This window comes from Schistocerca piceifrons, chromosome 9 (genome assembly GCF_021461385.2).
Source record: "Schistocerca piceifrons isolate TAMUIC-IGC-003096 chromosome 9, iqSchPice1.1, whole genome shotgun sequence".
Classification (NCBI taxonomy): domain Eukaryota; kingdom Metazoa; phylum Arthropoda; class Insecta; order Orthoptera; family Acrididae; genus Schistocerca; species Schistocerca piceifrons.
In genome coordinates this window covers 45,556,369-45,700,547 of record NC_060146.1, presented here as the reverse complement: position 1 = coordinate 45,700,547, position 144,179 = coordinate 45,556,369, and the positions used below count along the sequence as shown (strand labels likewise).

Here is a 144,179-nt window from a genome sequence, read left to right as displayed (position 1 = left end):
ATCACTTCCCTAGACGCTCATGCGATGGACCTCTGACGAGGCTTCCCCCATGGCAAGACCTGCCGTAAGGCAGAACACAAAAAGAAGTTAATAAAACTGAAGGTGTGGACGCTCCTTATGTACTGGCGGCGTGGGAAAGATGTCAGCATGACGGCTTGAAAGCGGAAATTTGCGAAAACCGGCCAGCTCGAGGAAGGCCCTCCCTCGCCATGGTGGATGGGTTCCAAAAATATCTTAGCACAGGTGGTGACCACAAATCTTAGGCAAATGCTGCTGTTCCCCTATCTCCGTGCTCCGGCATTCGTGCTGACAGACCACCATCCTCAACCTCCCCTCCCTCACCGCCCTGAAATCTCAGTCGTAGTAACTGATTCGGCAACAGACAAAATGTAATTCTTCATTGGCAATGCCGTGCTTAATACGCACAGACTGCTACGGACGATGTCAAGTGCATCTAATTCCGCAGTACATATCCTATACCCGACGACGTTGAAACAGACGCTTACCGTAGCGAGGTCAGAAACTTCTGCGAACACGATGGCAGGGAAGTTCAGCCGGCAAGACGTGAGCGATACACACACTGCAGTTGCGCTGCCAAAGAGAAACGCTACCATTGTCGAGCTACAGAATTCTGTGTTGCAGCGATCAACAAGCGCAACGGTAAGGCAGGATTGCCAGATCTCGGCGCGCAGCCGGTCTTGAAATGATATCTCCGGCACAGGGAGCGTGCGAACTGGAAGTGCTACACTCTAGCGCGTACCTTTGCAACAGTCTTGGAGGAATAAAAAAATAATAGTAATGCCAAATGAGCTTTTTCAAAGCTGGCTTCTTCTTAATACCATTCAGCTGGCAAAAGAGTGGGGTGCGGAACATGGCTTTTCGCACCATCGTTTGTCCTCTTTTAGAACACCATTAAAATCCATGTTGATTAAAGGAAAATTATCTGTATCGAACTAAGATTTCTAAACACGCTTCAACATTCTATGAAAATTTGTTATTAGATTGAGTTAAGAAGCATGACGAAACAAACTAACGATGTGAACCTTCCTGACAGATTAAAATAACTACGGAATATAAACAGTTGAGAAATGCTGTTGTTGACATCAGCAAAGTATCGCAGCTTCACTATAACGAAGGAAACTGTTCTAAGCGTAGCAGACTTCAGATTTACTCAGGATGATTCAGAAGTTATGCGCTTTACAGTTGCAATAAACACTGTGCCAGAGACTGAACTCAGGACAGCAACAAAGTTCTGTTCTGAGCAGTAGTTCTCCAGTTATAAGAAATAATGTAATATTACAGTGCAGATTTTGTGAAGTTTGTCCTAAGAGTAACTAGCAAAAAGTTATATGTATTTCTGTTTTGAGAAAAACAAAATTAAGTGAAAGAAACTGACATGAAGACGTTTATTTAAATACATGTGTCAGAATGGACTGATATTGCGTAAGCTTATCATAGAAATAATATCTCAGATTGTTATATCTGCATTTGAACTAAAAGTGCATCCAGAAATCATTTCTCTAATGAGATGTACTAGGCCCACCTCTAAATTTTTATCCTTTTTTGCTTTCTGGAAGCTTTACAATTTTTAATATCTGTACATTTTCACTCTGGCTATTAAAGGTATTAAAATGAAGATATGACGAAATATACTGCAGAATATTTATTTCTTGAAGTTGTTTGAAACTGAATTGCTGGCCGTGGTGGCCGAGCGGTTCTAGGCGCTTCAGTCCGGAACCGCGCGACTGCTACGGTCGCAGGTTCGAATCCTGCCTCGGGCATGGATGTGTGTGATGTCCTTAGGTTAGTTAGGTTTAAGTAGTTCTAAGTTCTAGGGGACTGGTGACCTCCGATGTTAAGTCCCATTGTGCTCAGAGCCATTTGAACCATTTTTTGAAACTGAATTATATACCTGTTACGAATAAATCTGAGTAAATTATTTTTCAAGAACTTGATTCCAAAGTAAAAAAAAATCCACGAAATAATACCAGCGCTGATTACATTATGCTTCTCAGTGTATTTTTCTTGTGTTGGAGTTCTCTAACAATGTCTACCTGCATTTATGCATGTTCTGCCCCCTTAAATGCTTTACACGGTATAATTATTGCAAGCATAAAGCTGCATAATAGTACACTTATTTTACACATTTAGCTTACTTAGTTTTCGAGATTTGGCAATACTGGTCGTTTAGCACGAAGCAGATGACTGAATGTAGAGCTCGAGTTTCACTTTATTCTCGCAGTATGTGAGAAATGGCACACCCAACCTCTGTAACCTTTTCAAATGTCTTGTTTACCAAGAACTGTTCTTCCGTTGCTGCAAATTTAACGAATTGTGTGTGTCTTTTACCGTAAAACATTTCTTGAACCGCTTCGCCTTTGTAGTACGAGCTGCAACGAGAACGACCTGGTTTCTCTCATTGCCGCAAAACGGTTGTTTTAGAAAAATCTCTTTCTCTACGGAGCATTCTGCAGCAATGTCTACAGGCATCCCTCTCCATTCACATTCAGCTTTTGTCGCCTTTCTGTTACTGCATATATGAAAAAAATGAGATACTGCACGTGCCGCTTATTAACGTTCTACATGTACCATTTTACACCATTACAACAAACAAATTAACGGAACTAACTTTGATTTTAGCCACGTAAGGTAGGCGATAAACACATTTGCCGGACATCTTCAGCCCTAACATTTCTTTAACTACGAAAACATGGTTACCGTTCTTCATAGTGGACGATCTGAAATACGACGAATGTCATTTCACATACTGAAAGTCAACGAAAGTTAGGCTTACAGTGTAGGACGCCATACCCGAGATAGCATTGGGGTACAGGTGGCCTCTGGGCTCTCGTACATAATTTTCCGGTCGCGCAGCTAGAGGCGCTCCAAGCCGCAAATGCTGCATTCACACGCTCCCCATACAGGCCAGTGACCCTTTCATTGTTATGCCTGTAATATCCCGCTTGGTTTGATACAGGTGTTAATGACAGCATTAGTAGGCGAATTAGCAATCGTCCAAATAGTGGTAGTACTTAATTTCATTGTGTTAGTAAAAATTGTGACCGTAATAACCCATAAAAACCTGTTTAACAAAATCAGTCCCCATTTAGAAAAATGTCCGTAGCACGTTGGTTTGCTTACCTCCAGTTCAGTCTGGAATCCGTCCACCTCCGGTAGCTGAGTGGTCAGCGCGACAGACTGTCAGTCCTAAGGGCCCCGGGTTCGATTACCGGCTAGGTCGGAGATTTTCTCCGCTCAAGGACTGTGTGTTGTGTTGTTCTAATCATCATCATTTCATCCCCATCGATGCGCAAGTCGCCGAAGTGGCGTCAAATCGAAATACTTGCACCCGGCGAACGGTCTACCCGACGGGAGGCCCTAGTCACACGACATTTATTTAGTCTGGAAACCGTGCACAAAAGCTTTTTTGTACTTTCAACATTGCAGCACAGTCAGCAATCGTGATGAACTAGTATATAAGAAACTATAAGCCTCGATTGCGGTAATGAAGTGGACATGGTCAGGCTGTTTTATTTCTAGACCATGCCATCTTAGACAAATTATAGATTCAGGTATATCTTCTGAAGAAGGCTCAATTATTTGGGCTGAAACCTAGGTAAAGTTGTTTTCATTACCGCAATCGAGGCTGATAGTTTCTCCTACACAAAAGCGTTTGAATAAAGTAAGGAAACAAGGACGTAGGTAATTTTTATCTTCTGGATTCGTAGGGGGGGGGGGGGGTTCCAGTTCCAGATCTATTGAAGTACAAGATACACTATATGATCAAAAGTATCCAGACACCTGGCTGAAAATGACTTACAGGTTCATGGCGCCCTCCATCGGTAATGCTGGAATTCAATATGGTGTTGGTCCAACCTTAGCCTTGATGACAGCTTCCGCTCTTGCAGGCATTCGTTCAATCTGGTGCTATAAGGATTCTTGGGGAATGGCAGCCAGTTCTCCACGGAGTGTTTTTTTATTTGGAGCATCACCTGCGACTAGCTTTGCGAAAGGAGCGGGCACACTTTCTAAGCATCCATCATTTTGCACGACAATGCACGGGCGCATACAGCGCAAGCTGTGGCTGCTCTGTTCGGTCGATGGGACTGGGAAGTGCTGTACCATCCAACATACTCCTCGGACTTAAGTCCTCGTGACTTTGATTTGATTCCGAAGATGAAGGAACCACTTCGTGGCATTTTCTTCACCACTGTTCCAGAGATTCGACAGGCAGTAGACCTCTCCATCCGCACCACCAACAGAACAGACTCTGCCAACGGTATACTACGCGTTCCACATCGCCGACAACGGTTTCTACACAACGCTGGTGACTACTTTGAAGGAGAGTAACAGGTGCAAACATGTAACTCATTTGTATCGGTTGTGAACAAATAGTTGACACTAGTTAAGTTCCAACCCTCGTATTATGCTGGAGAGAGAATGCTTCATCTGCCACGAAGTAGAACGGAAAAGGATTATTATTTGCAAGGGAGTTGCTTCGGGTATTCTCAATTTATTACTGTTCAATAATTCCCCGAGTATTGATTTACGGAACACAGGACTGTCAATATTCCGCCCGTAGTTCCAACCTCTATTGCACTGAACATTCTATTTGCGCCAGACAAAGCAATTAGAACTATTGAATTGAATGTGGAAATGTTTGCCATTGAGAGAACCAATACAGTTAGGCAAATTCCATAACTCATAATAACGTTTTGATATTTGCCTCCAAGTTTCCTCCATTGGTTGTGGCATATACAGCGGTTGTAAGTGAGACCATATAGCAGCACAAGTCGAATGAACAATACAAGTGACAGTTGATTTACCACTGTAAATTACCACTGTACCATTGCAAGGAAAGATCCTGAAAACTGCTTCCAGCAGCTAGATACCCGAAAAAGTTATAAAAATTTTGTGTCTTAGTTTTCAACAAGTTTGACACTACATTAAAAACAAAAGAAGAACTATAACATATATATTAACTAAACTGAGGGTTTTAAATCGTAAATAGTTGCATAAGTCTCACTGTGTTGTCATATGAATAAACAGCATTGTGTTTTCATTTTATCAAACAACATTTTTAAATAAATCATATTGATGTCTATTTTTCAAAATATTGTTTCAGAAAAGAACTGACGAAAGCGGTGGAAGAGTATCGGAACAGAATATGTGCGTTCGCTGGGACCACCAAAGTCTGGTGCTAGCCAGAATTCAAAGAAAACGTATTACTTGACTGAGCATTTAGCTTTTTTGCGACCGTATTTGAAAGGAGGAAATATGTCCTGCAATCTTCGCGTTGAGGATACAACAGTAGAGGAGTGCAAGATTACTGAAAACCATGAAAACGGCGCATTTGTTGAAGAGGAAATGCCTGACGAAGAATCTTCCGTGCAGTAACTTGAAAAACCCTCTCGTAAAAGCTCAAGTGAAACACACAAAAGATGAAAGGGAAAAGAATGGATGAACATGAAAAAATCTGATAATAAAAGTGACCAAGATGTTGAACAGCATTTCCTTCTTTCTCTTTTACCTGACCTCAAAACCCTTAGCACACATCGGAGGAGGATTCTCAGGATACAAACAATGTCTCTTTCACATAAGTTGTTGGAAGAGGACGAACGAGAGAATGTGAAATCCAGTGTTTCAGTTGGTTCCAGTCCTTCTACTTGGAGTTCGTCATCCCATTTTGACATCTTACAAACTCAGTCTAACATGAGCGATATTGCAACGAGTTCGGGATTCAATCCGATTACCCCACTGCCACAAGAAAGTGAAATTAAGTGGTAGAATTTGTAAAATATTATAAAGCATTATAAAAATAAAACTGCTCAATCTCATTAATACTATTGTTTACATTTATGTCGACTTACCTTATAGTAATCAGAAGTTTTTGATCTGGAGAAATAGTCTTCCTGAAGTGTGTATCTTGTTTTTTTTTTTCAAGGGGTTTGAAACACTAGGCGCTTCAGAAAAAGGAAGTTTTCAGGATTCATTCGATAAAACTCCCTGAATTTTGATTCACGGTGAGACAGCTCTCGAGGAACAACAGCCGAGCTGTGGTGCACGTTGGTAAGATTGTAGGGATGTACGCAATATTATCGTTCGCCTGAACCAATAAGCCACTACGTCGTCTTCCTAACTTGAGCTCATATTTGTGACTGAAGTAGTGGGACTTGTGTTCACACCACATTCTTATCGCCTATGTCGTGCCGTTTCATCGCACGCTGTCATGAACTTTCCCAGCGATATATCATCGTAATATATTTCTTACTACATATCACTTATGTTATGTCCGCCTTAGCATGAATGGTGCCTTATGACCTGTCATTCTGTATCCCGGCAGCGTTCGGCAGTGACATGTAAAAAGATGCGAGCGTTACTTCCAGTACGTCCGGCAGCATAACATTCTTGATATTCCTCGCGAAAAGTCCCTTAACTCGGCTCTAGATCAGTTCTGTTGGGTTCATATTGTAATGGTACAGTGGCAAACGTAAAAATACAACAGTTGAATGGTGTGCTCGATGATTGCATTTCACGTTTTTACGGCGGTTGTCACTCTGGTTCGTGAGAGACTACATCTGTGGTATAAAACGAAGGACATCTTCATCCTAAAAAATTAAATTGTTATGATTTCTTAATTTAAGCAACCTTCATTAACAATGTTTCATAAAATAATGACAATTAAGAATTTATATTTGAAATGAAAACAGGAATTTCCCCCGTGGTGTGCGGACCTCCGGCGTGTGCTGTGCGCTGCGGTCTGCTGCGCTCCGCTCGGTAAGTCAAGCGCCTGTTGCAGTAGTTACTGCGTTATTTGAGACTCTTGATGGATTCATATTAGAAGGAGAGATGGATCAGCCTAATAGGAGAGACACATTGAAATTTGTTTTTGACCAGAAAGGGCAGAGACCGAATTCGTTCGAAATTGAGACGTGGTTAGAAGAAGTTGTGAAAATTTCGTTTGAGGATATTATAGGTATTCACCTTTCAATTGTGAGTAGTATTGTGTATGTCAAGCTTAAAAACACGGAATTGTGTGACAAAATTGTTGAATCTAGTGGCGGAACATTTAAGTTCAAACATCACGATGGCAATGTTAGTGAAGTTCGTGTTACGCATGCTGGCTTTGGATTAAGAACTGTCCGTATCTTTGAGCTACCATTTGAAATCACCGCTGAGCAGATCAATTCCGTGATAGCTCCTTATGGGAGAATAATTAGCAATTTTGCAGAAAAGTGGTCTGCTGCTCACAAGTTCCCCGTCTTGAATGGTATCAGGCAACTGCGAGTGGATTTACACAAGCACATACCCTCGTATATAAATGTTTGTGGTTATCGGGCTATAGTAATATATGATGGGCAGCCAAGAACCTGCGCGTCTTGCGGCGGCACAGGCCATGTCCGCTCGCAGTGTATACAACGCCGAGTGGCCCAGCTACCTGCGGGCGAAGCAGTGAGACCCCCGGCCATGTCAACGTTGCCTGTAACTTACGCAGCGGCAGCCGCTGGACAACTCCATACGCGTGACGCTCCTGACGCTACTCGGGACGCTACTCAGGATGATGCAGCTCGCGACAATGAAGTGATAATGGAAGTTAGCGACTCGACGGTGACAACACAGCCAAAGAGTCAAGAAAAAGAACCAAATATCTCTGTTCAAATAGAACAAACTCCTGAACCGGTTATAGTCCTTCAGAATGAGCAGTCTCCAGAAAACCACAAGGAAATCAACCCATCACTTGCCAGAGAACAAGACCGAGCGCAAGAAACCCAAGATGTAATGGAAAACGATGAAACCTCCCCAAGAGTCAGTCCTCCAAGGAAACATAAAAAGAGGAGACTAGCTCATAAGGGAGCTGAACAACTGGCACCCCCTTTGCGAGAAAAAGCAAAGCAGATTAGCAACAAACTGCATGAAGAACAACATCGTAATCCGGTTCTGAGTATGCAGGCACCTGACCCCTTGCAAGCCAAATCAAATACACCATGCCCCATGTCAACGGAGCAGTCGTCAAACGAGAGGTTGAAGCTGATAGTAAATTTCGATGCAGACAAGGTTTTCCCTGATACTAGAAATGCAGAAAAAGAGACATCGAAAGCTAATCAACACAAAACCTGGGCTGATGAATCGGATGAAATGCATCAAGATGAAGAATTGAACGAAACTGGAGGAACGGAACAGACTTCTGCCCCAAGAGATCAACTGAAGGCGATGAATACATCATTGCCGGAACATACATGTGAAAGAGGATTTTCCTCCGACAGCACTTCGTATGACGAATACTGACTTCGGTAATGAATAGGACAATATGAACGCAGCGCAAGCCTACAAAATCGCTACGTTGAACATTAATAAGATACGCTCCTCCCTGCATTTACAACATCTGCAAGACTTTCTATACGCTGCTGACGTTGATATACTACTGTTACAGGAAGTAACAGATATTAAATTAGAGAAGATACGTGGATACAACGCCACAATAAACCCCGGTTACGGTGCAGAGCTGGGAACCGCAATTCTCACGAAAGAAGGCATCCGTGTCACACAAATAGCAGAACTTGAAAACAGCAGAGGGGTTGCAGTGACTGTTAACAATGCCCGCATCATCAACGTTTATGCACCGTCAGGCAACAATAACAGGCGTGCTAGAGTGGATTTTTTTAGAAGGGAAATCGTACATCTCTTCGGTACACGTCAAGATTATATAATCCTAGCCGGCGATTTTAATTCTGTACTTAGCCCGAAAGACCAGACGCCGAATTTCAACAAGTCCGTAGAACTGGAAAGAATAGTCCACCAAATGCAGTTAACCGATACCTGGGAACATACCCATGGCGCACAGGCCGGTTTCACATATATTAATAGTCACTCAGCAAGCAGGCTAGACAGAATTTACGTGTCGTCCAACCTTAAGAACCATGTACTCCAGTCTGAGGTCTGGCCCACTATGTTTTCTGACCATGCCGCGTACATCACCACAGTAAATTTGGAAAAACAAGAGACTTACCGAGCGAGGGGCATATGGAAACTCAACATTACACATCTCCAAGATGAGGAATGTCGCGTAGCATTTACTAATGTGTGGCAAGAATGCGAGAAACGATTCCCGCGATACAGTTCTGCCATAGCTTGGTGGTTACAATGTGCGAAGCCTAAAATAAGAAGAATGCTGATGGATTACTCGCGACAGAAAAGTTTCTGGATTAAAAAGACGACTGAATTTTATTTTAGCTGCCTTAGAGACCTGTACACCTTGGACACACGATTAATGGAGAACTTTAGCCGGATTCAGAAAGTCAAAGCAAAACTTTTGGCGCTGAAGCGGCGACAGTCAGAAGGTTTTAAAGTCAGAGCGAGACTACACAACATTGTAGAAGGGGAAGAAACGGCTATGTACCATGTAATGCGTGAGAATAAGAGAGGAAACAGAAAAATACTGACAGAAGTTAAGTTACCTGATGGGACCAGGCACACAAAACAGCATGAAATTCAAAACGCTGTTCATAAATATATCTCAGATATGATGTCCACCAAACCTACCGTCGACGAGGCGCGGCGTGATCTTGTTAGAAACGTATCAGGACGAATTAGTACAGAGCAAGTAGAAAATCTCATGGCCGAAATAGAAGAGGACGAATTGAAAGACGCAATAGCACAGAGTCCTAAAAATAAGTCTCCAGGACCTGACGGTATCCCCGTGGAATTCTACCAAGTGTTCTGGCCACAAATGAAAAGCAAGTTGCTATGTATGTACAACGAAATCATGAGTGGCACTGTTGCCGCTCCCAAAGAATTTCCTGAAGGGATCATAGTTCTAATTCCTAAAAACTCACTTAGCAAAGCGATTGAAAACCTTCGCCCAGTAACATTACTCAACAGTGATTACAAAATTATGGCCCGCGTATTAGCAAGAAGAATAAAAATGGTTATTAACTCTGTAACTGGCACGTACCAAACATGTGTAGGCAAAGACAGAAACATTTATCAGAATATATGCGAATATAGGGATATAATATCAACCGCAAATGTATGCCGAATAAAATGTGCTTTAGTGTCATTAGACTTCGAGAAGGCGTTTGACAGGGTCGATCATAAGTATCTTCTTGGTATCATGGAAGTAATGGGATTCCCACCACGATTGGTGAGGATTATTCAACAAATTCTGAAAAACAGTGTAGCACGAATAATGATAAACGGACAACTAAGTAGAGAGATTGAATTGACTGGATCCGTACGTCAAGGTTGCTCAATGTCAATGGCCCTTTTCGCAATAGCAATAGAACCTCTCCTCGCGACACTCACGCATCACCTGCAAGGACTGCATATACACGGCAAGAAAATAGTGTGCAACGCCTACGCAGATGATGTGGGCGTCCTGGTTATAAATGAAGATGAAGTGGCGAAAGCTCTTCAGATTGTACACACATATGAACTTGCTTCTGGCGCCAAACTAAATAAAAGGAAGTCAGGCATCATGAACCTAGGCAGAGGAATATCCATGCAAAATCGGGGACAATTGACGGAAGTATCCACATTGAAATGTTTGGGTATTGAATTTAGGAGCAACATCCAACACACTATTGCCGTCAATTATAAAAAACTACTTGCAAGCATACGAGCATCTGTACAAGGAAACAGTATGAGGCAACTGGACGAGATACAGAAAATCAAACTAGTAAATGTGTATATAACATCCAAACTTAACTATGTTGTCCAAGCTTTTCCGATGCCATTAGAAACAGCCAGAAGAATTTTATCCGCGATGGGAAGCTTTGTATGCCAAGGCAACATTTTCAAAGTGAAGTTCAATACACTAACACTCCCAACAAGGAAAGGAGGTTTAAACCTTGTTGATGTCAGTTACAGGTCACGAGCGTTATATGTGTGTCGAATGTGCAAGCAATGGAAACAGATGCCCGACAGCTTAACGGCCCACTTGCTGAATGAAATTGCTCCAACAAGCATGCAGCCGCCTATAGATGTGAAGCATATACCAGCTGGTCTTTGTCACCTGAAAACTTTTCTCGTTGAGTACAGTTATATCTCCTCGAGGCTCTCAGAACAGCAGTTGAAGAGAGTAAAGGACATCTATACATATTTGATGGAAGCTAAGGATGGAAATATTATTGAAAGAAAATACCCCAACAACGACTGGTCTGCAATTTGGAAAAATATCGACGATCGGAACTTACCCTCTAAGGTGAAAGCAACTTGGTATAATGCAGTCAACAGGAAAATTTCAACTAATTCCAAATTGCACGCTATACATCTCACAAATTCGCCCTTGTGCGCGTCATGTAACCTTCTTGACACTGAAGAACACCGATTCGTGTGTGAAAGAGTAAGAGACATATGGCATATAGTTAAGCAGAAATTAGCGACCGTTAACAGAACATCTCCAACCGTTTTCACCGCCGCAGATTTTCTGACTCCAGACGCAGTGCCATACCCTGATACGAAAAGAAATGCTGTTAACTGGCTAAAAGGGCACACTGTACACTATATCTTGAAGGCAGAAAATAAAAGCAAAGAAGATTATTGGGTGTATCTAACGACTCAGCACCATCATCTCATGCGGACAAAAGACTACAAAAAAAATTACGCATGCTTCCTAAATAGAATCATGGAATAAAATTAAACAGAGAACAATAGACAGATTAAGATTGGTACGGAATTCAGAGGTGTCAGCCTTGCACGATTACAGATACCTGGAACCGGAATGTCTTCGATCCTTTCACGAGACACAGCAGAAAAGAAATCAAGTCCGTGGCAAGACGCACAGGACTATATCCTCATGAAGAATTAGACATCAAGTTTTATGTATTTTTTTTTTTTTTTTTTATGCCATACACGGAGAAGTTTTAAGTTCTAAAAAAACGTTCTTCAAGGGGTTGCAAGATTTTATGTTTTCCTTATGAAGATGAGAGACTTCACGTATCAGTTTATTTTAATATACTTATCTTTCCATTAGCAAGAGGAAGATTCATTACCTTTAATTAATATTAAGAAGAAACATTTATTTCTCATTTCTGTTAGCTAAGGTAATTTAGACATCCAGCTTACAGACAAAAAAATTAAGAAGCCGAAATAAAAAAAAAATAAAATAAAAAAAAAATAAAAAAATAAAATAAAACAAAAAATACAAAACAAGAAAAAGTGGCCGAGCACTCGCAAAAAGTAAGAAAAATGAGGACTTGGCATCAAAAACATAAAAAAGTACATACAATAAAAAAAGTAAAAAAAAAGTTGGTAGAAGGATGGACTCATAATAACAATGATAATAATAATAAAAACGACAAAAGCAACGAGGCTAGCCGAAGAAGGAAAAGCAAGGTGAGCGTTTGGAAGGGCTGTGAGGGGAGAAGGGAGGCCCTAACAAAAAGAAAAAAACAATAAAAAAAAAAAAAGTGGTCAGCGCGACAGACTGTCAGTCCTAAGGGCCCCGGGTTCGATTACCGGCTAGGTCGGAGATTTTCTCCGCTCAAGGACTGTGTGTTGTGTTGTTCTAATCATCATCATTTCATCCCCATCGATGCGCAAGTCGCCGAAGTGGCGTCAAATCGAAAGACTTGCACCCGGCGAACGGTCTACCCGACGGGAGGCCCTAGTCACACGACATTTATTTAGTCTGGAAACCGTGCACAAAAGCTTTTTTGTACTTTCAACATTGCAGCACAGTCAGCAATCGTGATGAACTAGTATATAAGAAACTATAAGCCTCGATTGCGGTAATGAAGAGGACATGGTCAGGCTGTTTTATTTCTAGACCATGCCGTCTTAGACAAATTATAGATTCAGGTATATCTTCTGAAGAAGGCTCAATTATTTGGGCTGAAATCTAGGTAAAGTTGTTTTCATTACCGCAATCGAGGCTGATAGTTTCTCCTACACAAAAGCGTTTGAATAAAGTAAGGAAACGAGGACGTAGGTAATTTTTATCTTCTGGATTCGGGGGGGGGGTTCCAGTTCCAGATCTATTGAAGTACAAGATACACTATATGATCAAAAGTATCCAGACACCTGGCTGAAAATGACTTACAGGTTCATGGCGCCCTCCATCGGTAATGCTGGAATTCAATATGGTGTTGGCCCAACCTTAGCCTTGATGACAGCTTCCGCTCTTGCAGGCATTCGTTCAATCTGGTGCTAGAAGGATTCTTGGGGAATGACAGCCAGTTCTCCATGGAGTGTTTTTTTTATTTGGAGCATCACCTGCTACTAGCTTTGCGAAAGGAGCGGGGACACTTTCTAAGCATCCATCATTTTGCACGACAATGCGCGGGCGCATACAGCGCAAGCTGGGGCTGCTCTGTTCGGTCCATGGGACTGGGAAGTGTTGTACCATCCAACATACTCCTCGGACTTAAGTCCTCGTGACTTTGATTTGATTCCGAAGATGAAGGAACCACTTCGTGGCATTTTCTTCACAACTGTTCCAGAGATTCGACAGGCAGTAGACCTCTCCATCCGCACCACCAACAGAACAGACTCTGCCAACGGTATACTACGCGTTCCACATCGCCGACAACGGTTTCTACACAACGCTGGTGACTACTTTGAAGGAGAGTAACAGGTGCAAACATGTAACTCATTTGTATCGGTTGTGAACAAATAGTTGACACTAGTTAAGTTCCAACCCTCGTATTATGCTGGAGAGAGAATGCTTCATCTGCCACGAAGTAGAACGGAAAAGGATTATTATTTGCAAGGGAGTTGCTTCGGGTATTCTCAATTTATTACTGTTCAATAATTCCCCGAGTATTGATTTACGGAACACAGGACTGTCAATATTCCGCCCGTAGTTCCAACCTCTATTGCACTGAACATTCTATTTGCGCCAGACAAAGCAATTAGAACTATTGAATTGAATGTGGAAATGTTTGCCATTGAGAGAACCAATACAGTTAGGCAAATTCCATAACTCATAATAACGTTTTGATATTTGCCTCCAAGTTTCCTCCATTGGTTGTGGCATATACAGCGGTTGTAAGTGAGACCATATAGCAGCACAAGTCGAATGAACAATACAAGTGACAGTTGATTTACCACTGTAAATTACCACTGTACCATTGCAAGGAAAGATCCTGAAAACTGCTTCCAGCAGCTAGATACCCGAAAAAGTTATAAAAATTTTGTGTCTTAGTTTTCAACAAGTTTGACACTACATTAAAAACAAAAGAAGAACTATAACATATATATTAACTAAACTGAGGGTTTTAAATCGTAAATAGTTGCATAAGTCTCACTGTGTTGTCATATGAATAAACAGCATTGTGTTTTCATTTTATCAAACAACATTTTTAAATAAATCATATTGATGTCTATTTTTCAAAATATTGTTTCAGAAAAGAACTGACGAAAGCGGTGGAAGAGTATCGGAACAGAATATGTGCGTTCGCTGGGACCACCAAAGTCTGGTGCTAGCCAGAATTCAAAGAAAACGTATTACTTGACTGAGCATTTAGCTTTTTTGCGACCGTATTTGAAAGGAGGAAATATGTCCTGCAATCTTCGCGTTGAGGATACAACAGTAGAGGAGTGCAAGATTACTGAAAACCATGAAAACGGCGCATTTGTTGAAGAGGAAATGCCTGACGAAGAATCTTCCGTGCAGTAACTTGAAAAACCCTCTCGTAAAAGCTCAAGTGAAACACACAAAAGATGAAAGGGAAAAGAATGGATGAACATGAAAAAATCTGATAATAAAAGTGACCAAGATGTTGAACAGCATTTCCTTCTTTCTCTTTTACCTGACCTCAAAACCCTTAGCACACATCGGAGGAGGATTCTCAGGATACAAACAATGTCTCTTTCACATAAGTTGTTGGAAGAGGACGAACGAGAGAATGTGAAATCCAGTGTTTCAGTTGGTTCCAGTCCTTCTACTTGGAGTTCGTCATCCCATTTTGACATCTTACAAACTCAGTCTAACATGAGCAATATTGCAACGAGTTCGGGATTCAATCCGATTACCCCACTGCCACAAGAAAGTGAAATTAAGTGGTAGAATTTGTAAAATATTATAAAGCATTATAAAAATAAAACTGCTCAATCTCATTAATACTATTGTTTACATTTATTTCGACTTACCTTATAGTAATCAGAAGTTTTTGATCTGGAGAAATAGTCTTCCTGAAGTGTGTATCTTGTTTTTTTTTTTCAAGGGGTTTGAAACACTAGGCGCTTCAGAAAAAGGAAGTTTTCAGGATTCATTCGATAAAACTCCCTGAATTTTGATTCACGGTGAGACAGCTCTCGAGGAACAACAGCCGAGCTGTGGTGCACGTTGGTAAGATTGTAGGGATGTACGCAATATTATCGTTCGCCTGAACCAATAAGCCACTACGTCGTCTTCCTAACTTGAGCTCATATTTGTGACTGAAGTAGTGGGACTTGTGTTCACACCACATTCTTATCGCCTATGACGTGCCGTTTCATCGCACGCTGTCATGAACTTTCCCAGCGATATATCATCGTAATATATTTCTTACTACATATCACTTATGTTATGTCCGCCTTAGCATGAATGGTGCCTTATGACCTGTCATTCTGTATCCCGGCAGCGTTCGGCAGTGACATGTAAAAAGATGCGAGCGTTACTTCCAGTACGTCCGGCAGCATAACATTCTTGATATTCCTCGCGAAAAGTCCCTTAACTCGGCTCTAGATCAGTTCTGTTGGGTTCATATTGTAATGGTACAGTGGCAAACGTAAAAATACAACAGTTGAATGGTGTGCTCGATGATTGCATTTCACGTTTTTACGGCGGTTGTCACTCTGGTTCGTGAGAGACTACATCTGTGGTATAAAACGAAGGACATCTTCATCCTAAAAAATTAAATTGTTATGATTTCTTAATTTAAGCAACCTTCATTAACAATGTTTCATAAAATAATGACAATTAAGAATTTATATTTGAAATGAAAACAGGAATTTCCCGTACAATATGTAATTAGAAATAAGGAGACGTGCGTTATTCATAAAAAAGATGATGAATTTTACAATTCTACATCTACATCTACATCCATACTCCGCACGCCACCTGACGGTGTGTGGCGGAGGGTACCTTGAGTACCTCTATCGGTTCTCCCTTCTATTCCAGTTTCGTATTGTTCGTGGAAAGAAGGATTGTCGGTATGCCTCTGTGTGGGCTCTAATCTCTCTGATTTTATCATCATGGTCTCTTCGCGAGATATACGTAGGAGGGAGCAATATACTGCTTGACTCCTCGGTGAAGGTATGTTCTCGAAACTTCAACAAAAGCCCGTACCGAGCTACTGAGCGTCTCTCCTGCAGAGTCTTCCACTGGCGTTTATCATCTCCGTAACGCTTTCGTGATTACTAAATGACCCTGTAACGAAGCGCGCTGCTCTCCGTTGGATCTTCTCTATCTCTTCTATCAACCCTATCTGGTACGGATCCCACACTGCTGAGCAGTATTCAAGCAGTGGGCGAACAAGCGTACTGTAACCTACTTCCTTTGTTTTCGGATTGCATTTCCTTAGGATTCTTCCAATGAATCTCAGTCTGGCATCTGCTTTACCGACGATCAACTTTATATGATCCTTCCATTTTAAATCACTCCTAATGCGTACTCCCAGATAATTTATGGAATTAACTGCTTCCAGTTGGTGACCTGCTATATTGTAGCTAAATGATAAGGGATCTTTCTTTCTATGTATTCGCAGATCATTACACTTGTCTACATTGAGATTCAATTGCCATTTCCTGCACTATGCGTCAAGTCCCTGCAGATCCTCCTGCATTTCAGTACAATTTTCCATTGTTACAACCTCTCGATATACCACAGCATCATCCGCAAAAAGCCTCAACTTCCGATGTCATCCACAAGGTCATTTATGTATATTGTGAATAGTAACGGTCCTACGATACTCCCCTGCGCCAGACCTGAAATCACTCTTACTTCGGAAGACTTCTCTCCATTGACAATGATATGTTGCGTTCTGTTATCTAGGAACTCTTCAATCCAATCACACAATTGGTCTGAAAGTCCATATGCTCTTACTTTGTTCATTAAACGACTGTGGGGAACTGTATCGAACGCCTTGTGGAAATCAAGAAACACGGCATCTACCTGGGAACCCGTGTCTATGGCCCTCTGAGTCTCGTGGACGAATAGCGCGAGCTGGGTTTCACATGATCGTCAATTTCGAAACCCATGCTGATTCCTACAGAGTAGATTTCTAGTCTCCAGAAAAGTCATTATACTCGAACATAATACGTGTTCCAAAATTCCACAACTGATCGACGTTAGAGATATAGGTCTATAGTTCTGCACATCTGTTCGACGTCCCTTCTTGAAAATGGGGATGACCTGTGCCCTTTTCCAATCCTTTGGAACGCTACGCTCTTCTAGAGACCTGCAAGAAGGGGGGGCAAGTTCCTCTGTGTAAAATCGAACTGGTACCCCATCGGGTCCAGCGGCCTTTCCTCTTTTGAGCGATTTTAATTGTTTCTCTATCCCTCTGTCGTCTATTTCGATATCTACCATTTTGTCATATGTGCGACAATCTAGAGAAGGAACTACAGTGCAGTCTTCCTCTGTGAAACAGCTTTGGAAAAAGACATTTAGTATTTCGGCCTTCAGTCTGTCATCCTCTGTTTCAGTACCATTTTGGTCACAGGGTGTCTGGACATTTTGTTTTGATCCACCTACCGCTTTGACATAAGACCAAAATTTCTTAGGATTTTCTGCCAAGTCAGTACATAGAACTTTACTTTCGAATTCATTGAACGCCTCTCGCATAGCCCTCCTCACACTACATTTTGCTTCGCGTAATTTTTGTTTGTCTGCAAGGCTTTGGCTATGTTTATGTTTGATGTCAAGTTCCCTTTGCTTTCGCAGCAGTTTTCTAACTCGGTTGTTGTACCACGGTGGCTCTTTTCCATCTCTTACGATCTTGCTTGGCACATACTCATCTAACGCATATTGTACGATGGTTTTGGTGGGGAAATCTACTCGTAATATTTTCAAAATTATCCTTCAGGTGCTCAGCCACAACAGCTGCTGAGCCAGGGGGCCTATAGAGACATCCAATTACCATGTCTGAGCCTGCTTTAACCGTGACCTTCGCCCAAATTATTTCACATTTTGGATCTCCGTCAATTTCCGTCGATACTATTCCACTTCTTATCGCTATAAACACGCCTCCCCCTTCACTGTCCAGCCTGTCTGCGGTATACATTCCAATCTGAGTTTAGAATTTCATTACTGTTTACATCTGGTTTCAGCCAACTTTCTGTCCCTAGTACTATATGGGCGTTGTGACCGTTTATTAATGAGAGCAGTTCTGGGACCTTTCTGTAGACGCTCCTGCAGTTTACTATTACCACATTAATATTGTTATTCCCTGTTGCGTTTTGCCCACTCCTACCTTGCCGCGTCTCAGGAGGCGACTTGTCGGGCCTAGGGAGGGGATTCTCTAACCTAAAAAACCCACATGTGCACTCCACACGTACTCCGCTACTCTTGTAGCCGCTTCCTGCGTGTAGTGCGCGCCTGACCTATTCAGAGGGACCATACATTTCTCCACCCGATACCGGAGGTCGAGAAATTTGCACCCCAGATCTCCGCAGAATCGTCTGAGCCTCTGGTTTAAGCCTTCCACTCGGCTCCAAACCAGAGCACCGCGATCGGTTCTGGGAACGATACTACAAATAGTTAGCTCAGATTCAACCCCCCGAGCGAGGCTTTCCGCTTTCACCAACTCCGCCAACCGCCTGTATGAACTGAGGATGACCTCCGAACCCAGACGGCAGGAGTCATTGGTGTCGACATGGGCAACAATCTGCAGTCGGGTGCACCCAGTGCTCTCTATCGCCGCCGGCAGGGCCTCCTCCACATCTCGGATGAGAAACCCCGGTAAGCAGACAGAGTGAACACTGGCCTTCTTCCCCGACCTTTCCGCTATTTCCCTAAGGGGCTCCATCACCCGCCTAACGTTGGCTCCCAATCACTAATAAACCCCTCCCCCCATGTGCCTGCTCGGACCTTGCTGAAGGAGCGGCCACATGTCCACTCACAGGCAGAGCGGGCGATGCCACACGGCCAGCCTCCACATTGACCCTCCGCCTCGTGCGCCGCGAACGCCGCTGAACCCACCACTCCCCTTGGGGAGCGGGTGGCCCAACCGAGATGCAGGTATTTCAAACTGAGCGAAAGAAAAGGATGACTAAGGCAAGACCTGAACCAGCGATCCACGAACAGCCCCGGTTTATCAATCTATTACACTACCGATTCCGGTGTCAATCAAGTGCTTATTCGTATCTCAACTGAAAGAAATACAGTTTCTCGGGAAACGTCAAAGCAGATTTTTCCCGCAAATTTGTGAAAAACCTTAAGAACAACCTATTTTTCGGCACATTTCAACGGTGTTTCACTATCGAGCCGGAAGCAGCTTCAGCGAATCATACTGGGTATTAACAGCGCGAAATCAGAGGACAACAGTACAGGGACTGTCACTGTACACAATTTTTGAAATAAAAACTACATAACTCAAATGTGATTAAGAAAACCGTTGGTGGCTGTTAATACGTTAGAATTTCTTGCAGTTTCATCTAACGTATCTTAGAAATAAGATGCCTAATACAGAAGTAGGACCCACTTCCAAGAGCCTAACACCAGTGTACGTGTGCTACGACTTCTGACCAATCATCGCGTTTGTATTTGTTTACATCACGTTTATTCTTATGATATAGACCATGAGCTGCTGACGTTGACACTAGAAGACACGCAAGAAAACATTACCCCTCGTACATTCTCTAACACGGTGGTGGGCACGCTACATACACTCAGTCGCAAAAATATTCGGACAGTGGGAATTTTCACAATGAGTACCCGAGAAACACAGACTATGAAACCCAAACATGTTTATTAGCAATATATATGTGTAACAACATTAATTACAAAAGAATTATTGTATTGTTTCGCTTCCAAAACATAAATAACAGAAAAATTAACAACAAAAATGAAACATCCTGCACACCCTGCTGCTACAAAAGTATTCGGACACTGTCCAATAAATATTCATAATTTGTACGACGAAAATGTCAATACCTTGTGGGTCCACCTTTAATTTTCAATACCTCCTCCAATCTACTAGGCATACTTTCCACGAGTTTTTTTAGTGAAATCTGAGCCTATATTTGCCCATTCTTGGCGCAGTTTCTCTTTCAAGGTCTCCTTCGTATAGATGTTGTCCGCGTGGAGGGTCCGTTTCAATTTATCCCACAAATGTTTGATTGGGTTAAGGTCTGGTGATTGGGGACGGGGGGGGGGTGCAATACTTTCGGGCAATTGAAGAGCAACCACATTTGTACAATATGGGCGGTATGCTTGGGATCATTATCCTGATAAAAATTAAAGTTGTTCGCAATACCTAGATGTCGTGCACTCTGCTTCAAATGAAAATGGCTCTGAGCACTATGGGACTTAACTTTTAAGGTCATCAGTCTCCTAGAACTTAGAACTAATTAAACCTAACTAACCTAAGGACATCACACACATCCATGCCCGAGACAGGATTCGAAGCTGCGACCGGAGCGGTCGCGCGGTTCCAGACTGTAGCGCCTAGAACCGCTCGGCCACCCTGGCCGGCTGCTTCAAATGTCCTCTCAGTATATTCAAATACGCTTCCTTGTTCACCGTATCATCAATGAACACTAAATCACCCACACCACTGCTGGACATGCATCCCCACACCATGATGCTCCCACCTCCAAACTTTACTGTTGGTTTGAGGTTCCTGAGATTCAGCTCTTCATTGGTCTTTCACCACACGTTTGCCTTTCCGTCGCTTTGCCATAATGTAAATTTACATTCGTCGCAAAATATCACCCGTTTCCACCAAGCGTGATCGTATTCGGCGTATTCCCTCGCAAACTGCATACGTTTCTTCTGGTTCACTGCATTTATGAATGGCTTTCGCCGTGCCACTCGACCATGGTACCGCGATCGTCGTAGTACTCTCCGCACGGTTTCGGGATGAACTTTTATACCAAGGTTTCCCTCCACCTCACTTGCAATTCATGTGGCAGATATTTTCGGATTCTGTTGTACCTTTCGCACAATCACACGTTCATCTCTCTGTGAAAATGTCCGTGGCCGTGCTGTACTGCAGCGGAATTCCAATCGGTCTTCTTTCTCGAACCGCTTAATAAATAATGTCGTGAACTGTACTTTTCTTCATGTTCACTATTGCGGCAGTTTCCCTGCAAGTTTTCCCCTTCGCGTGATGATAAACGACAAGTTGCCTTTGCTCGAACGTAGAACACTTCCCTCTGCGTCCCATCGTCGATCTGCACAGGCTCGCGATGCGTGTTTACTGATCATCGCTATCGTCTCGCGAAAATGTCGGACATGTCACCCTCTGTGCGTCTCGGAATGAACTATTCTCTCACGTTGTCCGCCTTTGTCCGAATACCTTTGTTGCACCTTCCCATGCCGTTTTCAGGAAATATTGCGTAACAGACACATGTCCAACAACAATTCTTCGCATTTGACGCATGTATCACGTTGCGACATCGTACCCAGAGTCCCAAATACATTACAAACTGCAATTTCTGTAGTTGTTCATGCGGCAAACTGCAAAATTATTCACCGTTACGTGCTGTCCGAATACTTTTGCGACTGAGTGTATTCCTCTGCTCATGAAGTAAGCGGCCAACTTGGCTCACGACAAATTCACTGACGTCAATTAAAATAAGTACTTTTTTAAATGTTACTGTTTCTCGATTTTTCTACTGATGAAGAAAACTGTTCTGTTAAGAAGCTCTTAACGTTAATTGACGTCTTTGGATTCGGCTGTTAGTTCCTAGATGCATATTGTTGTAAAACACGAAATGGTAGGCACCACGAATACTTGATCGGGGCCGCATGCGGCCCGCAGGTCGCAATTTGACGACCACTGGCCTATGCCAACGACACGTAAAGCATCTGTCATATTACAATCTTGCGATTGTCCCTGCTGCGATTACTGGTGAGATCTGATGGACGGCCTCCGTTAGCGATCAAACGTGTTTGACAAAATTACTCTTACCTAACCACGTATTTGCCAAGAAAATCCGTACACGTGCAAGCAATGTTTGTCGGTTTAACCTCTTTTTGAAGCAGAAACTATTCATGTTCGTGTGTATCTTGAGAGTAGTAGGAACAGCCAAAAAATGCAGACAAAGCAATCCTGGCATTGGCTTTGGTACTGTGTTTAAAGAAGATGAATAAAACAAGACTCTGATCCAAGGAATGGCTCAACTAAGAAAGATAGTCAAATTAACATTGCTTTTGAAACAGACACTTTTCGTGTACGCTGTATTTTGGCACTAGAGGGAATGGCTACAAATGCAGATCAAGCATTTCTAACATTGCTTCTGGCACTATGATTAAAGAAGAAGAAAATAAGACGACGGTCCAGAGAATGGTTTAAAATGAGAAAAATACAACTAGAAATCTCTTAATGGAAATGTTTTACTCAGAACTTGATGATTACGTCAACTATCTGCTGATGGACAGTGAAACGTACAATAACCTGTTTAGCGTTACTTCATCCTCAGTCTGAAACAAAAGACACAAGTACGCGAAAGTTTATTCTCTTCTAGTTGGTCTTCTGATGACAGGTCATTAAAATACCGCAACGTGGGAACGTATAATCCACATCGACCGTGGAAGAACCGAAGAACTTCGATGTCTTTTATTTCATTCCACTCCGCCTGTATGTCAGTATGCGTAAAACATTGATTTTGTTCGCAATCTCTTCATGCGTAATATATGATGTTGTACCACTACCATTTTGGTAGTTGTCAGTGCTGTGTTGTTCTTATAGTCGTCGAGCAGCAACCTTTTCAGTAGTTGCAGGGGCAACAGGCTGGATGATTGACTGATCTGGCCTTGTAACATTAACATTAACCAAAACGGCCTTGCTCCGCTGGAACTGCAAACGGCTGAAAGCAAGGGGAAGCGACAGCCGTAATTTTTCTCGAAGGCATGCAGCTTTACAGTATGGTTAAATGATGTTGGCGTCCTCTTGGGTAAAGTATTCCGGAGGTAAAATAGTCCCCCATTCGGATCTCCGGGCGGGGACTACTCAGGACGTCGTTATCAGGAGAAAGAATGGCATTCTACGGATCGGAGCGTGGAATGTCAGATGCCTTAATCGGGCGGCTAGGTAAGAAAATTTAAAAAAGGAAATGGATAGGATAAAGTTAGATATAGTGGGAATCACTGAAGTTCGGTGGAACAAGACTTCTGGTCAGGTGAATACAAGGTTATAAATACAAAAGCAAATAAGGGTAATGTAAGAGTAGGTTTGAAAATGAATAAAACATAGGAGCGCGGGTAACCTCCTACGAACAGCATAGTGAACGCATTATTGTGGCCAAGACAGATAGGAAACCCACGCCTACCACAGCAGTACAAGTTTATATGCCAACTAGCTCCGCAGATGACGAAGAGATTGAAGAAACGTACGATGAGATAAGAGAAATTATTCGGATACTAAAGGGAGACGAAAATCTATTAGATAAGGGGGACTGGAATTCGATAGTAGGAAAAGGAAGAGAAGGAAAAGTAGTGGGTGAATATGGAATGGGGGTAAGGAATGAAAGAGGAAGCAGTGTAGTAGAATTTTGAACAAAGCATAACTTAATCATAGCTAACACTTGGTTTAAGAATCATGAAAGAATGTTCTAAACGTGGAAGAGACCTGGAGACACCGGAAGATTTCAAATAGATTATATAATGGCAAGACAGAGCCTTAGAAACCAGGTTTTACATTGTAAGACATTTCCAGGGGCAGATGTGGATTCTGACCACAATCTATTGGTTACGAACTGCAGATTAAAACTGAAGAAACTGCAAAAAGGTGGGAATTTGATGAGATGGGACCTGGATAAACTGAAAGAGGTTGTAGAGGATTTCAGAGGGAGCATTAGGGAACGATTGACAAGAACGGGGGAAAGAAAAGCAGTAGAAGAAGAATGGGTAGCTTGAGAGATGAAATAGTGAAGGCAGCAGAGGATCAAGTAGGTAAAAAGGAGAGGGCTAGTAGAAATATTTGAGTAACAGAAGAGATATTGAATTTAACTGATGAAAGGAGAAAATATAAAAATGCAGTAAATGAAACAGGACAAAATGAATACAAACGTCTGAAAAATAAGATCGACAGGAAGTGCAAAATGGCCAAGCAAGGATGGCTAGAGGGCAAATCTAACGAAGTAGAGGCATATATGACTAGGGGTAAGATTGATACTGCCTACAGGAAAATTAAAGAGACCTTTGGAGAAAAGAGAACCGCCTGTATGAATATCAAGAGCTGAGGTGGAAAACCAGTTCTAAGTAAGGAAGGGAAAGTAGAAAGATGTATATAGATAGTCTATACAAGGGCGATGTACTAGAGGACAATATCATGGAAATGGAATATGACGTAGATGAAGATGAAGTGGGAGATGTGACACTGCGTGCAGAATTTGACTGAACACTGAAAGGCCAAAGTCGAAACAAGGCGCCGGGAGTAGACAACATTCCATTAGAACTACTGATAGCCATGGGAGAGCCAGCCATGACTAAACTGTACCATTTGGTGAGCAAGATGTATGAGACAGGCGAAATACCCTCAGACTTCAAGAAGAATATAATAATTCCAATCCCAAACAAGCCTGTGCTGAGAGGTGGGAAAATTACTGAACTATCAGTTTAATGAGTCACGGCCGCAAAATACTAAGACGAATTCTTTACAGACGACTGGAAAAACGGGTAAGCGCCGACTTCGGGGAAGATCAGTTTGAATTCCGTAGGAATGTTGGAACACGTGGGGCAATACTGACCCTACGAGTTATCTGAATGGATTAACGTAAGGCAAACCTACGTTTCTAGCATTTGTAGATTTAGAGAATGCTTTTGACAATGTTGACTGGAATACTCTCTTTCAAATTCTGAAGGTGACAGGTGTAAAATACAGAGAGCGAAAGGCTATTTTCAATCTGTACAGAAACCAGATGGCACTTAGAGTAGAGGAGGATGAAATAGAAGCAGTGGTTGGGAAGGGAGTGAGACAGGGTTGTAGCCTATTCCCGACGTTATTCAGTCTGTATATTGAGCAAGTAGTAAAGGAAACAAAAGAAGACTTTGGATTAGGAATTAAAATCCATAGAGAAGAAATAAAAACCTTGAATCTGCCGATGGTATCGTAATTCTGTAAGACACAGCAAAGGACCTGGAAGAGCAGTTGAACGAAAAAACAAAAGGAGGATAATGGAATGTAGTTGAATGAAATCAGTTAATGCTGAGGGAATTAGATTAGGAAATGAGACAAAGTAGCAGATGAGTTTTGCTATTTGGGGAGCAAAATAACTGACAATGGTTGATGTAGAGATGATATTAAATGTAGATTGGCAATGGCAATGAAAGCGTTTCTGAAGATTCTGAAGAAGAGAAATCTGTTAACATCGAGTGTATAAAGCGTTTCTAAAGTGTCAGGAAGTCTTTTCTGAAAGTATTTTCATGGAGTGTAGCCATGTATTTAAGTGAAACATGGACGATAAATAGTTTAGACAGCAAGAGAATAGAAGCTGTCGAAATGTGGTGCTACAGAAGGATGCTGAAGATTAGATGGATAGACGAAGTAACTAATGAGGGAGTATTGAATAGAATTGGAGAGAAGAGGAGTTTGTTGCACAACTTGACTAGAAGAAGGGATCGGTTGGTATGACATGTTCTGAGGCGTCAAGGGTTCACCAGCTTGTATTGGAGGGCAGCGTGGAGGGTAAAAATCGTAGAGGGAGACCAAGAGATGAATACACTGAGCAGATTCAGAAGCATGTAGTTTGCAGCAGTTATTTGGAGATGAAGAAGCTTGCGCAGGATAGAGTAGCATGGAGAGCTGCATCAAACCAGTCTCTGGACTGCAGACCACAACAACAACAACAACAGTTGATCGCAGTTTTCACAGTAATGGAAACTCACTATACACTCACTAGATACACCGCAATAAAACAAATTTTTACGAAACGCTGACACAAACAACGTCCGTCGTCTTGTCAAACCTTCTGTCAATAAAAATTTCTCGCAAACATGTCAGACACGATCTATGCTTGACAAACACATCAAACTGCACAGCATGCGGTCAAACATTTGGCAAGCATAGTTAAGTTTGACAAATTGTTTGATCGTATACGGGACCCTAAAATCTCCAGAGAAGTAAACGTCACAGCAGGCCACTGGGCTATTGTTGCTACGCAACTTTCGAAGTTTTCTGTAGAACCCTTCAGTAGATATTTTATGGGATATCGGAACAGTGAAAATGTAGTTCCCCATCAGTTACCACTGTTTTGAAACTTCCATTGTTTGGGGCGCGGTTCCGATAGCCCATAAAATATACACTGAAGAGTCTTACGGCCGGCTGCACCGTTTGCTTCTCTGCCAGGACGTATTTCGTCTGGAAAACTGCTTTCCGGCACCTACTGGGTAATTTTATTTAAATTCACTGGCCGGAGTCGGCAACGGAGATTTACAATAGCACACGTATATTAAATCACAACGTAACTACAATTGTGGGGAGGTACTAAATGATTTGTGTGTGTCTGTGTACACTATATCCAATACAAGTTAAGCTTCGTTCCGAAGTTTTGATCGGTACATGTCGGTAACCTTCGTGTCGACAGTCTATTGTCTACGTCTGCCAAGATCAGCTGAGTTGCGTTCCGAGGTTGTGATCGGAACATACACTCCTGGAAATGGAAAAAAGAACACATTGACACCGGTGTGTCAGACCCACCATACTTGCTCCTGACACTGCGAGAGGGCTGTACAAGCAATGATGACACGCACGGCACAGCGGACACACCAGGAACCGCGGTGTTGGCCGTCGAATGGCGCTAGCTGCGCAGCATTTGTGCACCGCCGCCGTCAGTGTCAGCCAGTTTGCCGTGGCATACGGAGCTCCATCGCAGTCTTTAACACTGGTAGCATGCCGCGACAGCGTGGACGTGAGCCGTATGTGCAGTTGACGGACTTTGAGCGAGGGCGTACAGTGGGCATGCGGGAGGCCGGGTGGACGTACCGCCGAATTGCTCAACACGTGGGGCGTGAGGTCTCCACAGTACATCGATGTTGTCGCCAGTGGTCGGCGGAAGGTGCACGTGCCCGTCGCCCTGGGACCGGACCGCAGCGACGCACGGATGCACGCCAAGACCGTAGGATCCTACGCAGTGCCGTAGGGGACCGCACCGCCACTTCCCAGCAAATTAGGGACACTGTTGCTCCTGGGGTATCAGCGAGGACCATTCGCAACCGTCTCCATGAAGCTGGGCTACGGTCCCGCACACCGTTAGGCCGTCTTCCGCTCACGCCCCAACATCGTGCAGCCCGCCTCCAGTGGTATCGCGACAGGCGTGAATGGAGGGACGAATGGAGACGTGTCGTCTTCAGCGATGAGAGTCGCTTCTGCCTTGGTGCCAATGATGGTCGTATGCGTGTTTGGCGCCGTGCAGGTGAGCGCCACAATCAGGACTGCATACGACCGAGGCACACAGGGCCAACACCCGGCATCATGGTGTGGGGAGCGATCTCCTACACTGGCCGTACACCACTGGTGACGGTCGAGGGGACACTGAATAGTGCACGGTATATCGAAACCGTCATCGAACCCATCGTTCTACCATTCCTAGACCGGCAAGGGAACTTGCTGTTCCAACAGGACAATGCACGTCCGCATGTATCCCGTGCCACCCAACGTGCTCTAGAAGGTGTAAGTCAACTACCCTGGCCAGCAAGATCTCCGGATCTGTCCCCCATTGAGCATGTTTGGGACTGGATGAAGCGTCGTCTCACGCGGTCTGCACGTCCAGCACGAACGCTGGTCCAAATGAGGCGCCAGGTGGAAATGGCATGGCAAGCCGTTCCGCAGGAGTACATCCAGCATCTCTAGGATCGTCTCCATGGGAGAATAGCAGCCTGCATTGCTGCGAAAGGTGGATATACACTGTACTAGTGCCGACATTGTGCATGCTCTGTTGCCTGTGTCTATGTGCCTGTGGTTCTGTCAGTGTGATCATGTGATGTATCTGACCCCAGGAATGTCAATAAAGTTTCCCCTTCCTGGGACAATGAATTCACGGTGTTCTTATTTCAGTTTCCAGGAGTGTATTATATTGCCTTTTACTTACTACTGCCAGCAACCTCAACGAAATTTTTAAAAATTGGAGGCTGTTCAAGAATTGTTGGTGTTTCTCCTTATAGTATACTGATTTCAGACCCTGTTTCTACTCCCTGGAGTTCTTTATTATTTCAGGAGGTCTGTCTATCGTAACTGTCACAGATTCATTTTCTCCGTAAGTGTTCGATATATTTTTATGGTAGAATTTAGGGTGAACGGCCTAGATATCATTCACAACAACATCGTAGTTGTCAGACACAAGCACAGTTGTCACTCATTCATCGCTAAATGCTTTATTAATTAATACTGGACACAAGTTCACCGAGCAGCTACAATGGAACTTTTTGAACGTTGCCACTGGCAGAAGTTGAAAGCACGACGTCATAAACGCTTGTGCCATATGTATCGAGTAGAACTAGGGAGGAAAATTACATTACAACGGGAACGGAAGGTAGCACCTGTTGTTTATATTAAATCTTGTGGCATTATTTTTTCATTATAAGAAATTATGTTTTAAAAACCTGAACTTCAGCACAGTATTTTGTAAAAAATTATTCCTCATTGTAAGTTTCATCATGAGTTTTCAAAAGTTTTGTTCTGTATGGTTAGAAGAGGTCCGATCCCACACATAAAATTTTAGAAATGAAGCGTGTTTTTTGGAGACTTCAACCAAATCCTACCAGTAATTGCAACAGGGGCAAGAGCATGCATCTCATCTGCAACTGCCAGTTAGCACAGCATGTTAATATAACTCCAAAATTAATAAAATAAATGAAAAATTACAACAGCGAATGTGAAATTACACAAAAATTAAAACTTAAGGCTTATAAATAAAGCTTCTCGAAAATGCTGAAATTCCCAGGACCGAAGTATTGCCAGTATCATCTTCGATGAGAGGCATAAACGGTCGAGTCTCTCCATTCCCTGGAACAATGAACTATGTATGCACATAAATCACAAAATTAAGTTTCTACAGACCCTCGGAGTGTTTGAATGCTACTCGCAATGATCAGGATGTTTTTCCCTTTAACAACGGTTAGTTTGCTGCGTTCAAATATGGTTCAAATGGCTCTGAGCACTATGGGACTTAACATCTGTGGTCATCAGTCCCCTAGAACTTAGAACTACTTAAACCTAACTAACCTAAGGACATCACACACATCCACGCCCGAGGCAGGATTCGAACCTGCGACCGTTTGCTGCATTCCTAACATAATATCTTTTCAAGTTTTGTGAAGTCTTCCTTGGGTGGCTCAAGTCTGATAGTTTGCATTGAAAAAATGATTTAATTAATGCCTGCCAAGGTTCTTTTCTGATCTGCGGGCTCGATGATAGTTCCAAAAAAGAGAGACAATAGAGATGTGAAATGTACAGTGTTGAAATGTTGTGACATTGTATGGTTAAAGTAATCATAAATACTGTGTGTTAAAGTAAAAGAAGAATAGTACTCTAAGTAAGGTGATTTTTCTGGAATATGTGTTTTGTAATGCAGGTGCGTAATCTGAAAAGTGAGAAATTGCATTCAACGAAATGATTAAAAATACCTCATACTGACTTTTGTGATATCCAAAAGGTACACCCACTCAAAAAAAGAACATTACCGCAATTTTTTATCCATTACAACAAGATAATTATTAGCTATGAGGGTATTAATGTGCGAGTCGGTAGGTTACATATTTTTTTCATTGATTGATTAGCTCATTCGAATAAATTGCCCACTGTGATCGGGATCTGGTGAGTTATTCACGAATCCAGTCGCACAGTTGAGCCAATACTCCATTGGCATTCAATTTGATTTCAAGTCACTTGTGAGGAACGGAGTCAAAAGCCTTCTGAAAATATAAAGACAGGGAATCAGTTTGACATCCCCTGTCGATAGTACTGATGACATCGTGAGAATAAAGATCTAGTTATGTTTCACGAAAACCATATTCTCTGAATGTGTGCTGACTGTTTGTCAATAAATAGTTTACTTCGAAGCAAGTGTCTAAAAATCGAACTACAAATCGAAGTTACTGATAGGGGTCTGTAATTCATCTGATTACGCTTATTTTCTTTCTTGGATATTGATGTGGCTTAGGCAACTTTCCAGTCGTTAGGTGCCGATCTTTCGACGAGCGAGCGGTTGTATATGAGTGCCAAGTATGGAGCTATTATATCAGCATACTCTGAAAGATAGATATTATATGCAAATACATTTACTAACAAATGCACAATAACTTCTTACATTTATGTAATACTCTTTGCTTCTCTTTCTGTGCGTGTACACGAGTGCTCCCGTTTGTGAGCGAGCCTGTGTGTGTGTATGTATGTGTGTGTGTGTGTGTGTGTGTGTGTGTGAGTGTGTGTGTGTTGATAGCAAGTTATTAGGGACTGTCCGTCAAACACTTCACAGGGTGAGAAAAAAGAGATTGATCCATAACGTGGAAATGAACGGTTATGCGATCGTTACAGTTTCTGATGCAGCCTGGTCGAAAGGAGAGGGAAAGGTGTTTTGACGTAGTGTAATTCATAGGGCGAGCACCATGTATTTAGAGAAAATAGGACACCCGTCGGGCGCCTTCTGCCGCCACACACACTCACACAGACTACTCGCGTCATTGGACCCGAATAACCCGACACTGCAGCCGACGCATTTCCTGGCTGCTGGCTTTTGAAGGGACCGTTGCGTAACGCGGCAAGGGTAGCGTTGACTTCCTGCACGGGCCGCTGAAAGGTAATACCGCGACGGAGAAAACACTGTCAGTGGATTACTGTGGTCAGACGCCGCTTTCCAGCAATTCATGTCTGATCGCCGCGCTAAGCGAACTTACATTGAGTGGGTAATGTCCTCTGTAGGCAAGTGACATATCTCTTTGCCTCCCTTTCTCCCTCTCTCTCCCTTTTCTTATTTACTTTTTAATCAGTCTTGTTGCTGGTTTTATGCTATCCGCCCTCTCAATCTCAGAGAAGCATTTACACTATACATAGTCACTCTCTACCTGCACAATTTTTATCCTCTACAGTTCTCTCTAGTACCCAGGAAGTTATTCGGTGATGCCTTTACAGATGTCCTACTGTAGCACCGAAAAAGCAGATAAAATACGTTCTGCACCATCCAAAATTTTAGCCGTGTCGTATCCGTTGATAACTTGGACTGTACTTTTGATTCTGAAGCTGTAAGCTGTATAACAGAAACTATGTTTAATACATAATCGATGTACTAGCGTATTTATTTTTGACTGTATATACACTACTGGCCATTAAAATTGCTCCACTACGAAGATGACGTGCTACAGACGCGAAATTTAACCGACAGGAAGAAGATGCTGTGATATGCAAATGATTAGCTTTTCAGATCATTCTCACAAGATTGGCGCCGGTGGTGACACCTACAACGTGTTGACAAGAGGAAAGTTTCTAACCGATTTCTCATACACAAACAGCAGTTGACCGGCGTTGCCTGGTGAAACGTTGTTGTGATGCCTCGTGTAAGGAGGAGAAATGCGTACCATCACGTTTCCGACTTTGATAAAGGTCAGATTGTAGCCTATCGCGATTGTGGTTTATCGTATCGCGTTGGTAGAATCCAATGACTGTTAGCAGAATATGGAATCGGTGTGTTCTGGAGGGTAATACGGAACACCGTGCTGGATCCCAACGGCCTCGTATCACTAGCAGTCGAGATGACAGGCATCTTATCCGCATGACTGTAACGGATCGTGCAGCCACGTCTCGATCCCTGTGTCAACAGATGGAGACGGTTGCAAGACAACCACCATCTGCACGAACAGTTCGACGACGTTTGCAGCAGCATGGACTATCAGCTCGGAGACCATGGCTGCGGTTACCCTTGACACTGCATCACAGACAGGAGCGCCCGCGATGGTGTACTCAACGACGAACCTTGGTGCACGAATGGCAAAACGTCATTTTACGGATGAATCCAGGTTGTGTTCACAGCATCATGATGGTCGCATCCGTGTTTGGCAACATCGCGGTGAACGCACATTGGAAGCGTGTATTCGTCATCGCCCTACTGGCGTATAACCCTGCGTGATGGTATGCGGTGACATTGGTTACACGTCTCGGTCACCTCTTGTTCGTATTGACGGCACTTTGAACAGTGGACTTTACATTTCAGATGTGTTACGACCCGTGGCTCTACCTTTCATTCGATCCCTGCGAAACCCCACATTTCAGCAGGATAATGCACGACCGCATGTTACAGCTCCTTCAGGGGCCTTTCTGCATACAGAAAATGTTCGACTTCTGCCCTGGCTAGCACATTCTCCAGTTCTCTCACCAACTGAAAACGTCTGGCCAACGGTGGCCGGGTAACTGGCTCGTCACAATAAGCCAGTCACTACTCTTGATGAACTGTGGTATCGTGTTGAAGCTGAATGGGCAGCTGTACGTGTACACGCCAACCAAGCTCTATTTGACTCAATGCCCAGGCGTATCAACGGCCAGAGGTGGTTGTTCTGGGTACTGATTTCTCAGGATCTATGCACCCAAATTGCGTGAAAATGTAATCACATGTCAGTTCTAGTGTAATATAATTGTCCAATGAATACCAGTTTATCATCTGGATTTCTTCTTGGTGTTGCAATTTTAATGGGCATTAATGTATATCTCTGCCTTCCATTCTCCCTCTCTCTTTTTTCTTATTTGCTTTTTAATCAGTCTTGTCCCTGGTTTTATGCTATCCCCACTGACTTATTCTCGTGTGCCAACCTCTCAGTCTCAGAGAAGCAGTTACACTGTACATTGTCAGTGTCTTCCGCACAGTTTTTACCCTCAACAGTTCTCTCTAGTACCAAGGACGTTATTCGGTGGTGTCTTTACACATGTCCCACTGTAAAACGGAAAAGGCAGATAAAATATCTTCTGCACCATCCAAAATTTTCGCCGTTTAATATCCGTTGATAACTTGGACTGTACTGTTTATTCCGAAGCTGTAAGCTGTGTTGCAGAAACTATGTTTAATACGTAATCGACGTACTAGCGTATTTATTTTTGACTGTATGTAACTGATTGTAATTATAATGAAAATATTGTAAATTGCTGGGTAATAGCAAATGGAACTCTATTGAAAAGTATCGGTAGCAACGACGAAATGGTAGTAGGTGTGGCATTGTTAGCAACGACGAAGTGGTAGTAGCTGTCGCATTGTTCATCTTTGCGTGTGGAGAATCTGTGTCGGCTTGCGAGCAGAGAGTCATGAAAGTGTGCGGAAGTGTTTGTTGGGCGCTCTCGCAGATGCGGTGTGCAGCTATGCTCGCGCCAGTGCAGGCGCTCCTGATCAGTAAAGTTGCGTGTATTGAGAGCAGGGTAGGAGGGGACAGGGAAAGGAAGCTGCAGTTCTAACTGTTGCTCGTCCCATTATTATCCGTGGCTCTGCAGACGACTCAGGGTTCTTCTCATCGAGCTGTCGTCGGCTACTTTCTTCGTAGTCCGCACAGCTACAACAGCTTACGACTGTTAACTGACAAATATAATTATGTAGAGGCTTTGCCCAGCAACATTTCTTTCACAAAGTATGAATAACTTGAATAATAACTTGTCATAGTTAAAACTTGTAGGGCACCTGTGTTGTCATTGTCCTCAGACATTATTACCAAGCAGGGTCCCTTTCCTTTCCATGCAATCACCGAGTGTCGTAAGAATATGAAAAGTTATTACCTATCTACTGCCGGTAAACGTGTTTAAAATCCAGTTTCAGTATAAATTTTCTGCCACACCTACTGCTCACTGTCCGCAGCACATGGTCTCGCGGCAGAGTCTGAGAGTATTCCTTACCAGTTGGGTCTGATTAAAGAGATTGAGAAGGTCCAAAGAAGAGCGGCAAGATTGGTGACTGGTACATTTAGCCATAGCGAGAGCGTTACATATCTCATAGAAAGTTTGAAATGGGATACAGTAGCAGATAGACGACGCGCTAAACGGAAGGGGCTGCTCACTAAATTCCAAAATAAGATATTCGCCGAGGATGTAGAGCTTAAATCATTACCACCATCTTTCAAATCGCGCAATGACCACCATTCAAAGATAACGGAAATTAGAGCTCGTACTGAGGCGTTCAGACAGTCGTTTTTCCCTAGCGCGATTCGCGAGTGTAACAGAGGAGGGTGGGGGGATATGACTTTGGCGCGAATAGTGCCCTTTGCCACACACCAGTTGGTGGCTACCGGAGTATATATGTAGATGTAGACATGCAGATCTAGGTGTAGCTTTCTCGCTTCCCGAGCACGGGGTCCCAGGTTCGATTCCCGGCGGGGTCAGGGATTTTCGCCTGCCCCGAGATGACTGGTTGTTGTTGTGTCGTCTTCATCATCATTATTCATCTCCCATTACGGGAGTAAGGCAACGGCAAGACACCCCATTAGAACCTTGCGTAGTAAGGCGGTGAGGGTCTCCCGCATCGTTCCCCTACGCTTTGTCAAGAAGCATGGGACTTCATTTCCAATTCCAGCTGTTCATTCTTGTATTGCTTAACAGCGGATACTTAAAGTGAACTAAAATTTCACTGGAGAAACTAATAAATACGAGTCTAAGTCAATTATTATCCGCAAAGTAGCTATAAAATTGTATTGAAATCAAATGGGAAACTTACAAGAACATCATTTTTCGACATAGTATCCTTGCGTTACAACGCAATTGGCCCATTGTTGTACAAGCTTCCTGTTGCCCTTATAAAAGAAGGTTCTCGGTTGAGCTGCGAGCCAGGAATGCACCGCTTCTTTCACTGCTTCGGCCGAGGCAAATCGACAGCCCCTTAATGCCTGTTTGAGTGGGCCAGACAAGTGAAAATGGCTCAAATGGCTCTGAGCACTGTGGGTCATCAGTCCCCTAGAACTTAGAACTACGCAAACCTAACTAACCTAAGGACATCACACACATCCATGCCCGAGGCAGGATTCGAACCTGCGACCGTAGCGGTCGCGCGGTTCCAGACTGAATGCCTAGAACCGCTCGGCTCGGCTAAACAAGTAATAGAAGGGGCAGGATTGGCACTATGTGGAGTATGATCCAGTACTTCAAATTTGAGTTTCTGGAGAGTTTAAGCAGTGTGGGCAGCAGTACGCGGACGGGCATTGTCGCGCAGCAACACCTTTAGACAACAATCCTTGGCGTTTGTTTCGAACTGCAGGCTTTAGCCTGGCAGCAGAGTACACTGTTTATTGTTGAGTCCCTTTCCCCATAATATTCCAGTACTGGACCTTGTGCGTCCTAAAAAACCGTAAGCATCAGTATTCCTGCGGACGGTTCGGTCTTGAACTTCTTCTTGCACGGCGAATTTGGATGTTTCCAAAACTCTACCATCTGGTGCGCAACATGTATGAGACAAGCGAAATACCCTCAGACTTCAAGAAGAATATAATAATTCCAATCCCAAAGAAAGCAGGTGTTGGCAGATGTGAAAATTACCGAACTATCAGTTTAATAAGTCACAGCTGCAAAATACTAACACGAATTCTTTACAGACGAATGGAAAAACTGGTAGAAGCCGACCTCGAGGAAGATGAGTTTGGATTCCGTAGAAATATTGGAACACGTGAGGCAATACTGACTCTACGACTTATCTTAGAAGAGAGATTAAGGAAAGGCAAACCTACATTTACAGCATTTGTAGACTTAGAGAGAGCTTTTGACAGTGTTGACTGGAATACTCTCTTTCAAATTCTGAAGGTGGGAGGGTTAAAATACAGGGAGAAAAAGGCTATTTGTAATTTGAACAGAAAGCAGATGGCAGTTGTAAGAGTCGATGGGCATGAAAGGGAAGCAGTGGTTGGAAAGGGAGTGAGACAGGGTTGTAGTCTCTCCCTGATGTTATTCAATCTGTATATTGAGCAAGCAGTAAAGGAAACAAAAGAAAAATTCGGAGTAGGTATTAAAATCCATGGAGAAAAAATAAAAACTTTGAGGTTCGCCGATGACATTGTAATTCTGTCAGAGACAGCAAAGGACTTGAAAGACCAGTTGAACGGAATGGACAGTGTCTTGAAAGGCGGATATAAGATGAACATCAACAAAAGAAAAACAAGGATAATGGAATGTAGTCGAATTAAGTCGGGTGATGCTGAGGAAATTAGATTAGGAAATGAGACACTTAAAGTAGTAAAGGAGTTTTGCTATTTGGGGATCAAAATAACCGATGATGGTCGAAGTAGAGAGGAGATAAAGTGTAGACTGGCAATGGCAAGGAAAGCGTTTCTGAAGAAGAGAAATTTGTTAACATCGAGAATTGATTTAAGTGTCAGGAAGTCGTTTCTGAAAGTATTTGTATAGAGTGTAGCCATGTATGGAAGTGAAACATGGATGATAAATAGTTTGGACAAGAAGAGAATGGAAGCTTTCGAAATGTGGTGCTACAGAAGAATGCTGAAGATTAGACGGGTAGACCACATAACTAATGATGAAGTATTGAATAGAATTGGGGAGAAGGGGAGTTTGTGGCACAACTTGACAAAAAGAAGGGACCAGTTGGTAGGACATGTTCTGAGGCATCAAGGGATCACAAATTTAGCGTTGGAGGGCAGCATGGAGGGTAAAAATCGTTGAGGGAGACCAAGAGATGAGTACACTAAGTAGATTCAGAAGGATGTAGGTTGCAATAAGTACTGGGAGATGAAGAAGCTTGCACAGGATAGAGTAGCATGGGGAGAGCTACATCAAACCAGTCTCAGGACTGAAGACCACAACAAGAACAACAACATTCCATACTCTGCCATTTACTCACCGACTCTTAATGATGGATCCATGTTACGTCACCAGTAATGATCCTGTCTAAGAAGTTGTCCCCTTCTTTTCCATAGCGATCGAAATGTTTTTTGCAGATGTGCGTTTGTTTATGCAACTGTGTCCGCAGCACGAGGTCGTGCGGTAGCGTTCTCGGGTTCGCGGGTTCGATTCCCGCCGGGGTCAGGGATTTTCTCTGCCTCGTGATGACTGGGTGTTGTGTGCTGTCCTTAGGTTTGTTAGGTTTAAGTAGTTCTAAGTTCTAGGGGACTGATGACCATAGATGTTAAGTCTCATAGTGCTCAGAGCCATTTTTTATGCAACTGTGTGCGTTGTTTTGGGACCCGTAGTTCACCAACTTGCTGAAACCCAAGTCTGTTGTAGATGATTTCATAGGCAGAACCGTGACTGATTTTCGATAGTTAATCGTCTGTCTAACAAGGGGAGCCCGCCAATTGTGAAATTCAGATTCAATTCATACTGCGCATAATAAAAGCTCATGGCCAGAGGTGTAATGTGGCAAAGCACCAAGATGCACTTCTCAGCCATTGTCGAGAAAATCGGCAGTTAAAATAAACCGTTCGGTGAAATACTCTCTACGATTGATAATTTCCTACAGCGTCGTGGCGCAGCGGTAAGCGCTCGGGTTCGTAATCCGAAGGTCGACGGATCGAATCTCGCGCCATGCAACCTTTTTTTTTTTTTTTCAAATGTGTGTATACACACGCACATATATATATATATATATATATATATATATATATATATATATATATATATTTGTGTGTGTGTGTATACACACATTTGAATTACAAAAAACACACACACACAGTGTGTGTGTGTGTGTGTGTGTGTGTGTGTGTGTATACACACATTTGAATTACAAAAAACAAATAATAATAAAAAAAAAGTTGCATGGCGCGAGATTCGATCCGTATATATTTCCCGGTAATCAGTTGCAACAATTATGCATATAATAAGTTGTTGAAAGTCGTTTGTCGTGGAAAAATTGGCGACTTCGAACATCATTATGTTTTCCGCAAACAAAGTTGGATTTCACAAATGTTATTAATTGTCTTCATAATGTTAACCACGTATAGTTAACGGAAGACGTAGAAACGATATTCCGAAACGAATACGTATAGCGTAAGTCAAACGTTCGAATTAGAATAGAAACCCCACGAACACAAATTTGCTGTGGCAGGTATGAAATATAAACTCCGTTACTCGCTCGTTACACTTGAAGGACAGATGTTGAATGGGCCGAAACGAGCCGCCGCGTAACAGCGTAGTTGCCTGCTAACTTCGAAAGAAGGTAGATGCGGTCCCTAGCGCAACTTATAACATCGTCGAAAATCAGTGCGGACGTGAGAGCTTTGGTACATCCTGTTAAACAAACGGGAAAATGGAGGCGGTACAATTGGAGAGCGATCCGCCTTCACCGACATGCTTAAGGAATTCATTAACAGTTTATATCACAAAAAACTAATAATAAAAAAAAATGTTGCATGGCGCGAGATTCGAACCGTCGACCTTCGGATTACGAACCCGAGCGCTTACCCCTGCGCCACGACGCTGTAAAAGGTATTAATCGTAGAGAGTATTTCACGGCAATGGTTTCTTTTAATTGTCGATTTTTTCGACAACGGCTGAGAAGTGCATCTTGGTGCTTTGCCACATTGCACCTCTGGCCATGAGCTTTTATTATGCGCAGTATGAATCGAATCTGAATTTCACAATTGGCGGCCTCCCCTTGTAAGAGAACCATTTCACTTGAACGCTCAGTGGTTACTCCACTTGTGGCGGTAAACGGGTGTCCGGCTCCATCATCGTGCGTTACACCTGTGCGATCATTTCGGAATTTTTCAATCCATTCGTAGACACTTCGTTGTGGCAAATTACGGTTCCCGTACTGCACCGAAAGTCTTCGATGAATTTTTTGGCCCCTGATACGCCTTCCGACCACAAAAAACGGATCACTGAACGTTGCTCTTCTTTGGTGCAAATAGACAGCGGAGCAGCCATGGTTAACAGCATGGCAGCGATAATTAAACTAACCTAGCAGCTTGAAAATTTCAAAGATATAACAACAAATAAACAAAGCATGCTTCATCAACGTAAAACGACAGTACTACCAAAATAAACAAAAATATAACTAACTTGCGGATAGTAATTGGCTTACCCTCGTAAACATACGGCACAAATTAAGAGTGCACAGTCTCGTTTATTCTGTATTTAGGTTCGCGAGTGTCTTCTGCTGGTTTGGTATGTATTTTATTCTTGTTATATTAAAAGTAAAACCAATTGCTCATTTGCTTAAAGTGACTTCAGTTAAATCTTCCAATAATCAAAAGTAAATTGCTTGCCTTTTTCTAAATTTTGCTCTACGGTACACTGAGGTTACTGAAAGTTTTTTTTTTTTTTTACATAAAAAAGTTTAAGTTAAGCCAGTCATTTATTTAACCAGTAATTTCATTTTACGTTACTTTCAAAATCTGGTATTTCCGAATCAGTAACTACCGATTCATTTACTTCCTTTTGCACCGTTGTGCTTAAGAAAAAGCTTGACCACCGTCTGTTGCCCAGCCAGTGATTATTTGTTTAAATTTCTTTGCCATTACCTTTGTCAAGATTCTGGAGATTTCATTGCCCTAGCGGGGTGGCGACCGTTTAATTATCCCTTTTCTAGCTAATCAGTGTTTTCTTTGTGTCATCAGTGATTTTTGTAATAAATATTACGTGGTACCCTGTTTTTCCCTTGTGTGGTTCGTGAGCGATTGCACTATATTCCACCCATTTCAGAATTATCATCAGTATTTAGCTAAAGTTTAGAATATATTCTTCCTTCAGAAGAGCCTATTGTACACCTCCCTCCAACTAACCGGTTTTATTTTCCTTCGGTAACGATTGCCTTACTAACTGTAAAAATTCGTTAGGCACATGCGATCACCGTCAGTTATATCGCAGTTTAGTAGCTCGGTTAGGAAGGGGGAAGTTACACTACCATCCTGTCCCTTTTTCTTATCAGTATTTCCCATATGTTCCTTTTCTCGCCTATTCTCCGGAGAACCTGCACGTTCATTACCTTATCAGTCCACCTGACTTTCAACATTTTTCTGTAGCACCACATCTCTAATGCTTCGATTCTCTTTCTGTTCCGCTTTTTCCTACAGTTCACGTTTGACTACCATACAATGCTGTGCTCCAAACGTACATCTCTGATATTTCTTCCTCAAATGAAGGCCTATGTTCGATGGTAACAGATGCATCTACTTCGTGATCACCAATCCTCATGTTGAGGTTCTCGCTTTTGTCATTTCTGCTGCTTCGCATTTCTTTCTTCAGTCTTCGATTTACTCTCAATCCATATTGTATACTCATTAGACTTAATTCCATTCGGCAGATCCTGTAATACTTCTTCACTTTTACTAAGGATAGAAAAGTCATCATCGAATCTTATCATTGATATCCTTTCACCTTGAATTTTAATAGCACTCTTGAACCTTTCTTTTATTTCCAGTCATGGACTGTACGGCTGATCCCGGCGGAGGTTCGAGTCCTCCCTCGGGCATGGGTGTGTGCGTTTGTTCTTAGGATAATTTAGGTTAAGTAGTGTGTAAGCTTAGGGACTGATGACCGTAGCAGTTAAGATCCATAAGATTTCACACACATTTGAACATTTTTATTTCCGTCACTACTTGTTCGATGTATAAATTGTACAGTAAGGGCGAAAGACTATATTCATGTCCGATATGTCCTCTGAATTTAACAGTGGAATTCACATTGCACTCTTAATGTGACCGTCTTTGCTTTTAAATTCGCCGAAGGTAGTTTTGACTTTTTTATATGCTGAGTCAGTCCTTCCAACCATCATTTCTTTTTCGATTTCTTAACTTTTTCGTGCAGTCATTTCGCCTTAGCTTCCCTCCACTTCCTATTTATTTCATTCCTACCTGATTTGTATTTCTGTAATCCTGAACTTCCCTGAACATTTTTGTACTTTCTTCTTTCGTCAGTCAACTGAAGTATTTCTTCTGTTACCCATGGTTTCTTCGCAGTTACCTCTTTGTAACGCTTGTAAATAGTTTATTTAACGATCGGTTTCGTAGCCTATAAGCCACATCATCGGGTTAAATCCGATAATTACAAAAAGCGTTCACTACAATTGCGGTCGAATTATAATTACAATCAGTAGTGAGAAATAGACCAAATTACTTACAGAGTGAATCATGATACTGAAATTGCAATATGGACGGGACGGAATGTTTCTTGTTTTTGGATGAATGACAAAGTTAGAGGACCGTCAGGTAAGCGGGAAGTATGGGCCTACGGTTCCTCAAGGGAGCCCAAATTTTTTTTACAAAACTAAAAGAACCATCAAGAAATCTAAACGGAAGACAGTAAACTGATACACAGATTGGTATTCCACCGCTGTCTGGGGCGCTTCCAGACACATCTTCGACCTGGAATCCCATTGACTGGAGTAAAATTGTCAGTGTCGATGAAATTCTTCTGGGCTGTAGTCCGCATTGTCAATAAACAAAATTGTCCGGCGTTTCGCCTACTACTGCAGGTGGCCTTCTTCAGGGCTTTGTGCTGACTCATCGAATACTAGTGCGAAATCCGAAATATAACGGTAAACAAGACTCCAGATCAGAGAGAGAGGGGGAAGGAGTAGATGGAAAGAGAACGGGAAGGGGGGAGGGGACGGAAACAGAGAGAGGGGTAGGAGGAGATGGACAGAGAGCTGTGGGAGAAGCAGTAGGACGCACACTATGTGATCAAAAGTATCAGGACACCTGGCTGAAAATGACTTACAATTTCGTGGCGCCTTCCATCGCTAATGCTGGAATTGTGTACGGTGTTGGCCCACCCATAGCCTTGATGACAGCTTCCTCTCTCGCAGGCATACGTTCAGTCAGGTGCTGGAAGGTTTCTTGGGGAATTGCAGCCCATTCTTCACGGAGTTATGCACTGAGGAGAGGTATCGATGTCGATTGGTGAGGCCTGGCACGAAGGCGGCGTTCCAAAGCAACCCAGAGGTGTTCTGTAGCATTACAGGGATGTTATTGTTGTTTAATCACCGCCACAGACCGCGCATTATGAGCACGTGCTCGATCGTGTTGAAAGATGCAATCGCCATCCTCGAATTGCTCTTCAACAGTGGGATGCAAGAAGATGCTTAAAGCATCAATGTAGGCCTGTGCTATGATAGTGCCACGCACAACAACAAGGGATGAAAGCCCCATCCATAAAAAACACCACCACAAAATAACACCACCGCCTCCGAATTTTACTGTTGGCGCTACACACGCTGGCAGATGACGTTCACCGGGAATTCGCGCGTAACCACACCATGTCATTGGGTCGTCACATTGTGCATCGTTATTCGCCGCTTTACACAACGTTTTTCCACTGTTCAATCGTCCTATGTCTACGCTCCTTACACCAAGCGAGGCGTCGTTTGGCAAACCGGTGTGATGTGTGGCTTATGAGCAGCCGCTGGACAATGAAATCCAAGTTTTCTCACCTGCCGCCTGTTATGGTACTTGTAGTGGATCCTGACGCAGTTCGGAATTCCTGTGTGATGGTGTGGATAGATGTCTGCCTATTACACATTACTACCCTCTTGGCGGTCTCTGTCAGTCAACAGACGAGGTCGGCCTTTCACTTTTGTGTTGTACGTGTCCCTTCACATTTCCACTTCACTATCACATCGGAAATAGTGGACCTGGGGATGTTTAGGAATGTGGAAATCTCGCGTACAGACGTATCACTCAAGTGACACCCAATCACCTGACAACGTTCGAAGCCTGTGAGTTTCGCGGAACGTCCCATTCTGCTCTCTCACGATGTCTAATGACTATTGAGGTCGCTCATATGGAGTAGCTGGCAGTAGGTTGCAGCACAATGCACCTAATATGAAAAACGTATGTTTTCTGGGGTGTCCGGGTGCTCTTGATCACATAGTGTATACTACCACTTTCTGATACACAATGGTAGTACTGGCAACAATGTATTTGCTTATACACAGAAGTCCATAGCAAATTGCCAGTCGTATTTACGAATACGTCCGATTTCTACCACATGTTTCATGTTGCTGTTTTGCTACTCAGTCCAAAGACTCCAGCTCTCTACACCAGTCTATATTGTGCAAATCTGTTCAGATCTCCATAACTATTCCAGAGCAAATCTCTCTGAATCTGCTAACTGTATTCATCCCATGCTCTCTAAAACTTTTACCTCGTACACTTTGCTCTATTGCCAAATTGACGATTCCTTGATGCTTCAGCACATGTCCTATCAACTTACCGCTTTTCTTAGTCAATTAATGAAATAAATTTCTTTTTTTACCATATAGATTCGATACATTCTTTTTTGTTACTTGAGCTAAACTTCTAATCTTCAGCATTCTTTTGTAGCACCACATTTCTAGCGTAAAATACTCACTGCGCTCCTTTCACTTCTGTACAAGGCTACACACTAAGCAGATACCACCAGCAAAGACTTCTTACCACTTAATTTTATATCAGAAGTTAACAAAGTCCTCTTTTCCAGAAATGCTTTTTTTTGCTATAGGCAGTCCGCATTTTACTACGGCCGTCATTAGTCATTTTCATGCGGAGATAACAAAACTCATTTACTGCTTTTACTGTACATTTCCTAATCCAATTCCTCAGCATCGCCTGGTTTAATTCGACAACATTCCATTACCCTTGTGTAAGTTTTGTTGATATTGCAATTTTCTAGACACTGTAAAGTCCATTCAACGTTGCTGTCTATGCTGTCTATGACAGAATTACAATGACGTCGAGAAACGTAGAAGTTTTTATTTCTTTCCCCAGAATTTTAATTCCTTTTCCATCTTTCCCATTGCTTACCTTTACGGCATGTAGAGACTGAATAACGTCGACGGTATCTCATTCGCTCCTTTACTGGCGCTTTACATCCCTCTTATCTGACTCTTATAAATGAGAGTGAACACTGAAAATAACATTTGTCCCTGTCTTTTCCCTGATACCTTCAGGTTTCAAAGAGTGTTTTCCAGTCAGTATAGTCAAATGCCGTCTCTAAATCTACAAATTCTATAAACGTAGCTTTGGCTTCTCGCACTCTATATTCTTAGAGGAGTCATAGGGCAAGTACATTTCTCCAGAACCAAAACTGATCTTCCCAGAGGTCGACTTCTAAGCGATTCTTCTACAAATAATTCGTGTTAGTATTTTGCAACGACACCCTATGTAAGTGATATTTTCGTAAAATTCACACCTATCAACACTCATCTTCTAGGAAATGAACTAATTATATTATTTTTTGTATCAGGTTATTTCACCTGTCTCATACATCTTGCAAACCTGGTGGAATGGCTAGCTCTCCCAGGAATCTCATTAATTCTGAAGGAATGTAGTCCTCTCCAGTGGCCTCTTTTTCACGTCAGTTTTTGAATGTTTTGTCAGACTGATCTTTCAGTATCATATCTGTGGTATTGCACAGAGACTGCTTTGGCACACCAGCGTGAATGGATACTACAGAAATTAGTGAGAGATAACTGCAATTCGCAGTGATGTATGGGAGGCGCTTCGGAAGACCACACCTCCCCTCTCAGAACAGCAGGGACCTCTCACTGATGTCGATATAGGATCGAGCATGTAAGAGTTCGGTCCCAGTTCGAGACCTCAGCAACAGCCGTCGACATCGTAGTGTAGGACCAAAAAATTGTTAAAGTTTCAGATGAACATATAGTGTTATTAATGTTGAACATAGCACCTCAAGGTGCATCAAATGATGCTTTGCTAGTCCATGGCAGTTGCAAATTATATACTCCAATGGCAATGAACAGTGTCAAAGTTAAGTAAATCTTGTATTCATTTGTGCAATAAACTGAATTAACATTTCATATGTTCTAGTACGATAAGCCTACTCCCAGCTTAATCAAAGAACACACAATTGCGTCTGAATGAAAGTAGTTTCACCTAGTCACGACAATATCTCCCATCTTACTTCCTTTTTCTATAACATCGTCTTCAGTTCCCTGTTTAATCCTTCCGTACCCCAAATATAACTTTTTTTGCTAAGTACTGACTTGCCACTTGAGCTCTTTGTGTTCATACAGCTGCTTTTCTCTCCTCCAATGGTCTGTTTAATTTTCCTAAACGTCTCTACTCCTTTTTTCTGCTCCATTTTTACATGTTTTTCTTTTGTGAATTAAATTCAGTATTTCCTGTGATTTCTAAGGATTTATATTGGGTTTTGACTTTTCCTTATACCTTTCAGAGATGAAAGAATGAATTCAAAAAAGAAAACCATGTAAAAATGGAGCAGAAGAAAGGAGACGTTTAGGAAAATTAAACAGACCTATGGAGGACAGAAAAGCAGCAGTATGAACAGATTCTCTGCTGCATCCACTACTTCATCCCCCAAAGCTATCTATTCACATTTTATTGTATTACTTTCTCCTGTTTCAGCGAGTCATTACATCATGCTCTTTCTGTAGCTTTCAACAACCTCTGATTCTTTCACTTATACGAGGTCTCATCTTAATTTCCCACTTTTTGCATTTTCTTCATATTTTAACCTACAGTTCGTGACAGTAAATTATGGCTAACATCTGCCCCTGGAAATGCCTTATAACGTAAAATTAGGTTTCTAGATCTGTGTGTTACCATTATATAATCAATCTGAAACCTTCAGGTGTTTCCAGGTCTCTTCCAAGTACATAGCCTACTTAAATGACTCTTAAACCAAATGTTACAGCTGATAATATTATGCTCTGTCGAAAATTAAACCATGTGGCTGCCTCTCTCATTTCTTTCTTCCAGCCCATATTCTCCTACTTTTTTTCCTCCTCTTGTTTTTCCTACTATGGAAAACCAGTCCTTAACTATCTCAATAACTTTTTTTTATCTCATCCTATATTATTTCAATCTCTTCATCACCTGCATAGGTGCGTGGCATACGAACTTGCACTACTGTTTTGGGTGAAAGCTTTGTGTCTGTCTTCGCTACAATAATGTGTTTACTATGGTGGTCGTAGTTGCTTACCTGCATTCCTGTTTTCTTATTCATTATTAGACTACCCTTGTCTTAACCCTATTGGATTTTGTATTTGTAACCCTGTACTCACCTGACCAGAAGTCCTGTTCTTGTTGCCACCGCACTCCACTAATTCTCACTATATCTATCTTCAATCGATCCATTCCCTTCTTAATGTCTCTAACCTACCTAACATGTCATAGCGTGTCCTGCAGAATACAAGTTTTGTTTTTCCTGATGGCATGACATAATTCTCGTTAATCACATTTGTAGGAAAATGGTTTCTTTAAAGATATGTGTCTGTCAAGCTAGTATCATGTTCACATTTTATCTTACGATGGTGGAAAACACAGTTGCAGCAGTCACAACAGTGATTTATTTGGCATAATAAGTTTAGCTGCAGTTATTGTTGATCAGTTGGTGGTAGACTTATGACAGATTTGTCAATAAATAGTTCTTCAATTATTATTTCACTGCTGCGTCTTTCCTGTTAGAGTACAGTTCTTGAAATACTGTGAGTGATCGACAAATTGGCTAGTTGATTATTTTCCGAAGTTCATTTTACACTGAAATCAGTACAATGGTTATATTGGCTGTTTTGTAATTTTATTTCAATTCCCTTTTAATTAATTCGCTTGTGCAATATTCTGAATCTTTCTAAGTTTAATCACATCTTTTTCTTTCTCTTCAAAAAGGAAAAGAACTGCAATAGAGAAATTTAATTTCAAAGTAGCTAATTAGCTGTAAATGATGTTAAGTATGTTTCAAAATGATTTACACTAAAGTACACTGTTGTCATCGGTTTATTTGAACTCATTTAGACACATAAAGGAACATTTGATTCTTAATTCTTAACAACAAGTAAACAGTCGTAAAATATGACAGCAAAAATACATAAACAAACGAAACGGCAAACAAACGTCTTTATGGCAACTTTTAACTTGCTTTTCTTTTTAACAAATAAATCTTACTGTAAGTGTAACATAAAACTGTAACACTGTATTCAGTCTTTAATCTATGAAACGATTTGTACTCAGTAGGAAAAGGGACACTGCACAAGTCATCAGAGTCACCATGGGCTCAGCTGATAGACGTATTGTGTGTCAACAACAAATCGAAGAAGCTCGCCACTTGCGCTTGTTAAGAATAGCCGAGTTCACTGTTAGCACTTTGCTCTTACTGTCTGGTCACGCATTCAGGCATCTACCGATTTACGATTTTCCTTAGATTCTTGAACTGGCTTATGATGCAACCAGCATATTATTTGCACTGATTGTGAAAACTGATTGGAAGTTATGTTGCAGTGCCATTCCTCATATCGTGTATATAGATGCTGAAATGAGAGCCCATCGTGGGAGTGATATAAGTACACAGTACTGATCTTTGTCTTCCGAATGCTATTGTCTTCGTAATTGCATACACCATGCACACATGAAGTTTCTATGAAGATCCTTAATGGCTTCATCTAGTTGCTTACACTGTTAAAGCGGCGGAAGTGTTCACTTTTAGACTTGCTCTATTACAGTGAAGCTGCACACCAGACGAATAGTTTGTATAACATTAGTGTGTTCTACGCTCCTGATATTAATTGTCACAAAGGCAATGTCGCAGGATCCACAAAGGATGCTGGCAAAAATGTCATGTAGACAGAAGTTGCTGGTAATAGACTGGTAAAATGTGGTTACGATGAACAAGTAGATGAGTAACTATACGAGACACTTGTTGCCTTCGGTGAGGAGATCTGGGGTGGTGAAATGAGTTTTAATTGGAACGGTCTCTGCAAGCGACGATACTCTGTTGCCACTATGTTGATCACAGGCTAGCAGAAGACGATTCGACAGATAATCTGTTGTTTGGATTCTGCATCTTGTAGATGTATAACAGCAGTTTATAACTCATGTAATGGCATGTTGAGAATTTATGGCTACTGGTTTATATCTGTGTTTGATTTCCCCAATGATCCATATGGTATAGTCTAAATTGTGTGAGAGACATCAAATAATTCCATAGGTTAGAGATGGTTGTCCAACTTTGGACTCTGAACTTTTTCAGTAAATGCATCTAACGTAGATGAGTGCACCTAATGGCCCCACACAATCATATGGCACAGCTATACAGACAAGCAAATGCATACAGTCAGACAGTCTGTTCAACGGCTAGCACATTTTTTCGGCTATTTCTCTGCCACACTGTAGCCACACGTGAATGAAACTTTTCGTCCAATGAGAGCTTATTCTACATTGGCATACTCCACTGGTGATGTACACCATCTCCAGAAAATGGTGGTAGGAACTGCTGTGGTTGTGGCTGGTAGTATGGTGTGAAAACGGGTTGATGTTGTGGCTGCTGATGGACTGGAAAACTCTGCCGTTGATAAGGAATTAGAACAGCCAGTCCAATTGTTTGCTGTCCTCCCTGAGAAACGACATTCGGTATTGGCTGCGACGCCCCAACGGTGCCAAGCTGACCTTCAACAGTTGCTTCTTGTGTTGGAACTGTGTCGATCACGGGTTGGCGGAAGCGAACTGGAGCGAAAACTTGTTGCTTTGCTGCTTCTCTCGTCTGTATTGGTTGCTCAGATGTAGATGACACTGGATTCTGTGTGGTCGTGGAGACGACAATGGGCTGTTCAGAAGTGGAGGTCACAAGTGTCGAGGTCAGAGTTGACGTTGTCGAGGTTGTGGGTGCGATTGCGTCCTGCGTCACAGTCGCAGTTACTGATGAGATGTCGTCTGGCGAGTTAGCACTAGTAGCTGCTGAAGCATCTACGCTTGAGGTTGTGGAAACCGCTTCTCTTGTTGGTGCAGGTGAAACAGCCAGTGATGGAGTAGCTGTCTCTGATGTTATGATAATCTCTGGGGCAGATGTCGACTGTGGAACGAGAGATAACGGCGCCGATGTTGTTGTTGTCGTCACCACTCCAGTTGACGTTGGTTCAGGAACAAGCTCCGCTGGCGTTTGAGACTGAGGTCCAATAATCGTCGGAATTAGAGCAGAAGGTGGGGTGGCCGGCAGTGCTACACTAGCCTTGGTGGTGGTGCTCTGTGCACCTTGCTGGTTTGTAGACAATGGGAACAACGCAAATGCACTTTGATAGTGTTGTGAGACGCCTTGATTGTTCTGCTGCAAGTTCTGTTCGATAAATTTCTGCTCTAGTTGCTGTTTGTATGTGGCGAAAGTATCTTGGAGCACATCTAGCTGTTTCTGATAGAGTTTGTCCTGGTCTTGTGCTTTCTGTAAGAGATCGATTCCTGTAGTGTGATCTTGAGTAAAGTTCAACTGTGCTGCAGTTTGTTGTTGATGCTTGGACAGGAATATTCGGTGCTGCAGATCAGCGATTAGGTTCTCACTTACCAATGCCGCATCCTGAATATCTGCAGTAGTACTTCTCAGTCCTGCATCAGCTGCTGGAGTTGTCTCACTTACAGCGTCAACCACAGCCTCTGATGTCACCTCAGGGGTAGCATCCTTTTGCTGGTTGTAGCCTCCAAAAGAAGACAGGAGCAGCTGGTGATATTGCTCAGGTGATTGTTGTACTTGGTTTTCGTGTTGTGTAGGTGTAAGGTCTTGAGGATGAGGCATGTGGGGATCAGAAGGATGAGGAAATTCTATGGATGAAGAATTTGCCAGTGTCAAGGCATCGTAGGAAACGTTCAGCGTAGCTAATGGTCTAGTACTGTCTATATTGCCATTTGAGAGCAGTGGTGGTGCAGGAATTGGAATTGCGGGATTCAGTGTTTGGTGGTACGCTGGGACAGCGACTGATTGATACTGAGGTGTTCCAGCAGTCACTAGCTGCAGTTGTAATACAGGCGATTCACTTGCTGGAAGTTCTTCGTTTGATGCGTTGTGAATTCCAGGCTCATCACTGAACACAGGGGAATGAGGTGTTTCTTCATCACCTCCTGGTTGTACAGGTGGCTGGTTGACTGACTGATCATCTGCTGCTGTATCTATGCTCGACTGATTTGATGTTTGCATAGCAGTTAGTTGCTGCTGGATGAGGCCCACGAGCGCATACTGTAGGGGGATGTTGGAGTCCTGTTGTTGAGAATTGTCAGCACCTGCTGGGGTGGCAGCAGTTAGCTGCTGGTTCTGAGGGATGATTGCTGGTTGCTGCTGAACGGAAACAAGAACTCCTCCAGTTGGATAATGCAGTGGCTGCTGGGCTGTGGCAGTGACTCCCGGAGTCTGGTCCAGAGGGTAGCCCTGAGCAGTGGGCAGAACTTGTGGTTCGACACTACCTACTGGCAGTGGCTGTAGAAACTCTCTCGGTCCAGTTGGTGCAAAGTCCCCGCCAAAACCAGATACACCTAGGCTCTGCTCGAGGCTGTTCTCCAGCTGCTCTCCAACCTGGAAGGCTCCACTTGGGGCCGAGACAGGCACTGGGTGTGGGACTGGGAAAGGCCTGGGAACACCATAAGGTATCAGATGCTTGACTGGGTAAGGTTCTGGCTTCCTGACAGGCACAGGATATGGGTGATTCACAGCAACTGGTACAGCGTGGGGAACTGGAATAGGGATTTCTTGTGGAAATGGTATGGGTACGGGATGGGGCACTCCATACTGGACAGGGTGCTGTACTGGAACTTGGAAAGGGGCATCTACAGGTACAGGAACTGGATGAGGCACAGCATACGGCACAAGCTTCTCCACTGGGTATGGTCGTGGCACTGGGAATCTGACAGCATACCTGGAAATGGAGACAGAAAAAGTTACTTGGATGCATCTGGTGACCTCTTATTACCAAATAAACAAGATGTAATTTAGAATACGCTGAAGATATTTTGATAAACTGAAGTATATTTAGTGTTTTTCTCACAGGATATTGTCACAGAACATGGAGGTGTGAGACTTGAACTCTGTGAAACATGCTAGGAGATGGCAGATCTGTCGACAGTAGAAAATGCTGATGGAGGGACGTTTCTGGGCACAGAATATGCAGTTTCTTGTGGTCACATGTTAACTCACTGACATCGTTAATTAATGGGTTTGGGATTATCGAGACTGGGCCGTCAATCAATGGAAAAGTGTCGTCTGGTTGGATGAGTTATGTTTCCTGTTACACCAGGTCGATGATCGCATCCAGATTGTCATATAGGCGAACGGTTGCTAAAAAAATGCGCCACACAATGGACATGGGCACCTGGAGGAGCAGTGTTATGCTGACGGAGACAGTCACCTGGAATTAGATCTGTGGTAGTTCTCAAAGGCACCGTGATACATATGGACTGCATGGACGTTGTTGTGGACCACCAGCATCCTTTCATGTTTGATATCTCTCCAGTGTCGAAGGCATCTTCGAGGACGAGTGTAACAAAACCAGGATAGTACTGCAGTCGATTGAGAAGCATGGTAGCGATCTTGATGTCTTGGCCACCAAATGTGCTTGGCCTGAACCCAATGGAGCTCCTCTGAACCACTACTTCACGCCAGACCCGAGTAAAAAAAAAAGAAAAAAAAAGAGCTCGAACTCCGTCCGGACAGGCCTCGGAAAGGGCAACAGTACCGATCGATCGCTATGTCATCCACAACGGAAAGCTGCACTGGACACGGATGTACAGGGAACATCGTCAGCGCACTGCGCTCCTGGCTGGCTTCATAAGGGCTTGGTGCACCCTGCTTGCCAACAGCGCTCGGGAGACGAGAACGGTCACCCATCAAAATACTAGCCAAGCCCAACAGCACTTAGCTTCGGTGATCTGAAGGGAACCGGTTTACCACTATGGAAAGACTGAATAGCAATCAACAAACAAATGGTCCTTAGTTTATGGTAATTGCGTGAGCTGTGCTAGACATCTCGTGGCACAGACTTCTGGAACACTTTGAACGTCTTGTCGAGTCCGGGCCGCGGAGACTCGTTGCTGTTCTGCATTCCAAAAGTGAAATGGCTGGTTCAAATGGCTCTGAGCACTATGGGACCTAACATCTTAGGTCATCAGTCCCCTAGAACGTAGAACTACTTAAACCTAACTAACCTAGAGACATCACACACATCCATGCCCGAGGCAGGATTCGAATCTGCGACCGTAGCAGTCCCGCGGTTCTGGACTGCAGCGCCTACAACCGCACAGCCACCGCGGCCGGCCCAAAAGTGAAGTAAGATGCTACTAACCATGTGGTCACAAAGGTTTGAAACTTCTTCTTATACGCTTTGCTTGTCCATGTAGGGTCTATTACGACTTTCCTGTGTCGTGTGTCTTAGATTCTGTTGTTTGGGTCTGTACACACGGACTTCCTCGTGTGTGGCGTGAATGGGGTCTTGCTTGATACTGTGTGGCCAATAAGACTCCTAAAATTTGATGTCGGAACCGCTGAAGGGAAAGCTCTCTTCAGTATACAAGCAGCAAAGCAGTTGATTTTGGCAGCTGGATAGAAATAGAGATGTTTTTTGCAGAGGACCATGCTGGTTCTGGAGTTCTCGATGTATGTGTTTCCTAACTGAATGCAGACATGTGTAGGACGGTCGGATGGGAAGGTGGTGGGCGTGAAAGAAACATTGGGAAGATTTTAAGTAATAAGTCTTTTATTGGCCACTTTTACCCTTCTAAAGGGTCACATAGTCAGGCCTAGGGAGGCGAGAGTGAGCCGGAGCGTAGTCAGGGGCGAACCGTAGTTCACACAGTTAAGGAAAAGCGGTGTCTGGGAAGACAAAGTCCTCAGTGCTGCAGCACTGGGAAGGGCAGATGTTGACTGCTACAGGCTCTCGATTGAGAGAGAGAGAGCCCCGGTGGCGGGTGGCTGGGTACATCCAACATGGCCACACGGCTTCCTCTGCCCTGATTGGTCAGAAGCCGAGGAATCCGCGGGGCCGGTATGGAAATTTCCAGAGCATGACCTGGTCAGCGTCGCATAGACGGCGTTACTTCGTCAGCACACGAGGGAGACGCATGATCGAGATGCTTGCTGACTTGCTGTTGCCAGACCGTGAGATGGAAAAATTACAGTCAGCCGACGCTGCCAGCTACGGCTTAAGAAGAAAGTGACTTTTGGAAGTGGATAAAAAGTAAAATAAAATTCCCTACTATCGCTCTACTATCTGGCTCATCCTTACAGACACCACGTAAAGTGCCCTCCGCCACACACCGTTGGGTGGCTTGCGGAGTATCAATGTAGAAGTAGCCACGAGTTTCTTTTTCCTCTCTCGGTTTTTCTAGACTTACAAATTGTTGATGGTGTAGTTGGAATGAAACTTTAATTAATGGCGAGTTCTGTGCATGAGTAATGTGTGCGGTCCAGTACTATAATACCACCGTATTCTGTGTCATTTCTCATTTGTACTGCTTTGCTGTAGCCATCTGACACTTTCCTTTCTAGGCTTCGTTTTGCGTATTTCCTTTGTTATTTCTTTGACAACGCTGGTCATGCTAATAATGAGTCTCCATAACAAAATCGTTCTGCCATTTTAACTCGCTACAAGTGTAGATTTAATGTTTTTATTTCAGTCTTTGATCACAATATGAATTCTTTAGACGATCACCGATTTCAGTCCGTAATGACCATCCTCAGATCTTTTTTACACCATGTTCTAAAGTGATAAAGCCATAATGCACGTTAGGACATGGTGTAAAAAAGATCTGAGGATGGTCATTATGGACTGAAACCGGTGATCGTCTAAAGAATTGATATTGTGATCAAGGACTGAAATAAAAAAACATTTGACAGGATTGAATCACTGTTTGTATAAGCAACCATGTCGCAGTTGGTGAAGTGTATGTTTGTGTTGATAGTATCAGCTCATTTCCTTTATCTCTACAATAAGCCATACTGTTCTGCATTTTGTTTATATCATGTTTATACATTGTAAACCTTGGCAGATGTATATATTGTGTTTACGTCTACTGTACTTTGATATTACGAGCGCATGCTGAAAAGTAATGCATACGAATTTCTTATGTGAATACTCTTAAGCCTTTTTAAATAAAATAAAACTTATTAGATTCTGCAGATTTATTTCTCTACATAGTTACTCTGGTGACGTACACATTTCTCCCAAAGAGAGGCTGGTTAACAGTTATTTGATATTGCTGAGCAACAGTCACAATATTTTTTTAAGGAGCACGGCCGCCATTTGAATGTTTTATTGTTTATTTAAGTGAAACACAAGCTTCGGCCTTTTATGCCATTTTCAAGTATTTGATTTTCATATCTTTAACATACAGGGTGACAATTATTGAGCTATATGAAAAAAAAGAACGTAAATTAGTTACAAATTACGGTGCGAACACACTTTATTCAACATGTAAAAGTCACTACAGATATTCGGAATTAGGTTAAACATTTTCGATTTGCCTGCCATCGCCGGCCGCGGTGGTCTCGCGGTTCTAGGCGCGCAGTCCGGAACCGTGCGACCGCTACGGTCGCAGGTTCGAATCCTGCTTCGGGCATGGATGTGTGTGATGTCCTTAGGTTAGTCAGGTTTAAGTAGTTCTAAGTTCTAGGCCATAGTGCTCAGAGCCATTTGAACCATTTCTTTTGCCTGCCATCATTGGCCGAGATATGATGCAGACGAATTGCAAAATTGTTCATGACTCATTCAACTGTCGGAACATGGATGGTGTCGATGACCTCCAGAATGGCTGTTTTCAGCTCAGCAATGGTTTTGGAGTTATTGATGTACACCTTGTCTTTGATATAGCCCCACAAAAAGGAGTCGCATGTGTTCATATCCGGAGAATATGGCGCCCAATCAAGGCCCATGCCAGTGGCCTCTGAGTACCCCAGAGCCAGAATGCGGTCCCCAAAATGCCCCTCCAGGACACCAGACAGTCGCGTGCTTCGATGGGGTCGACCTCCGTCTTGCATGAACCACATCTTGCTGAAAACAGGGTCACTTACGGTAACTGGGATGGAATCATCTTCCAGAACCTCCACGTACTGTTCGGTAGTCTCTGTGGCATCATGGAATATGGCACCGATTACTCCCATGACTGGACACTGCACAGCACACAGTCACCCAATGAGGGAGAAGAGGCTTCTCGATCGTGAAATGCCGATTCTCAGTCCCCCAAATGCACCAATTCTGCTTGTTGACGAACCCATCCAAATGAAAGTGGGCTTCGTCGCTAAACGTGCATACTAATTCGCATCAAGATCCACGACCAACCGTGCAGTTTGAATGTCCTAACGCAAACCGTTCTGAAGTTGTGACGATTTTGTTTCATATTGTTCAATAATTGTCACCCTGTATATTGCAGGATACTTAACATGTTGACAGGTTGAAAGACGGCCACAAATTAAGGAAAAAATTGGCTGCTCACGAAATGCCAGATGTAAAATCACAATCTTGTAACAGATCAGTAAATAATGGTTGGAGCACGTCATATTTACTAAAAACTAATTCGTTGATATTGTCACTGTACGAGTATAATGTTTGACTTTGTTAGCGGAGCGATAACCTCACCTCTGCTTGCACCTCTTCATCACCATCACCTACATCTACATCTACATCTACATCTACATCTACATCTACATCCGTACTCCGCAAGCCACCTGACGGTGTGTGGCGGAGGGTACTCTGAGTACCTCTATCGGTTCTCCCTTCTATTCCAGTCTCGTATTGTTCGTGGAAAGTAGGATTGTCGGTATGCTTCTGTGTGGGCTCTGATTTTACCCTCATGGTCTCTTCACGAGATATACGTAGGAGGGAGCAATATACTACTTGACTTTTCGGTGAAGGTATGTTCTCGAAGCTTTAACAAAAGCCCGTACCGAGCTACTGAGCGTCTCCTGCAGAGCCTTCCACTGGAGTTTATCTATAAACTCCGTTACGCTTTCGCGATTACGAAATGATCCTGTAACGAAGCGCGCTGCTCTCCGTTGGATCTTCTCTATCTCTTCTATCAACCCTATCTGGTACGGATCCCACACTGCTGAGCAGTATTCAAGCAGTGGGCGAACAAGCGTACTGTAACCTACTTCCTTTGTTTTCGGATTGCATTTCCTTAGTATTCTTCCAATGAATCTCAGTCTGGCATCTGCTTTACCGACGATCAATTTTATATGATCATTCCATTTTAAATCACTCCTAATGCGTACTCCCAGATAATTTATGGAATTAACTGCTTCCAGTTGCTGACCTGCTATTTTGTAGCTAAATGATAAAGGATCTATCTTTCTATGTATTCGCAGCACATTACACTTTTCTACATTGAGATTCAATTGCCATTTCCTGCACCATGCGTCAATTCGCTGCAGATCTTCCTGCATTTCAGTAGAATTTTCCATTGTTACAACCTCTCGATACACCACAGCATCATCTGCAAAAAGCCCCAGTAAACTTCCGATGTCATCCACAACGTCATTTATGTATATTGTGAGTAGCAACGGTCCTATGACCCTCCCCTGCGGCACACCTGAAATCACTCTTACTTCGGAAGACTTCTCTCCATTGAGAATGACATGCTGCGTTCTGTTATCTAGGAACTCTTCAATCCAATCACACAATTGGTCTGATAGTCCATATGCTCTTACTTTGTTCATTAAACGACTGTGAGGAACTGAATCGAACGCCTTGCGGAAGTCAAGAAACACGGCATCTACCTGTGAACCCGTGTCTATGGTCCTCTGAGTCTCGTGGACGAATAGCGCGAGCTGGGTTTCACACGATCGTCTTTTTCGAAACCTATGCTGATTCCTACAGAGTAGATTTCTAGTCTCCAGAAAAGTCATTATACTCGAACATAATACGTGTTCCAAAATTCCACAACTGATCGACGTTAGAGATATAGGTCTATAGTTCCGCACATCTGTTCGACGTCCCTTCTTGAAAACGGGGATGACCTTTGCCCTTTTCCAATCCTTTGGAACGTTACGCTCTTCTAGAGACCTACGGCACACCGCTGCAAGAAGGGGGGGCAAGTTCCTTCGCGTACTCTGTGTAAAATCGAACTGGTATCCCATCAGGTCCAGCGGCCTTCCCTCTTTTGAGCGGTTTTAATTGTTTCTCTATCCCTCTGTCGTCTATTTCGATATCTACCATTTTGTCATCTGTACGACAATCTAGAGAAGGAACTACAGTGCAGTCTTCCTCTGTGAAACAGCTTTGGAAAAAGACATTTAGTATTTCGGGCTTTAGTCTGTCATCCTCTGTTTCAGTACCATTTTGGTCACAGAGTGTCTGGACATTTTGTTTTGATCCACCTAATGTTTTGACATAAGACCAAAATTTCTTAGGATTTTCTACCAAGTCAGTACATAGAACTTTACTTTCGAATTCATCGAACGCCTCTCGCATAGCCCTCCTCACACTACATTTCGCTTCGCGTAATTTTTGTTTGTCTGCAAGGCTTTGGCTATGTTTATGTTTGCTGTGAAGTTCCCTTTGCTTCCGCAGCAGTTTCCTAACTCGGTTGTTGTACCACGGTGGCTCTTTTCCATCTCTTACGATCTTGCTTGGCACATACTCATCTAACGCATATTGTACGATGGTTTTGAACTTTGTCCACTGATCCTCAACACTATCTGTGTTGAGCCATCAAGTATTCTGAAATCTGCTTTTTGTCACTTTTGCTAAACAGAAAAATCTTCCTACCTTTTTTAATATTTCTATTTACGGCTGAAATCATCGATGCCGTAACCGCTTTATGATCGCTGATTCCCTGTTCTGCGTTAACTGTTTCAAATAGTTCGGGTCTGTTTGTCACCAGAAGGTCTAATATGTTATCGCCACGAGTCGGTTCTCTGTTTAACTGCTCGAGGTAGTTTTCAGATAAAGCACTTGAAAAAATTTCACTGGATTCTTTGTCCCTGCCACCCGTTATGAACGTTTGAGTCTCCCAGTCTATATCCGGCAAATTAAAATCTCCACCTAGAACTATAACATGGTGGGGAAATCTACTCGAAATATTTTCCAAATTATCCTTCAGGTGCTCAGCCACAACAGCTGCTGAGCCAGAGGGCTTATAGAGACATCCAATTACCATGTCTGAGCCTGCTTTAACCGTGACCTTCACCCAAATCATTTCACATTTCGGATCTCCGTCAATTTCCTTCGATATTATTGCACTTCTTATCGCTATAAACACGCCTCCCCCTTCACTGTCCAGCCTGTCTCTGCGGTATACATTCCAATCTGAATTTAGGATTTCATTACTGTTTATGTCTGGTTTCAGCCAACTTTCTGTTGTGACCGTTTATTAATGAGAGCAGTTCTGGGATCTTTCTATAGACGCTCCTGCAGTTTACTATTAGCACATTAATATTGTTTTTCCCTGTTGCATTTTGCCTACTCCTACCTTGCCGCGTCTCAGGAGGCGTCTTGTCGGGCCTAGGGAGGGAATTCTCTAACCTAAAAAACCCCCATGTGCACTCCACACGTACTCCGCTACCCCTGTAGCCGCTTCCGGCGTGTAGTGCACGCCTGACCTATTCAGGGGGACCCTACATTTCTCCACCCGATAGCGGAGGTCGAGAAATTTGCACCCCAGATCTCCGCAAAATCGTCTGAGCCCCCGGTTTAAGACTCCCACTCGGCTCCAAACCAGAGGACCGCGATCGGTTCTGGGAACGATACTACAAATAGTTAGCTCTGGTTCCAGTTGGCTCTGATCAGCAGCGAAGGCCTCGAAGGGAAAGGGACGAAAACCGGATGTGGCGAGGTCGGGACTGTATGGAGTATAATGGACTACAGTGAACCCAAGGCGGCAGGTCGGTAAGTTCATAGTGTATTCCATCTCGAAAGACGGATAACCACATTTGAAAATATTTTGAGGAATCAATGGTAACTCAACAAACCAGCTAGAAGATCAACAACGATGGCTCTGTAGAACGTAAGCTGTTTTTAATCTCTCGTATGCTACTCTGCAACAAACTGGTTTCTGTTACGGCTTCATCTGATACAACGTGGATAGCCCTCCAAGATTTACTTCATAATTTTAGATCTTCAGTGATAAACAAAATGAACGAACTCTTCTATTTTGAAACTCGATTTCAACAAGCTGTTTCTCACTTACTTAAATGGGTTAGGCGTCCCTTATGGTTACTTAATTGGATTAGGCGTCCCTTTTCAGATAGAAGCGTTTTTACAAATCGCATTTTTGTGGCGAAACTTTTATTTAGCCAACTTTAGCCCAATACGCCTAAAAAGACTTGACACTCATGTTATCAAACTATGCGTGTTATCAACAATCTATTAGACGACAGAACTACCTGCCGTTCCTAAACTAACTATGTGATGAAATGAAGCTGCTTAAGATTTGGAGAAATTTTTTCGAGACGAAATGTTTTGAAGATTTTGAACACTACTTGGAACCAAAATACTGAATTAAACGTCTTAAAAGTTAATGAATGTTCACAACGTAGCCTCTTCATCCATCTTGACGAATGTTCTATCTTTAAAACGACTGTACACTGAAATACAGCACTTTAGATCAAGCCAAAGTTTTTAAATGCCACCGTGACATTTTGTGGTTCTTCATTTAAGAGCCTCCTAGTCACAATGTACAAGGGCTCTTCGGAAAATAAGGCACTGTCAGTTGTGAAATGGAAACCACAGTGAAAATCAACTGTTAAAAAAAATGGTTCAAATGGCTCTATGCACTATGAGACTTAACATCTGAGGTCATCAGTCCCCTAGACTTAGAACTACTTAAACCTAAATAACCTAAGGACATCACGCACATCCATGCCTAAGGCAAGATTCGAAGATGCGACAGTAGTAGGTCCGTGGTTCCGGACTAAAGAAAACTGTTTTATTTGCAACCGTTAGCTACACCTTCCAGTTACGTCTCTTGATAGTTCCAGCTTCCCAGTACGCTCTTCATAGAAGCATCCTCCTGTGCTTTCACGCAATTTTTTGCGGTGGACTGCAGCTCGTTCTCTGTGTCAAAATGTTACCTTCATAGTCAGCGGTTCATTTGAGCAGACATGAAAATCAGAGGGAGCCAGGTCCGAGCTGTATGGTGGGGGTGATCCATTCCTAGTGAAAATGCTGCAGGGGCGTCTTCATTGATCCTGCAGTGTGCGACCGAGAACTGTCATGGAGAATGGAAAGTGAGTGAACCCCTAAGGGACCAAACTACTGAGATCATCGGTCCCTAGACATACACAGTACTTAAACTAACTCAGGCTAAGAACAACACACATACCCATGCCCGAGGGGGGACTCGAACCTCCGGCGGGAGGGGCTGCGCAATCCCTGACAGGCGCCTCAAACCGCACGGCCACTCCGCCCGTTCATGAAGTGCGTGACAGTTACATTATATGAGCTGCATGAAATCAGGCGAAAATCTCTCTCTAGGCGCTCATACAGTAATTTCTAGGCATTTTTGCGTGCTTACTCTGCTCTCAGAACAGAAAAGTTCAACGTGAAGCAGTCGATGGGTGTACTAGAGACGCTGCCAAACATACTTGCGCAAAGCTTCATCGAATTCTCGCTATGGTTTCCATTTCACAACAGATCGTTCATTACTCTCCGAATAGCCCGCGTATTAAAATGCATGACCTAGAAATCTGTATATCTTCTTCTGATCATTTAGCAGACCTGCAAATTAAATTTGAACAAATCTGTGATCGCCACTAAGATTATGAAGCAGCGGACTTCCCAAATGTGTTGTTCATTTCGTTTAAAAACACATGTATCGGAACGGCATGATCCCATTACCAAGTTCTTATAGTGGTGCGGGTCACGTATTCCAGAAACATGTGACTTTAGTCACACATTTGGACAACTGATGCATTACAATCTCCGTATTGATGTCGTGATATAAAGGGTGAATCACTAACTATTCACACCAAGAATAACTCCGAAAGTATGATAGGAGCTGAAAAGTTTGTGGGACAAAAGTTGCATGGGACAACGGAAGCCATAATATGACGTTGGCTTTTTATTGCTAAGTGGGCTCGCTTCAGAGATATGAAGGTCAATTTTTTTTAATGGGATGCTATAGGTTATATAGTCTGATACCGGCTATCGAGACGAATTCAATGATGTGTAACAGTAAGGTCTTTGAAGGTCAACGGAGGTCACAAAGGTGGCATGAACGTCCATTTACAGAAGGTGTTCGAAGTGATGACCATTGGTATCAATGCAGTGCTGCAATCTTCTTATCATGGATTGAGTGGTATTCCTTATCACATCGGCACTTACCGAAGCATATGCTCCGACAATTCTCGCATATCTTCAGGTGTAGTTCGAACGTCTTTATAAACAATGTCTTTTACGAATCCCCACAAGAATAAATTCAGAGGCGTCAAGTGTGGTGAACGAGCCGGCCACAACACATGTCCTCCGCGTTCAATCCGACGACCTGGGAATTGTCTCTGCAACTCACTTCTGGCCATCAGCGAAAAATGTGCCTGACACCCATCGTGTTGATACCACGTTCTATTCCTTGTCCCTACAGCTATTTCTTTCAATAACAGACCTAATGTTTCTTGCAGGAACGTGGTGTCCTTCCTACCATTTCCTTCGATGAAATAGGGCCTATAATTCTGTCCTACAGAATCTCACACCATACATTCACAGACCACGGTTTTTGGTGTGCAACTTGCCACAGCCATAATGGTTTTTTATTGCCCAGTAACGCATGTTATGCAAATTAACATTTCCATGGTTCGTGAATGTATCCTTGTCAGTAAATAAAATCAAATTAATAAATGTGTCATCCTTCTGAATCTGAAGTTGAGGCCATCAACAGAATTCAGTGCGACGCATACAATCCGTAGCAGCTAATTCTTGTTGGAGACTCATACGGTAAGCATGATATTTATGGCGATGCAGAACACGAACAACACTACTCCGGCTCATGCCAGATTCGCTTGCGATTTGACGCGAACTAACACAAGGATCTCGAACCACAGTGGCAAAAATACCACTTTACGTTTCCTCGTTAGTAACTTTCCTTTATCGGATATGTTTCCGATGCGTTAAAGATCCAGCCGTTCTCACTTTATCATACACATATTTAAGTGTAAGACGTGTAGGGTGAGTACGTTGAGCATCTCTTTCAGAGCATAAGTCTCTAGCTCTCACTGAATTTCGTTGGCATTCTCCGAAAATGAGAAGCATATCGACTTGTTCTTCGAAGGAATACATCGTTCACATTCGCTTGATTCGACGATGTCTCACCGTTCCTGTTAGTTTTGTATTTCCAAACCGTCGAATGGTGTTTACATATCAATGGCACTTTAGATGGATACGACGTATTCGGCGAATATTTACTATTTGCACGATATATGCGAGAGAATTGTGAGACCATGTACTTCTATAAGCGCCAAAGTAATAAGGAATACCACTCAATCCATGATAAGAAGATTGCAGTACTGCATTGATACCAGTGCTCGTCATTTCGAACACCTTCTGTAAATGGACGTTCATGCCTTCGTTGACCTTCAAAGACCTTACTGTTACACATCACTGGACTCGTCTCGATAGCAGCTATCAGAAAATAAATACCAAACTACAGCGTCCCATTTAAAACGAACAAAGTTGACCTTCATATCTCTGACGCGACACCACCTAGCAACAAAAAACCAACGTCATATTATGGCCCCCGTTGTCCCATGCAACATTTGTCCTACAAACTTTTCAGCTACTATCATACTGAAACGTCACCATTGAAAAATTTATGAGTGACTGTGCTGATAGACCTCTTACATTATCTGATTTTCAAACAGCTGAGCAAACCTGAACGTACTCAGACATTTCGCTCTTTACGTGTTCTGATCAACACTAAACTGACACACAATATTTTTAGCGCAACGCAATCTGACTTTCAATAATCCCTACAAAAGAATGGCCCTGACTAACAATAACCTATACCTTTCATGAATCACTTGCCCGAAAAAAAATCTTCGTTACTCGAACTACTGCCATACAGCGAGAGCCAATACTGCCAGCTAAAAAGGATTCTAACTACTGAAGGCGCTAACTACTGATGGGCATAGTTAATAAAATGAAAGATTTTGATAGAGAACAAACAATGTATTTACCTTAATAGTGATCAAAAGTCATAATATATATATCAGTTCATGACGTCCAGTACTACAAATTTACTCTCTCTCATGGACACACGTCCAGATTATCCGCTCTCAAATCTCCGCCATCTCACTCCCCACATCCACCACTGCTGGCGGCTCACCTCCAACTGCGCAGCGCTACGCGCTGTTCACATCCAACTGCCCAACCCAACGGTAGCGTATATTCCAACAATGTCAACTAGCCACAGACTGCACACAGCACAGCCAGTGATTTTCATACAGAGCGCTACGTGACGTTACCAACATAAAAACCTAAACAGCCTACTTACAATACTTTCGGAGTTATTATCGGTGGCAATAGTTAGTGACTCACCATTTGTTTGCTCTATGGTTTCACAATAGATAACAAAATCTGGGATGGTGGAATGAGCGCCAGTAGATCATACGCCGTGGATTCACTCACAAGGGGAGGTAATCTCGTGGTATAACGACGGCAAAAAGCTATATTGTAGTTTCCATAGCTCTGAGTCTCAAAACACAATGCCCGTGCAGCGTTACACAGTACAGCGGCGGCTGTCTCACCTGTGTATCCTCCGGACGCGCGTGGGCGGCAGGAGTTCCGGGAAAGAGATGGTGGTCAGCGTCGCCCCGGCGTGGTCTGCGCCGGCCAGCGAGGCCCACGTGGGCGGCAGGGGTGACACCGCGCACGTAGCCACCAGCACGAGTGCCACCTGCAGAAGGAAACACTTTTAGTTGTCGAAACAGCACAGACGTCTCTTACTAGGGGCTGGATGCAAGGTCTTCTCTTACTGCAGGACTTAGGATCAGAATTCGAGTGGGCAGCAACTGCGTCCTGCATCCACATCCGTAATGTGCGAAACACAGTGGAGTGCATTGCAGAGGGCATTTTCTCCCTATCCGGGTTCCGTCTCTCTTACGGAGCGCGTCTTGAATGTGTACATAAACGCATCTCCGCGCATTGTAACTAAGAACTATTTCGAAACCAAACCGAGCGAGGTGGCGCAGCGGCTAGCACACTGGACTCACATTCGGGAGGATGGCGGTTGAATCCCGTGTCCGGTCATCCTGATTTAGCTTCACAAGCTGCGAAATCGTCGCGAAAAAGCACAGTGACCCGTACTGTGTAATAAGTTTCCTTTAATTCACGTCTATGGTCACAATCTTTTTGTTTAACAAAGGCACGATGCACGAGCATGTGATGTGATCTATGTGGATTTGACGATGCTTGTGCTGATTCCGCATTTAACATTTGACGATGCCACTATGGCTGCAGTACAGCAGGACTTTGTTTTTATGGAACAGACCTGACGATGGTCATTAAAGACCGAAACCGGTAATCTATTAAACAAAAAGATTGTGACCATTGACGTAAATTAAAGGAAACTTAATCATGATTTACGTTTTCCGTGATTTCCCTAAATCGCTTCAGGCAAAAGCCGGGATGGTTCCTTCGAAAAGGGTGGCCGATTTCCTCCCCCATCCTTCCCTAATCCGATGAGACCGATGACCTCGCTGTCTGGTCTCCTCCCCCAAAACAACCCAACCATCGAAACCAAGTGCGTTGTCTTCGACCGCGAGTGTTCGTCAGAGACAAGGGTATCGTCAGACGTGCCCCAGGGAAGTGACGTAGGACCGATGTTGTTCTCTATATAGTGTGATTCATGTGCCCGTACCACTGGGTTTTATGCAGCCCGCAACATCTGGAAATACTATACGCGAGATTTTCATATTCTCTCTCTCTCGCTATCCGCAAACTGTTAGTCCTAAAAACAAAGTGAACTCGGCTGGAAATTTAACATAGTTAGATTCTGTACTGGAATATACTTCCCCTGGAGGCCACGGTTTTCGAGTTTGAAGATCCGTTTTCTAAGTTTTTCTTCAATAATTCGAAAACTAAGGCCTATACTGAGAACATATCCCAGCACAAAATTTAACTACATGAGATGTCCTAGAAAAATGTCATATTCATTTTTTTCTATAGGACATTTAGTTTGCACGTAGTAAGCGAGACAGTATGACAGTCTTGCACGTGGTATTTGAAGGTATTGCGGGTTGCATTAAACCCAGCAGTAGGGGCAGCTCATATTTGACCGGATGGGCAGCGTGAGCAGCAAAATTGTGGCTGTTTCCTGATGATGCTATGAGTACAAGAAGGTATCGTCATCGAGTGACTTCAAATGTCATCTTGTAGATGACTTAGAAAAATATTTGTAGTTGCTGTGGTGGATGTTGGAAAAAATGGCCCTGATCACTATCGGACTCAACTTCTGAGGTCATCAGTCCCCTAGAACTTATAACTACTTAAACCTAACCTAAGGACATCACACACATATCCATGCCCGAGGCAGGATTCGAACCTGCGACCGTAGCGGTCTCGTGGTTCCAGACTGTAGCCCCTAGAACCGCTCGGCCACTCCGGCCGGCCTCTAAATGTTGGAGAGTGTAAGTTAATACAGATGAAAAACAAGCCCGCTCGTAGAGGTCTGATTGACACAGTGTCGCCGGTCGCTGTGGCCGAGCGGTTCTAGGAGCTTCAGTTCGGAACCACGCGGCTGCTATTGTCGCAGGATTGAATCCGGCCTCGGGCATGGATGTGTGTGATGTCCTTAGGTTAGTTAGGTTTACATAGTTCTAAGGTCAAGGGGACTGATGACCTCAGATGTTAAGTCCCATAGTGCTCAGAGCCATTTGAGCCATTTTGACACAGTCTTGTCGATTAAATATCTGGGCGTAGCGTTGCACAGTCAGACAGGCGTCAGTATTTAAGGCGAATGGTCGACTCAAGTTTATTGGGTGAATTTTAGGAAACAGTAGCTCATCTATTAAGGAGAGCGTGTATAGAACACTAGTGCAACTCATTCTCGAGTACTGCTTAAACTGTTTGGGATCACCCTCCGGGAGGGGCTGTAGGAACACGTCGAAGCTATTCAGGGGCGAGCCGCTAGATTTACTACTGTTAGGTTGGATCAATAAGAGAGATATTTCGCGAACGCAAATGGGAATCACTGGGGGGAAGACGACGTTCTCTTTGCGAAACACCGTTGAGAAGATTTACAGAACTGGCATTTGAAGCTAGCGGCTGGCCTACGTGGTGCGATCTCATCCATCTCATCGTATATTACTGTCTTCCGTGAACCATTCCGCACACACTCGTTGCAATGCCGAAACACTTCGTCCACACGAGCATGGATGCATCACATTGTTTCATGCCAATAATGCACCCTGTTCCAAACTCACTGATTCGACGGTACGGTTCGCGCATACGGCTGCGAGGCACGCTGCACGTCTGCTCGCGTCAAACTGATCCATAACCTCCGGTTTACAGCGACAAAGAGAGCGGTGGACACGTTTTTACCAGCAGGTGGTGTTGCGTCACGATATCGATGTTGACCTCGAATCCACCGGCCGACAGGGTTCAGATGGTAATCATTTCTGCAGAACATACAGTAGTAATCAGGAGTGCTAGTTCTGCAAGGTTTGCAGGAGAGTTTCTGTAAAGTTTGGAAGGTAGGAGACGAGGTATTGCCAGAAGTAAGGCTGTGAGGACCGGGCGAGAGTCGTGCTTCGGTAGCTCACTTGGTAGAGCGCTTGCCCGCGAAAGACAAAGGTCCCGAGTTCGAGTCTCGGTCGGGCACACAGTTTTAATCTGCCAGGAAGTTTCATATCAGCGCACACTCCGCTGCAGAGTGAAAATCTCATTCTGGAAACATGCCCCAGGCTGTGGCTAAGCCATGTCTCCGCAATATCCTTTCTTTCAGGAGTGCTAGTTCTGCAAGGTTCGCAGGAGAGCTTCTGTAAAGTTTGGAAGGTAGGAGACGAGGTACTGGCAGAAGTAAGGCTGTGAGGACCGGGCGAGAGTCGTGCTTCGGTAGCTCAGTTGGTAGAGCGCTTGCCCGCGAAAGGCAAAGGTCCCGAGTTCGAGTCTCGGTCGGGCACACGGTTTTAATCTGCCAGGAAGTTTCATACAGTAGTAATACACATGTCCTGTGAATATGAACGTCCCATCTCTAGTCGGTCAAGGTGTTCTGTTTTTCCTGAACATGAGTGTATTTAGTAAATTTTGCTTCGCGAAGGCCTTCTCTCGCAGTCATTTTATATTGCCAGTATTTTTAAATTTAAAGTTTTCAGCTTCATGCCCTGCACCCCTGCCCTGGCGTACGGGACCCGCCCACGCTAGGCAAAATACCTCCGCCCGACCCACGCAGCACCATCGCCGCCAGAGGGCGGCACGGGACCACAAGCCCCACCGCCGCACCCCCAGCCACCGCCCTGCGGAAATCCACCGCCTCACCAACACAGTTAGACCGCAATAGACCGGTGATGCTGCACTGCAACGTATCACCCCGGACTACAAGTCCGTGCCACTGCATCGCTACAGGTAGCTTACAGTTTCATCAACGGAAGTGCAGGTATGTTTACATTTTCACGTGCGCCTCAGCTGTCGATTCAGTATACACGTGCTGCACTGCAACGTATCACCCCGGACTACAAGTCCGTGCCACTGCATCGCTACAGGTAGCTTACAGTTTCATCAACGGAAGTGCAGGTATGTTTACATTTTCACGTGCGCCTCAGCTGTCGATTCAGTATACACGTGTTCAGGCACGTATGTTGGTGTAAACAGGTTAGCAAGCATTGCCGTTTAGTCTTCTGGTTTACTCCTGCTCATCGCTTACTCTGTTTTGAAGCATGTTTTCTGGTGATGACTTGCGAGTAAATTGAAACTGATATGATACCTTTCCTGTGGCTTAAGGATCAATATGCATTGTAAAAAACAAGCGTGAGCAGGAATCCGCTCCGATGGCTCTGTACAAACTTAATCCATTTATAGATATTTCATCCATTCCGGGAATAGAAAATCGCGACAATTTTTGCCTGCTATCGTTACCGATACTGCAAGATATCGATCCTTCCGATTCCAAGGATTTCGTGCGAGTTTTAAGTTTAAATTTTTTCTTCTAACTTCGCATTCGCTACTGTAATTTCTCATTTATTTTATAAATTTTGGATTTATACTAACATGCTAAGCTAACTGGCTATTGCTGATACGTTGACTTCGTCTGCTGTCGTTCCCGTTGCGTTTACTGGTAAGATTTGACGGAAGTCTTCAGATAAGAAAATGGAGCAGCTGATCGTAGGGCTATTGCATTTATGCAAATGCCGAACTTTTCTGTGGGCTATTGGATCTCATCCCAAACAATGGAAGTGCAATCCCGGAAGAATTACTAGTATTACTTGCTATGAAACATTACAGATGTTGCACATGTGGAAGACATGGTGGGTCACGAAATGATCTCATATAGAATGAGCAACACGTAGAGGATCTGCAATGCCAGCGCCGACGTGGCGTAGTAGCTTCACGGCTGTCACCGTTGGATGGCAGAGCCGTCGTTTTCACAGTGGTAGGTGGCTTCGTTTCATTGTAGCTCAGCCAAGTATCATGAAATATATGTAAATTAAGCACACAAACCTTCCTCGTGAATCACTCCACCGATTACTGAAAACCCGATGGAAATCCCCAAAGTTCCTCAGATTTTTGTCGGGTTATAAATGCAGGATAATATAACGAAAATATTTTTTATGTGAAAAACAAACAATGGAAAATCCAGGATGGACTGTAACAATATTAGAGAAGCAAAGTTGCCACTCACAATATAGCGCAGATGCTGAGTCGCGTTAGGCACAACAAAAAGATTCACACAACTATAGCTTTCGGCCATTAGGGCCTTTGTCAGCAATAGACACACATACACACACACGCACACACACACACACCCACGCAAACGCAACTTGCACACACGTCTACAGTCTCAGGTAACTGAAACCACACTTTAAACTGTTATTTAATTTTAGTTTGTACGAAAATGTTATGTGCTTCCTCCAACCGCCATTCGATAAGAGTAATCTGAGATGCTTCTCCACCACTTTTTCCTCCCAGAACATTGGAGATTTGTCCAAATAACATCGATTTGGTACCATTTGTTGTAATAAAAGACGGGTAAACACATGTTGGCGGTTAAAGGCTGTCAGTTTTATAGCATGCGTGCTATGGAAATACGCCATTTGAAGGAATCAGGTCATTCAGAATTCATCAAAACGTGTCGTTTAGTACGAATTGTTCTCATTAATTGTCAGGCAATGACATACCAGCATTTACAACCTTTAGAGGAGAGGTAACCAACCTTTCTTACCTGCCGCACACTTTTGTATTAGTACGAAAATTTTGCTAACCGCCGATCAGTTGCACGATAGTGGTAGTATCTAAAGTACGAAGCATTTTTTGGAAAATTTTTCAGCGAATCTGGCAATGCCCCGCCGTTGCTAAATACAGGGTGAAGATTAGTAGAACCGACTAACTGCAGAGACGGGTTTCTGACTGGAAATGGACGAGAAAAGGTCCTATGAACATGTGTCCGGACATGGACGGTCTGCGTGCAACGGAACACAATACAGAGCTGCATCGCATTCACGTCACAACAGACGTGGAAGTGACAGTGATAATAGCGGTTGAGATGCAAGATACATGTAATCTTATAAGCGAGTGCAGGCTTTCTCGGCGAATTTCATATATGAAGTCTTCACGGGTTGTCAGCCGAGTAGCATCGTCGTCTCGTAGCAACGTTTCGGTGGAATGTGTCTCCATCATCTTCAGGCCTGAAGACGATGGAGACGCATTCCATCGAAACGTTGCTACGAGACGACGATGCTACTGGGCTGACAACCCGTGAAGAGTTCATATACATGTCATCTTACTTTGGCTTACACCGTGTTGGCAGACCACTTGCCTGGAGGTTGTACTAGGGTTCGTCTCAGTATCCTGTAGAACCCGGTCATCCAAATCTACTGTACGCTCAGTCCGCTGCCTCCCTCCACGCTGGTCTGAAAGGATCACACAAACACACAAAAGGGCTTGAAATGTTGTGTGTTGTGGTTGGTGTCTGTGACGGTACTTGTTTTGGTTTAGCCATCGTACCTCTCGATCATTTCCACCTGCTTGGTCGTATACTCGGCTTGTTCCCGTCGTCCCCAATAGCTGAATGGTCGATGATTCTGACGCTAGATAAGGATAAATAAGAGGATATATCAAAGGATGGAAAGGTAAGATACACACACAGAAAAATATATACAATGATCGAAAGGGAACTCTCAAAGTAAATTACTACAATCGATTAATTTATCTCAAGTCTGAACATTTCGGACCCTAAAACATAAAACAATTTTAAAAAAAATAAACTTTCATTTTCGCTCAGTCGGCGAGTAGTTATCTTAAGATGATGTAGATTCCTATTCTTAAAATATGGAATGTTATTCGTCTATAAAAGTCCAAAGCCTTTGTTTCGGCAGCATATAGTTTGAAAGGAAGACGGTGGTTCAACGTACTGTAGCAGACGTAGTCGTTAGAGACTGAACATAAGCTTGGTTTGGGGAAACAGACCGTGTCTGAAAGGTTAAGGACCGCCGCTGCTCCCCATCTAAAATAACTTAGCGTTGAATGCAATAAGTACTTGCCATCGGCGGCCGAATTTCCCCGAATGGGGGACTCCCGGCCCACAATGCCGTATGCTCATTTGCATTTCATTTTTTCGGCTTGTTCCCGTCATGAATACTGGACATTTCGGCTGCTTACAGTATGCTGCGTCAGTTACACAGCCAGCAACACACAAGGACAGCACGTGGTCAGAACTTCCATTCCTCAGCGCTATCTACCGTGGCAACGGTGCATTTCCTGACGCACGTTCATAGGATCTTTTTTCCTCCATTCCCAGTCAGCATTCCGTTCCTGTATGTATGGGAATCGGATGTACACTCTAATCTCCTCCGCCATCTCTGTCCATCTCCTCGTACACCCCTTCGTTTATCCATTACCTCCTCGCCTCTCTGTGTCCATTCCCCCCCCAGCCCCACCCCGGCCTCCTCTCTGTCCTTCTTTATTGTTATTGCAAACAAAACCTTGATTGGGATTTGAAGTCGCTTAAGATGAACGAGAAAATCGCTTGGAATCATTTGTATGCGGGATACGAGGGACACCTCTTCAGTCGCTAAATCCGTGAGGATAAGGATAGTAGCTTCAGTGACAGTATTTCGCATAATTTTAATCTGCGAATATTACTAAAGCTTCGGGCGATACAGGTGGCCGGCCGTGGTGACCGAGCGGTTCTAGGCGCTGCAGTACGGAACCGCGCGACTGCTACGGTCGCAGGTTCGAATCCTGCCTCGGGCATGGATGTCTGTGATGTCCTTAGGTAAGTTAGGTTTAAGTAGTTCGAAGTTCTAGGGGACTGATGACCTCAGATGTTAAGTTCCATAGTGCTCAGAGCCATTTGAACCATTTTGCGAAACAGATTTCGAAGTACCAATCTAATCATGCCGATAAGCCATAAATACAAATGGTTCAAATGGCTCTGAGCACTATGGGACTTAACATCTATGGTCATCAGTCCCCTAGAACTTAGAACTACTTAAACCTAACTAACCTAAGGACGTCACACAACACCCAGTCATCACGAGGCAGAGAAAATCCCTGACCCCGCCGGGAATCGAACCCGGGACCCCGTGCTCGGGAAGCGAGAACGCTACCGCGAGACCACGAGCTGCGGACACCATAAATACAGCATTCCTCTTTTCTGTGAAACCGACGGCGGGGAAGGAAGCGAAACTACACATTTTTGTGCATACAGCTTTGTTCGTAAACATATAAGAAGAAAGAACATATAGGGGAGAAACAATTTGTCTAGTAGTTTACGTGTCCTGCTATCGTACCTGAAACTGACTCCGAGAAAGCATATGAAACCGCACATTTTCGAAGCTCAGCTCTGTGTTTTCCTTATCGCAATCGCTCGTAACAGAAAACCTGTGCTTTGTTCGTCTGAATATTCATTACAATATCGAGTATAAATCCGAACTAAATATGTCAAATAGTTTCCGAGATTTTAATTTGTAATAATGTTTAAAAACGACTTGTCTTTATATTGTAGTACGGATGCAGAAGAGTTAAAGCATACGGTATACACTGGAGAGGCAAACAGCTACACCTGCCTAATATCGTGTAGAGCCCCCGCGAGCGCGCAGAAGTGCCACAACAAGACGTGGCATGGACTCTCTAAAGTAGTGCTGGAGAGTAATGACACCATGAATCCTGAACGAATGTCCATAAATACGTGACAGTACGATGGGGTGGAGACCTCTTCTGAACACCACGTTGCAAGGTGTGTTCATGTCTGGGGAGTTTGGTGCCCAGCGGAAGTGTTTGAACTCAGAAGAGTGTTCCTGGAGCCTCTCTGTAGCAATTCTGGACGTGAGGGGTGCCCATTGTCCTGCTGGAATTGTCCAAGTCCGTCGTAATCAACAGTGGATATGAATGGATGCAGGTGATCAGACAGGATGCTTACGAACGTGTCACCTGTCAAAGTCGTATCTAGACGTATCAGGGGTCCCATATCACACCAACCGCACACGCCCTACACCATTACTGAGCCTCCACCAGCTTGAATAATCCCCTGCTGACATGCAGGGTCCACGAATTCATGAGGTTGTCTCCATATCCGTACACGTCCACCCCCCTCGATACAATTTGAAACCAGACTCGTGCGACCAGGCAACATGTTTCCAGTCATCAACAGTCCAATGTCGGTGCTGACGGGCCCAGGCGAGGCACCAAGCTTTGTGTCGTGCACTCATCGAGGATACACGAGTGGGTCTTCGGATTCCGAAAGCCATATCGATGAAATTTCGTTGTACGGCTCGCACGCTGACACTTGTTGATGGCCCAGCATTGAAATCTGCAGCAATTTGTTGATGGATTGCACTTCTGTCACGTTGAATGATTCTCTTTAGTCGTCGTTGGTCCAGTCCTTGCAGGATCTTTTTGCGGCCGCAGCGATGTCGAAGTTTTGACGTTCTGTCTGATTCCTGATATTCACGGTACGCTCGTGAAATGGTCTCACGGGAAAATCCCGAGTTCATTGCTACCTCTGATTTACTGTGACGCATCGCTCGTGCGCCGACTATAACACCACGTTCAAACTCACTTAAATCCTGATAATCTGACACTGTAGCAGCAGTAACCGATGTAACAACTGCGACAGACACTTGTTGTCTTGTATAGGCGTTGCCGACCGCAGCGTCGTATTCTGCCCATTTACGTATCTCTGTATTTGAATACGCATGTCTATAACAGTTTCTTTGGCGCTTCAGAGTAATAATATCCTTCAAAATGATGGAGCACAGCAATCAGTCGTCCTTTCCTTCCAGGCTTCATTAAAGTAAATATAGGTTTCAGCTAACGCCTACTCATATCAATGCCCTATTTCGTAGTTTAAATACATGTACTAGTATGTCAGACCCCTTCTATTCGGGGTTCTGTGACATTTCATTCAAGACTCAATTGTGACAGAAGCCCGAACGGCAGGGGACTGACGTATTAGGACGTGTATTGAAACTATGAAATAGTGCACCGATAAGGGCTAGGGAATAGCCGAAATCTAGTTTTGCTTTAATAAAGCCTGAAAGGAACGGACAACTGATTGCTGTGCTCCGTCACTTTGAAAGTCAAATCACAGTCTTTGAGTGCATTTCTCATTCCTAATGGAACGTAGTTTGATATGTAGTAATAATACTTATCAAATACTTTGTGACAATTTTTCTGAAAAAACTTATAAAAACGTTTTTAAGCTCGCTACCACTTAACGGTCCACTATGAAAGCTGGAATCCCGTTTGTAGACGGTAGGGATAAGGTTGACTACGACTGCTTTAGGGCATCGTAAGATAAAAGACAAAGGTTTAAATGACGCCTGTCAACTGTAACGTAGTGGAAAGTGAAGCGAAAGATTGACAGTTTGCGCCTGGTTTTCTACAAATGTATATTTATTCGCTTGAGGTGTTAGAAAGGCTAGATGATATTCTTATTAATTAGACAGAAGATTGAAATATTAGATTGTATGTGTAAACAAGAGCAACATACGTTCAGGAGTGAGTTTTTTTCCATCTTATAGATGTGTCAGAGAACAAAAATCAGTGAAGACCAAGACTGCATTCAGCGTTACTGGCTGATACCCTCGCAGTTCAGTAGAGCGTATACTGCAGACAGAACAACGTGACTGGCACGTGGACAAGTGGACAAACGTGCGTATCAACCCTAGGGACACCAAGTTACTGCAGGTTACGTGGAGCACTAATCAAGGCCAAAACTTACCCATGCTATAATAGATTACAAATCTTGCAATATGTATTTATTTCCCACTGTGAGATCAGTTCAAGAGTGCTTAGTGACGTTATAAGTACAAACGTAATGTTTGGAAAATATAGAGCGGCCAAAAAAGTATAAGTTAATATACTGTTTTCTCTGGTAAAAGGTATAACAAGCAACATTGGACAAAACTTGGCAACGAAAGTATATTTAAATCAGAAACATGAAGTTCGTGCTTGTATATACAGGCTTTCCGAAGTTTCTACTCACTCTTTGATCCATTTTAGCTGAATAATACATTTTTGTCCTTGAGGTAAAGTTTCGGAAACAGAAATAAATCACTTGCCCAAATATAGATTACGGTGTATTGAAAACTGTCGAGAAACACTCTTCAGTTGGAAAGAATACTGTCATTTTTAGATGACAGTTACTCCATGGACACAAAATAGTTGATTCTGAATGACTGTTACGTAGATGGCGACAAACTCCACATCCAGAGATGTTTGTGCGTATGAATATGTGTATGAATAATCAATTGGAGATGGTACATAAAGATAATAAAAAGTCATAAATTTACTTGAATAACAGCAGTGTTTTGAATGACTTACTGCAGTTACTGCATGTCAAGGTTGCAAAATGAAATTGAGACATAAAACATCCTGGCAGATTAAAACTGTGTGCCGGATCGAGACTCGAACTCGGGGACTTTGTCTTTCGTGCGAAAGTGCTCAGATGGTAGAGCACTTGCCCGGGAAAGGCAAAGGTCCCGAGTACGAGTCTCGATCCGGCACACAGTTTTAATCTGCCAGGAAGCTTCATATCAGCGCACACTCCGCTGCAGAGTGAATATCTCATTCTAGAAATTTAGACATAGTTTGAATTATGATCACAGACGGTACCAACCCAGTGCAAAATATGCCCTTGAGCATAAAAGTTGTATTTCGTATTTCCTGTTTTTAAAATTTTAACCACGTAAATGTGCAGTATAGTATTTTATAAAGTGAAAGAAAAATAGAAAAGGCCCATAAACATAGGTTATTAATATAAAATAATAATGTACGCGCAATTTTTATCCGTGTTTACCGACTATATCTTTAATAGACGCAGTGAAAGAGGAGCAGTGATCGTATAATGTTAAAAGTAACAATTAGTGCAGTTGACATCTTGGATATTAGGGAATCCAGCCGGATGTTCGCGTCGTTTTCGCACGATATTTCAACAGCGTGCCTCGCTGTCTTCTTCAGGTGCTACCTGAGACTGGTCCTTGGGTCGATCGAGTGCAGCATAAATACTGGACTCGATCGACCCAAGGGCCAGTCTCAGGTAGCACCTGAAGAAGACAGCGAGGCAGGCTGTTAAAATATCGTGCGAGAACGACGCGAACATCCGGCTGGATTCCCGAATATCCAAGATGTCAACAGATCGCCGGGAAAGCATGAAGAATAATTAGCACAGTTAATGAGTGTAGCCAAAATGGTGATCAGCAGGTGGAGTGGCGTGGCGTGCCTACCTTGAGGACGGAGAAGACCTGCGAATCTCCGGAAGCCATGGCTGCGCCGCCTCTGAGGAGATTCGCTAGCGGCCCGCATTATATACGGGCGGAAGGAAGGAAGGAAGTGTGGGCGCCGGAGTCGCCGCGACAGGAAGGAAAGACGGGAGCTGGCCTGGATCGTATCCCGTGACTACCGGTTCCTCCGCCGTTCGATGGCCCGCCGCCGCAGAGCATCGGATGTCAGCCAACCCACCGCAGCTCCTCACTTGTTTTGCACGTGACATGCAATAACGGGGACCACCTGCAAAGTTCTACGATAGCTCCAGCATTCTCTACAGGGCACCTGCAGAGAGTACTCTACTGCATTGGCTCCTTACTTAGCTTGCATTTATCGCGAATCTCTTGCCCAACGTAAAGTCCCGAGCGACCGGAATAAAACGCTGGTGACGCCTGTATATAAGAAGGGTAGAAGGACGGATTCTCAAAATTACAGACCAATATCCTTAACATCAGTTTGTTGCAGGATTCTCTGACATTCTCAGTTCGAATATAATGAATTTCCTTGAGACAGAGAAGTTGCTGTCTATGCATCAGCACGGCTTTAGAAAGCATCGTTCCTGCGAAACACAACTCGCCCTTTATTCACATGATATCTTGTGAACCATTGATGAAGGGTATCAGACGGATGCCATATTCCTTGACTTCCGGAAAGCGTTTGACTCGGTGCCCCTCTGCAGGCTCCTAACTAAGGTACGAGCATATAGGATTGGTTCCCAAATATGTGAGTGGCTCGAAGACTTCCTAAGTAATAGAACGCAGTACGTTGTCCTCGATGGTGTTCATCGGAGGTGAGGGTATCATCTGGTGTGCCCCAGGGAAGTGTCTGCTGTTGTTTTCTATCTACATAAATGATCTTTTGGATAGTGTGGATAGCAATGTGCGGCTGTTTGCTGATGATGCTGTGGTGTACCGGAAGGTGTCGTCGTTGAGTGACTGTAAGAGGATATAAGATGACTTGCACAGGATTTGTGACTGGTGTAAAGAATGGCAGCTAACTCTAAATATAGATAAATGTAAATTAATGCAGACGAATAGGAAAAAGAATCCCGTAATATTTGAATACTCCATTAGTAGTGTAGCGCTTGACACAGTCACGTCGATTAAATATTTGGGCGTAACGTTGCAGAGCGATATGAAGTGGGACAAGCATGTAATGGCAGTTGTGGGGAAGGCGGATAGTCGTCATCGGTTCACTGGTAGAATTTTGGAAAGATATGGTTCATCTGTAAAGGAGACCGCTTATAAAACACTAATACGACCTATTCTTGAGTACTGCTCGAGCGTTTGGGATCCCTATCAGGTCAGATTGAGGGAGGACATAGAAGCCATGCAGAGGCGGGCTGCTAGATTTGTTACTGGTTGGTTTGATCATCACGCGAGTGTTACGGAAATGCTTCAGGAACTCGGGTGGGAGTCTCTAGAGGAAAGGAGGCGTTCGTTTCGTGAATCGCTACTGAGGAAATTTAGAGAACCAGCATTTGAGGCTGACTGCAGTACAATTTTACTGCCGCCAACTTACATTTCGCGGAAAGACCACAAAAAAAAGATAAGAGAGATTAGGGCTCGTACAGAGGCATATAGGCAGTCATTTTTCCCTCGTTCTGCGTGGGAGTGAACAGGGAGAGATGATGCTAGTTGTGGTACGAGGTACCCTCCGCCACGCACCGAATGGTGGATTGCGAAGTATGTATGTAGATATGTAGATGTAGAGTCTTTATGTGTACGTAGCACGTTTACTTTCCCATTTCTGCCACTCATGGAAGCAAAGCAATACATTAAACATCGAATTAGGGCCGTTTCTGTAGTCTTTCTTATAATCCTTGTTACAGTCCTTCTAATGTTTATTTCTCTAGGGCTACTGATGTTCTTAGCCTTTTACTTCTTCTTTATCTCCTCTTTATTCTACTGTTTTTTGTTTTCTTCCACTCCTCTTCGTCTTTCTCATCAGCTTCCACTTCTTTATTTTCTAGTTATCCTTACTTGCCCTTCTTGTTCTTCTCCTACTTTCTTTTATATTATACCCCTTGTGTTGTCTTCTCCTTCACGTTCTCCTTGTCACCTTCAGTTCTTCCTAACAACTTATCCCCCAAATCGTTATTCAATTTTCTTCCTCCTTCTCCTCTCAGTTACTTACATGTTCCATACATCATTTTAACGATTCTTTACTCGAAATGATGTGGAAAGAGTCAATTTATAAAATATGTATACATAATTAGCGTTAGCACTGCACGCCGTCTTCAGGCCACAAGTGGCCCATCGGGACCACCCGACCGCCGTGTAATCCTCAGCTGAGGATGCGGATAGGAGGGGCGTGTGGTCAGCACACCGCTCTCCCGGTCGTTATGATGGTTTTCTGTGACCGGAGCCGCTACTATTCGGTCGAGTAGCTCCTCAATTGGCATCACGAGGCTGAGTGCAACCCGTAAAACGGCAACAGTGCATGGCGGCCTGAAGTGCCGGCCACGCCCAACAGCGCTTAACTTCGGTGATCTCACTGGAACCGGTGTATCCGCTGCGGCAAGCCCGTTGCCAGCGTTAGCACTAATGAACTCATTATCATTTTTAGTTCTATTCATACAACTATACTTTGTTTTATTTTCGAAATTGTTACTTTTAACACCTTATAGACACCCTTCCTCTTTCACTGTGCGCACATTTCCTGCCTTTTCCACGAGATAACCTTGTTAAAATTCTGATAATACCCTGCCCACTCACATTAATGCAACGACACCTCAAAAGCCTGAATAACCATCTTCTACAGTGCCGACCGCTGCGAAACGTGCAGGAAGACATTTTGTGGAAGGGATGTGCAGCCAAACCGAATGCGGTGTTTTGGCCAACTGCGCCAGGTTTCTCAGCTGAGGATCCAGGGCACGACAGCCCAATCGAGGGTTTTAAATCCGGGGAGTTTGGTGACCATTGGAGTCTCGAATCAAGCACTTACACTGCGAGTTGTGTATCATGTTGCTTTGTCCTGTTGGTAGCTGTCATTATGCAGTGGAAAAAGAAAGAGCATGTCGTCGTTGATGTGGCCTCCAAAGATAGATAAATACATGTCCTGATTTTGTGTTTACTTCATGAACTGGTTATTCTTCTGAAGCAAATTTGTAGTAGATTTGCAACATTTGAGTCAGTTTAACATGAACTTGTTAGAAATCACAGAAACATGTGCAGGGACGAACGTTGTGTGTAGACAAATAAGGTCACACTGCCAAAACGTATTAGGCTCTCAAGCTTTTTTTCCCCTCCGATGATTTATTAATTGAATTTTTATTTATTTAAAGGGTCATTGTATGTCCTATGCCGCCAAAGTTGAATTATCGAATTTTGAGACACATTATCTTGGAAACTGTTTAAGACACCAACTTAAATTTTCCATAGTTATTGAATGCACCTTTCTAGATACACTGAACTAGAATTTTTGCTAAAATTGTATTATGGGGCATTTTATCTTATTTTGTTTCAAACTCTCAATTTTTTGACAGAATTTAGTAAATAAATGAACATAAAAACAAAACAAATCTGGATATTTTAATTATTCTAGTTCCGTATGTGTTGAATCTCACACTTGGCATGCTGTGAAAATTTCATGTCTCTACCGTTCGCACGTTTTTAGAAAATGGGTCATTTATTGCAAAAAATGTAGTTCAGAGATATTGAGGTTTAAACTTTTTTTATTACAAATTCTTATGTATACTTACATTTCTGCGTCTTTTATGTACTAGAATTGCCCTGGTCCATAGTCTGTGTCTTCTTCAGTGTCACAACAGTCCAGTACTTGCCTCCTCCTATTCTTTCTTACTTCATCAGCGACCTCAGTAGTCAATAGACATCTTTAGAGAGCAGAATGGGGCGCTCCGCGGAACTGACGGACTTTGAACGTGGTCAGGCGATTGGGTGCCACTTGTGTCTTACGTCTGTACGCGAGATTTCCACACACCCAAACATCCCTATGTCCGATGTGATAGTGAAGTGGAATCAAATAAACAGGAGTGTCATAGCGCTACATATGGCGGAGCAGGTATTAGATTATAAAGTTAGATCGTCTTTTTTGGTCTGAATTCGACTGTTCCTAATCCACCATGCAACATGGGCCTGTGAACTGAGAAACAGTCCTTCATGTACAGCACAAAAGCGTAGAGGTCGATCTCGTCTGTTGACTAACAGAGAGCACCGACAGTTGAAGAGGGTCATAACTTGTAATAGGCAGACATCTATCCAGACCATCACACAGGAATTCCAAACTGCACCAGGATCAACTGCAAGTACTATGACAGTTACTTGAGAGTGAGACAACCTGGATTTCATAGTCGAGCAACTGCTCATAAGCAATGCCAGTAAATGCCAAACGACGCCTAGCTTGTTGTAAGGAGCGTAAACACTGGACGATTGAATCGTGGAGAAACGTTGTGTGGAGTGACGAATCACGGTACACAATGTGGCAATCGGATGGCAGGGCGTGGGTATGGCGAATGCCCGGTGAACGTTATCTGCCAGAGTGTGTACTGCCAACAGTAAAATTCGGAGACGGTGGCGTTATGGTATGGTCGTGTTTTTCATGGAGGAAGCTTGCACCCCTTGTTGTTTTGCGTGGCACTATAACAGCACAGCCCTACATGGAATTTTTAAGCACCTTCTTGCTTCCCATAGTTGAAGAGCAATTCGGGGTTGGCGATTGCATCTTTCAACACGATCGAGCACCTGTTCATAATGCACGGGCTGTCGTAGAGTGGTTACACGACAATAACATCCCTGTAATGGACTGGCCTGCACAGAGTCCTGACCTGAATCCTATTGAACACGTTTGGGATGTTTTAAAACGCCGACGTCGTGCCAGGCCTCACCGACCGACATCGATACCTCAGAGCAGCACTCAGTGAAGAATGGGCTGCCACTGCCCAAGAAACCTTCCCGCACCTGACTGAACGTATACCTGCGAGAGTGGAAGCTGTCATCAAGGCTAAGCGTGGGCCAACACCTCACTGAATTCCAGCACTACCGATAGAGGGCGCCACGAACTTGTAAGTCATTTAAAGCCAGGTGTCCGGATACTTTCGATCACATAGTGTAGCACGAATTAAAACTGTGTTTCGGTTGGTGTTCTTTCTGCATATAACATTTGGGACCGATCTGAGTGTCTGACATCTGGACGCTTAGATGTAAGCAACGACGCAGCTTTTTTTAAATTCCGTCCAATAGTTACATCAAAAAGATGTACACATTCACCAGAAACTTGTTTGTTATCTCATCACACCATTCCGGGCTAAGTGGAGGAAGCTTAATACACGGCTTTTTGGATATCGGGGAGCAAGCAGTGCCTGGCACTAAGACTAATGAATGTGTTACACATTTTTTTCCACGGTTTGACGCTTTTAACAAGCTTAGGGACGTGCAACATAGTACCGAGAAGACAAAAGGACTGAAAACGCGTTCTGAGAAAAAAATGGCACTTCTAAGGTTTAACATTTCCACTCCTCAATTAGCGTCAGGCGCGGGAGAATGTATCCGAGTCACACACTGATACACCCTCAATTTCGCTTTCTCCTTGAACACTTCTGGAATTTCTTAAGGGATTTTTGTTTACATCGTTTTACCCGCCTTCGCCTGTACTCGAAGAAACATTCCTGCTATTTTGTTCGGTCGGAACTTGACTCGGCTTTCCTGTAACAGCAGACTCAGTTGTCTCCGTCTGTGTGAAATGGCAGACGTTGTCGCTCGATGTGCCATCGATCGCGTTTCAAGTCCTCTCTCCGACTCACCGCCCATTGCGTCACGCTGAACTGTCTCCGTCGCGGACACTTCTGAGTTGTCTGCTGTGAACGGTCCGTCCACAAATGCGATGCCACTTCGACAGTCGGATCGTTTCAAGCTTGTTGCATCACCGGCAGTAGAACCAGCAGTGCCGTTATCTTCAGCTGTATTGCTAGCCTATAGAACTAGCTCTTCTTGTAGTCAGCATTCCCACATATACCGAGTGATCAAAATGTCAGTATAAATTTGAAAACTTAATAAACCACGGAATAATGTAGATAGAGAGGTAAAAATTGACACACATGCTTGGAATGACATGGGGTTTTATTAGAACCAAAAGAAAACAAAGTTCACAAAATGTCCGACAGATGGCGCTGGACAGCAAAACGTCAGTGACTGCGCATGACAATCGTGTAGAAAAGGAGCTGTAATGAGAGAGAGAATCAGATGCGCCAGCAGTTGCAGCATGTTGACGTTACCTAAAAAGGCGCTTTTAGTGAAGCTGTATTATCAGAATGGGGAATGCGCTAGTTCAGCGTTACGATACTATCGCCATAGTAAGGAGATTCGAAGGGGTAAAAGTCCGTTGACAAATGCAGCTGTGGCGAGAATTATTTCGATGTTCGAAGCTACGCGTTGTTATGACGATAGACCCCGTAGTGGCGACCGAGCACAAGGCGTAATGCTGCCGAGACAGTTCAGGAAGAAATGGAGACTGTAGCGGGTTCGTCTATGCACGGGGAAGTCAGGGCTCGTGCAGCCGCACGTCGCACCGGCATTCCATACACTACTGTTTGGCTGGCACTGAGGCGTTCCCTCCGATGCTATCCGTACAAAATCCATCGGCATCATGAACTGTTACCTGGCGATTTAGTGAAGCGGAGGGCATTTGCGGTGTGGGCGTTTCAAAAGATGGCGGAAGATGACGATTGGTTGAGTAACGTGTTGTGGACCGACGAAGCTCATTTCACGCTCCGAGGGCCTGTCAACGCCCACAACTGCAGAATTTGGGCTACCGAAAATCGTAGAACTGTCGTGGAAACTCCACTGTATGGGTTGGTTCACCACATCTACCACTATCGGGCCTTTTTTCTTCGAGGAAATGCGTGATTCTGGTTTTGTAACTGCTACCGTGACGGGTGAGAGGTACGCCGATATATTACAGAATCGCATCATCCCCAGCCTGGCTGATAAACACCTGCTGGAACGTACGATGTTTGTGCAGCATGGCCCTCCACCCCACATTGCTAGACGCGTGAAAGATCTCTTGCGCGCGTCGTTTGGTGATGATCGTGTGCTCGGCCACCACTTTCGTCATGCTTGGCCTCCCAGGTCCCCAGACCTCAGTCTGTGCGATTATTGGCTTTGGGGTTACCTGAAGTCGCAAGTGTATCGAGATCGACCGACATCTCTAGGAATGCTGAAATACAACATCCGACGCCAATGCCTCACCATAACTCCGGACGTTTTACAGTGCTGTTGGCAACATTATTCCTGGACTACAGCTATTGTTGAGGAATGATGGTGGACATATTGAGCATTTCCTGTAAAGAAAATCATCTTTGCTTTGTCTTACTTTGTTATGCTAATTATTGCTATTCTGATCAGATGAAGCGCCATCTGTCGGACATTTTTTGAACTTATGTATTTTTGTTTTTTTTGTTCTAATAAAACCCCATGTCATTCCAAGCATGTGTGTCAATTTGTACCTCTCTATCTACATTATTCCGTGGTTTATTTAGTTTTCAAATTTATACTGACTTTTTGATCACCTGGTGTACTTGTATTGTAAATAAAAACGCCTTGCCTTGCTGCAGTTTTACTTGTTTTTCCCAGACGCGTTTCGCCATTTTCTTGCTCTAAGGCATCGTCAGTGGCATCTGCAACGATACTGTTTTGTTATTTTTAGATTATCAAACAGTTCACGTAGCGATTTTTTTATGTAAATAAGTAATTACTTATGGTTTGCTGTGATCTGAGTTTTATCTCATCTGGTATGGAGGTCTTACTACCACTTCATTACCGATACATAGGCACCATTCTGTATTTCCAACTTTTTTACACCATAATGTTTCTCCTTTTTTGTGGTGTACTATTATTCTTTTGCCTCTCTATATAACTATTTCTTCGGACACTGTGCTTTTAACAACGAAAATATTGTAACTTCATTATGTGTTTCCTCCTCTTTGGTTTGTTTACCTACAAGTTGTCAACGTAGGATACGTTCGAAATCAACTTCTATTCATGGTGTTTATATCGCGCGGGTGTGTGTGTGTGTGTGTGTGTGTGTGTGTGTGTGTGTGTTTATGAGAAAGAAAGAGAGAGAAAGAGAAAGAGAGAGAGAGAGAGAGAGAGAGAGAGAGCTGAAGAGTGTATATATGGTTTTTGTGCGTGGTTGGGGGGAGGGAGGGGGGAAGTTGATGGTTTGAGTTGTAGAGTGTTAAACATGAATGGACTAGCTGTTAGCGACTGGTTGAAAGCTTTGGTGATAGCTTTTCGACTTTTCGTTTCAATGTTCTGTGGAGGGGTTTATAGATAAGTGAGTGTAAAGATGTTGGGTGTTATTATTATTATTATTGTTATATTGAGTGGTATTATTATATTAATCTTCTTTTGGAACCTTATTCTATTATTTTATCTATTAGTGTAAACAATGAATTGTTTGGCAGGTGTACTTGATCATTCAACAGGGCTTTCCTTTCTGCTTTGGTTCCTGTATGTGGAGATTTTTTTAAATGTTGATTCTAGTTCTTTTCATGTCTTCTTCTCTGGTTGTTTGATTGTGATTATGTTCTTTTAGGTTTTCTGCAGATGTGGTGTGGTTTGTCCCATATTTCCAGGGTCTCGTGTGTTCTTTGTATCTTACATCAAATGTTCTACCTGTTTGTCCTGTGTATCTGCTTTCACATGTGTTATACTGTAAATATGTACCTGTTTTCTGGAATATGTCTTTGTTTCTTGTCACTTTTGGGGTGTATTTTTCTGTAGAATTGTCTGTTGTGCATGCTACGTTTATTCTCTGTCTTTTGAAAATGTTGGTGATTTTATGTGTGAGTTTGTGTTTGTAAGTAATTGGGTACCATCTTGTGTTTTCTTTCATCTTTTCCTGATTATTCTGTGTGGTTGCTATGGGACTGCATGTTTGTGTTTGCTTCTGTTGTGTTGTTGTCTTTGGTTTGGTGCTTTCTGCTTCTATGTTGCGTTTAATTTTGTTGTTCAGCTTTGTGACTATGTTCTATTGTAACCATTCTTTTGTGCTATCTGCATTATTGTGCCTAGTTTTTTGTGGTAGTTTTCTTTGGTGAGTGGCACTGTGTTGAGTCTACGTAGCATGTGTCGAAGTGCTGCTTGCTTTTGTGAGTGTGGGTGGTTCCAGAATTGGGGAATGATAACCTCCGTTGCTGTGGATTCCTTATTAGTTCCCTCCATTTTCAGCATACTCATGTATCGTTACATTTTAGACACTTTGATTCTTTTCAGGTATTCCCACTGTCCACTGATCACATCTTTACCACACTTTGCTACAGATGTAAGACATATATTTTCACAGACATTTCTTCCACCCATTAAGTCCTACATTTGATACCACAATGTCTGGTCACATCAATGTGACCACCTGTTAAAAGTCTTAATAACCACCTTTTTCAGGGAGGTGTGCAGGTAGAGAGTCAGTGACGTTATGGAACGTACCGACAGGGATGTGGAGCCATGCCAACTACAGTGCTGTGGTCAGGTGAACTAGGTTCCTCGGTTGAGGGTTCATCACGGCAACAGCCTGATCGAGGTGAGCCCCACAGATTGGCTTTAAATCTTTACAGTTTGGTGGCCAGAGGAATACCGTGTACTCTCCCTGGTGCTCTTCGAATGATGCAAGTACACTACAGGCTCTGCAACACTTTGCATTGTCCTGCTGGTAGACGGCATCGCGCTGAGGAAAAACAAATTGCTTGTAAGGGTGGGACATGGCCTCCAGGGAGAGAGGTGTACCTGTGTTGATCCATTGTGTCTTCCAGAATGACGGGATCACCCAATACCACGATAACATTCCCCAGCCCGAACACTCTTTGCTTGTTTGCTTCCAAATGTACCACGCCGTACACACCATCTGTCTTGTGGGTCATATAAAGTAATTCATCTCAAAACGACATCTCCATTCAGCGGAGTTCTAGTTGTGGTATTGGCATGCAAATTCCAGCCTCCATCTTCGATGAAGAAAAGTCAGCATGGGTATATCAACCAGGTGCCTATTACGGATGTCCATACGCAGCAACGTTCGCTGAACAGTCGTTGAGGAGGCGCTGTTGATAGCCTCTGGGTTCATCTGGCTGATAAGTTGCTGAACATTGCACGTCCTTTCGCCTGTATGTATGTCTGTGGCCGTCGTTCATCCCTGTCATGAAGATCCTTCGTGCACCACAGTTGTCTCTGCGCCGGTTCTGGATTGCACCATTTTGCTATGCACGGTGCACTTTAACCACAGCGGCACGCGAACAGTTTACAAGCTTAGCTGTTTCGGAAATGCTTCCACCCTTGGACTGAAAGCCAATCATCTAGCCGTTTTGGACGTCAGATAAATCACTCAATTTCTTCATTAAGACTTTGAGAGGGCTGTTCGCCGCATCCGCTGGACACACTTTATTCATGGTCAAGTCATTGAAATATCTCCAAAACTACACATCGGATCGAAAAAAAGCTATAATTAAAAATTGTTTGTCTCGGACACCACACTCGAGCCTCTCACCACACACTGTGTGCAGATGGCTGGGGTGAGGGGGGGGGGGGAGATGGGGGCAACTTTGAAACCTTCGATGGGGGCTCCCATTTTTTATTGCAGATTGCGATTCTACGGCAAAATCTACATACTTTTGTCTGAAGCGTTTTCTTCATTTAGCGGCGCTTAATCAGAGGGCTCGAAGTGGGTCCACAATTGTAGTTTACGACATGCTACTCAACGGCCCTTGAATATCCATTGGCATGTAGGACTCCACCTACTGTTCTACGCGCCACGGTGGCCGTGTAGAGAACTACAACGTATCGTAATGGACAGTACACTGCGACAGGAGATCACGTATCGTGCAGACTTAGAACAGACAGCGGCTCTAAGCATTACAATACTTGGGCAGTATTTATTGCCTTCACTCCTACCTAACATTTGGACGTTGAATGTTGCAACTACAGAAGAGAAAACTGAAATGAGCCTGATTGATGGAGAATGCAGGAGGAATGTTGAGACTGCTGTTGACTTACACGCCGAACGTTTTCCAGAGAAAGTTCGCTCTCTTTCTTTCTTTTACGAGATTGTGAACGCCTTTATGTCTGATTGCAGCATACAGACCGGCAAAAGGAAACGAAGCAAACGTGTTACAGAAGAAGCTAATGAAACAGCTGTACTAGCGGCAGTGCACCACAAACCATGAAAAACCTCCGGGAAATTACGCTGTGAGTCTCCGATGTATCTGTAAGTAGTAACACCACCATACTGCATCGTCCTAAGTATCAATATGCCAAGAACTTCATTGTGCCGATTTCCACAACCGAGCAGTTTTTTGTATATGGTTACGTCAACAAATGCAAAGGATCCCCATGTTAGTTGCTGAGTTACTACTTTCCGTTGAGTCTACATTTGCAAACCATGGTAGTATTAAGTGGTATAACATGGATTACTGGAGTGTAGACAATAGTAGGGTTGCCTACATTAGGGGCTGGTATGCACTCAGGGGCACACCTATTGTTCTCCTTTGATTGACAGGTACTTAACCTATTGTTCTCCTTTGATTGACAGGTACTTAACCTATTGTTCTGCTAACAGGATCATCCCTTTTGATTAACAGGTCGTTAACCTATTGTTCTGGTAAAAGGTTCCTTTTAGCAGATCAATAGGTTAAGTACTTGTCAATCAAAGGATAACAATAAGTTTTCCCCTGAGTGCTTTCCCACCTCTGATGCAGGCAACCCGCACTAACAAAATGTGCTGATCCCTGGCTTGTCCCCCCACTGACAATCCCCACTAGTTTCAGCAAGTTGACCATCATCGCCCTTGGTCGGTTAACGTACGGGATGGTAACACGGGGCACAAACTCCTTGGTATGTATTTTATCGAAGGCACATTAAATGACCGCAAATGTCGAACGTTTTTGGAACAGAAACTCCTGGCACTGCTGCAGGATGTCGCCCTGGATATTCAACGACGTACGTGGTTTCAACAAGATGGCTGCCAAGCGCATTATGCAAATGAAGCACGGGAAGTATTTCACTGTGTTTACACTGGTTGGTGGATTGGCAAAGGTGGCCCTATTAATTGGCCCACTTGATCGACGGATTTGACGGTGGCGGATAAGTTTCTGTGGGGATATTTACGAGATAAAGTGTACCAGCAAGTGCCAACAGGCCATGAAGATACAGTCAGCCGCATCAAAAACGTCTGTGCTGACATTTCCGTAGATACGCTTCTGTGCCGTGTACGGTCATTTGAAAAGCGAATCACTAAGTGTATTGATGAAACTTCCTGGCGGATTAAAACTGTGTGCCGGAGCGAGACTCGAACTCAGGACCTTTGCCTTTCGCGGGCAAGTGCTCTACCATCTGAGCTACTGAAGCACGACTCACTCACCATCCTCGCAGCTTTACTTCTGCCAGTACCTCGTCTCCTACCCTACAAACTTTACAGAAGCTCTCCTGCAAACCTGGAGAACTAGCACTCCTGAAAGGAAGGATATTGCGGAGACATGACTCAGTCACAGGCTGGGGAATGTTTCCATTCTGGAAGTGTATTGATGCTGGTGGTACTATGTTTGAACACTTACTCTAACTGGAAAAGTAGAGTAGCGTTCGCCTTGAGCCATAGCCACTGTGGGGCGTGAGTAGTCCCCTATTCGATATGTTGGAGGAATACAGTGTTGCGAATGGGGTTTCCAATCAGGAGTTACGAAATTGTGGCCTGTCCTACCCTCGCAACATGGAGGTGGGATCCCACGTGCCGTTGGATTTTCAAGGGCCATTGAGTAGCATGTCGTAAATTACGACTGTGTACCCATTTAGATTCCTCCGTTTACGGCGCCATCTGTGCCGAAACGAAGAAAATGCTTCAGACAAAATGAACGTAGATTTTGCAGTAGAAGTGTAATCTGCAATAAAGAATGGGGGTTCCCATTGAAAATTTCAAAGTTTCCCCCCTGCTACCCACGCATGTCGTTTGGTGGAGGGTCGAGTGTGTCATCATTGGAAGTCTCCCTTCGAGACAAGTAAATTGAAATTAAAACTTTTTTTGGTCTGATGTGTAGTTTTCGGAACATTTCAATGTCTTCAGTTAAAATGAACACCCTGTATAGCTATGATTGCTTGTGTTGACACCTGCCATCTGTGAGTGGTTGCTGCTGGTTTGTGGAATGCGGGGGGGGGGGGGGGGCTCACATTAACGTGACTGGAGCGTGTAGTAGATTTAGCAAGGCATATTCTCCTATTCAGAAGGATGTAGGTTGCAGTAGGTACTGGGAGATGAAGAAGCTTGCACAGGATAGAGTAGCATGGAGAGCTGCATCAAACCAGTCTCAGGACTGAAGACCACAACAACAACATTCTCCTATGCTAGTCTGTGTCTACATCTCCTAAACAATCTTTTGCTGACTATGTGCTAGAACTCCTTCACTCTACATTCCCACTGCAAGGTCCCCTATTTCGATGTTAAACTTAATCGTAATCTTATTTTTGCTACTCCTCATTGTTTTAATGTTTCCTTAATTTGTTTCAGTCTACATCCTAAGCTCGTTATTCTATCATCCCTTGCAACAAGTGTAAGAAATTTGCACATTAACAGAGGATAGCCATGGGTAAAATAATATTGATACTGAAGTAACCACTGTTTCGATATGAAGTCTAAAGCACGATATAACGTTTTTGCCTGTAGCTAAGAAACCACCCCTTTCGCTCTCTCAAGCGCCGAAGAAACTGTGATGCTCAAGAGCTTGTTCTTAGTTATTGACCACTGATAACTGGCCGAAGGCTGTACATCGGCAAGTGCTCTTAGTTATGTGGGACGCTTTGAGAACAGCCAAAATCGAATGGAACACTGCACAACGCAATTAATGTGCTTTTTCGAAACATCGTAATTATTTCCCATGGCGACGCAACAGTTTGAAACTCTGTAATGGTGCAAAAATCGCTGCGCCGTGTGACGTCACCCTCTGGTCGTCGACGTCTCAGACAGTGTCGACACGTGCCATAAAGGCCACGGCACAGAAGTTCATGTGAGGCTGAAGAATACATAGTATTGTAGAACACTCAGTATAATGTTGGTTATTGAAACTGAACTACTCTTCTCGAACAGTCACTATACCCACACAAAAAAAAAATAACTTGTAGCGTTGGTGAGGTCCGTCGGAGCTGGTCCCACCTCGGCGAGGAACTGGCTGTACTGCTGCTGCGTTGGCCTTATAAAGCCGGCGGAGGCCGGCGGAGTACTCCAACTTTCTGTGTATCTGTGAGGAGACCTCTGCAGAAAAAGGTTCGCATTAGTCTATAGCAAGTTCTGTTTGTTTTGAATAATTGTTTTCCTCTTGGTTGCGCCTGAAAGTGCTTGTGTATGTTATAGGGTACACAGGGATGTCTTGAGTGTAGTCTGCCTGGCAGGGGCCGTCTGTGGCAGACGTAACAGAGGTGTAAGGCGGGACAATGACGTCACAACTGCACCAAATTTTACCAGAATTCCGCCCAACGCCAGTGTGAACCTGTGACACTGTGAGTACGCCGTCATATCCCCTCTTATCCAAATTGCCCACCTTTCTCCCGACAGCTCTGGCCCGAAAGGCGATACTGAATGTTTCTTATTTGTATAAAATGCGTATTTGAACCATCGGCTGTTTTTGTTTTAAATCCAAATACCTACCGGTTTCGGTCGTGGACAATCTTAAAGGATGTGGGTTAAAATGGTGGCTTGAAGATGGCCCAGGACCGTAACTGGTAGATATCTGGGTTTGAAATAGAAACAATTGATGGTCCAAATATGCATTTTATGTATTACTTAACGGCTGTTGACTGTCACCTACCGAAAATGTTTACTATTTGTGGCTGAGGAAAACATTTCAGGCACACCGCTGCTCAGAATGGACACAAAAAGGCTTCTTGGGGTGGCAGAAGGGCCTTTCCATCGATGTTCGAACTACACTAAGTTTGTAGTCTAGTCACAGTATCCTCGTCGCCAAAAGGTAAGTGTTGTAGCTACACCTTAGGCACCAAAGTTTATATTGACAAGGAGCTCCGAGGTGTCACTGGCATCAGTCTAAACAGGGGCGCTACTTCCAACCAAACAAGAGACACACGTACCTATAAGTGAAATTATTGAAATGATCACACTTCTAGTTTAAAAAAAAACCAATTATTCATTGACACAGAGTTCATTGTACCACATAGATGTTCATAAATTAAGGATAATTGCAGAATGTGATGTCACACAACGTGGCACTACACAAAACTGGCGCTAATAGCATAGGCACATAGGGAACACACACGACACAGATCTGTAAGTCCTCGGTATTGGTGATAAGTTGAAACCACCGTCCCGAAATACATGAGCCACAAAACGCCACTGTTTCCTTCGCATGTACCCCGACGTCAATATAGGATATGATCAGCGTCCACACGTACACAGGTCGCACAACGGGTTGGCATACGCTGTATCAGGTGGTCGAGCAGCTGCTGGGGTATAGCCTCCCATTCTTGCACCAGTGCCTGTCGGAGCTCCTGAAGTGTCGTAGCGATACGTCGACCGGGAGCATCCCAGACGTGCTCGATCGGGTTAAGCTCTGGAGAACAGGCAGGCCATTCGCCTGATATCTTCTGTTTCAAGGTACTCCTCCATGATGGCAGCTCGGTGGAGCCGTGCATTATCATGCACGAGGAGGAAGGTGGGACCCACTGCAACCCTGAAAAGGCGGACATACTGGTGCAAAATGACGTCTCGATAAACCTGACCTGTTACAGTTCCTCTGTCAAAGACATGCAAGGGTGTACGTGCATTAATCATAATCTCGTCCCACACCGTCAAACCACGACCTCCATGCAGGTCCCTTTCGAGGACATTAAGGGGTTGGTATCTGGTTCCTGGTTGACGCCAGATGAAAACCCGGCGAGAATCACTGTTCAGACTAAACCTGGACTTGTCCGTGAACATAACCTGGGACCACTGTTCCAATGACCATGTACTGTGTTCTTGACACAAGGCCTTACGGGCTCTCCTGTGACCAGGGTTCAGTGGAATTCACCTTGCAGGTCCCCGGGCGAATAAACCGTGTCTGTTCAGTCGTCTGTAGACTGTGTGTCTGGAGACAACTGTTACAGTGGCTGCGGTAAGGTCCCGAACAAGGCTACCTGCAGTACTCCGTGGGATATCTGTGGGATATCGGTCTTCCTGTGGTGCTGTACACCGTGGACGTCCCGTACTGTAGCGTCTGGACAAGCTTCCTGTCTGCTGGAATCATTGCCATAATCTTGAGATCACACTTTGTGGCACACGAAGGGCCCGTGCTACGACCTGCTGTGTTTGACCAGCCTTCAGTCGCCCTAGTATTCTACTCCTAATAACATCAATATACGTTCTTTATGCCATTTTCAATACACAGTCACCATTAGCATGTCTGAAAACGTCAGCACACTTACTCGCTGCACCGTACTCTGACATGCACCAACACAAATTTGCGTATGTGGACTGCTGCCAGCGCCACCGTGCGACGACCGCAGGTCAAATGCACCGCATGATCATACCCCGAGGTGATTTAAGCCCTCAAACCGCCCACCAGAGGGTTGTTTCACCATGTATCAACACTATCCTTAATTTATGAGCATGAGCGTATATTCCTCGCTTGCGACAATCCTGCTCTGAGTCCAGCTGGTGCACACTACATTTTTCTGCCTGATAAAGGCTCTGTCGTGGCCATGTCGTACGTTGTTGAAAAGTGGCTGATCCTTCTTCGGACAATAGAACTACAATGAACTGGAGCGATAGCTGCCACTGTCACGGGAACTGTAATTCCCACAGAAAAACGCTCTCGAACACACTTTGCTCGTTAAGCCACAGCGTGCGACTTATATCCTGCGCAGTCACACTAAGCTTCGCAAAATTTGTCCCATGTGATGGGTGATGCGAAATATAGTTCCGCCCTGCTAGCGACTCTGCAACAGGCCACATGGTTCTGCTGGCGGACTCGCTTCGCCTGGTACGTTGACTACTTGTGTAGCTTGCGTTGTTTGAGGGAAGTCTAACTTGCAGGGGCTACGATTCACGGTCACAGTATCCTTCCTCCTCAAGGGAGAGATGCGGATCTTCTTCTGATGCCACTACTGTGGGCTGATAAGATTCACCTCCAAGATGACTTCCGCGCTGTTACAGCTGGACTGAAATTAGACAGGTTCTGGTTGCGGCAGAGCATCAGCGCTGATTGATGGCTGCGAATCTACGTCCTTCACCTCCATGTAGGACCTGTAGTCCCAAAACGAAGCTAAAAAAGATTTGTGGATAAGTTTACCACGTCGCGGCCAGAGCTGGTACAAATGCTTACGGCGGTTATCACTTCCGGCCTTCCATGAAGCACCTGCTGCAATTAGTAATTTATTCTTAGGGTTATATGTGACAAAACATATAGAATCCTACACAGAAAGAGGTAAAGAAGCTGGCACACCCTCCTAATATCGCATAGGACCCCGCAAGAAAACAGAGGTGCCGCAACAACACGTGGCATCGACTCGTCTAATATCTGGAGGGAACTGACACCATGAATCCTGCAGGACTGTCAGTACGAGCGGATGGGGATCTCTTCTGAACAGCACGTTGCAAGGCACCCAAATATGCTCAATAATGTTCGTGTCTGGAGAGTTTGGTGGTCAGTGGGAGTGTTTAAACTCAGAAGAGTGTTTCTGGAGCCACTCTGTAGTAGTTATGATCGTGTGCGGTGTCGCATTGTCCTGCTGGAATTGTCCAAGTCTGTCGGAATGCACAATGGACATGAGTGGATGCACGAGATCAGACAGGATGCTTACGTACCTGTCAGACTCGTATCTAGACGTATCAGAAGTCGCATATCACTCCAATTGCACACGCCCCACATCATTAATGAGCCTTCACCAGCTTGAACAGGCCACTGTTGAAATGCAGGGTCCATGGATTCATGAGGTTGGCTCCATACCCATGCACGTCCATCCGCTCGATGCAATATGAAACGAGACTCGTCCGACCAGGCAACATGTTTCCAGCCATCAACAGTGTGATGTCGATGTTGATGGGCCCAGGCGAGGCGTAAAGCTTTGTGTCGTGCAGTCATCATGGGTACACGACTGGGCCTTCGACTCAGAAAGCCCTTATCGATAATCTTTTGTTGAATGGTTCGCGCTCTGACACTTGCCGATGACCCTGCACTGAAATCTGCGGCAACTCGGGGATGGGTTGCACTTCTGTCACGTTGAACGCTTCTCTTCAGTCGCCGATGGTCCCGTTCTTGTAGGATCTTTTCCCGGTCGTAGCGATGTCGGGCATTAGATGTTTCACCGGACTGCTGATATTCACGGTACACACGTGAAATGGCCGTACGGGAAAATTCCCACTTCATGGCTGCCTCGGAGATGCTGACTCGCATTGCTCTTGCACCGACTATAACACCACGTTCAAACTCACTTAAAACTTGATAACCTGCCATTGTATCAGCAGTAATAGATGTAACAACGGCGCCAGACACTTCTCTTACATAGGCGCTGGTGGCCACAGCGTCGTATTCTGCCTGTTTACAGATCTCTGCATTCAAATACTTATGTCTATACCAGTTTCTTTGGCGCTTCAGTGTATAAAGCACTTTTCAGCTACTTGGTTTCTTCATGTAGCATACCAAAGCTATGAAATTCTCAGTTAACATGTATGGTTAACAGTCATTACGTAATTTTGAAGTTTCATTTTTCTTTATTTTCCTTATGAAAGCCGGCCGCTGTGGCCGAGCGGTTCTCGGCGCTAGTCCAGAACCGCGCTGCTGCTACGGTCGCAGGTTCAAATCCTGCCTCGGGCATGGATGTGTGTGATGTCCTTAGGTTGGTTAGGTTTAAGTAGTTCTAAACCTAGAGGGCTGATGACCTCAGATGTGAAGTCCCGTAGTGCTCAGAGCCATTTGAACCATTTGAACCTCATGAAAATTTATCAGTCAGTATATTTTCATAATAAGGAGCAATGGCGAGCAAAACGTCTGATTATTAGTTTATCCTGTAAGGTAGAAATTTTACAACAAAATTGCAAAACCGTTGTGCCATGAAAAAAGAAAATGTGTTAATCTAAAAGTCTCTTAATTTTTTATTGGTAGATTTTTATAACATATTTTATAATACAACGACAAACCCTTCACAATTTCAATTAACAGCCAAAAATTCAGTGTTTGCATTATTATGTTCCGCAGAATTGACCAAGTTTGGCTTTGCAGGCCATCCTCAAGTGTTACGTGTAGCAACAACAAGTCTTAGTATATTCGACTATCAGCACTGAATCCGTGGTGTAGGGCCCTCGTCCCCAGCTCGTGGTCGTGCGGTAGCGTTCTCGCTTCCCACCCCCGGGTTCGATTCCCGGCGGGGTCAGGGATTTTCTCTGCCTCCTGATGACTGGGTGTTGTGTTCTGTCCTTAGGTTAGTTAGGTTTAGGTAGTTCTAAGTTCTAGGGGACTGATGACCATAGATGTTAAGACCCATAGTGCTCAGAGCCATTTTTTTTGTAGGGGCCTCGTCTGTCACTAATAATCGTCATTGTTCCCAGCGTCGATGCCAACGGTTTGTGAAAGAAGGAGGAGGAAGATGCTGAGTATCAAGGCACCCTCTCGCCCTCGGGGTGGGAAACTGTTCCAAATAGGTGAAAGAATCCACAGTGTTCAACGTCATGATGCAGAAGTCAGCAGAAACCACTGCATTAAAGACATATAATTTGTATCCACAACACATGTGGCCTCGAATTCAATAAGTGTCATGATCTTTTCATAGGCGAAAAATTCTCCTAATCTGGTCTCTAGGGGGGTGGGGGTGGGGGTGGGGTGGGGGGGGGGGGTCGGTCTGTTACCATGAGAAAAGAATGAATAACCAACGATGCCATAACATTCTACGAGTCAGAGAACGTTTTAACGCAATAAGGAAGCTAAAAAATCTTGAAAGGGAAATTAGATATAGTGGAGGTCAGTGAATCAAATGCAGATAAGGATAACTGGACAGATAAATATTGGGTAATATCAACAGTAGAAGAAGAAAATGGTATAAGGGGAGAAGGATTGGTTATGAATAAGGAAGCAGTTTAAAGAGCGACCTCTATGAAAAATTCAGTGACAGGATTGTCCTCATCATATTCGACAGCAAACCAACGCCGACTACGATAGTTAAACTACATATGCCGATGTAGCAAACAGAACAAGATAAGGAGAAAGCACTTGAGGATATTGAACGGGTATTTTCGTATTTAAAGGCGACAACTACAACGTGCTGACATGAGGAAAGTTTCAAACCGATTTCTCATACACAAAGAGCAGTTGACCGGCGTTGCCTGGTGAAACGTTGTTGTGATGCCTCGTGTAAGGAGGAAAAATGCGTACCATCACGTTTCCGACTTTGATAAAGGTCAGATTGTAGCCTATCGTGATTGCGGTTTATCGTATCGCGACATTGCTGCTCGTGTTGGTCGAGATCCAATGACTGTTAGCAGAATATGGAATCATCGGGTTCAGGAGGGTAATACGGAACGCCGTGCTGGGTCCCAACGGCCTCGAATCACCAGCAGTCGAGATTACAGGCATCTTATCCGCATGGCTGTAACGGATCGTGCAGCCACGTCCCGATCCCTGAGTCAGTAGATGGGGACGTTTTCAAGACGACAACCATGTGCACGAACAGTTCGACAACGTTTGCAGCAGCATCGACTATCAGCTCGGAGACCATGGCTGCGGTTACCCTTGACGCTGCATCACAGACAGGAGCGCCTGCGATGGTGTACTCAATGACGAACCTGGGAGCACGAATGGCAAAACGTCGTTTTTCCGGATGAATCCAGGTTCAGCTTACAGCATCATGATGGTCGCATCCGTGTTTGGCGACATCGCGGTGAACGCACATTGGAAGCGTGTATTCGTCATCGCCATACTGGCGTATCATCCGGCGTGATGGTATGGGGTGCCATTGGTTACACGTCTCGGTCACCTCTTGTTCGCATTGATGGCACTTTGAACAGTGGACGTTACATTTCTGATGTGTTACTACCCGTGGCTCCACCCTTCATTCGATCCCTGCGAAACCCTACATTTCTGCAGGATAATGCACGACCGCATGTGCAGGTCCTGTACGGGCCTTTCTGGATACAGAAAATGTTCGGCTGCTGCCTTGGTCAGCACATTCTCCAGATCTCTCACCAATTGAAAACGTCTGGTCAATGGTGGCCGAGCAACTGGCTCGTCACAATACGCCAGCCACTACTCTTGGTGAACTGTGGTATCGTGTTGAAGCTGCGTGGGCAGCTGTAGCTGTACACGCCATCCAAGCTCTGTTTGACTCAACGCCCAGGCGTATCAAGACCGTTATTACTGTCAGAGGTGGTTGTGCTGGGTACTGATATCTCAGGATCTATGCACCCACATTGCGTGAAAATGTAATCACATGTCAGTTCTAGTATAATATATTTCTCCAATGAATACCCGTTTATCATCTGCATTTCTTCTTGGTGTAGCAATTTTAATGGCCAGTAATGTAAAACCGACGATGAAAAAGCAAATGCTGTGCTGTGAAAATTTTTGTTTCGTTTTCTTTCTCAGAGTCAGTTTTGACTAAGGTATCTCAGGCATTTAAACAATTAGGCAAATAGTTTCTTCCACATACACCACGTGATCAAAAGTAACTGGACATCCCCAAAAAAACATAGGTTTTTCATATTAGGTGAAGTATGGTGCCATCTGCTGCCAGGTACTCCATATCAGCGACCTCAGTAGTCATTAGACGTCGTGAGAGAGCAGAATGGGGCGCTCCGCGGATCTCACGTACTTCGAACGTAGTCAGGTGATTGGGGGTTATTTGCGTAATTTGTCTGCACGCGAGGTTTCTACACTTCTAGACATTCCTAGGGCCACAACTTTCGATATGATAGTGAATTGAAAACGTGAAGGGGCACGTACACCACAAAAGCGTACAGGCCGACCTCGTCTGTTGACTGACAGAGACCGCCGACAGTTGAAGAGGGTCGTAATGTGTAATAGGCAGACATCTATCCAGACAATCATACAGGAATTCCAAACTACATCAGGATCCACTGCAAGTACTATGACAGTTAGGTGGGAGGTGAGAACATTTGGCTGTCATGGTCGAGTGGCTGCCCACAAGCCACACATCACACCGGTAAATGCCGAACGACACCTCGCTTGGTGTAAGGGACGTAAACGCTGGACGGTTGAACAGTGGCAAAGCGTTGTGTGGAGTGACGAATCACGGTACACAATGTGGCGATCCGATGACAGGGTGTGGGTATGGCGAATGCCCGGTGAACGTCATTTGCCAGCATGTGTCCTGCCAACAGTAAAATTCGGAGGCGGTGGTGTTATGGTGTGGTGGTGTTTTACCTGGAGAGGGCTTGCACGCCTTATTGCTTTGCGTGCACTATCACAGTGCAGGCCTACATTGATGTTTCAAGCACCTTTTTGGTGCCCACTGTTGAAGAACAATGTGGGTATGGCGATTGCATCTTTCAACGCGATCGAGCACCTGTTCATAATGCACGGCCTGTGGCGGAGTGTTTACACGTCAATAACATCCCTGTAATGGACCGGCCTGGTAAATTTTGGAACGCCGTCTTCGTGGCAGGTCTCACCGATCGACATCGATACCTCTCCTCAGTGCAGCACTCCGTGAAGAATGGGTTGCCATTCCCCAAGAAACCTTCCAACACCTGATTGAACATATGCCTGGGAGAGTGGAAGCTTCCATCAAGGATAAGGGTGGGGCAACACCATATCGAATTCCAGCATTACCGATGGAGGTCGCCACGAACGTGCAAGTCATTTTCAGCCAGGTGTCCGGATACTTTTGATCACATAGTGTACATTTTTCTCCTTGTGTGCAATTTTAAACAAAAGTTGTATACAAATAGCTAGTTTTGAAAGGAAAGTTGTATTCATGGTTTATCATTTCATGATTAGATTTCGACTGCGGAATGTGAATCATCCGAAACTTCGCAATCCTATCGGTTGAGGGATTAAAACTACGAGAAATACTGTCACTGAAGCTTCTATCCCCACAAATCTAGTAGCTTGTACCTCTTATATTAATGATCCGAACTGATTTAATAGCTATTAGTTTTAAGTGACTTCATTTGCTAATCAAGGCTTCGTTTGTAATAACAATAAACAACGCTGCAGGTCAGAGCGAGCGAGAGAGAGAGAGAGAGAGAGAGAGAGAGAGAGAGAGAGAGAGAGAGAGAGAGAGAGATGAAGAGAAAGTGGAAGAAATTGGACAGTGAGGGGGAAGGAGCGGATAGATAGAGAAGGAGGTGAGGAGGGGTTGGGGAGATTGTGGAGGATGAGGGAGACATGGACAGTGAGAGAGGGGAGAAGAAGGAGATGGACAAAGAGAGGGGGTGAAGGGGAGTGGGACGTATATACAGTTCCCACACTTATTTACGAATTGCGAAGCATTGTCGGGTTCGCTAGTTACTTATGAAATGCAATTTATTATTTGGAAGGATATAAAACATATAATGGACGAAACTGAATGACTTTTAGTTCTAGTTACGTGCAAAACAAACAAATAAAGAACAAAGAGCCCTAGCGATGTTAGTGTTGTCATTTACTACTGTTCTTTCAACAAACTAAAACGTAAGTTTGAGTACTGTGGTACAGTCACTTTAATCTTCAGAGTTGTCAGACAACATCAAACGCAATCTTTAATGCTGGCAGCCAACTCTAAACTGTCTATTCTGGTGATGCTCTTGTTCGTTTGATGATCAAAACCGGCAAAAAAAGTGCGCCATCTGGCTGTTTACTAAACTTGGTTTTGACAGTCACTCTCCCTGCTGCCATGCCTGCTCTTGCTCAAAGAGAACAGTGTTGCCAACCGTTAAAGTGAGCTCCCCACCAGATTCAAGTGCAAAAACCAACAGAAAACCACTAACAAAAATGCCCCTACTCTCATAATCACTAAAATTTCCACTAATGTTTTTTAATTATTATGAAAGACACCAATAGTTTCCTTTCTTCACAAACATTAAATGAACGTACAATAAATAAATCAGCAAGTCAAGGTCAGGAACACACAAAAATGTTTCTAACAACAGCTAATTATTTAAATGAATTCGTCTTTTTCAGATGAATCATTTTTGCCTGCGTCATCACCATCGTCGGTTACAGATTGACACGATCCTTTGGTACCGATTTGTTTGGAATTTCATATCCATTGCAGCATTTTCTTTCAACCTCAAACCTTAGCTTATTCTTGATATAGCAGTTGAAAGATTAAACTTCATTAGATTCCTCTGCTTGTTTTTTATTACATTCATACTGCTAAATATTCTCTCAACATCGGCATTGGAATGAGGCAGTATCTGGGGAGTCACAGCAAAAGTTGCTAATTTCTCAAATCTGGATTCCCCTTGAGTGTCTTTGAAATGCCATACTTCATTCCAAATTTTTTTGTATCTTTAGATTCTTTCCAGTTCAACAAATGTATTTGTCGCCACTGATCATCCACTGTTGGTATAAATTTTACACTTTTATTGAACTGAGCCATTATATCAATTAGATTTTCTTTGTTGTGATTAAGTGCTTGTTCAATATTATCCTGGAAATTTTTTTGATCGTCAAATTTTCTGGTAATCTGCTTTTTTATTTCTTCAGTCAGACTTATTATAAACGTTTCTCCGTCTTCCCGCAGTAATCTTTTTTCTCTCATTTCAAGCAATTGCTTTTCAAAGCTTAATCCCAGATAACAAATTCGATCGAAGGAATCAAGAATATTTTGAGTAAAAATATTAACTTTATTTGCAGCTAACGTAACTTTACTGACAAGCATATGTATCACTTTGGTCAACTCATCAATGTGTTTAGTGTGATCTATATCTTTCGACTCGCACATTTTATTGACTCTGTTTATTACACTTAATTTTGGATGTAAAAATAAAATATATGCGTAATTAGTCTCCTTCGCATAGATAGCGTGCAATATACGATGTGACCCTTTCCGCGCGCTTTAGCTACGGAAATATGTGTTTTTAGTTCTGGCCGGAGAGTGTATATTCTTGATACAGCGGATTCTATTGATAACCACCTTGCCTGGCACGGTTGAACTGTTTTTAACGGGTTCTCTCCATCGCTGATGGATTTTTTATAGCTCTTTATAAAGAGATCGTCTGGAAGAGGAGCGACTAAACCAATCATATGTCTCTTTAACTAAAAACTTCCAATTTATCGGTAAAAATTCTTTTGCAGTAGCTGAAACAGCTAGTTGCGAGGAATGGCAGAAGCAACGTACTAAAATCAGGTGTGGTATCTCTTCTTTCAACTTCGTAAATTCTCCGTTATTTACTGTAACCATGAAAGAGAAATTATCTGTACCAATGTCCATTACATTTTCAAATCTAATCGTTGAATTAACTTCTTTATAGCAGAGGCAATAGCTTCAGCATTACACTCATACAGTTTAGCAAGGTCAAGGTGTTTAGATACTACTTTTTGGTGTAATTTACTCTATAAAACTATAACCAGCCCCAAGTATTTATGTAGAGCAATATCAGCAGATTCATCAATTAATTAGCTAAATGGTTGACCTTTGCAATCTTGTTTTAGAACGTCACTGAAATACGGTGTTAAAACTCTTTTTTTATAACTGGGGTGCACTTAGTTCGGTGCAGCTGAACATTTTCGACATCTTTTTCATGACTGTGATTAATTACCTTTCGCAAATGGTCGACTACACGTACACTACTATGTATGGCTGTGAATAATGCAAGTCTTGCTTCTTCCTTTTTTTTTATTCCCAATGGGCTCGGACTTGAATCAATTTTAGGCTGTATAGTTACAACCTGCAACAATTTACTTAGTCAAAGAATGGCCAAAGATGTAAAACCGATCACTGAGTGAGTGATCAATTTAAAAACAAGGTTGCTTACCTTTTCATTTCGTAGATCTTTCTTTGACATCCTATGAGGCTTCAAATGCCCATAGTGATTCCTTGAAACTGTACCACAAGATTCTCACTTATCTGACCGGCAGTACTTTCCATAACTTTCAGCTAGTGTTTTAAATGGGATCTTGAAGCCAAGAATCCCTAAACTTTTGCGTATATTGTGGTTTCGGCATAGTTATACACGAATGAAGTCGTGAAATAATACCATACACTGAGAATCACAATTGTATAGTGCACACCACGAACGACGACAGTCGAGTTGCTTTTTCCGCGCATTTGACGTGACGCACCCTGCGTCAGCCAACAAGAGTTCAGTGGTTATTCGAAGCGACAACGAAATAAGTGAGCACCTGTTTTTTGAAACGGGTTGTTGCGCTCCCTGCATCTGCGCAAGCCGCTTTCGCACGTCATACTGTGTGCTACTAAATACTGTTCATTCTATAGGGAATCCGCGCATGTACTCTATCGAGTGTGATGGTTTGTTTGATGTCACGTTGTACTTCATCGGCGTTGTCTTCGTAGTAAAAGTTAAATACTCCTGAAATCAAATAATGTTTGAAAAATACCTTAATGGTTAAGAGATCGCATTTTCAGTAACTGAAACCGAATTCTCCTAAATCACTATAAAAATCCACCAGCCACTAGAAGCAATATTTCGCCACTAAAAGGAGGGTAGAAACCACCAGTTTTAGTGGAAAATCCACAAAGTTGGCAACACTAAAGAGAAGTCGTTGGTTCCCAATTCCTCTCTTACAGATTCATTTATGTTTCTTTCCTTACTGCTGCTACCAGTGCTACTAGTAATTCTGTCATAATTTATGTAGCGTACCAAAACTACCGAGCCGTAGTTTTGGTAGAGCACAACTCTAGCCGTTACTTGATGAGGATAACTTGGAGAGAATTGTGCGCCTCACTGTATGCAACCCAACATACTTTGCTGCTTCCAACTTCGCCTCCCGCGCAGGGGCACTCTGCAACAACGTGGAATAAGATACGAGGGTTATTCGGAAAGTAGGAACGATCGGTCGCGAAATGGAAACCACCGTGAAAATCCTATAAAGTTTCACACAAGTGTGTTGGGTAGTGTCTCTGGTATGCCCGTCGATCGCGTTACGTCGTTCTTCTTAGTTCTGAGCACTCAGGGAGCACATAAAGATACCTAGAACAATGGTGTCTCCCGTCAAATACGAGGGCCTTGTGAGAAATTTCTCCTGAAGTTATGCAGCCAACATTACATAAATGTCGTGCATTTTCCTTTTCAAGACAAGTCTCAACCGCATTCTGCAGGGGCAATGAAGAAGCTCCTGCATCATTTTCAATTCGAAATGTTTGATTACCCACAATATAGCCCGTAATTATCTCCTCCTGAATTTCATCTCTGCTCGCATGAGCCCCTGGTTGGCTATGAAGACAACGTTTTGGCGTAGACAACGAGCTGTAGGCCAGCGTAGAGAATTGGCGGAAAGCACTGGCGGCTGCCTTCTATAACGAGGGTATTGGAAAGTTGGTACAACGCTACGACAGACGTCTAAGTCGGATGAGTGACTATGGAGATGCGTAGCTGGAAGCTGTAGTTAACTGTTTAAAAAAAAAAGAGTTTTGATATTCACTGTGGTTTCCATTTCGCGACCTATCGTTCCTTACTTTCCGAATAGCCCTCGTATATTTGTCTGCGTTCGCTGCAATCACGTAGAGATTACTGAGGTTGGCAATACACTGTCACGCATAGGGTGATAGACTCAAATTAATGCACTGTGAATAACCTACGAATCTGAAGAAGGGACCGTGAGTCTCAATAATTTTGCTGAGAACAAGAATGCAACTAAATTTTCAATCTATACGTACTGTCATCTATTAACTAAATTTTGAAATTCTATAGGCTTGATATACTGAACCTGGTGACATCTGAGTTCTGAAATGTCTTTCGTATTTATGTCTAATGTCGCACGTCTTTACACTGTGATACTAAAACGCATTACATTTACAAGTAATCTTTGTGTTCTACACTCCTGGAAATGGAAAAAAGAACACATTGACACCGGTGTGTCAGACCCACCATACTTGCTCCGGACACTGCGAGAGGGCTGTACAAGCAATGATCACACGCACGGCACAGCGGACACACCAGGAACCGCGGTGTTGGCCGTCGAATGGCGCTAGCTACGCAGAATTTGTGCACCGCCGCCGTCAGTGTCAGCCAGTTTGCCGTGGCATACGGAGCTCCACCGCAGTCTTAACACTGGTAGCATGCCGCGACAGCGTGGACGTGAACCGTATGTGCAGTTGACGGACTTTGAGCGAGGGCGTATAGTGGGCATGCGGGAGGCCGGGTGGACGTACCGCCGAATTGCTCAACACGTGGGGCGTGAGGTCTCCACAGTACATCGATGTTGTCGCCAGTGGTCGGCGGAAGGTGCACGTGCCCGTCGACCTGGGACCGGACCGCAGCGACGCACGGATGCACGCCAAGACCGTAGGATCCTACGCAGTGCCGTAGGGGACCGCACCGCCACTTCCCAGCAAATTAGGGACACTGTTGCTCCTGGGGTATCGGCGAGGACCATTCGCAACCGTCTCCATGAAGCTGGGCTACGGTCCCGCACACCGTTAGGCCGTCTTCCGCTCACGCCCCAACATCGTGCAGCCCGCCTCCAGTGGTGTCGCGACAGGCGTGAATGGAGGGACGAATGGAGACGTGTCGTCTTCAGCGATGAGAGTCGCTTCTGCCTTGGTGCCAATGATGGTCGTATGCGTGTTTGGCGCCGTGCAGATGAGCGCCACAATCAGGACTGCATACGACCGAGGCACACAGGGCCAACACCCGGCATCATGGTGTGGGGAGCGATCTCCTACACTGGCCGTACACCACTGGTGATCGTCGAGGGGACACTGAATAGTGCACGGTACATCCAAACCGTCATCGAACCCATCGTTCTACCATTCCTAGACCGGCAAGGGAACTTGCTGTTCCAACAGGACAATGCACGTCCGCATGTATCCCGTGCCACCCAACGTGCTCTAGAAGGTGTAAGTCAACTACCCTGGCCAGCAAGATCTCCGGATCTGTCCCCCATTGAGCATGTTTGGGACTGGATGAAGCGTCGTCTCACGCGGTCTGCAGGTCCAGCACGAACGCTGGTCCAACTGAGGCGCCAGGTGGAAATGGCATGGCAAGCCGTTCCACAGGACTACATCCAGCATCTCTACGATCGTCTCCATGGGAGAATAGCAGCCTGCATTGCTGCGAAAGGTGGATATACACTGTACTAGTGCCGACATTGTGCATGCTCTGTTGCCTGTGTCTATGTGCCTGTGGTTCTGTCAGTGTGATCATGTGATGTATCTGACCCCAGGAATGTGTCAATAAAGTTTCCCCTTCCTGGGACAATGAATTCACGGTGTTCTTATTTCAATTTCCAGGAGTGTATTAAGAAATATACTCTCTTTTCATTTCTGTATTTTGAAAAGTTTCAGAGTTTTCGTTTGGTTTTTAATTTGTTAGGAACAAAACCGCTTGTATTCGCATTATTCAAGTAGTGATCGTCAATGGACATCGTACACTCTTTATAATTGATAAACTTTGGCTATCGGCTTGTTCTTCCAGCGTCCGACACGCTGAAGCGTTGGGAGAATCAGGCCTGCAGCACTAAGGTCCTGAATGCTGTAAGGGTCTTTGTCATTATGCAAGAGCACATCTGACGTGTTTATCAAACATTTTTTAAAATGTGAACGTTGTGAAAGAAAGTTTTCGAGAAATTGTTTTGTAGTCCACTAAGAGGCGTTAAAAATGTTACGGATTCTTTTTCTTAGCCAAGTCAGATGGCCCATCGAGAACTGACCCAAGAGACCTCCTTCCTCTACATAGACCCGCCAACGCATTCCATCACCTAAAAATTACGTGTCAGTGACCAGTTTATTCAGTGTTTCAGATATATGAGTTACTAAACTATCAGTACTGGTCCTTATACATTAACGATCCTCATTATTTTTTGAGTACCTTACATATTTTCTAATAAGAGACTTTTCTTGCTAACAACTGAATGCGGAGCTTTATAAAAGGAAAGCACAAAGACGTGGACAATCCACAGTATTAATTTTTTAAATAATCGGTTTATCGTGTTACTCATCGAAATATGACACAGTCAAGGTATGGCACAATTAATATGAATGGGAAAAAAGGCAATGAAAATCTATACAGCAACTCTAAAACATGACACAGGCTTTAAGCACGGGAAACGACACAGTCTCACTATTAGGCAACAGACTGGACAACGAAAAGTCTTAGCCCTGTTAATAAGGAACGACAAAATCACGCAACAGTGTCGATTGCTGCCACCTAGTGGTACACTGGCGAACTCGCTGCTGTGCACTGTAGCCCCTTCTTGCCTGACATCTGGAGAAGAGCCCAGTGCTACATGGTCATTTTCTATGCTTGTTACTAGAGTAGCGCCCTGCAAAAACTACCGTTCGATGGTTTTGGTACACTACGTAAATGAACCGGTGAATGGTAATATTGGTACCTGTCGTAGGGAAAGAAACGTAAGTTAATGTGTAAGAGAGAAACTGGGAGTCGACGAATTCTTTTTGTTTGTTTGTTTTGCACCTAACTGGTACCGCGTATTATTCAGCGTTAGTCCACTGTGTATTTTGTATCCTTACAGAATATCAACTGCAATTCGTAAGTAATAAAAATTAGTTGATCGCATTACTTCTGCGTTGTTATGTAGCCAAAGCAATTAATTTTGATGAAAGTACAGGTTACATGCATAAACATTAAAAAATATGATTACCGTTGTTATTTTGTACTCATTAGAACGTTCTTAAACACGATCAAAACTCAGAGTTTCCTGTTATTACTGATAAATACGAAAGAGGTTTATGAATAGTTGAAATATGTTTAACATACGTTCGTCGAAGTATTGAAATGATATTTGATATATTTTTGGTTTGTGGTTCTTTCATTTTACCTTTTGTCCGCCCCCGGTAGCTGATTGGTCAGCGCGACAGAATGCCAATCCTAAGGGCCCGGGTTCCATTCCCGGCTGGGTCGGAGATTTTCTCCGTTCAGGGACTGGATGCTGTGTTGTCCTGATCATCATCATTTCATCCCCATCGACTCGCAAGTCGCCTAAGTGGCGTCACATCGAAAGACCTGCACCAGGCGAACGGTCTACCAGACGGGAGGCCCTAGTCACACGACATTTTTATTTATTTTACCTTTTTATTTTGGAAATTACATTTTCTAGTGATATATGATAAATCTGTAACGTTTTCTTTATTTGTAATACAAAATTCTTCTACTTCACATTACAAGTCAACAATTTTCGAATAAAACTTGAATTAAACTTTGACAATTTCAGTTTCGCTGTAAATACTGTTTATTCTTTAGCAACAGTCAGGAAGATAACTAAGTAGAACACACATGTCCCACACGTTACGTTGCCTTGTATGTGTCCGCACGTCGGGTCACCGCTTCTAGTTCTTAGGGGAATTTGGTGAGAGACTGATTGTATTCGTAAAGAAACGGATCAGTATGAAGTAAAGTTCAATGGTTATGTAACACAACTAAAGTGCAGGAAAAAAGCGTAGGACCTTCACTGACGAAAGCTACTAGGAAAACGCTTGGTTATGGTAGATTACGCCAGTTCCACAGCTCTATTGCGAGGGTTGCCCAGAAAGTAATGCACCGCATTTTTTTTTCTCAGCAGAAAACAATGCTACGCATTCGAAACGTAACGTATGTATTATTTGACGACTCCTGAGTGAGCGCGCCAAGTTTCCATTTCCGACAGATAGCGTGGCTGCAGGACAGTTTCAAAATGGCCTCTGTAGGTGACGTACGTTACACGCAACGCGCTGTCATTGAATTTCTCAGTGCAGATAAAGAAACTGTGGGGAATGTTCACAAACGCTTGCAAGAATCTGCTGTCGACAGAAGTACAGTTGGTCACTGGGCACGGAGGGTGAGGTCATCAGAAGGCGGTCGGGCGGAGCTCCACGATTTGCAGCCGTAGGGGAGACCGTCCACGGCTGTGACACCTGACACAGCTGACCTAGCCCACTCGGTCTTCCACTTGTTTGGGCCATTAAAGGAGGACATTCGTAGAAGACATTTTGAGAACGATGAGGAGGTGATTCACACAGTGAAGCATTGGCTCCGCCAACAGCACATGGATTGGTACTGACAGAGTGAACACGCCCTTGTTTCGCACTGGAGGAAAACCATGGAACGGGATGGATGGCTCTGAGCACTGTGGGACTCAACTGCTGTGGTCATCAGTCCCATAGAACTTAGAACTACTTAAACCTAACTAACCTAAGGACATCACACGCACCCATGCCCGAGGCGGGATTCGATCCTGCGACCGTAGCGGTCGCGCGGTTCCAGACTGTAGCGCCTACAACCGCTCGGCCACTCCGGCCGGCCGGAACGGGATGGAGGTTACGTGGAAAAATAGGGTGTGTAGAGAAAACACCATTGTTTTGTTTGCAATTCTCATTATCTTCAATAAAGAACTGTTGAAAAAATGTTGTGCATTACTTTATGGGCAATCCTCGTAGTTACCCAACGGGGGCTTTTGCTATAAATCCACCCCATCGTCCTACCAACTATACCAGGTATATTGAAACGAAATCATGAGTGGCGATTGGGGGGGGGGGGACATGGGCGCCCTTGGCTGCCACAGTAATATGTAATTATCCAGAATGAGATTTTCACTCTGCAATGGAGTGTGCGCTGATATGAAACTTCCTGGCAGATTAAAACTGTGTGCCCGAGTTCGATTCTCGGTCGGGCGCACAGTTTTAATCTGCCAGGAAGTCTAATATGTAAATATGTTGAAATTAAGATTCCATTTGAACGTGTTACATACGAAGCAGTCAAAACAACGGTCAACGTTGCCCCAATGGTAGCCCAGTGTAAAACCCTTCAAGGAACTCTACTAGGGAAAATGTGCACCTGTGTCATACATGTCATAAAATGAAAGTGTCTTTTTTCATTTTCTGCAATGTCTCCACAAATCTGTATGAATAAACTACTGGCCATTAAAATTGCTACACCACAAAGATGACGCGCGCTACAGACGCGAAATTTAACCGACCGGAAGAAGATGCTGTGATATGCAAATGATTAGCTTTTCAGAGCATTCACAGAAGTTTGGCGCCGGTGGCGACACCTACAACGTGCTCACATGAGGAAAGTTTCCAACCAATTTCTCATACACAGTTGACCAGCGTTGCCTCGTGAAACGTTGTTGTGATGCCTTGTGTAAGGAGGAGAAAAGCGTACCATCACGTTTCCGACTTTGATAAAGGTCGGATTGTAGTCTATCGCGATTGCGGTTTATCGTATCGCGACATTGCTGCTCGCGTTGGTCGAGATACAGTGACTGTTATCAGAATATTGAATCGGTGGGTTCAGGAGGGTAATATGGAACGCGGTGCTGGATCCCAACGGCCTCGTATCAGTAGCAGTCGAGATGACAGGCATCTTATCCGCATGGCTGTAACGGATCGTGCAGCCACGTCTCGGTCCCTGAGTCAACAGGGGACGTTTGCAAGACAACAACCATCTGCACGAACAGTTCGACGACGTTTGCAGGAGCATGGACTATCAGCTGGGAGACCATGGCTGCGGTTACCCTTGACGCTGCATCACAGACAGGAGCGCCTGCGATGGTGTACTCGACGCCGAACCTGGGTGCACGAATGGCAAAACATTTTTTCGAATAAATCCAGGTTCTGTTTACAGCATCATGATGGTCGCAACCGTGTTTGGCGACATCGTGGTGAACTCACATTGGAAGCTTGTATTTTCTTCATCGCCATACTGGTGTATCACCCGGCGTGATGGTATGAGGTGCCATTGGTTACACGTCTCGGTCACGTCTTGTTCGTATAGACGGCACTTTGAACCGTGGACATTACATTTCAGATGTGTTACGACCCGTGGCTCCACCCTTCATTCGATCCCTGTGAAACCCTACATTTCAGCAGGATAATGCACGATCGCATGTTGCAGGTCCTGTACGGGCCTTTCTGGATACAGAAAATGTTCGACTGCTGTCCTGGCTAGCACATTCTCCAGATTTCTCACCAATTGAAAACGTCTGACTCAATGCCCAGGCGTATCAAGTCCGTTATTACAGCCAGAGGTGGTTGTTCTGGGTACTGTTTTCTAGGATCTATGCACCCAATTTGCATGAAAATGTAATTACATGTCAGTTCTATAAATTATAATATATTTGTCCAATGAATACCCGTTTATCATCTGCATTTCTTCTTGGTGTAGCAATTTTAATGGCCAGTAGTGTAGTTTTTGCCCAGGTCTACAGAAAAAAACAACAGTATGGTGTAATTTGTTTAAGGTGTAACAAGTCACGTATTAACGATTTTAAGTGTGTTTTGCTATAATATTAGTGAGTAGTTTCATTGGGACGAATAGTTAAGGAAACACACTGTACACATGAAATGGTCTAAACAGATTTTTAAGGGCGCTTTGATGAACATTTGAAGAGAACAGTAAGTGTCTCTAAAAGACATTATAAGATGAACATCAAATTTATGTTGAACAAGGGTAACTGAATGTAGTCGAATTAAGTCATGTGATACTGACAAGGGAACCTGCCCATCGCACCCACCTCTGATTTAGTTGTAAGTTGGCACAGTGGATAGGCCCTGAAAAAGTGAACACAGATCAATCGAGAAAACAGGAAGAAGTTGTGTGGAACTACGAAAAAAATAAGCAAAATATACAAACTGAGTAGTCCATGGGAAGATAGGCAACATCAAGGAGAATCTGCGTGGTCTCGTGGTTAGCGTGAGCAGCTGCGGAACGAGAGGTCCTTGGTTCAAGTCGTCCCTCGAGTGAAAAGTTTAATTTTTTATTTTCAGACAATTACCAAAATTCAGGCACTCACACATAATCAACTTCGCTCTCCAAAATTCCAGGACATGTTCAGATTTGCTTGGACATATACAGGTTTTGACGGTCTACACACGGTAAAATATGAAAACGTTAAAAACATATGTTTTGACAGAGCACAGGGAATACTGTGCGACTGTGAAACTGTTGCATTCATTTGTTGCAGTTTATGTGACAAACTCTTATGTTTTCATCACTTTTTTGGGAGTGATTATCACATCCACAAGAAAACCTAAATCGGACAAGTTAGAATAATCTTTTTACTCATTCGCCAAGTGTACAAGTTAGGTGGGTCGACAACATATTCCTGTCATGTGACGCACATGCCGTCACCAGTGTAGTTTAGAATATACAAGACGGATTTTCCTGTGGAGGAATCGGTTGACCTATGACCTTGTGATCAAATGTTTTCGGTTCCCATTGGAGAGGCACGTCCTTTCGTCTACTAATCGCACGGTTTTGCGGTGCGGTCGCAAAAATCAGAGACTAAACTTATTACAGTGAACAGAGACGTCAATGAACGAACGGACAGATCATAACTTTGCGAAAGGAAAAAAATTAAAATTTTCAATTGAGGGAAGACTTAAACCAAGGACGTCACGCTCCGCAGATGCTCACGCAATCCACGGGACCATGGCGCCCCTCCGCTCATGTTCTTCTTCATGTTGCCTATCTTGCGCATGGACTACTCAGTTTGTATATTTTGCTTATTTTTTTCATAGTTCCACACAACTTCTTCCTGTTTTCTCGATTGATCTGTGTTCAGTTTTTAAGGGCCTATCCACTGTGCTAACTTATAACTAAATCTGAGGGGGGTGTGATGGGGAGGTTCCCTTGTGAGAGAATTTGACTAAGAACTGAAGTCCTAAAACCAGTAGATGAGTATTTTATTTGGCAGCAAAATAGTTGACGTTGGCCGAAGCGGGATTCAAAGCGCCGATTGCAACAAAGACTTTACCGAAAAATTTTTGCATATCGAATAGAAATTTAAATGTTACGAAGTTTTTTTTAAAGTTATTTCTCCGCAGTGTAGCTTTGCACAAAAGTGTAACAATAATCAGTTCAGACACGAAAAGAGTACAAGCTTTTGGATTGTGGTCGAAAGTCGAGGAATGTGGTATCAACCTGGGAGCAGGTATCTAGAGCCTGTTGTATATCATGCACGAAGAGGGCCAGCAGTGTCTCGTATTACGGCTGTTTCCTAAAACCGTGCTGGTTTCTGCAGATGAGCTTCCCAGAGTCTAGAAAGGTCATTCATTATGTCTGGACACAAAATGTGTTCCACGATTCTACAACAAATCGATGTCAGTGAAATTGGCCGGTAATTATGTGCATCCGATTTTATAGATTGCTATGACCTGGGCCTTCTTCCAGTCCCGTGGAACTTTCCGCTGTTCCAACGATCTCTGATAGATGATGGATAAGAATGGTTTGTAAAATAGTCAACATAAAATCTTACAGGGATACCGTCTGGGCCAGATGCCTTCCTGACATCTAAGGATCTTAACTGTTCTTCAATCCCGGTTATACTAAATACTATGTAAACATCCTTGCGTTTGTTTGATAATTGGAAGGGGGAATGGTGCTGCAGTCCTCTACCGTGAACGAGGTTTTGGAAGCTAGGTTTAGACTTTGGGCCTTATGCTCATCATCATCCGTTACATTACCCGTACTGTCAGTAAGAGAAGGTATTGAATTATTTGTAGCGTTCATAGATTTTGCGTACGACCAAAACGTTTTTGGGTTATTTTTAGAATCTCCAGATAAAATATTACTTTCAAATTCGTTAAAGGAATCTCTCATTGACCTTTTGACATCTGCTTTCATTTCGCATAATTTCTGTTTGTCAGCGGGTCAGTGACTATGTTTAAAACGACTGTGCAAAATTCTCTGCTTTCTCAGCAGCTCAGTTTGTTGAACCTAGGTGGATCCTTTCCCTCCGCTATGTTTTTGCTAGGCACATATTTCTCTAGCGCGTGGTGGACAATACCTTTAAATTCCGACCAAAGATGCTCAATATCTTAGTGTCCCACGGTGAATGCTTTGAGCTGACTATGAAGATATTCATTAACGACACTTTTGGTTGCTTTGCCAAACTGCTTATTGGTTATGCAGGCAACTAACTGTATAACGTTAGTCAATAGTGTAGTCGTAGACAGTGATGCCGAACGTTAATAGTTCTTTTGCAAGCTCCCATTTTAAACTAGTTTTTGTTACTATGATTCTATAACAGATGTTGTGACGGCAGGTTTTGATAATTTTTGTAAGGCATGATTTGTCCGTTGTTGCTCGAACAGTCCACGGGTATACGCCGGTTCATAGTGTCGAACGGGCACAATATTTCGGCTATCAGACATGTCGCCATCGTCAGGTGCGCTGATGAACTGAGCTCCTGAGGGCGGGCGGCCGATTTAAATCCCCTCCCCCCGCGGGCCGCTCTCTTCGCCGTCCGCGCCCGCGCGCCGGCGGTCGCGAAGACGTGGGCGTCGGAATCTGTCGTAGCGTCGATGTGCTTCCTACGTCCGCCCTGGTCGCCAGTTCGTACTTCTTGCTGAGAGTCTTCTTAATCACATTCGATGCCCGGTCCCAAGCCTTGCTGAGATTGTAGCCGCAATCTCGGTTGATGAGATCTTCCGTGGTGCGAATTTCGATAGCCTCCCTTATAACGCTGTCCCAATATTTAGAGGTCTGAGCCAGGATCTTGGTACGCTCATAATCCATCTCGTGTTTCTCGGACAAACACTGCTCTGCTACCGCCGACTCATTTGGATATTTCAGTCGAGTGCGCCTTTGATGTTCTCGGCAACGATCTTCGATGGTGCGTACTGTTTGTCCGATATAAGTCTTCCCACTCTCACAGGGAATCTGGCATATGCCGGCCTTCCTCAAATCGAGGTCATCTTTCACACTTCCCAGTAATGCCCGTGTTTTATTGGGCGGGTAAAAGACGGTTTTAACTCGGTGTTTCTTTAATATACGGCCGATTTTCCCCGATAGTGCCCCATTTTACGGAGTAACGAACTGGTGACCAAGGCGGACGTAGCAAGCACATGGATGCTGCGACAGATTCCGACGCCCACGACTTCGCGACCGTCGGCGCGCGGGTGCGCACGGCGAAGAGAGCGGCCCGCGGGGGGAGGGGATTTAAATCGGCCGCCCGCCCTCAGGAGCTCAACTTTCGTGCAGTGTTCTACAGTGAGTGTTCTACAGTGAGTGTGCCGTGTTGTGTTTTTTGGGAAGTGTTGCGAACAGCCATCATACTGTCGCTGCGAACAGAAACCAGACTGTCGCCGTGTTTTTTTTAATTGTGTGTGTACTATGTTACTTGTCTGATTCCTGTGCCTTTTAGTAGCGTTGCCAACCCCTTTTGCCTTCTGTTTTAACTTTCCGCATTTTTCCGCCGTTTTTCACTTGACGTCACCGTTTTATCGCCTGTTTTTCTTGTTTCTTTTCTGCTTCCGTTCTTTAAAATAAAAGTCTGTAGGCTGTAGAACAGCGTACTAAGCTGCTGACAGCCCGCCCCCCTTCGGGGGGAATTGAAAATCAATAAAGAAAAAAAAATCAGGAGCTCAGTTAGCTCGCTGAGGATGGCGATATGTCTGATCGCCGAAATATTGTGCCCGTTGGACACTATGGACCGGCAGTATACCCGTGGACTGTTCGAGCAACAAATACGCCGGGAGAAACTGAAGAATCACAGCTTGTCCGTTGTTAATTAACGTGCCTGTTATAAGCTTTCACCACTAATTAAAGTAATTTTTTACGGTTGTTCAGTATCTTTAACGCGTCGGTAAATCATAGTATTATGTTGTTTCAAGAAATTTAATTTGTGAACCCTTCAGAGGATGTCATGTACGCGTATCGAAATTATTGCCATCTTGGCCCAGTGTGCCCAGGCAGGATGCGCAGTGACCAGTTTTCGTCCAAAGCTCTGGGCGAGGTCATTCGTTTGTTGAGAAAGGGAAGCCGACAGTCTGCCCGCTTTCGGCAGGTCAGCAATGCGCTGCGATGGCTGAAACGAGGCGCACGCCCTGCTATTTTTCTCAAACGATTTTATAGAAACTATGTAACGCCGGAAATGCATGTCCTCCAATTTCCATCTATTGTACTATAATTTGTTTTCCTTATTTTTGTTACCTGAATATATGACATTTCTGTGTCTTTACATATTGTAATTGTTTTACTATTTGTATATATATATATTTATGCATTTATGTCGATGTATAATTGGTTTGTTTCGTAGGTATTATTTGTATTTTTACGCTGGGTCTTGCCTAGGGAAAACTCAAAGTGTGTAGGATCTTTGGTAGTGTTAACTCTGCCGCCTGGAGCGCGGGCAGAGCAAGTAGGAGTCTGGCTGGAGTAGCGAGTGGAGCAGGTGTGTTGTGTGACGCTCCCGCGAGTTGCCGTGCTTTCGGGGTTTGGCAGCACGTAATTGCGCTCGACTCGCGATGATAGTTTCTGACATGGTGTCGCGGACGGGAAGCATTAGCTGGCGCACATCAAGAGCCCGTTTCGCCTGGTGACCGTGTCGAGAAGAAGGCGCGCCAACATCCAGCTTGTGCAACAGCGACGGCCGACAATGAGTGACTGTCGCCACCTCCTCGATCGACGGCTTCAAACCTTCAATCAACCAACAAGGAAGACTAAAAGCACGTAAAGTTTCAGAACTGTATGGCAGACCTCAGCTTTTCAAATTGTTCCATTTGCCTCGCAAAATTACAGCAACTTAGCATGAACCTTTGTTGCTCATTGTCCCAATTGCATTGCCAAGCAGGGTCCCTTCCTTTTCCGAAACGAACCCGAGTGTCGTTGAAATTCAAACGCCAGCATAATTCCATTTCACTGCTTTAATTTCAAAGTTCAATTTAAGTATTCATAGCTGGCTACAATAGTTAGATTACACAAGCACAAATTAAGAGTGCGAGTTTTGTTACCGTATTTTAGCTTACCTGTGACTGCAGCTCAGCTTGGTACGTACTAAATTTTACTATTGTTAATTGTTCAGAATCGTTTAATTCAAGTTCAGAGTTAAATCTCTTCTTTCTAAATTGCGTAGATTCAAGTAGCTTTAGAAATAATTGTTGAGGTAGTCCAAGACTAACTGTATTTCGATGTGCTTCAGAAAGAAAGCTCACTATTAACTTCAGTCACTAAATTAACTTTCGATTTTCCGGTTTCATTAATTCTTTTGCTAAATTAAGTGTAGCGAAATTTATTACTTCTGACAAACTTTCAGTTTTCACACTACACGTGTCAACCTTCAGTTGCCACGCTTCTAGTGCTAATTATATGTGTAATAACCTTTCTTTTTCAGTTATTATAGTAATTGTCCATAGGACTGGCGACCGTAATTTCCCCCAAATCTCAAATATCTAATTACCGCTACTTGATTGTTAACGTAACGGCCGCACATTTACTTTCTTTATTAACTTTATCCCTATTTCAAAATTAATTTCCACCAGTTTCACTTGCATTTTTCCTTTCATTTAGATGTAACCCTTTCCTCCCTCTTTACCGACAGGTTAACTTCGGTGACGATTGCTTTTCCAAAATTCCCATTAGGTACACGCGGTTTCATTTTTCACTGTCATTAAGGTCGATAAGTGAGGGGGAGGTTACAACTATTCAGTAAAAAGATTCTGTTTTTTGCTTTACTTGTAGCTTTGTATGTCAGTTTCATGACTATGTGCCCATCATTTCGTTAATGATCACAGTTATTGTGATATGTCCGTGGAAGTATGACATTTACGTGGTAGTAAGACACTGCGCGAAATTCAAAAAAGTTTGCAATAAAAAACAGGGGTCTTCACAACATGCCCAATATTTCATAAACTGTCTGTGATATCGAAATGAGATTCTGGCAAATGATAGCACACACACACACACACACACACACACACACACACACACACACACACACACAGGAGATTATTTTTCCGTATGATTATTATGCAAAAAAAAAAAATAAGAAAAATGGTTTAAATGGCTCTGAGCACTATGGGACTTAACTTCGGAGGTGATCAGTCCCCTAGAACTTATAACTTCTTAAACCTAACTAACCTAAGGACATCACACACATCCATGCTCGAGGCAGGATTCGAACCTGCGACCGTAGCGGTCGCGTGGTTCCAGACTGAAGCGCCTAGAACCGCTCGGCCACTCCGGCCGGCTATTATGCAAAACTTCATTATCTATAGTGTTATTCCGCCAAGTACAGACTTTTCAGATGAAAGAATGCAATTTTTAATGGCCATCGATAGCTGGTGAGACGAGAAATTCTACGGGTTTTGGAACATAAATGATCACATTACACGCTTATTTTCTTATGAGAATGTGCTTTTTCATAAGCGGGTGACCTTACTTTTGCTCAGTCTCTCACATAATAAACTTGATAAACCACTTTTTCAGAATTATTTTGCAACTGCATCTGCACAACGTATTATTGAGATGACACTGTGTAAATTCTGCTGTGTTTTTGGCAAAGGAAGTAAATTTTCACATGGCAACAGGAGAAATTTACTCAAAAATCACCACTCATGACGCTTCTCTCTGCCGCGCGGGATTAGCCGAGCGGTCAGGGGCGATGCAGTCATGGACTGTGCGGCTGGTCCCGGCAGAGGTTCTAGTCCTCCCTCGGGCATGGGTGTGTGTGTTTGTCCTTAGGATAATTTAGGTTAAGTAGTGTGTAAGGTTAGGGAATGATGACCTTAGCAGTTAAGTCCCATAAGATGCGGGCCTATGGGGGATCGTCTCAGTAGTGCGACTGGATTCGTGATTTCCTGTCAGGAATGTCGCAGTTCGTAGTAATAGACGGCAAATCATCGCGTAAAACTGAAGTGATATGAGGTGTTCCCCAGGGAAGCGTCCTGGGACCCTGATCTATATAAATAACCTGGGTGACAATCTGAGCAGTTCTCTTAGGTTGTTCGCAGATGATGCTGTAATTTACCGTCTAGTAAGGTCATCCGAAGACCAGTATCAGTTGCAAAGCAATATAGAAAAGATTGCTGTATGGTGCGGCAGGTGGCAGTTGACGCTAAATCACGAAAAGAGTGAGGTGATCCACACGAGTTCCAAAAGAAATCCGTTGGAATTCGATTACTCGATAAATAGTACAATTCTCAAGGCTGTCAATTCAACTAAGTACCTGGGTGTTAAAATTATGAACAACTTCAGTTCGAAAGACCACATAGATAATATTGCGGGGAAGGCGAGCCAAAGGTTGCGTTTCACTGGCAGGACACTTAGAAGATGCAACAAGTCCACTAAAGAGACAGCTTGCACTACACTCGTTCGTCCTCTGTTAGAATATTGCTGCGCGGTGTGGGATCCTTACCAGGTGGGATTGACGGAGGACATCGAAAGAGTGCAAAAAAGGGCAGCTCGTTTTGTATTATCACGTAATAGGGGAGAGAATGTGGCAGATATGATACGCAAATTGGGATGGAAGTCATTAAAGCAAAGACGTTTTTCGTCGTGGCGAGATCTATCTAGGAAATTTCAGTGACCAACTTTCTCTTCCGAATGTGAAAATATTTTGTTGAGCCCAACCTACAAAGGTAGGAACGATCATCAAAATAAAATAAGAGAAATCAGAGCTCGAACAGAAAGGTGTAGGTGTTCGTTTTTCCCGCATGCTGTTCGGGAATGGAATGGTAGAGAGATAGTATGATTGTGGTTCGTTGAACCCTCTGCCAAGGACTTACATGTGAATTGCAGAGTAATCATGTAGATGTAGAGTTCGCACACATTTGAACGCTTCTCTGAAAGTAACAAATGGTAAACAAGCTAGGCGGAAATAAATCGCTGCATTTTCGGCGAAATTCTTTTTAGATATTAATCAAGTCTTTGAATTGTGACCGAGCGAGAGTGGGCGTGAAAGGGCTCTGCATAATATCTACAGAAGATGTGACCATAGGCTTCAGTCTACAACGGCACTTCCGCTCCACCGCTCGGCATTTCCCCGACAGCGCCTGCCTGCAACCCCCACCACTACTGCTCTCTCCATACGCGCCCTGCCATCTGCGCATGTATCGGCCACCGTATTCTGCGCGCGCATGATATGCACTGTTTATCTCATAAGTAAAATTATCGGCTTGTGCACTATGTTTGGAAAAAGCGAAACGTGAAGACTGAGAGATGTGATTACAATGAAATTTATTCCACCAACAAGGGACATAACATTCCGTGACTGATTACCGTTACAACCTGAACATGCGTTTGAGCTGTGGAAATTCGTTACAGAGTAGCAACACCATGTGCTGCAATCAGAGCTGCTAGATGTCGTGGCATGGAATCAAACAGTAGCTTAATATGTTGGTGGGGTACATCCTGCCATGGAGTTTGTAGGCACGTCCACAAAGCATCAACTGTGTCTGGAAGAGGACCTGAACGAACGAGTTAGCAACCATATACCAGACATGTTGGATGGGCGTGCCAAGCAAATGGGCAGGCCAGTGAAGCAGTGGTACCCATCGTTCTTCGAAGAAGGCTTCCACATTCCTCACCACATGCACCTGGGCGTTGTCGTGCTGAAATATGGCACGTGAGACGGCCTGCAGGTGGGGGCAGTGTCTCCCTCATGTAGTGGTCACTGTTCAGATTGCCCTCAAGGCGTAGGTGGCGAGATCGGGCACTATAGGCAATGGCTCCCCAAACATCACACTTGGCATTTGTCCACTATATCACTTAGAAATACATTGCGCCCAATTGCGTTCACCATGGCGTCGAATGGATATGCGGCTATCAGTATATGACAAGCTGAAGTGGGATTCACCAGAAAACATATTTTTTCAGTTAACATGCCAGTGTCAGCCTTCACGTGCCCATTGCAGTCTGCAGCGTTCGCGGATTCTGGTAAATGGAAGCCAACGCTAAGGTACGTGTGCCACAATGCCAGTCTGCAGAAGACGGCGTCGAACCATCAACGCAGACATGCCCATACCCGTTAAAATGTTCCAACATCGCGCCAACATTGTGGACAAAGCTGTTCTGTCCGCTATGACCAAGATGGGGAGATTAGATAAGGTAGTCACTGTAAAAGTTGGCGTTTGGATACATGGCAAGGTGAGTGGGATGTAAGTGATAAGGGACGTAGACTGCACGACTTCCTCCCTGACATAAGGGAGCGGTTGAGAACGAAAAATATCGATCCCAGCCGCGGTATGGTACATTTCTTAACCGGGCACGGACCTTATCCCACGCACTTAAACCGCGTGTCTGAGGCAGACACCTACATGCACATGCGGGGAAGAAGGTTCCCCAGAACACACTGTCTTTTTCTGCGGGCAATACGCGAACAATAGACATACACTACACTTTGACTACACAGAAACAGACATAGACATATACCGGGTGATCAAAAAGTCACTATAAATTTGAAAACTGAATAAATCACGGAGTGATGTAGATATAGGGGTACAAATTGACACACATGCTTGGAATGACATGGCGTTTTATTGGAACAAAAAAAAAAAAAAAAAATACAAACGTTCTAAAAATGTCCGACAGATGGCGCTTCATCTGATCAGAATTGCAATAATTAGCATAACAAAGTAAGACAAAGCAAAGATGCTGATCTTTACAGGAAATGCTCAATATGTCCACCATCATTCCTCAACAATAGCTGTAGTCGAGGAATAATGTCGTGAACAGCACTGTAAAGCATGTCCGGAGTTATGGTGAGGCATTGGCGTCGGATGTTATCTTTCAGCATCCATAGAGATGTCGGTCGATCACGAAACACTTGCGACTTCAGGTAACCCCAAAGCCAATAAGCGCACGGACTGAGGTCTGGGGACCTGGGAGGCCAAGCATGACGAATGTCGCGGCTGAGCACACGATTATACCAAACGACGCGCGCAAGAGATCTTTCACGCGTCTAGCAATAAGGGGTGTTTCTTTTTGGTTCTAATAAAACTCCATCCCGTGGTCTAGGAGCGCCGGCACGGTAGCTCAGCGTGTTCGGTGAGAGGGTTAGCTGCCCTCTGTAATAAAAAACTGAGTTAATCGGTCAATAATGAACTTAAACGGATGTCTTACGACGTCCACCCCGAGCAGCTGCAACGAACGGAAGTGAACAAAATGAGATTAAAAAAAAAAAGGGGGTAGCGTCTTTGATTCATAATCAAAACGTCTTTGGTCCCGGGTTCGATCCCCGCCACTCCCTATATTTTGAAAAATAATCAGCATTGGCGGCCAATGACTTCCGTCATAAGAAGTCAGCCTCATTCTGCCAACGGCCTTGTCAAAGAGGGCGGAGGAGCGGATAGAGGTTCAGGGCACTCTCTTGTCCTAGGGGTGGGAAATTGCCCCTAAAGGCGGAAGAATCAGCAATGATCAACGACATGACGATGCAGAAGGCAATGGAAACCACTGCATTAAAGACACATCACGTGTATCCACAGGACATGTGGCCTGTAATTGAAGAAGTGTCATGATGATCTCTCCATTGGCAAAAGATTCCGGAATAGTCCCCCATTCAGATCTCCGACAGTGGACTGCCAAGGGGGACGTTACCATGAGAAAAAGATTGAATAATCAACGAAACGATAACTTTCTACGAGTCGGGGCGTGGAATGTCAGAAGCTTGAACGTGGTAGGGAAACTAGAAAATCTGAAAAGGGAAATGCAAAGGCTCAATCTAGATATAGTAGGGATCAGTGAAGTGAATTGGAAGGAAGACAAGGATTTCTGGTCAGATGAGTATCGGGTAATATCAACAGCAGCAGAAAATGGTATAACAGGTGTAGGATTCGTTATGAATAGGAAGGTAGGGCAGAGGGTGTGTTACTGTGAACAGTTCAGTGACCGTGTTGTTCTAATCAGAATCAACAGCAGACCAACACCGACAACGATAGTTCAGGTATACATGCCGACGTCGCAAGCTGAAGATGAACAGATAGAGAAAGTGTATGAGGATATTGAAAGGGTAATGCAGTATGTAAAGGGGGACGAAAATCTAATAGTCGTGGGCGACTGTAATGCGGTTGTACGGGAGGGGTAGAAGAAAAGGTTACAGGAGAATATGGGCTTGGGACAAGGAATGAAAGAGGAGAAAGACTAATTGAGTTCTGTAACAAGTTTCAGCTAGTAATAGCGAATACCCTGTTCAAGAATCACAAGAGGAGGAGGTATACATGGAAAAGACAGGGAGATACGGGAAGATTTCAATTAGATTACATCATGGTCAGACAGAGATTCCGAAATCAGATACTGGATTGTAAGGCATACCCAGGAGCAGATATAGACTCAGATCACAATATAGTAGTGATGAAGAGAAGGCTGAAGTTCAAGACATTAGTCAGGAAGAATCAATACGCAAAGAAGTGGGATACGGAAGTACTAAGGAATGACGAGATACGTTTGAAGTTCTCTAACGCTATAGATACAGCAATAAGGAACAGCGCAGTAGGCAATACAGTTTAAGAGGAATGGACATCTCTAAAAAGGGCCATCACAGAAGTTGGGAAGGAAAACATAGGTACAAAGAAGGTAGCTGCGAAGAAACCATGGGTAACAGAAGAAATACTTCAGATGATTGATGAAAGGAGGAAGTACAAACATGTTCCGGGAAAACCAGGAATACAGAAGTACAAGTCGCTGAGGAATGAAATAAATAGGAAGTGCAGGGAAGCTAAGAAGAAATGGCTGCAGGAAAAATGTTAAGACATCGAAAAAGATATGATTGTCGGAAGGACAGACTCAGCATACAGGAAAGTCAAAACAACCTTTGGTGACATTAAAAGCAACGGTGGTAATATTAATTGTGCAACGGGAATTCCACTGTTAAATGCAGAGGAGAGAGCAGATAGGTGGAAAGAATACATTGAAAGCCTCTATGAGGGTGAAGATTTGTCTCATGTGATAGAAGAAGAAACAGGAGTCGATTCAGAAGAGATAGGGGACCCAGTATTAGAATCGGAATTTAAATGAGCTTTGGAGGACTTACGGTCAAATAAGGCAGAAGGAGTAGATAACATTCCATCAGAATTTCTAAAATCATTGGGGGAAGTGGCAATAAAACGACTATTCACGTTGGTGCGTAGAAAATATGAGTCTGGCGACATACCATCTGACTTTCGGAAAAGCATCATCCATAGAATTCCGAAGACGGCAAGAGCTGACAAGTGCGAGAATTATCGCACAATCAGCTTAACAGCTCATGCATCGAAGCTGCTTACAAGAATAATATACAGAAGAATGGAAAAGAAAATTGAGAATGCGCTAGGTGACGATCAGTTTGGCTTTAGGAAAAGTAAAGGGACGAGAGAGGCAATTCTGACGTTACGGCTAATAATGGAAGCAAGGCTTAAGAAAAATCAAGACACTTTCATAGGATTTGTCGACCTGGAAAAAGCGTTCGACAATATAAAATGGTGCAAGCTGTTCGAGATTCTGAAAAAAGTAGGGGTAAGCTATAGGGAGAGACGGGTCATATACAATATGTACAACAACCAAGAGGGAATAATAAGAGTGGACGATCAGGAACGAAGTGCTCGTATTAAGAAGGGTGTAAGACAAGGCTGTAGCCTCTCGCCCCTACTGTTCAATCTGTACATCGAGAAAGCAATGATGGAAATAAAAGAAAGGTTCAGGAGTAAAATTAAAATACAAGGTGAAAGAATATCAATGATACGATTCGCTGTGACATTGCTATACTGAGTGAAAGTGAAGAAGAATTAAATGATCTGTTGAACGGAATGAACAGCCTAATGAGTACACAGTATGGTTTGAGAGTAAATCGGAGAAAGACGAAGGTAATGAGAAGTAGTAGAAATGAGAACGAGCGAGAAACTTAACATCAGGATTGATGGTCACGAAGTCAATGAAGTTAAGGAATTCTGCTACGTAGGCAGTAAAATAACCAATGACGGACGGAGCAAGGAGGACATCAAAAGCAGACTCGCTATGGCAAAAAAGGCATTTCTGGCCAAGAGAAGTCTACTAATATCAAATACCGGCCTTAATTTGAGGAAGAAATTTCTGAGGATGTACGTCTGGAGTACAGCATTGTATGGTAGTGAAACATGGACTGTGGGAAAACCGGAACAGAAGAGAATCGAAGCATTTGAGATGTGGTACTGTAGACGAATGTTGAAAATTAGGTAGACTGATAAGGTAAGGAATGAGGAGGTTCTACGCAGAATCGGAGAGGAATGGAATATGTGGAAAACACTGATAAGGAGAAGGGACAGGATGATAGGACATCTGCTAAGACATGAGGGAATGACTTCCATGGTACTAGAGGGAGCTGTAGAGGGCAAAAACTGTAGAGGAAGAGAGAGATTGGAATACGTCTACCTCGCCGCCGTCATGGAGTACCTCGCGGCCGAGGTGGTCGAGCTGGCCGGAAAGGCGGCCCGCGACAGCAAGAAGACGCGCATCATCCCGCGCCACCTGCAGCTTGCCATCCGCAACGACGAGGAGCTCAACAAGCTCCTGTCGGGCGTCACCATCGCACAGGGTGGTGTCCTGCCCAACATCCAGGCCGTCCTGCTGCCAAAGAAGACCGAGAAGAAGGCCTAAAGAGGGCAGGCAATCGCCCCGCCCAACAGCGCCGCGTGCTCCCTACTCTGAGATGAAGAGGTTGGCACAGGAAAGGAATTCGTGGCGGGCCGCATCAAACCAGTCAGTAGACCGATGACAAAAAAAAAAAAAACCATTTCATTCAAAGCATGTGTGTCAATTTTTACCTCTCTATCTTCATTAGTCCGTGGCTTGTTAAGTTTTCAAATTTATACTGACTTTTTGATCACCCGGTACATAACAATGAGAAACGAAGAACAATGGGCACGATTAAACGTATTGACAAACAGAATTTCAAAAACAGCACATGAAGAGTGCACGTGGACGCGACATAACAAAGATGGCTATGTGCGACGTAACAACAATCTCCAGATCGTGGGCAGCGATGCCCATAGTGACAGCGGAAACAGTGACAATCAGGAGGAACAGGAGGAGGAAGCCGAGACGTGACAGTAAATAAGTATAAGGTGGTGGCGACCCAGCCAAGAAATTATCAAATGCTGTACACGGAAGGGCACCTAAAGTTAATACATAGGATTAGTAGTAAATAGGATCAGCAATACTATTTCTTTACTAATAACCGTGTGTGTGTGTGTGTGTGTGTGTGTGTGTGTGTGTGTGTGTGTTTCCGTATGTGTGTGACTGGCGGTCAACGACTCGAGGAAACCATACCGAGGCATTCACAATAAGTCACATATGGTAATAGTACTAACAAATCTCTTCTCTATCCTATCATATTTTTATATTATTTTCTAAAAAATAACATTTCATTTATATTGCAACCTTAAATTATTGTTATTTTGAAAAGTATCCTATGAAACAAATTGGTTACACATGTATCACTCAAAGTATTTTCTATCGCTAGCCACTACTTTCCCCCATCTTTCGCGCAGTGTACGAATCATGCGTCGAAAAAAATTTTCCTCTTTTGAAGCGAGCCACGAATCGATACAGTTTGTGACTTCTTCATGAGATCGGAAGTGTTGTTCAGCCAGGCCATGCGCCGTTGATCTAAGCAGGTGATTGTCAGGGGAAGCAATGTCTGGAGGATACGGCGGGTGGGGTAGGACTTCCATTTTTAACATTTTCAAGTACGTTTTGACCTCTTTTGCAGCTTGGGATCGAGCGTTGTCGTGCTGCAAAATCACTTTGTCGTGCCTCTCGCTGTATTGCGGCCGTTTGTCTTTTAATCCTCTGCTAGAACACCTTAATTGCGTTGGATAACGAGCACCTGTGATTGTTTCACTTGGTTTCAACATCTCGTAGTACAAGACGCCGAGCTGTTCCCACCAAATGCAGAGCATGATCTTGGAGCCTTGAATATTCGGTTTGGCGGTCGACGTCGAAGCATGGCCGGGATTTTTTTGCGTTTATGGTTATCGTAATGAACCCATTTTTCTTCTCCGGTCACAATGCGATGCATAAATCCCTTCCGTTTTCGCCTCTCAAGCTACTGTTCACAAACGCACAAGCACCGTTCAACGTCTCTTGGTTTCAGCTCACACGGGACCCAAGGTTCCTTCTTTCTGAATCATTCTTATAGCCTTGAGACGTTTTGAAATGGCTTGCTGTGTCACTCCCACTGATCGTGCCAATTCTTCTTAAGTTTGACGCGAGTCTTCACTCAGCAATGTCTCCAATTCTGCGTCTTCGAAAACACTCTCTCTTCCACCACTATACCGGTCTACGATGTTAAAATCACCGTTCTTGTAGCGTTGAAACTATCCACGACACGTCCTTTCCATACGTACTTGAGAGCATTTGATGAGACTCAGCCGCTGTTTTCTTCATACTGAAACAAAACAGTAACACCTCTCACAAATGACGAGAATTAGGCTCGTAAAGTGACATTTTCAATCAAGAACAACTTTATGATGCAGGCACAAATCGACTAATGTTTGAATGATGTTATGTTGACCGAGGTCCAGGCTAACTGCCTGACGTCTGCGATCTGTTTCTTTCTACCGCTGATTACCGTTGTCGCCACCTATCGGCAAACGGCGGAAGCAAAGTTGTACACCTTCTAGATTAAACGTAAGAAAACAGCAAGAAGATGAGAAACGAAAATTGTAAGATGTACGACCAGTTTTAAAACAACAGGTTGTTGTTGTTGTGGTTTTCAGTCCTGAGACTGGTTTGATGCAGCTCTCCATGATACTCTATCCTGTGCAAGCTTCTTCATCTCACAGTACCTACTGCAACCTACATCCTTCTGAATCTGCTTAGTGTATTCATCTCTTGGTCTCCCTCTATGATTTTTACCCTCCACGGTGCCCTCCAATGCTAAATTTGTGATCCCTTGATGCCTCAAAACATGTCCTACCAACCGATCCCTTCTTCTAGTCAAGTTGTGCCACAAACTTCTCTTCTCCCCAATCCTATTCAATACCTCCTCATTAGTTACGTGATCTACCCACCTTATCTTCAGCATTCTTCTGTAGCACCACATTTCGAAAGCTTCTATTCTCTTCTTGTCCAAACTGCTTATCGTCCATGTTTCACTTCCATACATGGCTACACTCCATACAAATACTTTCAGAAACGACTTCCTGACACTAAAATCTATACTCGATGTTAACAAATTTCTCTTCTTCAGAAACGATTTCCTTGCCATTGCCAGTCTGCATTTTATATCCTCTCTACTTCGACCATCATCAGTTGCTTTACTCCCTAAATAGTAAAACTTCTTTACTACTTTGTCTCATTTCCTAATCTAATGCCCTCAGCATCACCCGATTTAATTTGTCTACATTCCATTATCCTCGTTTTGCTTTTGTTGATGTTCATCTTATATCCTCCTTTCAAGACACTGTCCATTCCGTTCAACTGCTCTTCCAAGTCCTTTGGTTGAAAGGATACGGATCCTGTACACCTCCCGCAAACTCGATCCTCCTCATCTGCTTGTCTCACCCATCCTCTCCCACCCTCGCCCGCTGCTGCGCCTGTATTCCCACATCCCACCCGGTCTCCATGTCTCCACCCTCCTCACCCTCTCCCAAGGTGGCTTCCGCCAGCTCCCTCTCCCTGATGATGTCCTCCTCCCCTCCATCTACCCCTCCTATCAACTTTGATCCTCCCCCCCCCCACTTCCTGTGTCCTTTCCTTTAGGCAACCTCCCTCACTTCTCTTTCCTTTTCCCCCATCCTCCTTCCCTCTTCCCCCGGGCTCCCCCTCCCACTTCCTCACTTCCCTCTATCTCCTCTGCCCATGGCATCTGCTCTCCCCTGTCCCTCTCCCCCCCCCCCTCTTCTCTTGGTAGGTCCCCGGACTCGTACACGGTTAGTGAACATTCGCGCGCTGGAGATCAACGCCTCGTGTTCTGTGTGTGCCGTTGTTTTGTGCTTAAGTGATTCAGTGTTATTCGTTCTGTACACCTACGTTCACGTGTGACAATTTTCGTCTCTGTCTGTGTCCAAGTGTCTGAACAATTTTATCTTGGACTCTACGCCCGGGAACGGCACCTTGTATTTTAAAAAGTGTTTGTCTCCGTTTATATGTCCACCATGTTTTTTCTCTAAATGTCTTCATTCGTATATTTGTGTTTCTCTGCGGCCAAAGAGCGGCGTCGTATGCTGCTGCAGGCCTGCCTGTAATACAGGTTTCGAAATAACAATAAAGAAAAAAAAAACTCATGCTTTGGTCTCCCTCTACGATTTTTACCCTCCAAGCTGCCCTCCAATACTAAATTGGTGATCCCTTGATGCCTCAGAACATGTCCTACCAACCGATCCCTTCTTCTAGCCAAGGTGTGCCACAAATTTCTCTTCTCCCTAATTCTATTCAGTACCTCATTAATTATGTGATCTACCCATCTAAATTTTCAGCATTCTTCTGTAGCACCACATTTGGAAAGCTTCTATTCTCTTCTTGTCCAAACTAATTATCGTCCATGTTGCACATCCATACATGGCTACACTCCATACAAATAGTTTCAGTAAAGACTTCCAGACATTTAAATCTATACTCGATGTTAACAAATTTCTCTTCTTCAGAAACGCTTTCATTGCCATTGCCAGTCTACATTTTCTATCCTCTCTAGTTCGACCATCATCAGTTATTTTGCTCCTCAAATAGCAAAACTCCTTTACTACTTTAAGTGTCTCATTTCCTAATCTAATTCCCTCAGCATCACCCGACTTAATTCGACTACATTCCATTATCCCTGTTTTGCTTTTGTTGGTGTTCATCTTATACCCTCCTTTTAAGACACTGCCCATTCCGCTCAACTGCTCTTCCAGGTCCTTTGCTGTCTCTGACAGAATTACAATGGCATCGGCGAATCTCAAAGTTTTTATTTCTTCTCCATGGATTTTAATACCTACTCCGTACTTTTCTTTTGTTTTCTTTATTGCTTGCTCAATATACAGATTGAACAACATCGGGGATAGGCTACAGCCCTGTCTCACTCCCTTCCCTACCACTGCTTCCCTTTCATACAGGTAACCGGTCTATAATTTGGCAAATAATAAATATGACCTAGGGTACAAGATGGCGGTCACCGAGCTGCCGCTTCATTGTCTCGTCCAGTACACAATCGGCGCTGAGTGCGGCACTCTTCTCTCCACTGGTTCCACATTCACCTCACTGTTGACGCAGTGTTACCTGCACGAGCCGCAGTGTCACGGGATGACAGTCCCGCCTCCCAGAGATCGATTAATTGATCTGATCGAACGCACTAACATTCCCAGTACTCTTCCCTGTGACGTCAGCGAAGCACAGTGGCACTCGGTTACACTTCTCCACTCTGTATGACAGCTCCGCACCGACTCAACGTAGTGTAACACTGATCTGTCCATTCACACAAAATATGGCGCTGTTGTGCCTATGTGCACACCGCCTCTCTGCCATTTAGATCACTTGTTATGGTTCTTCTATAGGTCCTCTCATCATGGCGTGTTGCAGGCCATTGCTTCTGTATGTTTCACTTTCTGCGACCACTGCTTCTGTACGTTTCACTTTCTGCGAATAGTAGTGTACGTAAGTTTCATGGTGAAGAAAGAGCATATATTACGGACAGAAAGCAGCGGACAAAGATAGACCACATGCTTAACAGAATGGTGTTCCACTTTTCAGACAGTAGATGGTCCGAGCACGGGGCTCACAACCCGAACCACACGCCATGTTAAGCACTAATGAAGGACTGGGTCCCTTACTTCGATTGCACATAAGTCATCAAGGTCAATCCCACACATTTATTTCAAATAACATAAATGAAGTTACATTTGAATCTGTCTGACATTAAACAGGAATTAAAAAAAAAAAAAACAATTTCAATATCAGCTTATTGAGTGCGTGAAGAGCGAGTTAAGCCAATACGCAGATAAACTAAACAATTCAGCGTAATTCAAAAGAAAGAGAAAAACAAAATTGAATAAATACACCCCACTGACCAATATCCAAAAAACCTTATAATACTACTCAAAAGAATACACTGAAGTGGGGAGCAGTCATTCACCCGACAGAACACTTCAAAATGAGTTCAATAACACAGCTGCGTGCCCCAGAAAACTGAAAGACATTAAATACACTTCATTTGATGATTTACAAATACTCATTAACATTCCGCCACTCCTGTTTGAACTGCAGTGTCCCAAAGAAACAGGTGCTTATTCTGAAAGAACAATTTTTTTATATATGTTTAAATTACACCATTAAGGAATTCCAAAGGATGTCCAATCCAACCTTTCTAGGCGGAGGCTGAGCCAGACACAGAGAATGCCACAAAAAGACAGTTTTGCTGGTTTTGCTGTGAAATCTTACAGGGCACCCGGAAGCAGTAACAGACAACGGCTCGCCGGCCGTAGTGGCCGTGCGGTTCTAGGCGCTACAGTCTGGAGCCGAGCGACCGCTACGTTCGCAGGTTCGAATCCTGCCTCGGGCATGGATGTGTGTGGTGTCCTTAGGTTAGTTAGGTTTAAGTAGTTCTAAGTTCCAGGCGACTGATGACCTCAGAAGTTAAGTCGCATAGTGCTCAGAGCCATTTGAACCAGACAAGGGGTCGGCACCCACAAATACCGCAGGCTAAGAGTCATGCTGGGAGCACACCCTACGAGAACTTGTTCACACTACGCTCACCACAAACTGTGGACATTCCGGCCGAGCATCCGCTTGCGGTGGCTGCCAGAAGGACGAAGCAACCGAGAGGCCCACGCCGTGCTTCTCACACAGGCACCTCAATTTGCACAAACATCTAAGCCGACACCAGCTCAGGACTCCCCTCTCACTGTGAGGCTTGGCAGAGTTTGTACGAAATGCCTTCCAGGCAACCAGTAACCGCCGCAGGAGTTTCACGATTATCAGACAGCCCCAGCGTAACAGACATCACACACGTGCTTACGCCCGAGCCACAACTCCGCCAGTCTCACCGGCCGCCCCTAATCGACTGCCTCTCGCCGTCTCGCGCGCCCCAGCCGAAAACCCAAAGATGTTCATATCCGGGGACACGCCAAAGATTACAACCCGATCGCTGATGATCGACCAGCGATCTGGCTCAGTAGAGAAAGGATTCTGTTTGGCATGGGTTGTACAAGTCCTTGACAGGATTCCAGAAATATGTGGCACCAGATGTCTAGCCACAGGTCAAACAATTTCCGCAAATTACGGGACGCTGGTTTGTGGGCACGCACCTGGCGCCCGATATGTTTTCCAACGGTTACAGATCAGGCACGTTTGCTGGCTAAGACATGAATGCGAGTTCATTATCATGCTCTTCAAACGGTTGCAGCACGCTTCTGGCCTTGTGCTGCAGAGGGTTATCGAATGGTTCAAATGGCTCTGAGAACTATGGGACTTAACATCTGAGGTCATCAGTCCCCTAGACTTAGAACTACTTAAACCGAGCTAACTTAAGGACATCACACACATCCATGACCGAGGCAGGACTCGAACCCGCGGCCGTAGCAGCAGCGCGGTTCCGGACTGAAGAGCCTAGAACCGCTCGGCCACAGCGGCCGGCAGAGGGTTATCCTGCTGGAAGATGTCACCTCCACGAGAGAAGACTTCAGCCATGAAGGCATGCACGTGATCCGCAATACTGTTCACTTACTTCGGTGCTGTCATGGTGTCTTCGAGTACTACCTTAGCTCCCATAGAACCAGAACTGAATGTAAATATTTCCAACATTTCGCGGCCCTGTCAGCAACTGTATAAATATTAATTTCAATTTTAATAACCAAGAGTCTCAGTTGCACCGTTTACCTAGAATTTACCTAAGTTTCGGTCGTGATAACCCAGCCTTCTTCAGAATAACACTAGCGTTTGTCCATAGAAGACATCGTCAAGCTAAAACTACAAATCCATAAATTATCGTCAGTCTGGCCGACGCGAGCTGCGACGCCGTGAGACGGGAGATCGGCTTGCCTTCCTGCGTCCGTTGAAGCGGCTGGCAGCGGACGGTTCGGGAGAGCGTTTTGGGGGTCCTGCGCCAGGTCTTCGCCAGACATCGCAGTTTTAGAAGTTAAGTGATTCGAGATATGTTGTTTCATTTCACTTGTTAATTTCTACTTTTCTTGGTCAGTCTCTCGTTCGCAGTGATCGTCTCTCTCGCCCGCATTTGTTAGGCAGTTAGTGTCTGTCTGTCGGTCTGCCATACGTCATTAGCTGCCTCTGTCATGTTTGTCGGATTCGGTGTTAACGAATTTATAGAATTAGAGCAAAGGCCGAATTCCTGAAATATGTTTTCATCTTGCCTATCATCTTGCGAGGCGGTATATGTGTGATGTATAGCATGTTGTACGCTTTATGTAAGTCTGAATTTCATGGGTTTTATTTAAAAAGTAATTTTTATAAAGTTGCCACCGTTCCACCGTAAGAGCCCTTTTAAAAACAAATTACACTTTTGGTGGCAAAGAGTTTCTTAGTGTGAATATCTGTACCATTTCCATCCCTCTTACGGGGTGCATAGTTAATGTGTTTGTGCGAGTTGTTAAAATTTTTTGTTTAAAGTAATCTGGTGTGTTGCAGATTTGCACCAGTGTAGAGGTCGTTGTGAGCGGTCGTGACTACGGCCGTGTTGTTAGGGAGCGGCAAGCTTCTCAGCCCGAAGGCTCCTACTGTAAAAAAATATTTCAGCCTCTGAATAATTGTAACTTGATATTTAGAGGGTGCTTTCTGATTGTAATTTTAAATCTATTTTTGGAAAGGCTTTTAGGAATAAAATTCCCATTTGTTAAAGGTAATTTTATTTTCCTTCAGTTACCTCCTGGCAACTACTTCCACGCTCACCTAGTGTGATGAAATGTGTTAATGTTCTTGGTGAATCGCTAGTAAATAACGTAAATTCTTTAAGAAAAGATTTTGAAAGTAAATTTACGGTTCAGAACTGAATGTACTCAAAAGCATAATTCTGCTCTCACCGCCCTGCATCTGTGATGTGGTGCATGTTTCGTGCAGCTATTCCCCATGTAAGGAACCAACCGTCGACCTGGTGTAATAATAAAGCGATTCATTCGACAGGCAACACGTTTCTATTCATCCAGGGTAGAAACTCAGTGATGCGTTGCCCACTGCAGTCTTAACTGACAATGTCGTTGGGTCATCACGGGAACACGTAGGGGTCGTGTGACGTGAAGTTCAGTGTTCAACAATGGCCTTTGAACGGTGTGTTCCGAAAACGCTTGTGCCTGTACGAGCATTGTAGTCCGTCGTCAGACCTGCCTTCAGTCGGTGCCTATCCTGCATTACACGGCGGGGGATCCTCAGACCTCTATGTTTTGTGGTGAGATGTGGTCGGCAATACCATACGGCTTACTCGTCATTTCACCGTCCTTCAAACCACTTTCCATAGGCGCTCACTACAGCAGTACGCCAATGTACGACCAACTTCGCCATTTCAGAGATTCTGTATCCTGCCACAGCGTTACAATAATGTGATCTTCGTCATAACCACTTATATCGGCGGATTCCCGCATTTTCAGCGCGTATCTTGCCTATAATGACTGCCCATTCGTCTCTCTTCCGTTTTACATTATTTACTTACTGTATCATGTGCCCGCAACTCCATCAGGAGGCATTCAACGGCGTAGTGGGCAGTGGTCATAATGTTTTACCGCATCAGTGTTAGTACATTTGTATCTACCAGGTGTACTGAGCGTTAAGATACAAATGTGTTGATAGGGAACACTTGTTGTGAACGAGCCTTAATATTTTTTTGTTTGGTTGGTATGACATATGTAAAAGATGCTCAGTATACATCGAGTCATGGAACAAACAACATCATATGTTTTCATCGTGTTAACAATGTCGAATTTTGTACCAGAAAGTGATAATTTGCGGATAGCATTAATTTTTTGTTTTCATTTGAGAACAAAGTGCTGCAGAGTCGCATCGAATGGTTGTCGAGGCATATGGCGATGATGCTCTATCAGAAGCAACATGCAAAATATGGTTTCAACGGTTCAGAAATAATGATTTTGATGTAAGAAATGAAGAACGTGGAAGACCACCAAAAAAGTTCGAAGACGCTGAATTGCAAGCAGTATTGGACGAAGACGATACTTTGAGTCAGAAGCAAATGCCAGCAATACTAAATGTTGCACAACAAACAATTTCTGACCGTCTGAAAGCTATGGGAAAGATCCAAAAGTGTGGAAAATGGGTGCCACATGAATTAAATGAAAGACTGATGGAAAACCTAAAAACCATTTGTCAAAGTTTGCTTCAAAGACATGAAAGAATATCAAGTTTGCATCGAATTCTTACTGGCGATGAAAAATGGATTTATTTTAAGAATCCTAAACGGGAAAAATCATGGGTTAATCCGGGACAACCATCAACATGGACTGCAAAACCAGATCGATTCGGCAAGAAAAAAATGGTTTCAATGGCTCTGAGCACTATGGGACTTAACATCTGTGGTCATTAGTCCCCTAGAACTTAGAACTACTTAAACCTAACTAACCTAGGGGCATCACACACATCCATGCCCGAGGCAGGATTCGAACCTGCGACCGTAGCGATCACGCGCTTCCATACTTAAGCGCCTAGAACCGCACGGCCACACCGGCCGGCGATTCGGCAAGAAGACAATGCTCTGGGTTTGGCTGGATCAGAAAGGTGAGGTGTATCATGAGCTTCTAAAACCCGGTGAAACTGTGAATACTAATCGCTACAGACAATAAATGATCAATTTGAACTATGCATTGATCGAAAAAAGACCAGAATGGGCCAGAAGACATTGCAAAGTAATTTTTTTACACGGCAGTGCACCTGAACACAAAGCAAAACTGGTTCAGGATACAATCAAAACACTTGGCTGGGAAGTGCTACCCCACCCGCCGTATTCATCAGATTTGGCCCCTTCCGACTACCATTTGTTTTCATCAATGGGACAAGCATTGGCTGAGGAACACTTCGATCCCTACGAGAAAGTCGAAAATTGGGTGTCTGATTTGTTTGCTTCAAAAGACGAACATTTCTATTGGCGTGGTGTCCACAAATTTCCAGAAAGGTGGTCAAAATGTATAGAAGGCAATGGTCAGTACTTTGAATAAAATGTTTTTACTTTTCGATTCAAAATTAGTGCTTCATTTTCACAAAAAAAACACGCTCATTTCATACCGGTACACCTGGTAGATATGCATATGTAAAGCAAGGGTATAAGCAAGGATTGAAGCCTGATATTGTCATTAAATCAAAACCACATAAATGTAAATGTCGTGTGACTAGGGCCTCCCGTCGGGTAGACCGTTCGCCGGGTGCAAGTCTTTCGATTTGACGCCACTTCGGCGACTTGCGCTTCGATGGGGATGAAAATGATTGTGATTAGGACAACACAACACCCACTCCCTGGGCGGAGAACGTCTCCGACCCAGTCGGGAATCGAACTCGGGCGCTTAGGATTGACATTCTGTCGCGCTGACCACTCAGCTACCGGGAGCGGACACCACATAAATGCTAATTGTGTTAACGAACGCTCTTGAGGCAGGGTGTGAAATGTATGTTTGAATAGTTTGCTGTCGTGTGAAATTATCAGATACTGGTTATCATAATTTGCAATATTAAGATAATAATTTTAACTGGACATTGTTCACAGTCACTCAGTTTATGGCTCCCACTACGAGCCTGGGTAAGACATCGCAGTCTCAGGAGAAGGCGGAGAGAAGCACAAACTGTGTGAAATGAGCAATCACGTTAGCAGGTGAACACCCCACGCAACCGTGTACTTACCAGTCTTAATACTAACAAAATGACGCAGATTTCGGCAAGAATTTGGTTCAAGACATATATGTCTATAGCTCTATTTTGATTAAGTGCTTCCTCCTACTTTCTACAGTACAGTATTTCCTTTCTTCTACAGTACTTCCTCCTTTGCAGCCTGTACGGTCGCCTAGTCGTCTGTTACCGGCAGAAAGCAATAATGAAATACTGATTTAATAAATGTCTTGATCGCATTTGAGAGATTAATTACAGGCAACAGGTTTTGACTCCAGATAGTGCTCATCAGAACAAAAACATCTGTATCTTGTTACCAAAGGTAAGTGACAAGTATTAATCATAGTAATTTAAAATCAACTAATATACACTCCTGGAAATGGAAAAAAGAACACATTGACACCGGTGTGTCAGACCCACCATACTTGCTCCGGACACTGCGAGAGGGCTGTACAAGCAATGATCACACGCACGGCACAGCGGACACACCAGGAACCGCGGTGTTGGCCGTCGAATGGCGCTAGCTGCGCAGCATTTGTGCACCGCCGCCGTCAGTGTCAGCCAGTTTGCCGTGGCATACGGAGCTCCATCGCAGTCTTTAACACTGGTAGCATGCCGCGACAGCGTGGACGTGAACCGTATGTGCAGTTGACGGACTTTGAGCGAGGGCGTATAGTGGGCATGCGGGAGGCCGGGTGGACGTACCGCCGAATTGCTCAACACGTGGGGCGTGAGGTCTCCACAGTACATCGATGTTGTCGCCAGTGGTCGGCGGAAGGTGCACGTGCCCGTCGACCTGGGACCGGACCGCAGCGACCCATGGATGCACGCCAAGACCGTAGGATCCTACGCAGTGCCGTAGGGGACCGCACCGCCACTTCCCAGCAAATTAGGGACACTGTTGCTCCTGGGGTATCGGCGAGGACCATTCGCAACCGTCTCCATGAAGCTGGGCTACGGTCCCGCACACCGTTAGGCCGTCTTCCGCTCACGCCCCAACATCGTGCAGCCCGCCTCCAGTGGTGTCGCGACAGGCGTGAATGGAGGGACGAATGGAGACGTGTCGTCTTCAGCGATGAGAGTCGCTTCTGCCTTGGTGCCAATGATGGTCGTATGCGTGTTTGGCGCCGTGCAGGTGAGCGCCACAATCAGGACTGCATACGACCGAGGCACACAGGGCCAACACCCTTCATCATGGTGTGGGGAGCGATCTCCTACACTGGCCGTACACCACTGGTGATCGTCGAGGGGACACTGAATAGTGCACGGTACATCCAAACCGTCATCGGACCCATCGTTCTACCATTCCTAGACCGGCAAGGGAACTTGCTGTTCCAACAGGACAATGCACGTCCGCATGTATCCCGTGCCACCCAACGTGCTCTAGAAGGTGTAAGTCAACTACCCTGGCCAGCAAGATCTCCGGATCTGTCCCCCATTGAGCATGTTTGGGACTGGATGAAGCGTCGTCTCACGCGGTCTGCACGTCCAGCACGAACGCTGGTCCAACTGAGGCGCCAGGTGGAAATGGCATGGCAAGCCGTTCCACAGGACTACATCCAGCATCTCTACGATCGTCTCCATGGGAGAATAGCAGCCTGCATTGCTGCGAAAGGTGGATATACACTGTACTAGTGCCGACATTGTGCATGCTCTGTTGCCTGTGTCTATGTGCCTATGGTTCTGTCAGTGTGATCATGTGATGTGTCTGACCCCAGGAATGTGTCAATAAAGTTTCCCCTTCCTGGGACAATGAATTCACGGTGTTCTTATTTCAATTTCCAGGAGTGTATTTTAAATGCGACCAAGGTATTTACCAATAAAAGAATATATTGTAAATACATCGCATACGCCAGATGATAATTTGGAATTGCATTGAAAGCTGATATATAATTACCATAATTACATTAAGGTTCAACACAAACAGTTTATTATTTTGTTCTAAAAATATATCTTTTTCGAATATCAAACTACTTTATGTTCCAGGCAACCGCAGCTGTCTAAGGACACGATGTTACGAAGAACTCCGCCAGCGGTAAAATAGTTCTTTATTAACAAAAAAGCCGGTTTCGCGGCGCAAAGCCGCATCGTCGGGTGCTACGTAAATGGTAGAAAGCAAAGTACAGGGTCACCACATTGTGTGGATATTAAAATTTATAAACGAATGTCTAAAATATACTCGCAACGTTAAAAGATCATAGGCACACGGATCGGTCCTAGTCAAAATTTACTAGCCTGTGACTATCGCAAATACACACATGAAATAAAGTTATGCATTACTCCGGTTCCCAGAACGCCTGAAGACAGACGTTGACTGTCGATATTATATCACAGACACAGTCCCTTTGGCTGTTCAGAGATGTCACTAAAACTGTGGTACCGATAGCTACGATGCCACACAGGTGCGCTCTGCTGGGTTGGCACTACGACAGATACTGATGAGACCGCCCTCTAGCCGGAGCTGGAGAGCTCTACGAGTTCCGCTCCAAATTCTGCCCATTTCATGAAGAGCAGGCGGCCTGGAAACATCGCTTCAACCAAAGCTTGCTATTGAGACTACGTATTACTTACGACGGGCCTAAGGCTACGCACCTCAGTGCAAAGTTGTGTTGTTGTTGTTGTGGTCTTCAGTCCTGAGACTGGTTTGATGCAGCTGTCCATGCTACTCTATCCTGTGCAAGCCTCTTCATCTCCCAGTACCTACTGCAGCCTACATCCTTCTGAGTCTGCTTTGCTTAGTGTATTCATCTCTTGGTCTCCCTCTACGATTTTTACCCTCCACGCTGCCCTCCAATACTAAATTGGTGATCCCTTGATGCCTCAGAACATGTCCTACCAACCGATCCCTTCTTCTGGTCAAGTTGTGCCACAAACTTATCTTCTCCCCAATCCTATTCAATACTTCCTCATTAGCAATGTGATCTACCCATCTAATCTTCAGCATTCTTCTGTAGCACCACATTTGGAAAGCTATTCTCTTCTTGTCTACACTATTTATCGTCCATGTTTCACTTTCATACATGGCTACACTCCATACAAATACTTTCAGAAATGACTTCCTGACACTTAAATCTATACTCGATGTTAACAAATTTCTCTTCTTCAGAAACGCTTTCCTTGCCATTGCCAGTCTACATTTTATATCCTCTCTACTTCTACCATCATCAGTTATTTTGCTCCCCAAATAGCAAAACTCCTTTACTACTTTAAGTGTCTCATTTCCTAATCTAATTCCCTCAGCATCACATCACCCGACTTAATTCGACTACATTCCATTATCCTCGTTTTGGTTTTGTTGATGTTCATCTTGTATCCTCCTATCAAGACGCTATCCATTCCATTCAACTGCTCTTCCAAGTCCTTTGCTGTCTCTGATAGAATTACAATGTCATCGGCGAACCTCAAAGTTTGTATTGCCTCTCCATGGATTTTAATACCTACTCCGAATTTTTCTTTTGTTTCCTTTACTGCTTGCTCAATATACAGATTGAATAACATCGGGGAGAGGCTACAACCTTGTCTTACTCCCTTCCCAACAACTGCTTCCCTTTCATGTCCCTCGACTCTTATAACTGCCATCTGGTTTCTGTACAAATTGTAAATAGCCTTTCGCTCCCTGTATTTTACCCCTGCCACCTTTAGAATTTGAAAGAGAGTATTCCAGTCAACATTGTCAAAAGCTTTCTCTCAGTCTACAAATGCTAGAAACGTAAGTTTGCCTTTCCTTAATCTTTCTTCTAAGATAAGTCGTAAGGTCAGTATTGCCTCACGTGTTCCAGTATTTCTACGGAATCCAAACTGATCTTCCCCGAGGTCGGCTTCTACTAGTTTTTCCATTCGCCTGTAAAGAATTCGTGTTAGTATTTTTCAGCTGTGGCTTATTAAACTGATTGTTCGGTAATTTTCACATCTGTCAACACCTGCTTTCTTTGGGATTGTAATTATCACATTCTTCTTGAAGTCTGAGGGTATTTCGCCTGTTTCATACATCTCGCTCACCAGGTGGTAGAGTTTTGTCAGGACTGGCTCTCCCAAGGCCGTCAGTAGTTCCAATGGAATGTTGTCTACTCCGGTCTTTCAGTGCTCTGTCAAACTCTTCACGCAGTATCGTATCTCCCATTTCATCTTCATCTACATCCTCTTCCATTTTCATAATATTGTCCTCAAGTACATCGCCCTTGTATAGACCCTCTATATACTCCTTCCACCTTTCTGCTTTCCCTTCTTTGCTTAGAACTGGGTTTTCATCTGAGCTCTTGATGTTCATACAAGTGGTTCTCTTATCTCCAAAGGTCTCTTTAATTTTCCTGTAGGCAGTATCTATCTTACCCCTAGTGAGATTAGCCTATACATCCTTACATTTGTCCTCTAGCCATCCCTGCTTAGCCATTTTGCACTTCCGGTTGATCTCATTTTTGAGATTTTGTATTCCTTTTTGCCTGCTTCATTTACTGCATTTTTATATTTTCTCCTTTCATCAATTAAATTCAATATTTCTTCTGTTACCCAAGGATTTCTACTAGCCCTCGTCTTTTTACCTACTTGATCCTCTGCTGCGTTCACTACTTCATCCCTTAAAGCTGCCCATTCTTCTTCTACTGCATTTCTTTCCCCCATTCCTGTCAATTGTTCCCTTATGCTCTCCCTGAAACTCTGTACAACCTCTGGTTCTTTCAGTTTATCCAGGTCCCATCTCCTTAAACTCCCACCTTTTTGCAGTTTCTTCAGTTTTAATCTACAGGTCATAACCAATAGATTGTGGTCAGAGTCCACATCTGCCCCTGGAAATGTCTTACAATTTAAAAACTGGTTCCTGAATCTCTGTCTTACCATTTTATAATCTATCTGAGACCTTTCAGTATCTCCAGGATTCTTCCAGGTATACAACCTTCTTTTATGATTCTTGAACCAAGTGTTAGCAATGATTAAGTTGTGCTCTGTGCAAAATTCTGCCAGGCGGCTTCTTCTTTCGTTTCTTAGCCCCAATCCATATTCACCTACTACGTTTCTTTCTCTCCATTTTCCTACTACCGAATTCCAGTTCCCCATGACTATTAAATTTTCGTCACCCTTCACTATCTGAATAATTTCTCTTATTTCATCATACATTTCTTCAATTTCTTCGTCATCTGCAGAGCTAGTTGGCATATAAACTTGTACTACTGTAGTAGGCGTGGGCTTCGTATCTATCTTGGCCACAATAATACGTTCACTATGCTTTTTGTAGTAGCTTACCCGCACTCATATTTTTTAATTCATTATTAAACCTACTCCTGCATTACCCCTATTTGATTTTGTATTTATAACTCCGTATTAACCTGACCAAAAGTCTTGTTCCTCCTGCCACCGAACTTCACTAATTCCCACTATATCTAACTTTAACCTACCCATTTCGCTTTTTAAATTTTCTAACCTAACTGCCCGATTAAGGGATCTGACATTCCATGCTTCGATCCGTAGAACGCGTTTTCTTTGTCTTGATAACGACATCCTCTTGATTAGTCCCCGCGCGGAGATCCGAATGGGGGACTATTTTTCCTCCGGAATATTTTACCCAAGAGGACGCCATCATCATTTAACCATACAGTAAAGGTGCATGCCCTCGGGAAAAATTACGGCTGTAGTTTCCCCTTGCTTTCAGCCGTTCGCAGTACCACAACAGCAAGGCCGTTTTGGTTAGTGTTACAGGATCAGATCAGTCAATCATCCAGACTGTTGCCCCTGCAACTACTGAAAAGGCTGCTGCCCCTCTTCAGGAACCACACGTTTGTCTGGCCTCTCAACAGATACCCCTCCGCTGTGGTTGCACCTACGGTATTCAGTTAATATTGTGATATAGTAAACCATTTCTAAGAGCAATACCGAGAGAATTTCACCTTTTCCTGCTCCTACTCACTTCCTACATTCGGCCTACCCTTCAGTTTTCAAGAGCGGACCCACGCGCCGCTTTTCAGGCGGGATACAAAAAAAAACCTCCAAATGATGTAAACAGCCATGATTGAGCAGCTCCTATTAGACGGAGGGGGTCCGATAGCCGATCATTTCCAGTCATTCCACCAGGAAGGAGGTACACGGCTCGTATTGTCTGTAGTTCAGCAGTGTCTAGACGGCCAATACGGTGGTTCTATCGCGTCCGCATTGTTACTTTGTGCCAGGAAGGGCTCTCAACAAGGCAAGTGTCCAGGCGTCTCGCAGTGAACCAAAGCGATGTTGTTCGGTCATCGAGGAGGTACAGAGAGACAGGAACTGTCGATGACATGCATCGCTCAGGCCGCCCAAAGAGCTACTACTGCAGTGGATGACCGCTACCTGCTGATTATGGCCCGGAGGAACCCTGACATCAACGCCATCATGTTCAGTAATGCTTTTCGTGATGCCACAGGACGTCATGTTAAGACTCAAACTGTGCATTATAGGCTGCATGATGAGCAGCTTCACTCCCGGCGTCCATGGCGAGGTCCATCTTTGCAACCACGACACCGTGCAGCGCAGTGCAGATGGGTCCACCAACACGCCAAATGGACCGCTCAGGATTGGCATCACGTACTCTTCACCGGTGAGTGTCGCAAATGACTTCAACCAGACAATCGTCGGAGACGTGTTTGGAGGCAACCCGATCAGGCTGAACGCCTTAGGCACACTGTCCAGCGAGCGCAGAAAGGTGGAGGTTCCCTGCTGTTTTGGGGTTGCATTATGTGGGCCAACGTACGCCGCTGGTGGTCATGGAAGGTGCCCTAACGGCTGTACGATACGTGAATGCCATCTTCCGACCGATAGTGCAACCATATCGGCAGCATACTGGCGAGGCATTCGTCTTCACTGACGACAATTAGCGCCCCCATCGTGCACATCTTGTGAATGACTTCCTTCAGGATAACGACATCGCTCGACTAGAGTGACCAGCATGTTCTCCAGACATGAACCCTATCGAACATGCCTGGGATAGATTGAAAAGGGCAGTTTATGGACAACGCGACCCACCAACCACTCTAAGGGATCTAGGCCGAATCGCCGTTGAGGAGTGGGACAATCTGGACCAACAGTGCCTTGATGAACTTGTGGATAGTATGCCACGACGAATACAGGCATCAATGCTAGATAACATGCTACTGGGTATTAGAGGTACCTGTGTGTACAGCAATATGGACCACCACCCCTAAAGGTCTCGCTGTATGGTTGCACAACATGCAATGTGTGCTTTTCATGAGCAATAAAAAGGGCGGAAATGATATTTATCTTGATCTCTATTCCATTATTCTGTTCAGCCTCCGGAACTCTCGGAACCGAGGTGATGCAAAACTTTTTTGGTATGTGTACTATGGCGAGCGAAAGGTAACGAAGACGTGTTCCATTCATTGAAATTTGCCTGCATCTAAAAAGAAGAAAAATATTTCATAGTGAGCCGACGGTAAAGGTTTTTAAAGAGGGACCGGACTGACTATAAAAAATTGTCGCTGCTAACCTGAGTAGTCGCGCCACTACCGAAATTACCGTGTGGAATGTATCAGGTGGAGAGTCTTACCGGAGTGATGTTGAGGCAGCTCTGTGCAGAGCAAAGTAAAAGCGGCCTGCACGAACGATAAAGAGAGCTAGCGTAACGGAAGCTATCCTCGTGGACAGTGTGACGTCACATACCAAGCTAGGTCACTATCTTTACAAGCGAGGATAATACAGGTCTTTATTACGTGCTAATACCTAATCGTATTAACAATCGAAATTAGCCAGAATGCTATGGTGGTTTAATTCCAGTTGGTTATTCAAAGCGAAATGTTCCTCTGCTCATTAAGCAGTATGTACAAGAGCCAAGAAGGAATGTTAACCCTAGAAGTACGGGACTTCGCCGTACTCCCAGTAGTACCATGTGGGTCAATTTCGACCCACATTAGGGAACCACTGTTTGAACGGTGTTTTGAGTGTCGCGATGTTGACAATAGGTTCAGGAAGACTCTGATGTGTAACCAAAGGTAATTTGGTCTCTAAAATGAATAGTACACTGCCAAACATAATTTTAAATAAACTTTTTTATTTTCAATTTTACAGAAGAAATTACGCAATCTTTCATCAAGCATCGTTAAAATAACTAAGTAAAGTAATGTTACAATGTTTTTCTTTATAAAAAGATTGAAACACAACCAGAATATATTGTTTATGTGAGAACTAATAGTACTTTTACTTTTTTACACAAATAGGGTAAGTACAAAGTATCTGTGAAAGATTGCAAAACGTAGCATGTGGCTACAATGCTCTGCGTATTTTCTTGCTTGTTGCAATCAAGGAACTAAAATATAAGAACAAATAATTTCGGTCTATATTTAAAGCGAAAAGGATAGTTGGTACTCACCATATAGCGTAGGTGCTGAGTCGCAGAAAGGCACAATCAAAAGACTCTCGGAAAGTTAGCTTTCGGCCAACAAGACCATTGTCAAAAATAGACAACATACACACACGCACACACTCACGCAAACGCAACACACACACACACGACCAAAATCTCTGTGAGTCTGGCTCCAACTGCCATTGACCGTGGTCATGTGAGAGTTGCGTTTGAGTGGGTGTCAAAAATAGACAGCATAAACACACGCGCACAAAGGTCTTGTTGGCCGAAAACCAACTTTCCGATAGTCTTTTTATTGTGACTTTCTGCAACTCAGTTTCTACGATATATTGTGGGTAGCAACTAGCAACTATCCTTTTCATTATATTGTACAATCCATCCTGAATTTTCCATTGTTTGATTCAGTCTGTAATTATAAATGTTTGGAAATATTTAAGAACAAAGACTTGACAGAATTGTCTAAGCTGGGATGCGCTCACAGTTCAAATATTCGACAAGAGTTTATGCTTGGCAGCTTTTGCACACATACTTGCTACACTTGAAGCGTACGTTTGATATTTTATTTCCCTTTGTTATTAAGTTGTTTGCAGGAAATTGCGTTTGTCAACACCTTCTATTTCCACATCGGCCGGCGTCGGCATTGATTGCCTGCAAGGGGAAATTGTCTCCTCTCTGCAGTTTGTAGAGGGCAGCAAGCTCATTTACTACTCTGAAGATAAAGTCTCGATGTGAAATC

At 43.9% G+C, this 144,179-nt stretch overlaps 1 protein-coding gene and 1 non-coding gene across 2 annotated transcripts; one reads left to right on the top strand and one right to left on the bottom strand.

Annotated features, from left to right (window-relative positions):
• Nucleotides 1-48,155: 48,155 nt before the first annotated feature.
• On the bottom strand, nucleotides 48,156-101,517 carry LOC124716685 (mucin-5AC-like). The gene is made up of 5 exons (XM_047243224.1): nucleotides 101,488-101,517; nucleotides 101,272-101,400; nucleotides 89,683-89,838; nucleotides 63,423-63,571; nucleotides 48,156-50,613 (listed from the first exon to the last, which is right to left on the bottom strand). Exons 1-5 carry the CDS (start codon nucleotides 101,515-101,517, stop codon nucleotides 48,156-48,158), a joined length of 2,922 nt encoding a protein of 973 aa, XP_047099180.1.
• Nucleotides 66,723-66,797, top strand: Trnas-cga. The gene has a single exon. It is a non-coding gene; the product is annotated as a tRNA-Ser (tRNA).
• Nucleotides 101,518-144,179: the final 42,662 nt, after the last annotated feature.

Excerpts from the sequence above, each read along its gene's own strand:
- LOC124716685 (XM_047243224.1), bottom strand. The coding sequence starts at position 101,517 with ATGTCAAAGAAAGATCTACGAAATGAAAAG. Across the intron at positions 101,401-101,487 it reads AAGATCTACGAAATGAAAAG|GTTGTAACTATACAGCCTAA; the intron begins GTAAGCAACCTT and ends AAATTGTTGCAG. Across the intron at positions 89,839-101,271 it reads TAGTCGACCATTTGCGAAAG|AGGTCTCCTCACAGATACAC; the intron begins GTAATTAATCAC and ends CTTTTTCTGCAG.